Below are 144,179 nucleotides of genomic sequence, written 5' to 3' on the forward strand. Positions count from 1 at the left end.
TCCTGCAACCCTCAACCTATTGTCTCCATCCCCACCATCCTGTAGAATGTAAGCCCGCAAGGGCAGGGTCCTCGCCCCTCTGTACCAGTCTGTCATTGTTAGTCTGTTTACTGTAATTTGTATGTAACCCCTTTCTCATGTACAGCACCATGGAATCAATGATGCTATAGAAATAAATAATAATAATAATGAACCGGGGTGTGTTCCTCAGGATATAGTGATGTCACGGGCGAGAAAACCGACTCCTACACACTTCACTCACTGTAATTATTTTACTTAGCTATGTGATTGACTCAACCAGAAAATAGAATACATTCAAAACATTATACAGACATTCAGCAGGGAGGCTGAGACCCTTGTGCTGTGCAGCGTGGCACCCAAATAACCTGTACCTACTATATTTCTATAAATCTATCTGCTGTCATGCCTGTCTAAACCGACCACCCTGGGAACTAGGACAATTATATGAGTGTAACGTGAGGGCTCACCTGCGGTACAGCACAACAGTTTATAATCTTACAATTACCTTTATCCCCAACCAAATATCCCTTCCCTGTGCTAATGTGACTTCAATGAACTAAGAGGAATAGTCCGTCCTAAACTACAAGGAAAACAGCCAAACAGCAAACCAACTGCGCCGGCTATTCAACCGTAAATGAAGTCTATAGAAGTTGAATACGGTAATTATCCCATAAGATAACGTTCCTCAGAAACTCTGTCCTGAAACAAAACGCAGTTCAAGTTTGGTCTGAAGTCTGTTGTGCGTCGTATCAGCACCTAGGCCTGGATTAGGATCTTTACTTATGGAACAAACATGAAACGTGGCAGCAAATCTGGAGGTTCTGGACGCTGATTTTGGCTATAAATGTGGCCTGTAACAATCAATGTGCCTTTGTATCTAACTACAGGCTCTATCTCAGCCTTGAGTATTTTGGAGCCAGAATATAGTGAGGTGTGTGCACGGTTACGCACTGCGATGGCGCTGTGGGCCTTAGTTTTCTTACCACCCCGGGTTGTCTCTGGACAATCTGTGTATACAGAAGGATGCGGGGCCTCTCCAGCAGGTGAACGGTACCATTGATGATTGTGACTTAACTCCTCAGCGGCGCCCAACACCTCTCTACCTATGTCGCGGCCTTTTCCGTCTATCAGCATCTTCTCTGGCAGAAATCTCCTCACTAGAGATGAGTGAACATTCTTGGTTAGCAGTATCATGGTGCTCGGTTACCATTGGTCATCAAACTCGACTCCCTGCCCATATCAGGCACCTGTTATGGAGCCAATAAGCATGTGGGGATTGCCTGCACGTCATTGTAATGCCGTAGCCATCTTGGTTGTGGCATTACTGTGATTGGCTGGTCGTGTGACATCATCAGGGGTTATAAAAGGACAGGCGCCGCCCGACTCTGCACACTGACACCATTACACAGCTCTGTGACACTTCGTATTAGAGGGAGAAAGTGTTTTTCCAGGCCTGTGTGTGCATAGTATAAGGATTCAGGGGCCTGTAGTGTAGATATTGGGCTTGAAGCTGAGCCGTCATACCAACAGCCCTTCTAAGGGTTAATCGTCTGTATTACATATGCAGCTCCCCAGAGACCTGGTCGTTGCAGTATGATGCTCTGCCACTAAGGGGAGTGATGGTACGTCTGATGGCACTAAAGGAGTTCTCCTGACCAGGTATCACCAGAACACTTTACACTTCACACTCCGGCCACTAGGGGGAGCAAAAGGCTTTATTTATTGGGCCACTCCTCACACTGGTAAAACTAGGGGTCGGGGAGGAAGTTAGTCAGAAGCTGACTGGGTTGGATTCAGGCAACATCCCATGGCAGGGGGTGTTGCGGGGAGAAGACACAGGGGGGTCCCTGTCGGGTGTGGGAACCTGGCAGGTGCCTAGCGAACAGAACGTTACGGAACCGCGCCTGCACACCCCGCGGCGGTATCCAAGAGAGAGACACGAAGGGAAGGATATTGTGGAACAGTGTAAACGAGATCAAGCACAAAGGAGAACCAGTAGGAGTCGTGCCGTGAGACCGAGGCAACATCCTACTGAGGCGCGTAGCCGGTGGCCGGAACACCGCGGGAGTAACTGACTCTAGGCCTTACTCCAAACTCCGCAGGACAGTTGATTATAGGTTGGCTGTCTCACCTAAACACCTACGAAGACATAGGGGGCAACTGTGGGAGAGGGGCGTCTCTAGGGTCCCGGAAGACCTCCAAGCCTTCCCGTCATACGGGTGCGTCCTAGCCATAACATACCTGGGGGACGTTGAACTAGAAAGATCTGGAACCAAAGAGAGAGAGAGCTGTAGAGAACGAACGAGAACAGCAGTTGTGAGGACTATTCCGAATGCTCAGCAGGGTAGGACTACAACCACACAGGCGCTAGTGGTGGGCAACGATTTCCATCTGCGAAGGAAACTCTGGATGTGCACATCGGACCGGCCGGTCTCAGATAGCCCTGTTAAAGGGAAGGTACCGCGTTTGTAGGTCATTAATAAATCACTGTAATGTAGCATAACATGCTGCTATAAGCAAGTTTGAAATGCACGTGAAACAGATTTCATGTGTTATATGAGTTTAAAGAATGCACTGGGGGCTGACATCTTGGTTTTGCAGCAGTAGCAGGGCACTATCAGTGTCAGATTACGGCACCCCATGGACATAGGAGATAATAGACCAGCACGGACCCTATCTGTAACATTGCAGCAGCATTAGCAGTGAGCTGGGCACGCCTCTGTGGGCTGCACAACTCACTGCTGTAGGTGTGACTAGCTGCCATTTTATTATAGCCCTGTGCTCTCTATCACAGGACAGAAGCTCCTCTGTACTCCAAGCAGGCACATCCTCTACTCCTCACATGCTGCCCTGTGTGCTTCTCCTGCTGTGTCTCTGCCTCCCCCTCACACACAGTCCCTGTGATCTCCAGTAAGCTGCACTCACAGACTGCAGAGAGGGAGGTGACACCTGGAGAGAGAGAGCAGGGCAGCTGACAGGACAGGGATTAAGGTGGGGGAAGGGGGATGGCAAGAATGTTATTCACAAAAAATGCTGCTGAGCCCACTGTGTTCTGCTCCTCTGTAAACAAGCTGTGCCTCTGATGCAGTAACTGCTGGTGATAGCCGATCACAGGGCAGTCACACACAAAATGGTGCTGCCCTGTGATGCTGCTCTTCATTCTTACTGTCAGAAGCAAAATTGGGGCAGTAACTGCTGACATCACCATTTTCCTCCCCTTTTGGGTGGTCTAATATCCCTGGGGCAGAGCTGCTAAATCTTACTATAGCTGCTTGAGGTCTAAAACGGAAAATGCTCCCCCTAGTGGTAAATATGTATATTTGTAGAAAAATCTAATATATAAAGCTGAATGTGTGTATGTGTGTGTGTATGTATGTATGTCCGGGATTGGCATCTGCACCGTCGCAGCTACAGCCACAAAATTTTGCACAGTCACACGTCTGGACCCCGAGAGCGTCATAGGCTATATTGTGAGGCGAAATTTTAACCCCGCGCTTTCCAATTCACCAAACAATTTTGCCCCTATCTACATAATGGGGAAAAAAGTGAAAGGAAAAGTGTTGGAGGCAAATTGACAGCTGCCAGATGTGAACAAGGGGGACTTAAAGAGTGAGAGCGATGGCGCCAAAGAGTATATACCGTACAGTTGCTAAGGTGGGGCCCCGACATGGGATACTCACCACACACGAGGATATAAACACACACACACAAAATGCGCCACACACCACCACGTGCTTGAACACATATACCACCCTCAGCACACATTTCACCACACATACACCAACCTCGCCACATAAAAGTCGAAACACAAAAGTCGCCGCTCAAAACTCGCCACGTGCAAAACTCGCCACATGCAAAAACTAGGCTCATGCAAAACTCGCCACAAGTGCAAAACTCACCTCATGGAAAACTCACCACATGCAAAACTTGCACACGCGGAAAAATTGCCACATGCACAAAAGTTGCAGCACATGCAAAAGTTGCCTCACACAAAACTTGCACATACTCAAAAGGCACCACACATAAAACTCGCCATGCGCAAAACTCGCCATGCGCAAAACTTGCTGCACACAACTTGCTACACTAACCTGTCACATGCAACTCGACACACAAAAAGTTGCTACACGCATGTTGCCACACAAAACTCATCTCACAAAAGTCGCTACATGCATGTCGCCACACGCAACTCAACACACACAACTTGAGAAACGAAACTCGCCCTAAAACACACACAAGTCTGGTATTATCCTTCAAAAATAAAAATTAGATTAATAAGCAGACAAACTACAAGAGCAACAAATGTACCATATAGGAAATACGGCAGCTGTCAGTCACATGACCTGTCTATTATGTGTATGTGTGAGCTAATATATACTGCCAGGGGGAGGGCTTCCTGTTGGCTGGGGATTTATCAGGCTGCCAATTTAGCTTACAAATACTGAGGTAAAAATACTGAGCAAATAACGTGTGAACGAGGTCTAATACAGGAGGAGATGACACACAGGTATATACTATATACAGGGGAGATGACACACAGATATCTACTATATACAGGAGAGATGACACACAGGTATATACTATATAGAGGAGGAGATGACATATAGGTACATATATATACAGGAGGAGATGACATACAGGTATATACTATATACAGGAGGAGATGACATACAGGTATATGCTATATATAGAAGATGACATGCAGGTATATACTATATGCAGGAGGAGATGACACTCAGATATATACTATATACAGGGGAGATGACACACGGGTATATACTATATACAGGAGGAGATGACATACAGGTATATACTATATATAAAAGGAGATGACATACAGGTATATACTATATATAGGAGGAGATGACATACAGGTATATACTATATACAGGGGAGATGACACACAGCAGGTATATTATATATACAGGGGAGATGACATACAGGTATATACTATATACAGGAGATGACATACAGGTGTATACTATATATAAGGGAGATGACAAACAGGTATATACTGAGGTGAAAATGAAAAGGTGTGAGTGCAAAATGAGAGGAGTGAGGGAAAATAGTGGAGTGATCGGAAAATGACAGATGTGAGGTCGAAATGACAAGTGTTAGGGGGGAATGAGAGGAGTGAGGGAGAAAATGAGAGGTGTAAGGGAGAAAATGAGAGATATGAGGGGGAAAATGAAAGATGTGATTGGGAAAATGAGAGGCGTGATGGGAAAATAAGAGAAGTGAGGTGCTATAACTAACCACAGATATTTACTATGCCCAGGCAACGCCGGGCTCTTCAGCTAGTATATAATATTTTTCATATAGAAATGTTTGCAAACAGTGCAAACATTGCATTAATACATTTTAATTACTATTTTAAGCTTAATTTCACAAAAAAAAACAAAATACAAGAAAACTGGTGGCACCTTCCCTTTAAGCGTGCTCTGGATTGTGGATCCTGAAGTCTTCAGTAAAGAGGTAAAGAGACTGCAACCTTGTGTCCTCATTATTGACTGCACCTTACACCATCACCATCTACCTTACTGGGAAGCCCTGGGGACATACTTCACCTGTGGGAAGTTATACCATCCAGCTGCCATTCCATCACCCCAGCGGACCACACAGCATCGTCGGTCACCCTGACCGAACACCACAGGTGGTGTCACGAACCCTTGACAGACTGTACCACCTTTATTGGACGCCCCTTAGCAGGGTCGCAGACCGGGTCTAGCCACTGTGACAGCCTCAGAACCGAACCAGATAGGCCCGGTACCGAGAACTCGTGGCCCTGTGTCTGGGGGCACTCCACATACAATCTGCATTTAGCCTAGGGAGGGAGAGAGTCTAGGAGCAGGGAGAGTGACAGAATCCAGTCAGTAGACAGGGATTAGGCCTGTGCAGTCCCTTGCAAAATATTTAGCTGTGGCAATTTTCTTTTTTATGTGTGTGAAAAAATTCAATATATTGTTGGGGTGGAGAAATATTATCAAGCCCGCTAACCGCATGGTACCGACAGTTGGCATCCCCGGGGGGTGGTCGTTACTTATGACCGTCAGTGGAAATGGGGGTCCATTGAAGACCTTGGGACCCGTCATCTCATCTTGATCAACTAACGGGCAGTAGAGATGGTACGCTTGCCTCGAAGGCTACAAAAGCTGAAGGGTGGGACCAGGGTCATGTTCCTCAAATTGAGGGACAACATTGCTAGCATGTGGTTGGTTTGATCCGAGAAGGAAGGGAGCAGGATGAACCCTTCTTGAGGAATGAAAGGGCCTGGGAGAGGCTCCTTGAGACAGACCTACTATACCCCCCCGAGATTGTACTGTGCTTGGGGTTCTCCAATTCCTATGCGGGAGCAGCTGATGGTCAAGTGACACAGGGAGCTGTTCCCCATTTCTATTTGTCGAGGGCTCTGGCACCACTGGAAGCCAAGTCTCTTACAACCCAGGCACCTGGGAATTGGGTTCCTGGAAGAAGATGGAGGCAGTCCCCCCAGCCTCCCAAGGAAGGAGAAGAATACACATGAGGAGGATTATTGTATTACCCTCTTTATAATTTTATACTGGCTTTACACTTTCTGCAAAGCCTTTATGAGTGTAGTTCATTGTGATGACACAGCATTTCTTCCTAATTATGCCAGACGTTAATTTTGTAAGCCCAGAATCATAAACTGTTTTCTGACGTATTGACTCTTCTTGTAGAGAATATTTACCTCTAATATTTTCTCCTACAGTTTGTTTTTTTGTTATCTTTGCAAAACAGTAATGCATGGCCACTGAACAATGATGTTTGCTGATATGTTGATTACATACATTGTCTATGCTAGACAGTTTGGTGGCATTCCCAAACTGAGGAGGAAAAGCTATACAAATAGACTACATAATCAAACAATGCAGGTTGGCCTCATTCACAACTCTCTGACCTCTGGATGCTGGTTGCCAGTTGTGAACTATATAAACAGACTTTTTCTTCTTCTGTGGGACTCTACAGATCAGTTTAGGGGACTAGGGCCCTAGCTGAAAGAACACCGGACTGATTCATTGACAATCACTGAAACCCCAGAGACGTCTTAAAGAATCCAGGTTGGGACAATCTCGTCACCTGGCCAAATACCTCACTGCTCTCAGTTAGCTTCCTAAGCTTGTTGTTAACGCCTGTGTGGGAGCCCGCCAAAAGCGGGGAGCCACTGGTGGGAGAATTCAGCATTGGAAGCAGCTCTTGTCCCGGCGAGTCAACGGAAGGGTGAGACTCTGTAATTTGCACCATCTTGGGCAAATGCTGGGACTGTTATGTATGCTATTGTGTTGTTGGTAGTTCAATAAATGATTGCCATACTGTCTTACCCTTAACCTGTGTTGTCTGAGTAGTGTTCTGCCCACGGGGACAGAGAGTGGGCGTTCAGTGGTATGAGACCTGGTCCATGCAATCTTTCTAAAGACAGCTAGGCCAGTGTACAAGAGCACCCACTGACCCCGATATCTACACATACATAAAGTACACTTTCAAAGTATTTACATTCCAAATTTATTTCTGAATTCAATTAGTCATCCATGCAGTCTAATGGAGTTATGGTACATTATGGTGGTATGTAAAACAAAAAAAGTGTTAAAATTTTTGACTGGGATAAATTTCTCACCCATACAGTACTCCGTGGTCTGTGGTACATTGCTGCGATATCTGTTGTGAATTCTGTGGTCGAGCTCCCTCCTGTGGACACAAGTGGTACTGCGGCTTTTGAGTTTCCTTCCTCAGGTGATGAGGTTAAGTCGTTAGGTGCTACTCTATTTAACTCCACCTAGTGCTTTGATCCTGGCCTCCAGTCAATGTTCTAGTATTGGTCTTGCTTCCTCCTGGATCGTTCCTGTGGCCTGTCTGCCCAGCTTAAGCTAAGTCCTGCTGGTGTTACTTTTGTTTGCTTTATTTTCTGTCCAGCTTGCTATTTTGGTTTTTCTTGCTTGCTGGAAGCTCTGAGACGCAGAGGGAGCACCTCCGTACCGTTAGTCAGTGCGGAGGGTCTTTTTGCCCCTCTGCGTGGTTGTTTGTAGGTTTTTGTGTTGACCGCAAAGCTATCTTTCCTATCCTCGGTCTATTCAGTTAGTCGGGCCTCACTTTGCTTAATCTGTTTAATCTCTGTGTTTGTATTTTCATCTTAACTCACAGTCATTATATGTGGGGGGCTGCCTTTTCCTTTGGGGAATTTCTCTGAGGCAAGGTAGGCTTATTTTTCTATCTTCAGGCCTAGCTAGTTTCTCAGGCTGTGCCAAGTTGCATAGGGAGTGTTAGGTGCAATCCACGGCTACCTCTAGTGTGGTGTGATAGGATTAGGGACTGCGGTCAGCAGAGTTCCCACCTCTCAGAGCTCATCCTATGTTTTTGGTTATTGTCAGGTCACTTTGTGTGCTCTGAACTTCAAGGTCCATTGTGGTTCTGAATTACCTATTCATAAAAGATATCTATCACTCCAAAAAAGTTATAAAATTTTGGCTGGGTTAAATTTCTCACCCATACATTATTCCATGGTCTGGGATAAATTTCTATGATATCTATTCCTCTAAAAAAAAGTTAAAACATTTTTCTATGTTAAATTTCTCATCCATACACTATTCCAAGGTCTGGGGTACATTGCTGTGATATATAACACTGCAAAAAAACATTTAAAAGAAATCTGGATTCAATTACTCATCCATACAGTATTACATCTTCTTGGGCACATTTCCATGGTACCTATCTCTCAAAAGAATTGTTACAAAATTTATCACTATTATATTGCTCATACATACAGTATTACGTGCTCTTGGGTACATTTCAGTGGTATATATAACACTACAAAAAGCAGTGAGAAATTTGTCTGGATTTAATTACTCATCCAGTTTTACGTGCTTTGTTAAATTTTGGTGTTATATAAAAATTTTAAAAAAAACGTAACAAAATGTTTATGAATTTAATGATTCATCCATACTCCATAACGCGGTTCTTGTTACTTTTCGCTGGTATATTAAACTCACAAAAAAACTTGCAAAAATGTTTACGGATTGAAGGATTCATCCATGTACTGTAGCTTGGTTCTTGTTACATTTCACTGGTATATTAAACTAGAAAAAGGTTCCAAAACTTTATATGGATTCAATAATTCATGCTTACAATTAAATGTGCTTTATGTAAAACTAATTTTTTAAAAACGCTTGGCCTGGCCAAGAACCTGACTATAGAACCTGCTTTGTGGGAAATTGCCGCAAAATTGAGGCCACGCCCCTGACCACGCCCATTTCACAACTAGTCACACCCATATCCACGCCCCAACCATACCCATTTAGCACTGCTGATCACACTTTCATAAACAACAATTATAAGCAGAAAAAAAAATTAAACTTATTTACAAGTAATGAATTCAAGTACATGCTACGCCCCCACTAAGTTTCTATTCTGTGCCCACTCACTTTTCTCCCCCATACTGTCTCCTCACACTATTCCCCTCCCTCCTCATACTGTCTTCTCTCACATCCCCCTGTTCACCATACTGTCTCTTCATATATTTACCCGCTCACTTTCTATACTGCCTGCTCACCTGACTCCCCATACTGTGTTTGCACACATCCCATCACCCTCACTCCCCATACTCTGTCCACATACATTTTTCACATCACTACTCATACTGTGTCCCCATACATTCCCCGTTCACTCCCCATACTGTCTGAACCCCTCCCCAATCACCACTGTGTCTGCACCCATCCCCCATACAGTTTCCTCATTCATTCCCCCCATTCCCCGGTACTGTTTCCTCGTACATGCCCCCTGTACTGTTTCCTCGTACATGCCCCCTATTTCCAAATACTGTTTCCTCATACATGCCCCCATTCCCCCATACTGTTTCCTTATACATGCCCCCTATTGCCCCATACTGTTTCCTCATATATGCCCCCCATTCCCCCGTGCTGTTTCCTCATACATGCCCTCCATTTCCCCTTACTATTTCCTTGTAAATGCCCCCTGTACTGTTTCCTCATATGTGCCCCCCATTCCCCCTTACTGTTTCCTCGTACATGCCCCCTGTACTGTTTCCTCATACATGCCCCATTCCCATGGTTATGGTATAACTTCTCACCTCTGCTTGCTGTTGCATCTGCTGCAATAGACTTTTATGGTATAACTTCCCACCTCTGCTTGCTGTTGCATCTGCTGCAATAGACTCTTATGATATAACTTCCCACCTCTGCTTGCTGTCTCATCTGCTGAAATAGACTCTTATGGTATAACTTCCCACCTCTGCTTGCTGTCTCATCTGCTGCAATAGACTCTTATGGTATAACTTCCCACCTCTGCTTGCTGTCTCATCTGCTGCAATAGACTCTTATGTTATAACTTCCCACCTCTGCTTGCTGTCTCATCTGCTGCAATAGACTCTTATATTATAACTTCCCACCTCTGCTTGCTGTCTCATCTGCTGCAATAGACTCTTATGGTATAACTTCTCACCTCTGCTTGCTGTCTCATCTGCTGCAATATACTTTTATGGTATAACTTCCCACCTCTGCTTGCTGTCTCATCTGCTGCAATAGACTCTTATGGTATAACTTCCCACCTCTGCTTGCTGTCTGTCATCTGCTGCTTTACCATCTTGAAACATAATTAAATGTGTTTAATAATTCATCGGTATGCAAATTGCCTCTTCTGAGAAAAAGAGGACTTAACTCAAAAGCGCCACCTGTTGGAAGTAGCGATCCTGCAAGTCACAATCAACTCTTTAACGAGTCGTGCAATATGACTTAGGATAAAAGCCAAATTAGTATCTCAATAGTAAATTAGTATCGCAATTCATCGGTATAATTCATTTGGTGCATTGTACTTAAAGCTCACTGTTGCATATCCATGACTGGGATCAGTGCAGATCTTATCTGGTGGAAGGTGTCAAAATAGATGTTGCCAGGCTGAATGTCTTTAATCATCTAAAAAAAAAATCCCTGGTGTGCTGGCCCCAGCTGCCAAATTATCCTCAACCAGTTCCCACAATCCATCTCTTCTGACCCAGCAGTCTGGACTATAAATTTAGAAACATCCTTAGGGGTGCACGCATGTGGGGGTGCACGCAAGCATCCCAGAAGCAAAGCGTCATGAAGCTAAGCGTCGTGATACAGCAGTTATTCCATGGCAGTTAGTCAGGGCAGGAGTCAGGTAACCCACACTCTGCACTCCCGTCTATCCATGTGCTTTATTCCTATCCTCCTAAGTTCCCTTGCAATCCACTTTCACCGCACAATCCCCCCTCCATCACGACTCATATACATCAACTCCTTTCTCCTTCCATCTCCCATGTACAGCACCCATGCACTTCTCACCTTCCTGAAAAACCTCAGTCCATCTTGCCCAAACACTCTGCACAAAAAAAACTTCATACACTTCCAAAAACTACTTGCTTTTTATCTTCCTACTCGAACTGATTTCAGGGGACATCTCCCCCAACCCCTGTCCACCATCCTCCAACCTCAACCCCTACCCTACCTCACATAGAAACCTTAATAATCTTACTAATATTACTTTCACTCCTTCATCTCCTTCTTTTAATTGTGCCCTTTGGAATCCACGGTCTGTATGCAACAAGCTTCCTTTCCTACACAATTATTTTCTGAAAAACTCTCTGAATCTGCTGGCCCTCACAGAAACCTGCATTCAGGATTCTGACACGGTCTCTCCTGCTGCCATTTCCCATGGTGGCTTACAATTCTCACATTCCCTGAGGCCCACAAACAGACCTGGTGGTGGAGTTGGCATACTTCTCTCCCCACAATGCAACTTCCAGGTCATCCCACCAACTCCATCACTCTCATGCCCTTCTTTTGAGGTCCACACCATCAGGCTCTTCCATCCCCTCTCCCTCAGAGTAGCGGTCATATACCGGCCTCCAGGCTCACCCACCCACTTCCTGGACCATTTCTCTGCCTGGCTGCCACACTTCATGTCCTCAGAACTACCAACCTTTATCCTGGGAGACTTCAACATCCCCATTAACAGCCCCACTTCCACATCTGCATCCCAGCTTCTATCACTAAGCACTTGTCTAGGCCTCTCACAGCTCTCAACCTCTGAAACACACAAGGACGGTAACACCCTTGACCTGGTCTTCGCCCGGCTCTGCTCAATCTCCTACCTAGATAACTCACCGCTTCCCCTCTCTGACCACAACATTCTCTCCTTCACACTCACAAATCCTTGCCCACCCCAGCACACTCCTACCTACTGCACATTCAGAAATCTACAAGCCATTAACCCTCATAAATTTTCAGACTCCCTACACTCATCATAGTCCCCAATCTTTTTCCTGTCCTGATCTGGCTGTACATCACTTCAACGACACTCTTAGAAGCACCCTGGACCAAGTGGCTCACATCGCAAACTTGATTTCTACAGCAATGCTCTAGGTGTGCTGAACGCTTATGGAGGAAAACACGCACACCAGAAGACTTCAAACACTTCAAATTTATGTTAAGGACCTATAATTCTGCCCTTCACCTCGCCAAACAGACCTACTTCACCACCCTGATCTTATCACTAGCCAACATCCCCAAGAAACTTTTTGACACCTTTCACTCCCTCCTCAGGCCAAAAGCACAAGCCCCTATCACAGACATTTGTGCTGGGACCTGGCCTCCCACTTTATAGAGAAAATAGACAATATCCGTCAGGAAATCCGCTCCCAATCACCAAGTTCAGTGACTTCCATCCCTTCCTGCATTTCCCCTGGCTCACTCTCCACATTCGATCCCATGACAGAAGAAGAAGTCTCCAGGCTCCTCTCCTCTTCTCGTCCGACTACATGCACCACCGACCCCATTCCCTCACATCTCCTCCAGTCTCTCCAGTCATCACAACTCACCTAACTACAATCTTTAATCTCTCCCTCTCCTCTGGCATTTTCCCCTCCTCCTTCAAACACTCTATCATTACTCCATTACTAAAGAAACCCGCTCTCAACCCATCCTGCACAAATAACTACAGACCGGTCTCCAATCTCCCCTTCATCTCTAAACTCTTGGAGCGCCTGATATTCTCCCGCCTTACCCATTACCTCTCCATTCACTCCCTCCTAGACCCTTCACAGTCCGGTTTCCGCCCCCTACATTCGACTGAAACTACACTCATCAAAGTAACCAATGACCTTCTGACAGGAAAACGTAACGGTGACCACTCTCTGCTCATTCTTCTCGACCTTTCTGCAGCTTTCGACACTGTTGACCACCCTCTCCTGCTCTCTAGGCTCCAGTCACTAGGCATTAAGGACACTGCTCTCTCCTAGTTCTCCTCCTATCTTTCTGACCGCTCCTTCAGTGTTCTGTTCTCCGGCTCAACTTCATCTTATCTTCCTCTCACTGTTGGGGTACCTCAGGGCTCAGTCCATGGCCCCCCTATCTTCTCCCTCTACATGGCCCCAATTGGACAGACCATCAGCAGATTTGGCTTTCAGTATCATCTTTATGCCGATGACACACAACTATATACGTCATCCCCTGACCTTACCCCCGCTGTACTACAGAACGCCACTGACTGTCTGTCTGCAGTCTCCAACATCATGTCCGCTCTCTATCTGAAACTCAACCTCTCCAAAACTGAACTTCTTCTGCTCCCACCATCTACTAACCTCCCTAAATCTGACATTTCCCTCTCCGTGGGTGGCACCATAATAACACCCCAGCAGCAGGCGCGCTGTCTGGGTGTTATGTTTGACTCCGATCTCTCCTTCACCTCCCATATACAATCTCTTGCCCGCTCGTGCCGCTTACACCTAAAGAACATCTCTATAATCCACCCTTTCTCTCACCATGGAAACAACAAAAACCCCTCACTGTCGCCCTGATCCACTCCCACCTGGACTACTGCAACGCTCTACTAATTGGCCTCCCCCTCACTCGACTTTCCCCTCTCCAGTCCATCCTTAATGCAGCAGCCAGGGTTGTCCATCTGGCTAATCGTTACTCGGACGCGTCCGCTCTTCACCAGTCGTTACACTGGCTGCCCATTCATTATATGATCCAATTCAAAGTACTTGTTCTCACCCACAAAGCTCTCCACAGTGCGGCCCCCCTTACATCTCCTCCCTCATTTCTATCAGCCTAACAGACCACTGCGCTCTGCAAATGACTTTCGACTAACCTCTGCACTAATCCGTACCTCCCACTCCCGACTCCAAGACTTCTCCCGTGCTGCACCAATCCTCTGAAATGCTCTACCCCAAGATATTAGGACCATCCACAATTTGCATAGTTTTAGGCGCTTGCTCAAAACTCATTTGTTCAGAGCGGCCTACCACATTCACTAATCAAAGTCATTTTATGTTTGTGTGTGTGTAGCCCATTCACTACTTACATCTATCCCCCACCCCCTGAAGATGGCCGGACCATCATTGTAAATACATCATTGTAAATACACACCTGTACGTTGTATCTCCCCCACCTCATTGTAGATTGTAAGCTCTCACGAGCAGGGTCGTCTTATTTCGCTTTAATTATTGTATTGTTAATGTTGTTACTTATGACTGTTGTGCTTGAAACTGTTAAACTGTAAAGCGTTGCGGAATATGTTGGCGCTATATAAATAAAGATTATTATTATTATTATTCCCCTGTACTGTTTCCTAATACATGTCCCCTATTCCCCCATACTGTTTCCTCATACATGCCCCCTTTCCCCCATAATGTTTCCTCGTATATGCCCCCTGTACTGTTTCCTCATACATGCCCGCATTCCTCTGTACTGTTTTCTCGTACATTCCCCCATCTCCCCCTTTGCTCCTCATTTTGTGCCCTCAAATCTCCCCCCACACATTAAATTCCCCATCCCCACTCCAAATCTCCCCCCATGCACTTAATCTTCGGTGTCTTCAGCTCCACTGGAGCACTTACCACCCATCCTGCATCTCTGGCGAGTGATGTCAGCAGCGTGATCACATGATTTGATTACGCTGCTTGTGTCGCTCTGACCCAGCGGTCAGAGCTTCAATTGTACGCGTGACTCTAAGGCCGGCTTCACACTCAGCGTATGAAAATACGGTCTGTATATTACGGCCGTAATACGCTGAAAAGTCCCGAAAATAGTGGTCCGTAGCTCCTCCGTAGGCAGGGTGTGTCAGCGTATTTTGCGCATGGCATCCTCCGTATGTAATCCGTATGGCATCCGTACTGCGTGGTTTTCTCGCAGGCTAGCAAAACCAACATACCGCTATAGAAGTGATCCATGTGTCCCAAAAAGAAAAAAATATATATATATATACTGTCTATATATATATATATATATATATATATATATAATGTCATTAGACACATATATGTATATATATTGATATTTATTCCAGCGCTATACAGCTTGAAAGCCGGTAATTCAATTACCGGCTTTTTCTTTCTCCTTCCTAAAACCCGACATGATTTGAGACATGGTTTACATACAGTAAACCATATCTTCTCTCCATTTTTTTTGCAGATTCCACACTACTAATGTCAGTAGAGTGTATCTGCAAAATTTGGCCGTTCTAGCTCTTAAAATAAAGGTGGCATTAACCCTTCATTACCCCATATCCCACCGCTACACGGGAATGGGAAGAGAGTGGCCAAGTGCCAGAATAGGCGCATCTTCCAGATGTGCCTTTTCTGGGGTGGCTGGGGGCAGGTGTTTTTAGCCAGGGGGGGGGGCAATAACCATGGACCCTCTCCAGGCTATTAATATCTGCCCTCAGTCACTGGCTTTACTACTCTGGCGGAGAAAATTGCGCGGGAGCCCACGCCAATTTTTTCCGCCATTTAACCCTTTATTTTAAGAGCTAGAACGGCCAAATTTTGCAGATACACACTACTGACATTAGTAGTGTGGAATCTGCAAAAAAAATGGAGAGAAGATATATACATATATGTGTCTCACTGACATATATATATATATATATATATATATATATACCTATTCTATGTGTATACATTTATTCTACCTATTGGACTGTAAGCTGTCAGTGTGATTTTACTGTACACCGCACTGAATTACCGGCTTTCCCTGGCTTTCTAGGTAAGTTCCCACGATCTATGAACAGCCAGCAGAGGGCGCCTCACCGCAAATGAAGCTAAATATAGATCATTGATCTATTTTTAGCCTCATTCCCCGGGGTTTTGCAGCGAGGAGGAGCAGCCTGCATTAGCACAGCTCCTTGCTGCAAAATGTTTTAACCCCTTCAGAAGGATTTACATCGTTGGACGTTACAGATCTGCGGAGGGTAAGTATATTGTTGGTTTATTATGTTTTTTTACTCACAGAACGAGGGTCTTCAGTGACTGGATTGGGCGTTGAATAAAATACTGCAACAACCATTGTTTTTATTTCATTAAAATAATGTTAAATAATGTGTTTGTGTTTTATTTAACCCTTCACTACAATTGGATTAATAATGGATAGGTGTCATAATTGACGCCTCTCCATTATTAATTAGGCTTAATGTCACCTTACAATAGCAAGGTGGCATTAACCCTTCATTACCCCATATCCCACCGCTACACGGGAATGGGAAGAGAGTGGCCAAGTGCCAGAATAGGCGCATCTTCCAGATGTGCCTTTTCTGGGGTGGCTGGGGGCAGATATTTTTAGCCAGGGGGGGGCCAATAACCGTGGACCCTCTCCAGGCTATTAATATCTGCCCTCAGTCACTGGCTTTACTACTCTGGCGGAGAAAATTGCGCGGGAGCCCACGCCAATTTTTTCCGCCATTTAACCCTTTATTTTAAGAGCTAGAACGGCCAAATTTGGCAGATACACACTACTGACATTAGTAGTGTGGAATCTGCAAAAAAAATGGAGAGAAGACATGGTTTACTGTATGTAAACCATGTCTCAAATCATGTCGGGTTTTAGGAAGGAGAAGGAAAAAGCCGGTAATTGAATTACCGGCTTTCAAGCTGTCTAGCGCTGGAATAAATATTAATATATATACATATATGTGTCTCACTGACATATATATATATATATACCTATTCTATGTGTACACATTTATTCTACCTATTCTACTGTAAGCTGTCAGTGTGATTTTACTGTACACCGCACTGAATTACCGGCTTTTCTCTCTAACAGCGCTGCGTATTTCTCGCAAGTCACACTGCTTGTCCGTGTGTAATCCGTATTTTTCACGCTTCCATAGACTTTCATTGGCGTATTTCTTGCGCAGTACGGTGACAAACGCAGCATGCTGCGATTTTGTACGGCCGTAGAAAGCCGTATAATACTGATCAGTAAAATACGGCAGATAGGAGCAGGGGCATAGAGAATAATTGTGCCGTATTTTTTGCGAGTTTTACGGACGTAGATTCTGCGCTCTTACGTTCGTAAAACTCGCAAGTGTGACGCCGGCCTTAGACTGGGGGTGGCAGAATGCAGCTTGCGGGGGAGACTCTGTGGCCCACCATATTAGGCGGACCGACTGCGCTCCCCTGCCGGCTGTGCTCGGGGTACATGCCCCGGCTGCCCACCCTGCCGGGAAAAGTAAGATCCCGGCTGGGACAGCGGGACAGAGTCTGAAATTTGGGACTGTCCCACTGGATCACAAGTACCCACTTTCCTGCTTTGTACAACACCAGAGAGCACACCAGTGCCATATAAACCCATTAGTGACTGCAATCCTCCAGCAAAGCCTGCCATCCAGAACAATACACCATGTAATCACAAAAGAAATGACAGCAGAGACCCCATTGTGAGTGCTGCTCCCTAAACCTGCTCCCATCCAGCTCTGCTGTCACACCCAGCACCAGCCCCTGCTCCATGCCTCACATTGCTGTAGGCTCCGGGTGAAATCATCCTCCTCCCTAGGTGTGATAGTAGGACACAATTGTGACTCTGTGCCTGTGCAGGGGCAGCTGATAATGTCAGGCCCGGATTTACAGGGGGCCCAAGGGGCCACCCACCAAGCGGGGGCCTCCCACCAATATAGGGATAAATATCTCAAAACATGTGGGTCGCCCCCAGACACAGGGCCACAGGTTACTCAGTACCGGTCCTTTCTGTCTCAGTTCTCGGGTTGTCACGGTGACTGGACCCGGTCCGTGACCCTGCTAAGGGGCGTCCAATAAAAGGTGATAGGAGTCTGTCAAAGTTTCGTGACGCCATCTGTGGTATTCAGTCAGGGTGACCGATGCTGCTCGGGGTCCGCTGGGGTGATGTGATGGCAGCTGGATGGTATACCTTCCCACAGGTGAAGTATGTCCCCAGGGCTTCCCAGTAAGGTGGATGGTGATGGTGTGAGGTGCAGACATTAACGAGGACACAGGGTTGCAGTCTCTTTACCTCTTTACTGAAGACTTCAGGATCCTCAGTCCAGAGCACGTTTAACAGGGCTATCTGAGACCGGCCGGTCCGATGGCACATCCAGAGTTCCCTTTGCAGGTGGAAATCGTTGCCCACCACTAGCGCCTGTGTGTTGTAGTGCTACCCTGCTGAGCATTCGGAATAGTCCTCACAACTGCTGTTCTAGTTTGTTCGTTTGTTCTTTCTAGTTCTTCCTAATTCTTTCTCTTTCGTTCCACATGTTTCTAGTTTCTCGTCCCCCAGGTATGTTATGGCTAGGACGCACCCGTATGACGGGAAGGCTCGGAGCTCTTCTGGGACCCTAGAGACGCCCCTCTCCACGCGTTACCCCCTATGTCTTCGTAGGAAATTTAAGGTAGACAGCCAACCTATAATAAACTGTCCTGCGGAGTTTGAAGTAAGGCATAGAGTCAGTTACTTCCTCGGTGTTCCGGTCACCGGCTACGCGCCTCAGTAGGATGTTGCCGTTTTCGGGGCACGACTCCTACTGGTTCTCCTTTGTGCTGATCTCGTTTCTCACTGTTCCACAATATCCTTCGCTTCGTGTCTCTTTCTTAGGATACTGCCGCAAGGTAGTGCAGGCACGGTTCCGTAACGTTCTGTTCTGTTCGCTAGGTACCTGCCAGGTTCCCACGCCTGACAGGCACCCCCCTGAATCTTCTCCCTGCAACACCCCCTGCCACGGGATGTTGCCTGAATCCAACCCAGTCAGCTTCTGACTAACTTCCGATCCGACCCCTAGTTTTAGCAGTGTGAGGAGGGGCCCAATAAATAAAGCCTTTTTCTCCCCCTAGTGGCCGGAGTGTGAAGTGTAATGTGTGCTGGTGATACCTGGTCAGAAGAATTCCTTCAGTGCCATCAGATGTACCATCACTCCCCTTAGCGGCAGAGTGTCATACTGCAACGACCAGATGATCTCTGGGGCGCTGCACATGTAAAATACACGTCTCTTTGCTGTGAACCGTTTCTAATGTTAAGGAACATTTAACAAAAGAGAAACTATTGAAAGTGTAGGGACCTGGCTACGGTCCTACATCTCAGTGGCTGGCGCAGAGCGGCAGAGTCATGGCACCTGACCTGCGTCAGCATCCACTGACCTGGCTAGCCTAGCCAGACTTCCTTAGTGCCCTCCCTGTACCTAATGCTCAGCTTATGGCACGCGGCAGCCTTGTCCGATCCCAACAGAAGCTTCTAGGCGCTACCTGTTCAGCTATATGATCGCTCCGTCAGATTAGATCTGATGAGCATTTGTTCAGATCGAGGAAGGAGGCAGAGCTACGAAGTTGGCGCGAGAAGAGGATTCTCCACCGCGGAGCGCGGCAGGACTTCAGTCACTGAAGATCCAGAGGTGAAATTGTTCAGACTTCACAGTGTCGCGGTGGGTGAGTATGACCTCTGTCCGTCTGTGTGTGTCTGTCTGTCTGTGTTGAGACTACTGAGATAGCCCTAAGGATATATCTAAATTTGATGGTAACAAACTGCAGTGGTGAGCGTTACTCCTCAAAACTCAAATTAGTTGAAAACCGATCAAGGACGTCCATGAAGCAGGAACGACTTGTAAAGGCTACGTTCACATTAGCGTTTTGCGTGTTTGCGTCGGGCGACGCAGCGGCGGCGCATGCGTCATGCGCCCCTATATTTAACATGGGGGACGCATGGACATGCGTTGTGCTGCGTTGTGCGATGCATGCGTTTTTTTTGCCGCAAGCTTCGGGCGCAGAAAACGCAACAAGTTGCATTTTTCTTGCGTCCAAACTTCGGCAAAAAACGTCGCATGCGTCGCAAAACACGGCGTTTTTGCGTGCGTTTTGGTGTAATTTTATTTGCGTTGTGCGTTGCGTCGCCGACGCACAACGCAAATGTGAACGTAGCCAAATCTGGCTATCATGAGCATCGAGTCAGATATACTGCGAGAATTGGACTTTAGTGACGTCATTAGTGAGTTTGCAGCACGAAAATCAAGGAAAGTGCCCGGACTGTAAAGAATGAATGATTTTACCTGAATTACTCTGCGTAAATGATTTTTGTAAATAAACTTGGGTTCGTTTTCACGTTGTGTTTTTGCATCACATATTGCAGCACCTTGAAATATGGGCCCCGGGCCGCCCACCTCTTAAATCCGGCCCTGGATAACGCGCACAGGATTCTGGGAGCTGTAGATCCAGGCGGATGTTCTCTGCTTCCAAAAAAACCTTACTGAACTACAGCCCCCACAATAGATCCGGCTGTGCAAAGACTGAGCTGGGTGAAAAAAAAGCAAAAAAGAACTCTTGCAGCCGCTGAGGAAGAAACTACGGACCGCCGCATTAGGTGACTGCGCCCCCATGCCGGGAAAAGTAAGATCCTGGCCGGGACACAATCTCAAAATCAGGACTGTCCCGCTGGATCCAGGACGGTTGGGAGGAGCGGGACACGGTGCGGTCTGTACGTTGTACGATGTGTGACACTGTGCGGCCTCTACGTTCTACAGTGTGTATGACACTGCAGATTCTATACTGTACAGTGTGTGTGACAAGGTGCGGCCTCTGCGCTGTACGATGTGTGTGACACTGTGCGGCCTCTACGCTGTACGATGTGTGTGACACTGTGCGGCCTCTGCGCTGTACAATGTGTGTGACACTGTGCGGCCTCTACGCTGTACGATGTGTGTGACACTGTGCGGCCTCTGCGCTGTACAATGTGTGTGACACTGTGCGGCCTCTGCGCTGTACGATGTGTGTGACACTGTGCGGCCTCTACGCTGTACGATGTGTGTGACATGGTGCGGCCTCTACGCTGTACGATGTGTGTGACACGGTGCGGCCTCTGCGCTGTACAATGTGTGTGACACTGTGCGGCCTCTGCGCTGTACAATGTGTGTGACACTGTGCGGCCTCTACGCTGTACGATGTGTGTGACACGGTGCGGCCTCTGCGCTGTACGATGTGTGTGACACGGTGCGGCCTCTACGCTGTACGATGTGTGTGACACGGTGCAGCCTCTACGCTGTACGATGTGTGTGACACTGTGCGGCCTCTGCGCTGTACGATGTGTGTGACACTGTGCGGCCTCTACGCTGTACGATGTGTGTGACACTGTGCGGCCTCTGCGCTGTACGATGTGTGTGACACGGTGCGGCCTCTACGCTGTACGATGTGTGTGACACTGTGCGGCCTCTACGCTGTACGATGTGTGTGACACGGTGCAGCCTCTACGCTGTACGATGTGTGTGACACTGTGCGGCCTCTGCGCTGTACGATGTGTGTGACACTGTGCGGCCTCTACGCTGTACGATGTGTGTGACACGGTGCGGCCTCTACGCTGTACGATGTGTGTGACACTGTGCGCCCTCTGCGCTGTACGATGTGTGTGACACTGTGCGGCCTCTACGCTGTATGATGTGTGTGACACGGTGCGGCCTCTACGATGTACGATGTGTGTGACACTGTGCGGCCTCTACGCTGTACGATGTGTGTGACACGGTGCGGTCTCTACGCTGCACAATGTGTGTGACACGGTGCGGCCTCTACGCTGTACAATGTGTGTGACACAGTGCGGTTACTACGCTGTACGATGTGTGTGACACGGTGCGGTTACTACACTGTACGATGTGTGTGACACGGTGCGGTTACTACACTGTACGATGTGTGTGACACGGTGCGGTCTGTACGTTGTACGATGTGTGACACTGTGCGGCCTCTACGTTCTACAGTGTGTATGACACTGCAGATTCTATACTGTACGGTGTGTGACAGGGTGCGGCCTCTACGCTGTACGATGTGTGTGACACTGTGCGGCCTCTACGCTGTACGATGTGTGTGACACGGTGCGGCCTCTACGCTGTACAATGTGTGTGACACAGTGCGGTTACTACAATGTACGATGTGTGTGACACGGTGCCGTCTCTACACTGTACGATGTGTGTGACACGGTGCGGCCTCTACGCTGTACAATGTGTGTGACACGGTGCGGTCTCTACGCTATATGGTGTGTATAACACGGTGCGGTCTCTACGCTGTACGATGTGTGTGACACGGTGCGGTCTCTACGCTGTACGATGTGTGTGACACGGTGCGGTCTCTACGCTGTACGATGTGTGTGACACGGTGCGGCCTCTACGCTGTACGATGTGTGTGACACGGTGCGGTCTCTACGCTATATGGTGTGTATGACACGGTGCGGTCTCTACACTGTACGATGTGTGTGACATGGTGCGGTCTCTACGCTATATGGTGTGTATGACACGGTGCGGTCTCTACGCTGTACGATGTGTGTGACACGGTGCGGTCTCTACGCTGTACAATGTGTGTGACACGGTGCGGTCTCTACGCTATATGGTGTGTATGACACGGTGCGGTCTCTATGCTGTACGGTGTGTGTGACACGGTGCGGTCTCTACGCTGTACGATGTGTGTGACACGGTGCGGTCTCTACGCTGTACGATGTGTGTGACACGGTGCGGTCTCTACGCTATATGGTGTGTATGACACGGTGCGGTCTCTACGCTGTACGATTTGTGTGACACGGTGCGGTCTCTACGCTGTACGATGTGTGTGACACGGTGCAGTCTCTACGCTGTACGATGTGTGTGACACGGTGCGGTCTCTACGCTGTACGATGTGTGTGACATGGTGCGGTCTCTACGCTATATGGTGTGTATGACACGGTGCGGTCTCTGCGCTGTATGATGTATGTGACACGGTGCGGTCTCTACGCTGTACGATGTGTGTGACACGGTGCGGTCTCTACGCTGTACGATGTGTGTGACACAGTGCGGTCTCTACGCTGTACGATGTGTGTGACACGGTGCGGCCTCTACGTTCTACAGTGTGTTTGACACTGCAAATTCTATACTGTACGGTCTGTGTGACACGGTGTGGCCTCTACGCTGTATGATGTGTGTGACACGGTGCGGCCTCTACGCTGTACGATGTGTGTGACACAGTGCGGTTTCTACGCTGTACGGTGTGTGTGACACGGTGCGGCCTCTAAACTGTATGGTGTGTATGACATGGTGCGGCCTTTACGCTGTACGGTGTGTGGGACACGGTGCGGCCTCTACGCTGTACGATATGTGTGGTGACACGGTGCGGTCTCTACGCTGTACGGTGTGTGTGACACGGTGCGGGCTCTACGCTGTACGGTGTGTGTGACACGGTGCGGGCTCTATGCTGTACGGTGTGTGGGACACGGTGCGGCCTCTACGCTGTACGGTGTGTGTGACACGATGCCGTCTCTGCGCTGTATGATGTATGTGACACGGTGCGGTCTCTACGCTGTACGATGTGTGTGACACGGTGCGGTCTCTGCGCTGTATGATGTATGTGACACGGTGCGGCCTCTACGCTGTACAATGTGTGTGACACGGTGCGGTCTCTGCGCTGTATGATGTATGTGACACGGTGCGGCCTCTACGCTGTACGATGTGTGTGACACGGTGCGGCCTTTACGCTGTACGATGTGTGTGACACGGTGCGGTCTCTGCGCTGTACGATGTGTGTGACACGGTGCGGTCTCTACGCTGTACGATGTGTGTGACACGGTGCGGCCTCTACGCTGTACGATGTGTGTGACACGGTGCGGGCTCTATGCTGTACAGTGTGTGTGACACGGTGCGGTCTCTACACTGTACGATGTGTGTGACATGGTGCGGTCTCTACGCTGTACGGTGTGTGTGACACGGTGCGGGCTCTATGCTGTACAGTGTGTGTGACACGGTGCGGGCTCTACGCTGTACGATGTGTGTGACACGGTGCGGTCTCTGCGCTGTATGATGTATGTGACACGGTGCGGCCTCTACGCTGTACGATGTGTGTGACACGGTGCGGCCTCTACGCTGTACGATGTGTGTGACACCGTGCGGTCTCTGCGCTGTACGATGTGTGTGACACGGTGCGGTCTCTACGCTGTACGATGTGTGTGACACGGTGCGGTCTCTACGCTGTACAGTGTGTGTGACACGGTGCGGGCTCTACGCTGTACGGTGTGTGTGACACGGTGCGGGCTCTATGCTGTACGGTGTGTGTGACACGGTGCGGGCTCTATGCTGTACAGTGTGTGTGACACGGTGCGGGCTCTACGCTGTACGATGTGTGTGACACGGTGCGGTCTCTGCGCTGTATGATGTATGTGACACGGTGCGGCCTCTACGCTGTACGATGTGTGTGACACGGTGCGGTCTCTACGCTGTACGATGTGTGTGACACGGTGCGGTCTCTACGCTGTACGATGTGTGTGACACGGTGCGGCCTCTACGCTGTACGGTGTGTGTGACACGATGCCGTCTCTGCGCTGTATGATGTATGTGACACGGTGCGGTCTCTACGCTGTACGATGTGTGTGACACGGTGCGGTCTCTACGCTGTACGGTGTGTGTGACACGGTGCGGCCTCTACACTGTACGATGTGTGTGACATGGTGCGGTCTCTGCGCTGTATGATGTATGTGACACGGTGTGGCCTCTACGCTGTACGATGTGTGTGACACGGTGTGGCCTCTACGCTGTATGATGTGTGTGACACGGTGCGGTCTCTGCGCTGTATGATGTATGTGACACGGTGTGGCCTCTACGCTGTACGATGTGTGTGACACGGTGCGGCCTCTACGCTGTACGATGTGTGTGACACGGTGCGGTCTCTGCGCTGTATGATGTATGTGACACGGTGTGGCCTCTACGCTGTACGATGTGTGTGACACGGTGCGGCCTCTACGCTGTACGATGTGTGTGACACGGTGCGGTCTCTGCGCTGTATGATGTATGTGACACGGTGTGGCCTCTACGCTGTACGATGTGTGTGACACGGTGCGGCCTCTACGCTGTACGATGTGTGTGACACGGTGCGGTCTCTGCGCTGTATGATGTATGTGACACGGTGTGGCCTCTACGCTGTATGATGTATGTGACATGGTGTGGCCTCTAAGCTGTACAGTGTGTGTGACACGGTGCGGCCTCAACGCTGTACGATGTGTGTGGTGACACGGTGCGGCCTCTAAGCTGTACAGTGTGTGTGACACGGTGCGGCCTCAACGCTGTACGATGTGTGTGGTGACACGGTGCGGCCTCAACGCTGTACGATGTGTGTGGTGACACGGTGCGGGCTCTACGCTGTACAATGTGTGTGGTGACACGGTGTGGTCTCGACGCTGTACGGTATGCGTAACATGGTGCGGCCTCTACGTTTTGTATGTGATCGCCATCTGCTGGCAGAAGAGCTCATTGCAGCACGATATTTCTCAGCTGTTCACACATTGCGCTCCTCCAACATCAATACACACTGTAAATGCTGACACACTGTAACGCCCCTCCTGCTTTATTAGGCTACGCAGCGTCACCGTCCTCCTCTGTTACATTATTGTCCACAACTTTTTTAATACATTTTCATTTTTAAAACTTCTCCCCATTTTCAGGATTTCTATCTGTTGTGAGGCAGTGACTGGTGTTACATGTGAGGGTCCCTGTGTGCCCCCCAAGGATGCGCACAGAGGCGCATTGAGGCCAGAGAGAGCATTGCAGTCACAGGTGTAGCTGTGGTTGTAATGCAGACTAAAGTGAGTATAGGTCTTGGACATGCTGGCTGTCCCGGGCAGATGTAGGGAAAACCTGCTCTGGGCTTTTGTGTTTTGAAACAGACTGCAGGATGGTAGTGGTGCCGTCCGATTCATTCCCAGGCCGGGTTTTCCTGGAGGCTGAAGGCCACAGATTCCAGGTTAAAACCCTGCAGTATAGGATGAGTCAGGATCAGAGTCAGTGTCAGTCTGGTGTTTGCAGTCTGGTGATTAGATACACGGCTCAGCAGACAGTATCACGTAAGATAGGATTAGATACACGGCTCAGCAGACAGAATCACACAGGATAGGATTAGATACACAGCTCAGCAGACAGTATCACACAGGATAGGATTAGATACACGGCTCAGCAGACAGAATCACACAGGATAGGATTAGATACACGGCTCAGCAGACAGTATCACACAGGATAGGATTAGATACACGGCTCAGCAGACAGTATCACACAGGATAGTATTAGATACACAGCTCAGCAGACAGTATCACACAGGATAGGATTAGATACACAGCTCAGCAGACAGTATCACACAGGATAGGATTAGATACACAGCTCAGCAGACAGTATCACACAGGATAGGATTAGATACACAGCTCAGCAGTCAGTATCACACAGGATAGGATTAGATACACGGCTCAGCGGTCAGTATCACACAGGATAGGATTAGATACACAGCTCAGCAGTCAGTATCACACAGGATAGGATTAGATACACGGCTCAGCGGTCAGTATCACACAGGAGAGGATTAGATACACAGCTCAGCAGACAGTATCACACAGGATAGGATTAGATACACGGCTCAGCAGACAGAATCACACAGGATAGGATTAGATACACAGCTCAGCAGACAGTATCACACAGGATAGGATTAGATACACAGCTCAGCAGACAGTATCACACAGGATAGGATTAGATACACGGCTCAGGAGACAGTATCACACAGGATAGGATTAGATACACAGCTCAGCAGACAGTATCACACAGGATAGGATTAGATACACGGCTCAGCAGACAGTATCACACAGGATAGGATTAGATACACGGCTCAGCAGTCAGTATCACACAGGATAGGATTAGATACACAGCTCAGCAGACAGTATCACACAGGATAGGATTAGATACACAGCTCAGCAGACAGTATCACACAGGATAGGATTAGATACACGGCTCAGCAGACAGTATCACACAGGATAGGATTAGATACACGGCTCAGCAGTCAGTATCACACAGGATAGGATTAGATACACGGCTCAGCGGTCAGTATCACACAGGAGAGGATTAGATACACAGCTCAGCAGACAGTATCACACAGGATAGGATTAGATACACGGCTCAGCAGACAGTATCACACAGGAGAGGATTAGATACACAGCTCAGCAGACAGTATCACACAGGATAGGATTAGATACACAGCTCAGCAGACAGTATCACAGAGGATAGGATTAGATACACGGCTCAGCAGACAGTATCACACAGGATAGGATTAGATACACGGCTCAGCAGTCAGTATCACACAGGATAGGATTAGATGCACGGCTCAGCAGTCAGTATCACACAGGAGAGGATTAGATACACAGCTCAGCAGACAGTATCACACAGGATAGGATTAGATACACAGCTCAGCAGACAGTATCACACAGGATAGGATTAGATACACAGCTCAGCAGACAGTATCACACAGGATAGGATTAGATACACGGCTCAGCAGACAGTATCACACAGGATAGGATTAGATACACAGCTCAGCAGTCAGTATCACACAGGATAGGATTAGATACACGGCTCAGCGGTCAGTATCACACAGGAGAGGATTAGATACACAGCTCAGCAGACAGTATCACACAGGAGAGGATTAGATACACAGCTCAGCAGACAGTATCACACAGGATAGGATTAGATACACGGCTCAGCAGTCAGTATCACAGGATAGGATTAGATACACGGCTCAGCAGACAGTATCACGCAAGATAGGATTAGATACACGGCTCAGCAGACAGTATCACACAGGATAGGATTAGATACACAGCTCAGCAGACAGTATCACACAGGAGAGGATTAGATACACGGCTCAGCAGACAGTATCACACAGAAGAGGATTAGATACACGGCTCAGCAGACAGTAAAACACAGTATAGGATTAGATACACGGCTCAGCAGACAGTATCACACAGGATAGGATTAGATACAGCTCAGCAGTCAGTATCACACAGGATAGGATTAGATACACAGCTCAGCTGTCAGTATCACACAGGATAGGATTAGATGCACGGCTCAGCAGTCAGTATCACACAGGATAGGATTAGATACACGGCTCAGCGGTCAGTATCACACAGGATAGGATTAGATGCACGGCTCAGCAGTCAGCATCACACAGGATAGGATTAGATACACAGCTCAGCAGTCAGTATCACAGGATAGGATTAGATACACGGCTCAGCAGACAGTATCACGCAAGATAGGATTAGATACACGGCTCAGCAGACAGAATCACACAGGATAGGATTAGATACACAGCTCAGCAGACAGTATCACACAGGAGAGGATTAGATACACGGCTCAGCAGACAGTATCACACAGGAGAGGATTAGATACACGGCTCAGCAGACAGTAAAACACAGTATAGGATTAGATACACGGCTCAGCAGACAGTATCACACAGGATAGGATTAGATACAGCTCAGCAGTCAGTATCACACAGGATAGGATTAGATACACAGCTCAGCAGTCAGTATCACACAGGATAGGATTAGATGCACGGCTCAGCAGTCAGTATCACACAGGATAGGATTAGATACACGGCTCAGCGGTCAGTATCACACAGGATAGGATTAGATGCACGGCTCAGCACTCAGTATCACACAGGATAGGATTAGATACACAGCTCAGCAGTCAGTATCACACAGGAGAGGATTAGATACACAGCTCAGCAGACAGTATCACACAGGATAGGATTAGATACACGGCTCAGCAGACAGTATCACACAGGATAGGATTAGATACACAGCTCAGCAGTCAGTATCACACAGGATAGGATTAGATACACGGCTCAGCAGTCAGTATCACACAGGATAGGATTAGATACACAGCTCAGCAGTCAGTATCACACAGGAGAGGATTAGATACACGGCTCAGCAGACAGTATCACACAGGAGAGCATTAGATACACGGCTCAGCAGTCAGTATCACACAGGATAGGATTAGATACACGGCTCAGCAGTCAGTATCACACAGGATAGGATTAGATACACGGCTCAGCAGTCAGTATCACACAGGATAGGATTAGATGCACGGCTCAGCAGTCAGTATCACACAGGATAGGATTAGATACACAGCTCAGCAGTCAGTATCACACAGGATAGGATTAGATGCACGGCTCAGCAGTCAGTATCACACAGGAGAGGATTAGATACACAGCTCAGCAGACAGTATCACACAGGATAGGATTAGATACACGGCTCAGCAGACAGTATCACACAGGATAGGATTAGATACACAGCTCAGCAGTCAGTATCACACAGGATAGGATTAGATACACGGCTCAGCGGTCAGTATCACACAGGAGAGGATTAGATACACAGCTCAGCAGACAGTATCACACAGGAGAGGATTAGATACACAGCTCAGCAGACAGTATCACACAGGATAGGATTAGATACACGGCTCAGCAGTCAGTATCACACAGGATAGGATTAGATACACGGCTCAGCAGACAGTATCACACAGGAGAGCATTAGATACACGGCTCAGCAGTCAGTATCACACAGGATAGGATTAGATACACGGCTCAGCAGACAGTATCACACAGGAGAGGATTAGATACACGGCTCAGCAGTCAGTATCACACAGGAGAGGATTAGATACACGGCTCAGCAGACAGTATCACACAGGATAGGATTAGATACACGGCTCAGCAGACAGTAAAACACAGGAGAGGATTAGATACACGGCTCAGCAGACAGTATCACACAGGATAGGATTAGATACACGGCTCAGCAGACAGTATCACACAGGAGAGGATTAGATACACGGCTCAGCAGACAGTAAAACACAGTATAGGATTAGATACACGGCTCAGCAGACAGTATCACACAGGATAGGATTAGATACAGCTCAGCAGACAGTATCACACAGGATAGGATTAGATACACAGCTCAGCAGTCAGTATCACACAGGATAGGATTAGATACAGCTCAGCAGACAGTATCACACAGGATAGGATTAGATACACAGCTCAGCAGTCAGTATCACACAGGATAGGATTAGATACACAGCTCAGCAGACAGTATCACACAGGATCGGATTAGATACACGGCTCAGCAGTCAGTATCACACAGGATAGGATTAGATACACGGCTCAGCAGTCAGTATCACACAGGAGAGCATTAGATACACGGCTCAGCTGTCAGTATCACACAGGAGAGGATTAGATACACGGCTCAGCAGACAGTATCACACAGGATAGGATTAGATACACGGCTCAGCAGACAGTAAAACACAGGAGAGGATTAGATACACGGCTCAGCAGACAGTATCACACAGGATAGGATTAGATACACGGCTCAGCAGACAGTAAAACACAGGAGAGGATTAGATACACGGCTCAGCAGACAGTATCACACAGGATAGGATTAGATACACGGCTCAGCAGACAGTATCACACAGGAGAGGATTAGATACACGGCTCAGCAGACAGTAAAACACAGTATAGGATTAGATACACGGCTCAGCAGACAGTATCACACAGGATAGGATTAGATACAGCTCAGCAGTCAGTATCACACAGGATAGGATTAGATACACGGCTCAGCGATCAGTATTACACAGGATAGGATTAGATACACGGCTCAGCGATCAGTATCACACAGGAGAGGATTAGATACACGGCTCAGCAGTCAGTATCACACAGGAGAGGATCAGATACACGGCTCAGCAGACAGTATCACACAGGAGAGGTTTAGATACACGGCTCAGCAGACAGTATCACACAGGAGAGGATTAGATACACGGCTCAGCAGTCAGTATCACACAGGAGAGGATTAGATACACGGCTCAGCAGTCAGTATCACACAGGAGAGGATTAGATACACGGCTCAGCAGACAGTATCACACAGGAGAGGATTAGATACACGGCTCAGCAGACAGTATCACACAGGAGAGGATTAGATACACGGCTCAGCAGTCAGTATCACACAGGAGAGGATTAGATACACGGCTCAGCAGACAGTATCACACAGGAGAGGATTAGATACACGGCTCAGCAGTCAGTATCACACAGGAGAGGATTAGATACACGGCTCAGCAGACAGTATCACACAGGAGAGGATTAGATACACGGCTCAGCAGACAGTATCACACAGGAGAGGTTTAGATACACGGCTCAGCAGTCAGTATCACACAGGAGAGGATTAGATACACGGCTCAGCAGACAGTATCACACAGGAGAGGATTAGATACACGGCTCAGCAGACAGTATCACACAGGATAGGATTAGATACACGGCTCAGCAGACAGTATCACACAGGATAGGATTAGATACACGGCTCAGCAGACAGTATCACACAGGATAGGATTAGATACACAGCTCAGCAGTCAGTATCACACAGGATAGGATTAGATACACGGCTCAGCAGTCAGTATCACACAGGATAGGATTAGATACACGGCTCAGCAGTCAGTATCACACAGGATAGGATTAGATACACGGCTCAGCAGACAGTATCACACAGGATAGGATTAGATACACGGCTCAGCAGTCAGTATCACACAGGATAGGATTAGATACACGGCTCAGCAGTCAGTATCACACAGGATAGGATTAGATACACGGCTCAGCAGTCAGTATCACACAGGAGAGGATTAGATACACGGCTCAGCAGTCAGTATCACACAGGATAGGATTAGATACACGGCTCAGCAGTCAGTATCACACAGGATAGGATTAGATACACGGCTCAGCAGTCAGTATCACACAGGAGAGGATTAGATACACGGCTCAGCAGTCAGTATCACACAGGAGAGGATTAGATACACGGCTCAGCAGACAGTATCGCACAGGATAGGATTAGATACACGGCTCAGCAGACAGTATCGCACAGGAGAGGATTAGATACACGGCTCAGCAGTCAGTATCGCACAGGAGAGGATTAGATACACGGCTCAGCAGACAGTATCACACAGGAGAGGATTAGATACACGGCTCAGCAGACAGTATCACACAGGAGAGGATTAGATACACGGCTCAGCAGTCAGTATCACACAGGATAGGATTAGATACACGGCTCAGCAGTCAGTATCACACAGGAGAGGATTAGATACACGGCTCAGCAGTCAGTATCACACAGGATTGGATTCGATACACGGCTCAGCAGTCAGTATCACACAGGAGAGGATTAGATACACGGCTCAGCAGACAGTATCACACAGGAGAGGATTAGATACACGGCTCAGCAGACAGTAAAACACAGTATAGGATTAGATACACGGCTCAGCAGACAGTATCACACAGGATAGGATTAGATACACGGCTCAGCAGTCAGTATCACACAGGATAGGATTAGATACAGCTCAGCAGACAGTATCACACAGGATAGGATTAGATACACAGCTCAGCAGTCAGTATCACACAGGATAGGATTAGATACACAGCTCAGCAGACAGTATCACACAGGAGAGCATTAGATACACGGCTCAGCAGTCAGTATCACACAGGATAGGATTAGATACACGGCTCAGCAGTCAGTATCACACAGGAGAGGATTAGATACACGGCTCAGCAGACAGTATCACACAGGATAGGATTAGATACACGGCTCAGCAGACAGTAAAACACAGGAGAGGATTAGATACACGGCTCAGCAGACAGTATCACACAGGATAGGATTAGATACACGGCTCAGCAGACAGTAAAACACAGGAGAGGATTAGATACACGGCTCAGCAGACAGTATCACACAGGAGAGGATTAGATACACGGCTCAGCAGACAGTAAAACACAGGATAGGATTAGATACAGCTCAGCAGACAGTATCACACAGGATAGGATTAGATACACAGCTCAGCAGTCAGTATCAAACAGGATAGGATTAGATACACGGCTCAGCGGTCAGTATCACACAGGAGAGGATTAGATACACAGCTCAGCAGTCAGTATCACACAGGAGAGGATTAGATACACGGCTCAGCAGTCAGTATCACACATGATAGGATTAGATACACGGCTCAGCAGACAGTAAAACACAGGAGAGGATTAGATACACGGCTCAGCAGACAGTATCACACAGGATAGGATTAGATACACGGCTCAGCAGACAGTATCACACAGGAGAGGATTAGATACACGGCTCAGCAGACAGTAAAACACAGTATAGGATTAGATACACGGCTCAGCAGACAGTATCACACAGGATAGGATTAGATACAGCTCAGCAGACAGTATCACACAGGATAGGATTAGATACACAGCTCAGCAGTCAGTATCACACAGGATAGGATTAGATACACGGCTCAGCGGTCAGTATCACACAGGAGAGGATTAGATACACAGCTCAGCAGTCAGTATCACACAGGAGAGGATTAGATACACAGCTCAGCAGTCAGTATCACACAGGAGAGGATTAGATACATGGCTCAGCAGTCAGTATCACACAGGAGAGGATTAGATACACGGCTCAGCAGTCAGTATCACACAGGAGAGGATTAGATACACGGCTCAGCAGTCAGTATCACACAGGAGAGGATTAGATACACGGCTCAGCAGACAGTATCACACAGGAGAGGATTAGATACACGGCTCAGCAGTAAGTATCACACAGGATAGGATTAGATACACAGCTCAGCAGTCAGTATCAAACAGGATAGGATTAGATACACGGCTCAGCGGTCAGTATCACACAGGAGAGGATTAGATACACAGCTCAGCAGTCAGTATCACACAGGAGAGGATTAGATACACGGCTCAGCAGTCAGTATCACACATGATAGGATTAGATACACGGCTCAGCAGACAGTAAAACACAGGAGAGGATTAGATACACGGCTCAGCAGACAGTATCACACAGGATAGGATTAGATACACGGCTCAGCAGACAGTATCACACAGGAGAGGATTAGATACACGGCTCAGCAGACAGTAAAACACAGTATAGGATTAGATACACGGCTCAGCAGACAGTATCACACAGGATAGGATTAGATACAGCTCAGCAGACAGTATCACACAGGATAGGATTAGATACACAGCTCAGCAGTCAGTATCACACAGGATAGGATTAGATACACGGCTCAGCGGTCAGTATCACACAGGAGAGGATTAGATACACAGCTCAGCAGTCAGTATCACACAGGAGAGGATTAGATACACAGCTCAGCAGTCAGTATCACACAGGAGAGGATTAGATACATGGCTCAGCAGTCAGTATCACACAGGAGAGGATTAGATACACGGCTCAGCAGTCAGTATCACACAGGAGAGGATTAGATACACGGCTCAGCAGTCAGTATCACACAGGAGAGGATTAGATACACGGCTCAGCAGACAGTATCACACAGGAGAGGATTAGATACACGGCTCAGCAGTCAGTATCACACAGGAGAGGATTAGATACACGGCTCAGCAGTCAGTATCACACAGGATAGGATTAGATACACGGCTCAGCAGTCAGTATCACACAGGATAGGATTAGATACACGGCTCAGCAGTCAGTATCACACAGGAGAGGATTAGATACACGGCTCAGCAGTCAGTATCACACAGGAGAGGATTAGATACACGGCTCAGCAGTCAGTATCACACAGGAGAGGATTAGATACACGGCTCAGCAGTCAGTATCACACAGGAGAGGATTAGATACACGGCTCAGCAGACAGTATCACACAGGAGAGGATTAGATACACGGCTCAGCAGACAGTATCACACAGGAGAGGAATAGATACACGGCTCAGCAGACAGTAAAACACAGTATAGGATTAGATACACGGCTCAGCAGACAGTATCACACAGGATAGGATTAGATACAGCTCAGCAGACAGTATCACACAGGATAGGATTAGATACACAGCTCAGCAGTCAGTATCACACAGGATAGGATTAGATACACGGCTCAGCGGTCAGTATCACACAGGAGAGGATTAGATACACAGCTCAGCAGTCAGTATCACACAGGAGAGGATTAGATACACAGCTCAGCAGTCAGTATCACACAGGAGAGGATTAGATACACGGCTCAGCAGTCAGTATCACACAGGAGAGGATTAGATACACGGCTCAGCAGTCAGTATCACACAGGAGAGGATTAGATACACGGCTCAGCAGTCAGTATCACACAGGAGAGGATTAGATACACGGCTCAGCAGACAGTATCACACAGGAGAGGATTAGATACACGGCTCAGCAGTCAGTATCACACAGGAGAGGATTAGATACACGGCTCAGCAGTCAGTATCACACAGGATAGGATTAGATACACGGCTCAGCAGTCAGTATCACACAGGATAGGATTAGATACACGGCTCAGCAGTCAGTATCACACAGGAGAGGATTAGATACACGGCTCAGCAGTCAGTATCACACAGGAGAGGAATAGATACACGGCTCAGCAGTCAGTATCACACAGGAGAGGATTAGATACACGGCTCAGCAGTCAGTATCACACAGGAGAGGATTAGATACACGGCTCAGCAGACAGTATCACACAGGAGAGGATTAGATACACGGCTCAGCAGACAGTATCACACAGGAGAGGATTAGATACACGGCTCAGCAGTCAGTATCACACAGGAGAGGATTAGATACACGGCTCAGCAGACAGTATCACACAGGAGAGGATTAGATACACGGCTCAGCAGTCAGTATCACACAGGAGAGGATTAGATACACGGCTCAGCAGTCAGTATCACACAGGATAGGATTAGATACACGGCTCAGCAGTCAGTATCACACAGGAGAGGATTAGATACACGGCTCAGCAGTCAGTATCACACAGGAGAGGATTAGATACACGGCTCAGCAGTCAGTATCACACAGGAGAGGATTAGATACACGGCTCAGCAGTCAGTATCACACAGGAGAGGATTAGATACACGGCTCAGCAGTCAGTATCACACAGGAGAGGATTAGATACACGGCTCAGCAGTCAGTATCACACAGGATAGGATTAGATACACGGCTCAGCAGACAGTATCACACAGGAGAGGATTAGATACACGGCTCAGCAGTCAGTATCACACAGGAGAGGATTAGATACACGGCTCAGCAGACAGTAAAACACAGGAGAGGATTAGATACACGGCTCAGCAGACAGTATCACACAGGATAGGATTAGATACACGGCTCAGCAGACAGTAAAACACAGGAGAGGATTAGATACACGGCTCAGCAGACAGTATCACACAGGATAGGATTAGATACACGGCTCAGCAGACAGTATCACACAGGAGAGGATTAGATACACGGCTCAGCAGACAGTAAAACACAGTATAGGATTAGATACACGGCTCAGCAGACAGTATCACACAGGATAGGATTAGATACAGCTCAGCAGACAGTATCACACAGGATAGGATTAGATACACAGCTCAGCAGTCAGTATCACACAGGATAGGATTAGATACAGCTCAGCAGACAGTATCACACAGGATAGGATTAGATACACAGCTCAGCAGTCAGTATCACACAGGATAGGATTAGATACACAGCTCAGCAGACAGTATCACACAGGAGAGGATTAGATACACAGCTCAGCAGTCAGTATCACACAGGATAGGATTAGATACACGGCTCAGCAGTCAGTATCACACAGGAGAGCATTAGATACACGGCTCAGCAGTCAGTATCACACAGGATAAGATTAGATACACGGCTCAGCAGTCAGTATCACACAGGAGAGGATTAGATACACGGCTCAGCAGACAGTATCACACAGGATAGGATTAGATACACGGCTCAGCAGACAGTAAAACACAGGAGAGGATTAGATACACGGCTCAGCAGACAGTATCACACAGGATAGGATTAGATACACGGCTCAGCAGACAGTAAAACACAGGAGAGGATTAGATACACGGCTCAGCAGACAGTATCACACAGGATAGGATTAGATACACGGCTCAGCAGACAGTATCACACAGGAGAGGATTAGATACACGGCTCAGCAGACAGTAAAACACAGTATAGGATTAGATACACGGCTCAGCAGACAGTATCACACAGGATAGGATTAGATACAGCTCAGCAGACAGTATCACACAGGATAGGATTAGATACACAGCTCAGCAGTCAGTATCACACAGGATAGGATTAGATACACGGCTCAGCGGTCAGTATCACACAGGAGAGGATTAGATACACAGCTCAGCAGTCAGTATCACACAGGAGAGGATTAGATACACGGCTCAGCAGTCAGTATCACACATGATAGGATTAGATACACGGCTCAGCAGACAGTAAAACACAGGAGAGGATTAGATACACGGCTCAGCAGACAGTATCACACAGGATAGGATTAGATACACGGCTCAGCAGACAGTATCACACAGGAGAGGATTAGATACACGGCTCAGCAGACAGTAAAACACAGTATAGGATTAGATACACGGCTCAGCAGACAGTATCACACAGGATAGGATTAGATACAGCTCAGCAGACAGTATCACACAGGATAGGATTAGATACACAGCTCAGCAGTCAGTATCACACAGGATAGGATTAGATACACGGCTCAGCGGTCAGTATCACACAGGAGAGGATTAGATACACAGCTCAGCAGTCAGTATCACACAGGAGAGGATTAGATACACGGCTCAGCAGTCAGTATCACACAGGAGAGGATTAGATACACGGCTCAGCAGTCAGTATCACACAGGAGAGGATTAGATACACGGCTCAGCAGACAGAATCACACAGGATAGGATTAGATACACAGCTCAGCAGACAGTATCACACAGGATAGGATTAGATACACGGCTCAGCAGACAGTATCACACAGGAGAGGATTAGATACACGGCTCAGCAGACAGTAAAACACAGTATAGGATTAGATACACGGCTCAGCAGACAGTATCACACAGGATAGGATTAGATACAGCTCAGCAGTCAGTATCACACAGGATAGGATTAGATACACGGCTCAGCGATCAGTATCACACAGGATAGGATTAGATACACGGCTCAGCGATCAGTATCACACAGGAGAGGATTAGATACACGGCTCAGCAGTCAGTATCACACAGGAGAGGATCAGATACACGGCTCAGCAGACAGTATCACACAGGAGAGGTTTAGATACACGGCTCAGCAGACAGTATCACACAGGAGAGGATTAGATACACGGCTCAGCAGTCAGTATCACACAGGAGAGGATTAGATACACGGCTCAGCAGTCAGTATCACACAGGAGAGGATTAGATACACGGCTCAGCAGACAGTATCACACAGGAGAGGATTAGATACACGGCTCAGCAGTCAGTATCACACAGGAGAGGATTAGATACACGGCTCAGCAGACAGTATCACACAGGAGAGGATTAGATACACGGCTCAGCAGACAGTATCACACAGGAGAGGTTTAGATACACGGCTCAGCAGTCAGTATCACACAGGAGAGGATTAGATACACGGCTCAGCAGACAGTATCACACAGGAGAGGATTAGATACACGGCTCAGCAGACAGTATCACACAGGATAGGATTAGATACACGGCTCAGCAGACAGTATCACACAGGATAGGATTAGATACACGGCTCAGCAGACAGTATCACACAGGATAGGATTAGATACACGGCTCAGCAGTCAGTATCACACAGGATAGGATTAGATACACGGCTCAGCAGTCAGTATCACACAGGATAGGATTAGATACACGGCTCAGCAGTCAGTATCACACAGGATAGGATTAGATACACGGCTCAGCAGACAGTATCACACAGGATAGGATTAGATACACGGCTCAGCAGTCAGTATCACACAGGATAGGATTAGATACACGGCTCAGCAGTCAGTATCACACAGGATAGGATTAGATACACGGCTCAGCAGTCAGTATCACACAGGAGAGGATTAGATACACGGCTCAGCAGTCAGTATCACACAGGATAGGATTAGATACACGGCTCAGCAGTCAGTATCACACAGGATAGGATTAGATACACGGCTCAGCAGTCAGTATCACACAGGAGAGGATTAGATACACGGCTCAGCAGTCAGTATCACACAAGAGAGGATTAGATACACGGCTCAGCAGACAGTATCGCACAGGATAGGATTAGATACACGGCTCAGCAGACAGTATCGCACAGGAGAGGATTAGATACACGGCTCAGCAGTCAGTATCGCACAGGAGAGGATTAGATACACGGCTCAGCAGACAGTATCACACAGGAGAGGATTAGATACACGGCTCAGCAGTCAGTATCACACAGGATAGGATTAGATACACGGCTCAGCAGTCAGTATCACACAGGAGAGGATTAGATACACGGCTCAGCAGTCAGTATCACACAGGATTGGATTCGATACACGGCTCAGCAGTCAGTATCACACAGGAGAGGATTAGATACACGGCTCAGCAGACAGTATCACACAGGAGAGGATTAGATACACGGCTCAGCAGACAGTAAAACACAGTATAGGATTAGATACACGGCTCAGCAGACAGTATCACACAGGATAGGATTAGATACAGCTCAGCAGACAGTATCACACAGGATAGGATTAGATACACAGCTCAGCAGTCAGTATCACACAGGATAGGATTAGATACAGCTCAGCAGACAGTATCACACAGGATAGGATTAGATACACAGCTCAGCAGTCAGTATCACACAGGATAGGATTAGATACACAGCTCAGCAGACAGTATCACACAGGAGAGCATTAGATACACGGCTCAGCAGTCAGTATCACACAGGATAGGATTAGATACACGGCTCAGCAGTCAGTATCACACAGGAGAGGATTAGATACACGGCTCAGCAGACAGTATCACACAGGATAGGATTAGATACACGGCTCAGCAGACAGTAAAACACAGGAGAGGATTAGATACACGGCTCAGCAGACAGTATCACACAGGATAGGATTAGATACACGGCTCAGCAGACAGTAAAACACAGGAGAGGATTAGATACACGGCTCAGCAGACAGTATCACACAGGATAGGATTAGATACACGGCTCAGCAGTCAGTATCACACAGGATAGGATTAGATACACGGCTCAGCAGACAGTAAAACACAGTATAGGATTAGATACACGGCTCAGCAGACAGTATCACACAGGATAGGATTAGATACAGCTCAGCAGACAGTATCACACAGGATAGGATTAGATACACAGCTCAGCAGTCAGTATCAAACAGGATAGGATTAGATACACGGCTCAGCGGTCAGTATCACACAGGAGAGGATTAGATACACAGCTCAGCAGTCAGTATCACACAGGAGAGGATTAGATACACGGCTCAGCAGTCAGTATCACACATGATAGGATTAGATACACGGCTCAGCAGACAGTAAAACACAGGAGAGGATTAGATACACGGCTCAGCAGACAGTATCACACAGGATAGGATTAGATACACGGCTCAGCAGACAGTATCACACAGGAGAGGATTAGATACACGGCTCAGCAGACAGTAAAACACAGTATAGGATTAGATACACGGCTCAGCAGACAGTATCACACAGGATAGGATTAGATACAGCTCAGCAGACAGTATCACACAGGATAGGATTAGATACACAGCTCAGCAGTCAGTATCACACAGGATAGGATTAGATACACGGCTCAGCGGTCAGTATCACACAGGAGAGGATTAGATACACAGCTCAGCAGTCAGTATCACACAGGAGAGGATTAGATACATGGCTCAGCAGTCAGTATCACACAGGAGAGGATTAGATACACGGCTCAGCAGTCAGTATCACACAGGAGAGGATTAGATACACGGCTCAGCAGTCAGTATCACACAGGAGAGGATTAGATACACGGCTCAGCAGACAGTATCACACAGGAGAGGATTAGATACACGGCTCAGCAGTCAGTATCACACAGGAGAGGATTAGATACACGGCTCAGCAGTCAGTATCACACAGGATAGGATTAGATACACAGCTCAGCAGTCAGTATCACACAGGATAGGATTAGATACACGGCTCAGCAGTCAGTATCACACAGGAGAGGATTAGATACACGGCTCAGCAGTCAGTATCACACAGGAGAGGATTAGATACACGGCTCAGCAGTCAGTATCACACAGGATAGGATTAGATACACGGCTCAGCAGTCAGTATCACACAGGAGAGGATTAGATACACGGCTCAGCAGACAGTATCACACAGGAGAGGATTAGATACACGGCTCAGCAGACAGTATCACACAGGAGAGGATTAGATACACAGCTCAGCAGTCAGTATCACACAGGATAGGATTAGATACACGGCTCAGCAGACAGTATCACACAGGAGAGGATTAGATACACGGCTCAGCAGACAGTATCACACAGGAGAGGATTAGATACACGGCTCAGCAGTCAGTATCACACAGGAGAGGATTAGATACACGGCTCAGCAGTCAGTATCACACAGGAGAGGATTAGATACACAGCTCAGCAGTCAGTATCACACAGGAGAGGATTAGATACACGGCTCAGCAGTCAGTATCACACAGGAGAGGATTAGATACACGGCTCAGCAGTCAGTATCACACAGGAGAGGATTAGATACACGGCTCAGCAGTCAGTATCACACAGGAGAGGATTAGATACACGGCTCAGCAGACAGTATCACACAGGAGAGGATTAGATACACAGCTCAGCAGACAGTATCACACAGGAGAGGATTAGATACACGGCTCAGCAGTCAGTATCACACAGGAGAGGATTAGATACACAGCTCAGCAGTCAGTATCACACAGGAGAGGATTAGATACACGGCTCAGCAGACAGTATCACACAGGAGAGGATTAGATACACGGCTCAGCAGACAGTATCACACAGGAGAGGATTAGATACACGGCTCAGCAGTCAGTATCACACAGGAGAGGATTAGATACACGGCTCAGCAGACAGTATCACACAGGAGAGGATTAGATACACGGCTCAGCAGACAGTATCACACAGGAGAGGATTAGATACACGGCTCAGCAGACAGTATCACACAGGAGAGGATTAGATACACGGCTCAGCAGTCAGTATCACACAGGAGAGGATTAGATACACGGCTCAGCAGACAGTATCACACAGGAGAGGATTAGATACACGGCTCAGCAGACAGTATCACACAGGAGAGGATTAGATACACGGCTCAGCAGACAGTATCACACAGGAGAGGATTAGATACACGGCTCAGCAGTCAGTATCACACAGGAGAGGATTAGATACACGGCTCAGCAGACAGTATCACACAGGAGAGGATTAGATACACGGCTCAGCAGACAGTATCACACAGGAGAGGATTAGATACACGGCTCAGCAGTCAGTATCACACAGGAGAGGATTAGATACACGGCTCAGCAGTCAGTATCACACAGGAGAGGATTAGATACACGGCTCAGCAGACAGTATCACACAGGAGAGGATTAGATACACGGCTCAGCAGACAGTATCACACAGGAGAGGATTAGATACACGGCTCAGCAGTCAGTATCACACAGGAGAGGATTAGATACACGGCTCAGCAGACAGTATCACACAGGAGAGGATTAGATACACGGCTCAGCAGACAGTATCACACAGGAGAGGATTAGATACACGGCTCAGCAGACAGTATCACACAGGAGAGGATTAGATACACGGCTCAGCAGTCAGTATCACACAGGAGAGGATTAGATACACGGCTCAGCAGTCAGTATCACACAGGAGAGGATTAGATACACGGCTCAGCAGACAGTATCACACAGGAGAGGATTAGATACACGGCTCAGCAGACAGTATCACACAGGAGAGGATTAGATACACGGCTCAGCAGACAGTATCACACAGGAGAGGATTAGATACACGGCTCAGCAGTCAGTATCACACAGGAGAGGATTAGATACACGGCTCAGCAGACAGTATCACACAGGAGAGGATTAGATACACGGCTCAGCAGACAGTATCACACAGGAGAGGATTAGATACACGGCTCAGCAGTCAGTATCACACAGGAGAGGATTAGATACACGGCTCAGCAGTCAGTATCACACAGGAGAGGATTAGATACACGGCTCAGCAGACAGTATCACACAGGAGAGGATTAGATACACGGCTCAGCAGACAGTATCACACAGGAGAGGATTAGATACACGGCTCAGCAGACAGTATCACACAGGAGAGGATTAGATACACGGCTCAGCAGACAGTATCACACAGGAGAGGATTAGATACACGGCTCAGCAGACAGTATCACACAGGAGAGGATTAGATACACGGCTCAGCAGACAGTATCACACAGGAGAGGATTAGATACACGGCTCAGCAGACAGTATCACACAGGAGAGGATTAGATACACGGCTCAGCAGTCAGTATCACACAGGAGAGGATTAGATACACGGCTCAGCAGACAGTATCACACAGGAGAGGATTAGATACACGGCTCAGCAGACAGTATCACACAGGAGAGGATTAGATACACGGCTCAGCAGACAGTATCACACAGGAGAGGATTAGATACACGGCTCAGCAGACAGTATCACACAGGAGAGGATTAGATACACGGCTCAGCAGACAGTATCACACAGGAGAGGATTAGATACACGGCTCAGCAGACAGTATCACACAGGAGAGGATTAGATACACGGCTCAGCAGACAGTATCACACAGGAGAGGATTAGATACACGGCTCAGCAGTCAGTATCACACAGGAGAGGATTAGATACACGGCTCAGCAGTCAGTATCACACAGGAGAGGATTAGATACACGGCTCAGCAGTCAGTATCACACAGGAGAGGATTAGATACACGGCTCAGCAGACAGTATCACACAGGAGAGGATTAGATACACAGGCTCAGCAGTCAGTATCACACAGGAGAGGATTAGATACACGGCTCAGCAGACAGTATCACACAGGAGAGGATTAGATACACGGCTCAGCAGTCAGTATCACACAGGAGAGGATTAGATACACGGCTCAGCAGACAGTATCACACAGGAGAGGATTAGATACACGGCTCAGCAGTCAGTATCACACAGGAGAGGATTAGATACACGGCTCAGCAGTCAGTATCACACAGGAGAGGATTAGATACACGGCTCAGCAGTCAGTATCACACAGGAGAGGATTAGATACACGGCTCAGCAGACAGTATCACACAGGAGAGGATTAGATACACGGCTCAGCAGTCAGTATCACACAGGAGAGGATTAGATACACGGCTCAGCAGACAGTATCACACAGGAGAGGATTAGATACACGGCTCAGCAGTCAGTATCACACAGGAGAGGATTAGATACACGGCTCAGCAGTCAGTATCACACAGGAGAGGATTAGATACACGGCTCAGCAGACAGTATCACACAGGATAGGATTAGATACACGGCTCAGCAGTCAGTATCACACAGGAGAGGATTAGATACACGGCTCAGCAGACAGTATCACACAGGAGAGGATTAGATACACGGCTCAGCAGTCAGTATCACACAGGAGAGGATTAGATACACGGCTCAGCAGTCAGTATCACACAGGAGAGGATTAGATACACGGCTCAGCAGACAGTATCACACAGGAGAGGATTAGATACACGGCTCAGCAGTCAGTATCACACAGGATAGGATTAGATACACGGCTCAGCAGTCAGTATCACACAGGAGAGGATTAGATACACGGCTCAGCAGACAGTATCACACAGGAGAGGATTAGATACACGGCTCAGCAGACAGTATCACACAGGAGAGGATTAGATACACGGCTCAGCAGTCAGTATCACACAGGATAGGATTAGATACACGGCTCAGCAGACAGTATCACACAGGAGAGGATTAGATACACGGCTCAGCAGACAGTATCACACAGGAGAGGATTAGATACACGGCTCAGCAGTCAGTATCACACAGGAGAGGATTAGATACACGGCTCAGCAGTCAGTATCACACAGGAGAGGATTAGATACACAGCTCAGCAGTCAGTATCACACAGGAGAGGATTAGATACACGGCTCAGCAGTCAGTATCACACAGGAGAGGATTAGATACACGGCTCAGCAGTCAGTATCACACAGGAGAGGATTAGATACACGGCTCAGCAGTCAGTATCACACAGGAGAGGATTAGATACAACGGCTCAGCAGACAGTATCACACAGGAGAGGATTAGATACACAGCTCAGCAGACAGTATCACACAGGAGAGGATTAGATACACGGCTCAGCAGTCAGTATCACACAGGAGAGGATTAGATACACAGCTCAGCAGTCAGTATCACACAGGAGAGGATTAGATACACGGCTCAGCAGACAGTATCACACAGGAGAGGATTAGATACACGGCTCAGCAGACAGTATCACACAGGAGAGGATTAGATACACGGCTCAGCAGTCAGTATCACACAGGAGAGGATTAGATACACGGCTCAGCAGACAGTATCACACAGGAGAGGATTAGATACACGGCTCAGCAGACAGTATCACACAGGAGAGGATTAGATACACGGCTCAGCAGACAGTATCACACAGGAGAGGATTAGATACACGGCTCAGCAGTCAGTATCACACAGGATAGGATTAGATACACGGCTCAGCAGTCAGTATCACACAGGAGAGGATTAGATACACGGCTCAGCAGTCAGTATCACACAGGAGAGGATTAGATACACGGCTCAGCAGACAGTATCACACAGAAGAGGATTAGATGCACGGCTCAGCAGTCAGTATCACACAGGAGAGGATTAGATACACGGCTCAGCAGACAGTATCACACAGGAGAGGATTAGATACACGGCTCAGCAGACAGTATCACACAGGAGAGGATTAGATACACGGCTCAGCAGTCAGTATCACACAGGAGAGGATTAGATACACGGCTCAGCAGTCAGTATCACACAGGAGAGGATTAGATACACGGCTCAGCAGACAGTATCACACAGGAGAGGATTAGATACACGGCTCAGCAGACAGTATCACACAGGAGAGGATTAGATACACGGCTCAGCAGTCAGTATCACACAGGAGAGGATTAGATACACGGCTCAGCAGACAGTATCACACAGGAGAGGATTAGATACACGGCTCAGCAGACAGTATCACACAGGAGAGGATTAGATACACGGCTCAGCAGACAGTATCACACAGGAGAGGATTAGATACACGGCTCAGCAGTCAGTATCACACAGGATAGGATTAGATACACGGCTCAGCAGTCAGTATCACACAGGAGAGGATTAGATACACGGCTCAGCAGACAGTATCACACAGGAGAGGATTAGATACACGGCTCAGCAGACAGTATCACACAGGAGAGGATTAGATACACGGCTCAGCAGACAGTATCACACAGGAGAGGATTAGATACACGGCTCAGCAGTCAGTATCACACAGGATAGGATTAGATACACGGCTCAGCAGTCAGTATCACACAGGAGAGGATTAGATACACGGCTCAGCAGACAGTATCACACAGGAGAGGATTAGATACACGGCTCAGCAGTCAGTATCACACAGGAGAGGATTAGATACACGGCTCAGCAGTCAGTATCACACAGGAGAGGATTAGATACACGGCTCAGCAGACAGTATCACACAGGAGAGGATTAGATACACGGCTCAGCAGACAGTATCACACAGGAGAGGATTAGATACACGGCTCAGCAGACAGTATCACACAGGAGAGGATTAGATACACGGCTCAGCAGACAGTATCACACAGGAGAGGATTAGATACACGGCTCAGCAGACAGTATCACACAGGAGAGGATTAGATACACGGCTCAGCAGACAGTATCACACAGGAGAGGATTAGATACACGGCTCAGCAGACAGTATCACACAGGAGAGGATTAGATACACGGCTCAGCAGTCAGTATCACACAGGAGAGGATTAGATACACGGCTCAGCAGTCAGTATCACACAGGAGAGGATTAGATACACGGCTCTGCAGTCAGTATCACACAGGAGAGGATTAGATACACGGCTCAGCAGACAGTATCACACAGGAGAGGATTAGATACACGGCTCAGCAGACAGTATCACACAGGAGAGGATTAGATACACGGCTCAGCAGACAGTATCACACAGGAGAGGATTAGATACACGGCTCAGCAGACAGTATCACACAGGAGAGGATTAGATACACGGCTCAGCAGACAGTATCACACAGGAGAGGATTAGATACACGGCTCAGCAGTCAGTATCACACAGGAGAGGATTAGATACACGGCTCAGCAGTCAGTATCACACAGGAGAGGATTAGATACACGGCTCTGCAGTCAGTATCACACAGGAGAGGATTAGATACACGGCTCAGCAGTCAGTATCACACAGGAGAGGATTAGATACACAGCTCAGCAGTCAGTATCACACAGGAGAGGATTAGATACACGGCTCAGCAGACAGTATCACACAGGAGAGGATTAGATACACGGCTCAGCAGTCAGTATCACACAGGAGAGGATTAGATACACGGCTCAGCAGACAGTATCACACAGGAGAGGATTAGATACACGGCTCAGCAGTCAGTATCACACAGGAGAGGATTAGATACACGGCTCAGCAGACAGTATCACACAGGATAGGATTAGATACACGGCTCAGCAGACAGTATCACACAGGAGAGGATTAGATACACGGCTCAGCAGACAGTATCACACAGGAGAGGATTAGATACACGGCTCAGCAGTCAGTATCACACAGGAGAGGATTAGATACACGGCTCAGCAGACAGTATCACACAGGAGAGGATTAGATACACGGCTCAGCAGTCAGTATCACACAGGAGAGGATTAGATACACGGCTCAGCAGTCAGTATCACACAGGAGAGGATTAGATACACGGCTCAGCAGACAGTATCACACAGGATAGGATTAGATACACGGCTCAGCAGTCAGTATCACACAGGAGAGGATTAGATACACGGCTCAGCAGACAGTATCACACAGGATAGGATTAGATACACGGCTCAGCAGTCAGTATCACACAGGATAGGATTAGATACACGGCTCAGCAGTCAGTATCACACAGGAGAGGATTAGATACACGGCTCAGCAGACAGTATCACACAGGAGAGGATTAGATACACGGCTCAGCTGCGGTTCCGTCTCCTCCTCTCTCCGCCCCGGTCGCTGCTGATTGGACGGAGCCTCTTCCTGCTGCCGGAGCTGCGGCCCTGATATCGGGGTCTCCTCCACCGCTAACTGTGAGTACAGGACCCCAATGTACAGAGGTGTCAGGAGCGAACACCCCCCACTGCTGAGACTTGTAGTTCTGGAGCCGCTGATTGGTCTGTGGATTTGGTGGTTACATTGTTTACAAATATTGTCACAAAGTATCAACACAACAACAACAAAGGAGGAGGAAGAAGAGGAGAGGGCGGGGACTGCTGACATACTCTGTGCTGCTGAGTAATGTGCTGAGAATGGAGATGTCCCCTGCAGTCCCATGTAACACCACGTATAACACATTGATAAGTCCTTGATGCGTTAGATGTCCCCCTGCAGTCCCATGTAACACCACGTATAACACATTGATAAGTCCTTGATGCGTTAGATGTCCCCTGCAGTCCCATGTAACACCACGTATAACACATTGATAAGTCCTTGATGCGTTAGATGTCCCCTGCAGTCCCATGTAACACCACGTATAACACATTGATAAGTCCTTGATGCGTTAGATGTCCCCTGCAGTCCCATGTAACACCATGTATAACACCTTGATAAGTCCTTGATGCGTTAGATGTACCCTTCAGTCCCATGTAACACCACGTATAACACATTGATAAGTCCTTGATACGTTAGATGTCCCCTGCAGTCCCATGTAACACCATGTATAACACCTTGATAAGTCCTTGATGCGTTAGATGTCCCCTGCAGTCCCATGTAACACCACGTATAACACATTGATAAGTCCTTGATGCGTTAGATGTCCCCTGCAGTCCCATGTAACACCACGTATAACACATTGATAAGTCCTTGATGCGTTAGATGTCCCCTGCAGTCCCATGTAACACCACGTATAACACATTGATAAGTCCTTGATGCGTTAGATGTCCCCTGCAGTCCCATGTAACACCATGTATAACACCTTGATAAGTCCTTGATGCGTTAGATGTACCCTTCAGTCCCATGTAACACCACGTATAACACATTGATAAGTCCTTGATACGTTAGATGTCCCCTGCAGTCCCATGTAACACCATGTATAACACCTTGATAAGTCCTTGATGCGTTAGATGTCCCCTGCAGTCCCATGTAACACCACGTATAACACATTGATAAGTCCTTGATGCGTTAGATGTCCCCTGCAGTCCCATGTAACACCACGTATAACACATTGATAAGTCCTTCATGCGTTAGATGTCCCCTGCAGTCCCATGTAATACCATGTATAACACCTTGATAGTCCTTGATGCGTTAGATGTCCCCTGCAGTCCCATGTAACACCACGTATAACACATTGATAAGTCCTTGATGCGTTAGATGTCCCCTGCAGTCCCATGTAACACCACGTATAACACATTGATAAGTCCTTCATGCGTTAGATGTCCCCTGCAGTCCCATGTAATACCATGTATAACACATTGATAAGTCCTTGATGCATTAGATGTCCCCTGCAGTCCCATGTAACACACTCGCCGTGTGCATGCCTGTGGTTGGTGCCGTGGGGTGTCTCCGCTCCCCACCATCGGGGACCCGCGGTCTTCTCCTCTCGTCCTGTATGGATCTTGGCCCAGGGATTACTTGGTGCTCAGAGCTGTCGGGGATTATGGCAGCCTTGCTGGGATTATGGGAATTACTGACACAGGAAATCTCTTTATCTCTGCAGGTGAGACCTGAGTGTCCGCGTCTCCTCCATCTGTAGGACATCATGGCCGAGGTCAGGGAGGTGGACGACTTCCTGATGTATTTCATCTTGTTGGAGAAGGTCCCGGTGGGCGCTCGGACGGTGGAGTCCGGTAGATTGTGCTGCATGAGTGAGGAGTCCTATATCCAGAAAGTGACCGAGGACCAGAGCATGGCCCACTCCCTCAGTGTCACGGTCATCGAGGAGAACGTCATGATAGATGTGGATGTCAATGTTCTTCAGCCTCTGAGCCAGAAAAAAGCCGCCCTCCTCCTGGCCATCCGCAACCCAACAGAGAGGCTGAACTGCTTCCTGGACAGGGGGCTCCTGGAGGATGTCCATGCCAAGGTCGGTCAGAGGGTCCTGGTGGAGCATGAGCAGAAGCTTTATCCAGCACTGGTTCATTACGTGGGCAACACCCTGGACACCAGCACCTTACTGCCCCCCGTCTATATTGGAGTGGAGCTGGAGGTGGGTGACATTGTGAGATGCCAGTGGTGTCGGGCCGGCCAAAGACTTCTCTGTCGTGGTCTCTACTATTGGGGGGGTGGGTGGTACTGTAAACCGAGGCGTAGGCGACCACTGGTGGATGGTCACCATAGGAGGATATGTGATGGGGCATGGGTGTCGTGGTATCAGTGAGGGGCAGCAATTCTTTGGGTTGGGCTACAGCACAGTTGGGTGTTAAGCACGGAGGATCTAGGAGGGGCTTTATGGTGCCACCATTTGTGGATGGGTTATGCTTTAAGCAGAAGTTTAGCAATGCACTTTAAGGTGGCTTCAGACTGTGGCCTATAAGTCCTTATAGAAAGAGGCACATTGGTTTCACTATGGGGGGTCATCCTCCCGAGGTCACTGAAAGCCGGCGATGGTTCTCATATCTATATATATATATATATATACTAGATGGTGGCCCGATTCTACCGCATCGGGTATTCTAGAATATGTATGTATGTATGTATATAGCAGCCACATAGTATATAGCACAGCCACGTAGTATATAGCACAGCTACGTAGTATATAGCACAGCCACGTAGTATATAACACTGCCCACGCAGTATATAACACAGCCCACGCAGTATATAGCGCTGCCCACGCAGTATATAACACTGCCCACGCAGTATATAACACTGCCCACGCAGTATATAACACTGCTCACGCAGTATATAACACTGCCCACGCAGTATATAACACTGCCCACGCAGTATATAACACTGCCCACGCAGTATATAACACAGCCCACGCAGTATATAGCGCTGCCCACGCAGTATATAGCGCTGCCCACGCAGTATATAGCGCTGCCCACGCAGTATATAACACTGCCCACGCAGTATATAACACTGCTCACGCAGTATATAACACTGCCCACGCAGTATATAACACTGCCCACGCAGTATATAACACTGCCCACGCAGTATATAACACTGCCCACGCAGTACATAGCGCTGCCCACGCAGTACATAGCGCTGCCCACGCAGTATATAACGCTGCCCACGCAGTATATAGCGCTGCCCACGCAGTATATAGCGCTGCCCACGCAGTATATAGCGCTGCCCACGCAGTATATAACGCTGCCCACGCAGTATATAGCGCTGCCCACGCAGTATATAGCGCTGCCCACGCAGTATATAGCGCTGCCCATGCAGTATATAGCGCTGCCCACGCAGTATATAACACTGCCCACGCAGTATATAACACTGCCCACGCAGTATATAACACTGCCCACGCAGTATATAACACTGCCCACGCAGTATATAACACAGCCCACGCAGTATATAGCGCTGCCCACGCAGTATGTAGCGCTGCCCACGCAGTATATAGCCCTGCCCAGGCAGTATATAACACTGCCCACGCAGTATATAACACTGCCCAGGCAGTATATAACACTGCCCACGCAGTATATAACACTGCCCACGCAGTACATAGCTCTGCCCACGCAGTATATAACACTGCCCACGCAGTATATAGCGCTGCCCACGCAGTATATAGCGCTGCCCACGCAGTATATAGCGCTGCCCACGCACTATATAGCGCTGCCCACGCAGTATATAGCACTGCCCATGCAGTATATAACACAGGCACGTAGTGTATAACATTGCCCACGTAGTATATAACACAGCCCACGTAGTATATAGCAGCCTCGCAGTATATAACACAGCCCAAGTACTATATAGCACTGTGGGAACCTTATCCCTGTTAAAAAAAGAATGAAAATAAAAAATAGTTATATACTTACTCTCAGGCGTCCAGCGAAGCTATCCCGATGCGATGCGGCCGCAAGCTTCTTTTCCCAGCGATGCGTTGCGAAATTACCCAGATGACTTAGCGGTCTCGCGAGACCGGTAAGTCATCTGGGTAATTTCGCAATGCATCGCTGGGAACAGAAGCTGGCGGTAGCCTCGCGCGCATCGGTGGACGACGGAAGGTGAGTATATAATGATTTTTTATTTTTTTAATTATTTTTAACATTAGATCTTTTTACTATTGATGCTGCATAGGCCGCATCAATAGTAAAAACTTGGTCACACAGGGTTAATAGTGGCGGTAACGGACTGTGTTACACCGCGGCATAACGCGTTCCGTTAACGCTGCCATTAACCCTGTGTGAGCGCTGACTGGAGGGGAGTATGGAGGGGAGAATTTGCGGCCGGACTGTGCCCGTCGCTGATTGGTTGCGGCCTGCCAGCCGCGACCAATCAGCGGCACGGGATTTCCGTTACAGACAGACAAACAGACGGAAGTACCCCTTAGATGATCACATTGATAGATAACTAGTGTATGTATGTGTGTGTGTATGTGTGTATCGACGATGATGTCATAATGGTTGCCATGGCAAAGATGATGTCATAATAGGTTGCAATCGTGATGGTTATTTCAATGGTTGCCATGGTGACAATGATGTCGATATGTGTGTATGACGAGGTCATAATGGTTGCCATGGCAACGATGATGTCATAAAGGTTGCCATGGCGAAGATGATATCATAATGGTTGCCATGTTGACGATGATGTCATAATAGGTTGCCATGATGACTGCTATGTCATAATGGTTGCCATGGTGATGATGATGTCATAATAGGTTGCCATGGTGACTATGATGTCAGAATGGTTGCCATGGCGAAGATGATGTCATAAAGGGGATATGGTCACGGAACTATGGGATAGAGGATGTGTGATGGGTATATGGGCACGAGACTATGGGATGGAGGGTGTGTATGATGGGTATATGGGCACGAAACTATGGGATGGAGGGTGTGTATGATGGGTATATGGGCATGGGACTATGGGATGGAGGGTGTGTATGATGGGTATATGGGCATGGGACTATGGGATGGAGGATATGTATGATGGGTATATGGGCACGAGACTATGGGGAGGAGGATATGTATGATGGGTATATGGGCACGAAACTATGGGATGGAGGGTGTGTATGATGGGTATATGGGCATGGGACTATGGGATGGAGGGTGTGTATGATGGGTATATGGGCATGGGACTATGGGATGGAGGATATGTATGATGGGTATATGGGCACGAGACTATGGGATGGAGGGTGTGTATGATGGGTATATGGGCACGAGACTATGGGATGGAGGATATGTATGATGGGTATATGGGCACGAGACTATGGGATGGAGGGTATGTATGATGGGTATATGGGCATGGGACTATGGGATGGAGGATATGTATGATGGGTATATGGGCATGGGACTGTGGGATGGAGGATATGTATGATGGGTATATGGGCACGGGACTATGGGATGGAGGATATGTATGATGGGTATATGGGCACGAGACTATGGGATGGAGGGTGTGTGATGGGTATATGGGTACGAGACTATGGGATGGAGGGTGTGTATGATGAGTATATGGGCCCGAGACTATGGGATGGAGGATGTGTGATGGGTATATGGGCACAAGACTATGGGATGGAGGATGTGTGATGGGTATATGGGTACGAGACTATGGGATGGAGGATATGTATGATGGGTATATGGGCACGAGACTATGGGATGGAGGGTGTGTATGATGGGTATATGGGCATGGGACTATGGGATGGAGGATATGTATGATGGGTATATGGGCATGGGACTATGGGATGGAGGATATGTATGATGGGTATATGGCACGAGACTATGGGATGGAGGATATGTATGATGGGTATATGGGCACGAGACTATGGGATGGAGGGTGTGTATGATGGGTATATGGGCACAAGACTATGGGATGGAGGATGTGTGATGGGTATATGGGTACGAGACTATGGGATGGAGGATATGTATGATGGGTATATAGGCACGAGACTATGGGATGGAGGGTGTGTATGATGGGTATATGGGCATGGGACTATGGGATGGAGGATATGTATGATGGGTATATGGGCACGGGACTATGAGATGGAGGATATGTATGATGGGTATATGGGCACGGGACTATGGGATGGAGGGTGTGTATGATGGGTATATGGGCATGGGACTATAGGATGGAGGATGTGTATGATGGGTATATGGGCATGGGACTGTGGGATGGAGGATATGTATGATGGGTATATGGGCACGGGACTATGGGATGGAGGATATGTATGATGGGTATATGGGCACGAGACTATGGGATGGAGGGTGTGTATGATGGGTATATGGGCACGAGACTATGGGATGGAGGATGTGTGATGGGTATATGGGTACGAGACTATGGGATGGAGGGTGTGTGATGGGTATATGGGCACGGGACTATGGGATGGAGGGTGTGTATGATGGGTATATGGGCACGAGACTATGGGATGGAGGGTGTGTATGATGGGTATATGGGCATGGGACTATGGGATGGAGGATATGTATGATGGGTATATGGGCACAAGACTATGGGATGGAGGATGTGTGATGGGTATATGGGCACAAGACTATGGGATGGAGGATGTGTGATGGGTATATGGGTACGAGACTATGGGATGGAGGATATGTATGATGGGTATATGGGCACGGGACTATGGGATGGAGGATATGTATGATGGGTATATGGGCACGGGACTATGGGATGGAGGATATGTATGATGGGTATATGGGCACGGGACTATGGGATGGAGGATATGTATGATGGGTATATGGGCACGGGACTATGGGATGGAGGGTGTGTATGATGGGTATATGGGCACAAGACTATGGGATGGAGGATGTGTGATGGGTATATGGGTACGAGACTATGGGATGGAGGATATGTATGATGGGTATATGGGCACGGGACTATGGGATGGAGGATATGTATGATGGGTATATGGGCACGGGACTATGGGATGGAGGATATGTATGATGGGTATATGGGCACGGGACTATGGGATGGAGGATATGTATGATGGGTATATGGGCATGGGACTATGGGATGGAGGATATAACATAGTAACATAGTTAGTAAGGCCGAAAAAAGACATTTGTCCATCCAGTTCAGCCTATATTCCATCATAATAAATCCCCAGATCTACGTCCTTCTACAGAACCTAATAATTGTATGATACAATATTGTTCTGCTCCAGGAAGACATCCAGGCCTCACTTGAACCCCTCGACTGAGTTCGCCATCACCACCTCCTCAGGCAAGCAATTCCAGATTCTCACTGCCCTAACAGTAAAGAATCCTCTTCTATGTTGGTGGAAAAACCTTCTCTCCTCCAGACGCAAAGAATGCCCCCTTGTGCCCGTCACCTTCCTTGGTATAAACAGATCCTCAGCGAGATATTTGTATTGTCCCCTTATATACTTATACATGGTTATTAGATCGCCCCTCAGTCGTCTTTTTTCTAGACTAAATAATCCTAATTTCGCTAATCTATCTGGGTATTGTAGTTCTCCCATCCCCTTTATTAATTTTGTTGCCCTCCTTTGTACTCTCTCTAGTTCCATTATATCCTTCCTGAGCACCGGTGCCCAAAACTGTACACAGTACTCCATGTGCGGTCTAACTAGGGATTTGTACAGAGGCAGTATAATGCTCTCATCATGTGTATCCAGACCTCTTTTAATGCACCCCATGATCCTGTTTGCCTTGGCAGCTGCTGCCTGGCACTGGCTGCTCCAGGTAAGTTTATCATTAACTAGGATCCCCAAGTCCTTCTCCCTGTCAGATTTACCCAGTGGTTTCCCGTTCAGTGTGTAATGGTGATATTGATTCCCTCTTCCCATGTGTATAACCTTACATTTATCATTGTTAAACCTCATCTGCCACCTTTCAGCCCAAGTTTCCAACTTATCCAGATCCATCTGTAGCAGAATACTATCTTCTCTTGTATTAACTGCTTTACATAGTTTTGTATCATCTGCAAATATCGATATTTTACTGTGTAAACCTTCTACCAGATGATTAATGAATATGTTGAAGAGAACAGGTCCCAATACTGACCCCTGCGGTACCCCACTGGTCACAGCGACCCAGTTAGAGACTATACCATTTATAACCACCCTCTGCTTTCTATCACTAAGCCAGTTACTAACCCATTTACACACATTTTCCCCCAGACCAAGCATTCTCATTTTGTGTACCAACCTCTTGTGCGGCACGGTATCAAACGCTTTGGAAAAATCGAGATATACCACGTCCAATGACTCACCGTGGTCCAGCCTATAGCTTACCTCTTCATAAAAACTGATTAGATTGGTTTGACAGGAGCGATTTCTCATAAACCCATGCTGATATGGAGTTAAACAGTTATTCTCATTGAGATAATCCAGAATAACATCCCTCAGAAACCCTTCAAATATTTTACCAACAATAGAGGTTAGACTTACTGGCCTATAATTTCCAGGTTCACTTTTAGAGCCCTTTTTGAATATTGGCACCACATTTGCTATGCGCCAGTCCTGCGGAACAGACCCTGTCGCTATAGAGTCACTAAAAATAAGAAATAATGGTTTATCTATTACATTACTTAGTTCTCTTAGTACTCGTGGGTGTATGCCATCCGGACCCGGAGATTTATCTATTTTAATCTTATTTAGCCGGTTTTGCACCTCTTCTTGGGTTAGATTGGTGACCCTTAATATAGGGTTTTCATTGTTTCTTGGGATTTCACCTAGCATTTCATTTTCCACCGTGAATACCGTGGAGAAGAAGGTGTTTAATATGTTAGCTTTTTCCTCGTCATATGTATGATGGGTATATGGGCATGGGACTATGGGATGGAGGATATGTATGATGGGTATATGGGCATGGGACTATGGGATGGAGGATGTATGATGGGTATATGGGCATGGGACTATAGGATGGAGGGTGTGTATGATGGGTATATGGGCACAAGACTATGGGATGGAGGGTGTGTATGATGGGTATATGGGCATGGGACTATGGGATGGAGGGTGTGTATGATGGGTATATGGGCATGGGACTGTGGGATGGAGGATATGTATGATGGGTATATGGGCACGGGACTATGGGATGGAGGGTGTGTATGATGGGTATATGGGCACGGGACTATGGGATGGAGGATATGTATGATGGGTATATGGGCACGAGACTATGGGATGGAGGGTGTGTATGATGGGTATATGGGCACGAGACTATGGGATGGAGAATGTGTGATGGGTATATGGGTACGAGACTATCGGATGGAGGGTGTGTATGATGGGTATATGGGCACGAGACTATGGGATGGAGGGTGTGTATGATGGGTATATGGGCACGAGACTATGGGATGGAGAATGTGTGATGGGTATATGGGTACGAGACTATGGGATGGAGGGTGTGTATGATGGGTATATGGGCACGAGACTATGGGATGGAGGGTGTGTATGATGGGTATATGGGCACGGGACTATGGGATGGAGGGTGTGTATGATGGGTATATGGGCACGAGACTATGGGATGGAGGGTGTGTATGATGGGTATATGGGCACGGGACTATGGGATGGAGGATATGTATGATGGGTATATGGGCACAAGACTATGGGATGGAGGATGTGTGATGGGTATATGGGTACGAGACTATGGGATGGAGGATATGTATGATGGGTATATGGGCACGGGACTATGGGATGGAGGGTGTGTATGATGGGTATATGGGCACGAGACTATGGGATGGAGGGTGTGTATGATGGGTATATGGGCACAAGACTATGGGATGGAGGGTGTGTATGATGGGTATATGGGCATGGGACTATGGGATGGAGGGTGTGTATGATGGGTATATGGGCATGGGACTATGGGATGGAGGGTGTGTATGATGGGTATATGGGCATGGGACTGTGGGATGGAGGATATGTATGATGGGTATATGGGCACGGGACTATGGGATGGAGGGTGTGTATGATGGGTATATGGGCACGGGACTATGGGATGGAGGATATGTATGATGGGTATATGGGCACGAGACTATGGGATGGAGGGTGTGTATGATGGGTATATGGGCATGGGACTATGGGATGGAGGGTGTGTATGATGGGTATATGGGCATGGGACTGTGGGATGGAGGATATGTATGATGGGTATATGGGCACGGGACTATGGGATGGAGGGTGTGTATGATGGGTATATGGGCACGGGACTATGGGATGGAGGATATGTATGATGGGTATATGGGCACGAGACTATGGGATGGAGGGTGTGTATGATGGGTATATGGGCACGAGACTATGGGATGGAGAATGTGTGATGGGTATATGGGTACGAGACTATCGGATGGAGGGTGTGTATGATGGGTATATGGGCACGAGACTATGGGATGGAGGGTGTGTATGATGGGTATATGGGCACGAGACTATGGGATGGAGAATGTGTGATGGGTATATGGGTACGAGACTATGGGATGGAGGGTGTGTATGATGGGTATATGGGCACGAGACTATGGGATGGAGGGTGTGTATGATGGGTATATGGGCACGGGACTATGGGATGGAGGGTGTGTATGATGGGTATATGGGCACGAGACTATGGGATGGAGGGTGTGTATGATGGGTATATGGGCACGGGACTATGGGATGGAGGATATGTATGATGGGTATATGGGCACAAGACTATGGGATGGAGGATGTGTGATGGGTATATGGGTACGAGACTATGGGATGGAGGATATGTATGATGGGTATATGGGCACGGGACTATGGGATGGAGGGTGTGTATGATGGGTATATGGGCACGAGACTATGGGATGGAGGGTGTGTATGATGGGTATATGGGCACAAGACTATGGGATGGAGGATGTGTGATGGGTATATGGGTACGAGACTATGGGATGGAGGATGTGTATGATGGGTATATGGGCACGAGACTATGGGATGGAGGGTGTGTATGATGGGTATATGGGCATGGGACTATGGGATGGAGGATATGTATGATGGGTATATGGGCACGGGACTATGGGATGGAGGATATGTATGATGGGTATATGGGCACGGGACTATGGGATGGAGGTTGTGTATGATGGGTATATGGGCATGGGACTATAGGATGGAGGATATGTATGATGGGTATATGGGCACAAGACTATGGGATGGAGGATATGTATGATGGGTATATGGGCACGAGACTATGGGGAGGAGGATGTATGATGGGTATATGGGCATGGGACTATTGGATGGAGGGTGTGTATGATGGGTATATGGGCACGAGACTATGGGATGGAGGATATGTATGATGGGTATATGGGCACGGGACTATGGGATGGAGGATATGTATGATGGGTATATGGGCACGAGACTATGGGATGGAGGATATGTATGATGGGTATATGGGCACGAGACTATGGGATGGAGGGTGTGTATGATGGGTATATGGGCATGGGACTATGGGATGGAGGATATGTATGATGGGTATATGGGCATGGGACTATGGAGTGGAGGATAATCGTTATAATTTGTTATAACTAACCACAGTTACTTACAATGCCCGGGCAACTCCGGGATCTTCAGCTAGCGGGGAATGGGTATGGCGTTTGGGTATAGAGCTGCTATCAGAGAGATGGTCTTAGGTTTAGGCGGAGGCCTATTTGGGTGTGAGAATTGTTCTTGATTAAGGTGTAGTGCTCTCATAACTTAAGTTGGGGAGGAGTACTGTCAAGGTTGACTTTTGGTTGGGGAGGAGTAAAGTTAATGTTGGCATTTAAATGGGAAGGTTAGGGTTTTTGGTTGCCTTTAGGCTGTTGAGGAGTAAGTAATGGCTTTAAAATTGGAAAGTAAGAAGATTATGTTTGCCTTTAGATCAAAGAATAGAGTTACAGTCGGCTCATGGTTGTTGGAGTTAAGATTAGAATTGCCTTTAGGATGAGGAAGAGTAGGTTTAGTGTTAGCTTTAAGCTGTGGAGTAGGGTTAGTGTTGGTTTTAGGCTGGGAGCAGTAGGGATAGTGCAGGGTTTAGGTTGGGGTAGCGTAGGGTTAGAGGAGGCTTTAGGTTAGAGAGTAGAATGGTTGGTTTTAGGCTGTGGAGGTGTATGGATAGGGTTGGCTTTAGGCTGAGGAGATGCAGGGTTAGGGTTGGCTTTAGGCTGAGGAGTAGTACGGTCAGGGTTGGCTTTAGGCTGAGGAGGAGTACGGTCAGGGTTGGCTTTAGGCTGAGGAGATGCAGGGTTAGGGTTAGCTTTAGGCTGAGGAGGCGTACGGTCAGGGTTGGCTTTAGGCTGAGGAGGAGTACGGTCAGGGTTGGCTTTAGGCTGAGGAGGAGTACTGTCAGGGTTGGCTTTAGGCTGTGGAGGTGCAGAGTTAGGGTTAGCTTTAGGCTAAGGAGGAGCAGGGTTAGAGTTGGCTTTAGGCTGAGGAGGAGTACAGTCAGGGTTGGCTTTAGGCTGATAAAGAGCATATTTAGTGCTTACTTTTTGGCTGAGGAGGAGTACATTTGGGGATGTCTTTAGATTGGAGAGCAGTAGGATTAATTTTGGCTTTAGGCTCAGGAGGAGTAGAGTTATCGCTGGCTTTAGATCACGTTCAGTATTTGGTCAGTATTTCACATCAGTAGTTGTAGCCAAAACCAGGAGTAGGTGATAAATGCAGAAGTGGTGATATGTTTCTATTGTATTTTACTTTGATTGTTTTGGCTTCTAAATACTGATATAAAATACTGACCAAATACTGACAGTGTATACGTGACCTTAGGGTGAGGAGGAATAGGATTAGCATTGTCTTTAGGCTGGGGAAGAGTAGGGTTGACTTTTGCTAGATGCTGAGCAGGAGTAGGGTTCTCACTGGCTTTAGGCTGGGGAGTTGTGGGGTTAGCATTGGTTTCAGAGTGAAGAAGAGTAGGATTAGAATTGGTTTTAGGTTGACAAGTAGTAGGGTTAGCCCTGGCCTTAGGCTGAGGAGCATAAGTGTTAGTATTGGCTTTTGGCTGAGGAGAAGAAGGGCTAATCTTGGCTTCATGGTGAGGAGGATTAGGAATAGCCCTAGCTTTAGACTGAGGATGAGTAGGGTTAGCGCTGGCTTTAGACTGAGGAGCTGTAGGGTTAGCGTTGGATTTAGGCTGAGGAGTAGTAGGGTTAGCCTTGGATTTATGCTGAGGAGGAGAAGGGTTAGCCTTGGCTTCAGGCTGACGAGCAGTAGGACTAGGATTGGCTTTATGCTGAGTAGGAGTAAGGTTTTCTTTAGGATCTGGATGTAGGTTTGGCATTAGACTGGACATAGAAGAATATACAATTACTAGATGGTGGCCCGATTCTAACACATCAGGTATTCTAGAATATGTGTGTAGTTTATTTATGAAGTTTTCAGAATAATACAATTTATACACAGGATTCGGCCATCCGGGCGCAACCAATTAGCGAAGCGTGGTTCAAATTCCGTGCCAATTCGCGGCCGGACTGCGCCTGTCGCTGATTGGTCACGCCCAGCCGCGAATAATCAGTGAAGCCAGGGCCTGCTCCAGGTTTTAAGGGCCCTGGGTGAAAGAGTCTCAGTGTGCCCCCCTCTTTAACACATACCACGATTCATGATGCACAGATACAGCAGAGAAATATGCCACAGCCAAGTAGCATACAGCTCAAGTAGTATATATCACAGCCCACGTAGTATATAACACAGCCCACGTAGCATATAGCACAGCCCACATAGTATATAGCACAGCCCACGTAGTATATAGCACAGCCCACGTAGTATATAGCACGGCCCACATAGTATATTGCCCAGCCACGTAGTACATAGCACTGCCCCATAGTATATAGCACAGACACGTAGTATATTGCACAGCCACGTAGTATATTGCACAGCCACGTAATATATTGCACAGCCACGTAGTATATAGCACAGAGATGTAGTATATAACACAGCCCATGCAGTATATAACACAGGCCACGTAGTATAGAGCACAACGATGTAGTATATTGCCCAGCCGTGTAATATATACCACAGCCACGTAGTATATAGCACAGAGACGTAGTATATAACACGGCCCACACAGTATATAACACAGCCCACGTAGTATATTGCCCAGCCACGTAATATATTGCACAGCCACAATATCCAAAAAAAGAAAGAAATGTCCAGCTTCACCGAGTCCGTAAAAAAGCGATTTCTTTATTAACAAACTTTGAACATGGAGGATACAGACTTCAGCACAACCATATGGGTAAGAATCTCAACGCGTTTCTGGAGACTAGGCTCCCTTAATCATGACATTCTAAAAGACCCATGTATCCCACTTAAATAACCCTACACCGGAAAGCACACCGGTGGGATAAGTGATTGACGTAACTGATTTAAAAAGTGGGCGTGAGATGAACATGTATTGAATGTTGCCCAACACAGTAATCTATCTGAACAACATACATATATAAAACAAAAAATGACAACAAAGCAAAAATATACAAATGATTGTACAAATTTAAAAAGATTTACACAATGAAATCTATAAATAATAAAATGTACATGTATAAAAAATTATTATTGTAAATTTGGACAATTATGCCTACATTTGTAGATAAACCAATAACTTTATTACAGCAGCAAATGTAAACTAGCAAAATTACAAAAGAAAAAAGAATTAAAAAAATTTAATACAAGAGGCAAGAGCAAAAATGTTCATGAGTAAGTATAATCGCAGGCTCGAGACGCAACAAGTGTGCTTGTGGCACTGAAATAATAGGTACTTGTATGTTTTGACATATACTAAGCTTACTCAGCTGGATCAATACAGAAATTATTGACAGAGAAGGAGAGAGAACCACGGACTATTCTGAAGTGCGAAGATACTCTTATTAATAATCTTTTAATAATCTTTGCTTTTTAATTTTAATAATCACAAGCTTATATTGCACAATATATTGACTACCTTTGTGCTTTTTTTCTATGGGTTTTCCACATTGCAGCACTATCAACATATACCGCGTTTTCTCTCTTGCGGCTTTAATTATTCTTGGACTCTCTGTTCTTGATGAGCACTCACACTCAGCTGCACATTACTGGTTTTATTTTATCAGTCTTATCCAACTAATTGTACTCACACATTTAATGATGGGTTAAAGTTTTTTCTACTTCCATTATCAGTTTCTTTTAGGGTACCGTCACACTATAACATTTCGATCGCTACGACGGTACGATTCGTGACGTTCCAGCGATATCGTTACGATATCGCTGTGTCTGACACGCAGCAGCGATCAGGGATCCTGCTGAGAATCGTACGTCGTAGCAGATCGTATGGAACTTTCTTTCATCGCTGGATCTCCCGCTGTCATCGCTAGATCGGTGTGTGTGACACCGATCTAGCGATCTAGCGATGCGATCCAGCGATGCGTTCGCTTGTAACCAGGGTAAACATCGGGTAACTAAGCGCAGGACCGCGCTTAGTTACCCGATGTTTACCCTGGTTACAAGCGTTAAACTAAAAAAAACAAACAGCACATACTTACATTCTGGTGTCCGTCAGGTCCCTTGCCGTCTCTTCTTCCCGCACTGTGACTGCCGGCCGTAAAGTGAAAGCAGAGCACAGCGGCTGTGCTTTCACTTTCACTTTACGGCCGGCAGTCACTGAGTGCGGGAAGCAGACTGCAAGGGACCTGACGGACACCGGAATGTAAGTATGTGCTGTTTTTTTTTTTTAGTTTAACGCTTGTAACCAGGGTAAACATCGGGTAACTAAGCGCGGTCCTGCGCTTAGTTACCCGATGTTTACCCTGGTTACAAGCGAACGCATCGCTGGATCGCATCGCTAGATCGGTGTCACACACACCGATCTAGCGATGACAGCGGGAGATCCAGCGATGAAAGAAAGTTCTAAACGATCTGCTACGACGTACGATTCTCAGCAGGATCCCTGATCGCTGCTGCGTGTCAGACACATCGATATTGTAACGATATCGCTGGAACGTCACGAATCGTACCGTCGTAGCGATCGAAATGTTATAGTGTGACGGTACCCTAATTCATCTTGTTTGGATCGAGTCTCTGCACTAATCCCTGCTTGCAATGATCCGACAATAACATGCAGTCTCACAATACCGCAATCTTCAGTGTTCTTTCTGCTTTGTGCTCTTCAAGCATATCTTCGCACTCTCTCCTTCTCTGTCAATAAATAATTTCTGTATTGATCCAGCTGAATAAGCTTAGTATATGTCAAAACATACAAGTACCTATTATTTCAGTGCCACAAGCACACTTGTTGCGTCTCGAGCCTGCGATTATACTTACTCATGAACATTTGTGCTCTTGCCTCTTGTACTAAATTTTTTTAATTCTTTTTTCTTTTGTAATTTTGCTAGTTTACATTTGCTGCTGTAATAAAGTTATTGGTTTATCTACAAATGTAGGCATAATTGTCCAAATTTACAATAATAATTTTTTATACATGTACATTTTATTATTTATAGATTTCATTGTGTAAATCTTTTTAAATTTGTACAATCATTTGTATATTTTTGCTTTGTTGTCATTTTTTGTTTTATATATGTATGTTGTTCAGATAGATTACTGTGTTGGGCAACATTCAATACATGTTCATCTCACGCCCACTTTTTAAATCAGTTACGTCAATCACTTATCCCACCGGTGTGCTTTCCGGTGTAGGGTTATTTAAGTGGGATACAAGGGTCTTTTGGAATGTCATGATTAAGGGAGCCTAGTCTCCAGAAACGCGTTGAGATTCTTACCCATATGGTTGTGCTGAAGTCTGTATCCTCCATGTTTAAAGTTTGTTAATAAAGAAATCGCTTTTTTACGGACTCGGTGAAGCTGGACATTTCTTTCTTTTTTTGGATCTTGCACGCCTGGACACAGCGGGTCCGTGCTCCCGAGGTTTGGTTGCTGAATCACGGGTGAGCTGGTTTATGTTCCTTCTTACAGCCACAAAATACATTGCACAGCTACGTAGTATATAGCACAGCAACGTACTATATAGCACAGCCACGTAGTGTATAGCACAGCCCGTGCAGTATATAACACAGGCCATATAGTATAGAGCACAGTGATGTAGTATATTGCCCAGCCATGTAAGATATAGCACATAGACGTAGTATATAGCACATAGACGTAGTATATAGCACAGAGACGTAGTATATAACACAGCCCATGTAGTATATAACAGCCCACATAGTATATAGCAATGTGGGCACCATATCCCTGTTAAAAAAAAGAATTCAAATAAAAAATAGTTATATACTCACCTTACGGCGGCCCCCAGATCCAGCCCAGGCGTTTACCGATGCTCCTCGCGACACTCTGGTCCCAAGAATGCATTGCGGTCTCGCGAGATGTTGACGTAGCGGTCTCGAGACCGCTACGTCATCATCTTGCGAGACCGCAATGCATGGAACGGAGCCTCGCGAGTAGCAGCGGGAAAGGCGACGGAAGGTGAGAATATAATTTTTTATTTTGTTTATTATTTTTAACATTAGATCTTTTTACTATTGATGCTGCATAGGCTGCATCAATAGTAAAAAGTAGGTCACACAGGGTTAATAGCAGCATTAACGGACTGCGTTACACCGCGGCATAACGCGGTATAATGCAGCCATTAACCCTGTGTGAGCGCTGACTGGAGGGGGCACTGACAGAGAGTAGGAAGGGGCGAATTCGTGGCCGAACTGTGCCCGTCGCCTACCGGCCGCGACCAATCAGCGACGCGGGATTTCCGTGACAGACAGACAGACAGAAGTGCCCCTTAGGGTATGTTCACACGTTCAGGATTTCCATCCTTTTTTTTTCAGGACAGTTTTTTTAAAAAACTGCAGCTCTTGGCAGAAAACGCAGGTCCTTTTTTTGTCCGTTTTTGATGCGTTTTTGATGCGTTTTTGATGCGTTTTTTGATGCGTTTTTTGATGCGTTTTTTTATCCTTTTTTTACTGTGTGTTTCCTAGGAAGCTTTTTAGGGCTAAAATGGCTGAAAATACCTAACCCTACCCCTAACCCTACCCCTACCCCTAACCCTACCCCTAACCCTACCCCTAACCCTACCCCTAACCCTAACCCTACCCCTAACCCTACCCCTAACCCTAACCCTAACCCTACCCCTACCCCTAACCCTACCCCTAACCCTAACCCTATTCTAACCTTAGTGAAAAAAAAAAAAAAATTCTTAATTTTTTTTATTGTCCCTACCAATGGGGGTGACAAAGTGGGGGGGTGTCATTTACTATTTTTTTATTTTGATCACTGAGATAGGTTATATCTCAGTGATCAAAATGCACTTTGGAGCGAATCTGCCGGCCGGCAGATTCGGCGGGCGCACTGCGCATGCGCCCGCCATTTTGCAAGATGGCGGCGCCCAGGGAGAAGACGGCCGGACGGACACCGGGACGCCGGGTGAGTATAAGGGGGGGAGATTAGGGCACGGGGGGGGCATCGGAGCACTGGGGGGGGGCATCGGAGCACGGGGGGGCAGCCACACTCCGCCCACGCACTTCCGCCCGCTCCCCCGCACTTCCTGCTGCAGCGGTTCTGCACATCAAATCGCAGTAAAACCCGCAGATATATTTTTGATCTGCGGGTTTTACTGCGATTTTGACCTCACAATGGAGGTCTATGGGTGCAGAACCGCTGCGGTTCAGGAAGAAGAATTGACATGCTCCTTCTTTTTTCCGGGAGCTATTCAGCGCGTCTTTTTTTTTACAATTTCCGGACCATGTGCACAGTGTGTCCTGTTTTCCATAGGGTACAGTGTACTGTACCCTGCATGGAAAACAGCTGCGGAACCGCAGCGGCAAAACCGCCGCGGTTCCGCGGTAAAAAACGCACTGTGTGAACATGGCCTTAGACGATTATATATATATAGATATTGGGGGCTTCTTGTTATATGTAAAGTAATGGGTTCCTTGTATTGACATTGTATTGGTTATTCCACAGGGTGAAGGTGAAGGTCGTGGTAACATGGACGGCTCTTATAAAGGGGTGACGTTCTTCAAATGTAAGAAGAAATGTGGCCTCCTTTTACCTTTTAATAAGGTCTTGTACTCTGGGGCGCCTTCTCCAAATGATTCGGTGTCCACATATCCACAGCCTGTTACCGGTAATCCAAAGGACAATGTGTCATTCTTTGTGGAGGATTCTTTACAGCGAGGAATAGATATCACCTTAAGTAATCAGGCTGCTGCTGGCGTTGTGGAAGTCTTACCGGTAAGTATGTCACTTAGGGTTTATGTGCTCACAGATCTCGGGGCATGAAGGGTATCGGAATATGTCACTGGAAACACAAAAGAAGTCATCCACATCCCTCCTGTACCTACATCATCAACCAAGAAGACGGAATAATCCCAGGAGGAGTAACGTCATGGTTGGCTTTATACCAGGGAAGAGTAAAGATAAGGTTGGCTGCAGGATGTGCAGAGCTAGGGTTATGGCTGAGTTTAACTTGGTGAGACATATGGTTAGGGTTAGCTTTAGGGCAGATAAGATTAGGGTTACGGTTGGCTTTAAGATAGAAATGAGTAGGGTTGGGTTTGTCTTTAGGCTTGGATGGAGTATGGCTAGGTTTGACTTTAGGCCAGGTAGGTGTAAGGATAGTGTTGGCTTTAGGTTATAGAGGTGCAGGGTTAGGGTTGGCTTTTGGCTAGGGAAGAGTAAGGTTAGGGTTGGCTTTAGGATAGGGTGGAATAGCCTTGGATTTAAGGTTAAGAGTATGGTTAGGGTTGATTTTAGACACGAGGAACAGAGTTAGAGTTAGCTTTAGACTGGAGAAGCACAGCTAGAGTTAGCTTTGGCTCAGGAAGAGTGTGGTAGAATTGGCTTTGGGTTAGGCAGGGATAGGATTAGTATGGACATTAGACTGAGGAGAAGTGTTAGTGTTGGCTTTAGGCTGAGGAGATGTAAGATTACGTTTGGCTTTAGGCTGGGAAAGCACAGATTTGCTATTGGATGTAGCCTGGTGAGGAGTAGGGTTGGACTCGGGTTGGGCAGGAATAGGATTGGTGATAAGTAGGGTTAAGGTTATTGTAGTAGGCATGGCTCATATCCTGGTCTCAGAGTATAGGAATTACTTTAGACCAATCCTTTTGGAGGTGAGTTGTTGGATATGAAAGCAGCTTGAGATGATGGCCAAGTCCCCGCCGTACGCCCCGTGTAATATCTGCCGATATGGTGCCATTGCTCCTTCCTTACGATATATATTGATATTTATTATTTAGCCCTCATTGATAAGTGTGGTGCTAAGATCTAACATGGGGGTGGGGGGATGGGGATCCTGCTTGGACACTTCCTATAGAAGTCCATCTCTGTAGGTGGAATATCTGAAGAGCCTCCACTGTCGGTGACTTCCTGTAGATTTTCGCGGAGGTTTCATGGCTAAGTGAAAGAGTTAAGCATAAAGATATGTATTACTCTCGTCTGGCTCCCAGTCCGGACTCTGCATCATTGCACTGGTACCGCGGCGCCTGCAGCTGACATAGAGGACTGGGCCGGACCGGTCACAAAAAAAAAAAAAAAGTGAAATGCTGAAAAAACAGAAGAGGAAGTGAAAGAAAAACGCTTTATTTAATTCTTCACTTTCTCCTGCGTGATCCCACACATTATATCAAGCGTTTACCAGAAGTATTAACCCCTTTTGTCATATTTGGTCACTGTGCACAGGGGCAATCTGAAGGACTTCCGGAGGCAGGAGATTGATCGTTGTCACCCTGTGTACTTTGAGACATTATGATTTTTATTTTCTAAACCCCCTCAAGCTATGAACACTGGGGCAAATAAGTTTTCACTTCCTGGAGCAAATTCTCCCGTGTGAATGGAAAGTTTGTGCAGGATGTCGACCCTGGTGGTCCTGTGTAGGTGTGGATTTCTGTCCAGTTGGGAAATCAGACAATTCTCCTGCAGGGTTTCAGCCATTATTTGTTCAGATTTTGCAGCTTTGTTTTACCGTCTTCCATCCTATTGATTGCTGCTGCTGCTTCCACCATATTTTACGTTGGGGATGGTGTTTTTTGTTTTTCCTTTCTGCCCAGTGTTTAGCTCTTTTTAGACCATAGACGCCGTTACCCCATCATTACACAGTATAGGCATGGTGATTGTGAGCGGGATGGATATCATGGGATTGTTTGCCACTGTTGTCACTGTATTCACCTTTCCATCATGCATGGCAGGAGGAGACCCCGGCCAATGAGTCGCTGAAGATTCCCCTGGACACCATAGTGAAGGAGGAAACTCCAGGTACGTTACAGAAGAAAAAACTGCATTGCTGGGATATTCAGTTCCCTACCACCCTCCTGCTGTTAGTGACCCCAATCTCTATGCAGTCAGCTATAGATTTGAGATAAACCAGGGGCTCCGCAGGGGTGGGGCTGTCAGGACACAATGTTAGGAAGTTGCCTGAGACAATACAAAACAAAGAATAATTTCATATGTGTATTCATTACATTTCCTGTTGCTTGTGGGAGGGTCTTAGGTCAGGGGCTCCTCAGGGGCGGTGCTTCCCAGGGCTGAAATAGCTGTTTATATTAATAACCATATAATAAATTTATGCGACTTGGGCAATTGTCACGTGGTGTCAAGTAAGCTAAACTCTTGTGTAATAAAAGTTTTCAATCATTCCATTTTTCTTTGTTTTTTTCAATTTCTCACTTTTTCACGTTTTTGATGCATGTCTGTGAATAAAACCTTCTTATTTACATGTGTCACCCCGGGGTTATGATGATGAATGTGTCCATTCATTGACAGGAAGCAGAGATCTTATCAATCTTAATAATGAGAAATGGAAACACAACTAGGGTCAAAGCGTTTGCTTTGAGATGTTTTTGGCGTCACTTGTCGGCAGCTTCTTGTCTCTTTTGCTGGTAGATCCTCGGAGCCCGGTGCTGGACGGGAAGTCTCCCGGTAAGGAGGAGCCCGGGACGGTGAACGGTAATAAGAGGCCCCTGGAGGTGGACTCCCTGGTGCAGATTCAGTATCAGGAAGGGGAGCTGGCCTTCGGGATGATCCGGTGGTTGGGATACGTGCCGCAGATGGACGACTTCATGGCTGGAGTGGAGCTGGTAATATATCGCCTTCATCTGAAACAATGCTTCAGGGACCTGGAAAGAGGACGGCTCACTGTCCTGCACCGACACTAACACACTGAAATACTCTGTGCTGCTGAAGATCCTGCTGCCTAGAGACTGTAACTCTGTCTGTGACCCCTCATATTCTCAGTAACACCCCTCCTGAAATACTCTGTGCTGCAGGGGTCCCTGCTCCCCTCGCAGTGTGATTCTCGGTCTGTAGCCTCCTCCTTTCCCCATTTCCTGTCCATCCGCCTGCGCTGATGAATCCTGACCTTATGTTTCCTGGTCCTGCAGGAAGAAGACAGAGGCTGCACCGACGGCAGCTGGTTCGGACACCGGTATTTTTTCTGCCCACCGAAAAGAGGACTTTTTGTAAAGTTAAAGGTCTGTCAGCCGGACACCCGTTTCCTGTCCGGTAAAGACTGTCCTCCAAAGAGCCTGGAGAGCCCAAAACACAGTGAGTTTACTCCTCCACCGACACATAGTAACAGAAGCCCTGCTGTACCTCCCCTGATCTGTCACTCTGGTTCTGTGGTGTCATGTAGTGTAGTGACTATGCAGCACACATACCTCGCTGGTTACAAGAATTTTTTTTCCTCCCCAGGTAGAAATGAGAGTCGCAGGATGCCGGGGAAGGTTCCTCCCCTGCAGGGCACGGCGGCCGTGGAGATATTAGAAGGAGATATGAAGGGTATTCAAGGTCATTGCAATTCCTGCTACATGGATGCCGCACTTTTCAGGTAGCTCAGAGGTAGTCAAAAGCGCATCACTTGCTTAAAGTAACTTGGGGGTGGTCCTTGGCTGGCCGGGTGCTCCTCAGGGGTGGGGCAGAAAAAAATAGAAATAGTAATTTCATACTACTAAAAATATTTCTTTGCAGTTCCTTGTATATGGATGGTCTCGGGTAACTAGGGGGAGGTTCTGGATTGGTGGGTGCTCCTCAGGGGCGGGGACAGTTCTGCAGGATACAGAATCATACGAATTCCTGAGACAAGAAAAACCAAACAAACTGTTTTTTTTATGTGGATATATTTAGTTGCTATTTTAAGGCTATTTCTTTGCAAGTTTTCGGTAACTCGGGGGTGGTCCTCAGGTCAATAGATCTTTTCAGGGGGCTATAGATGTATTCTGCTTTGGTAAACGTCACGAGTTTGTTCTTTCTCTTCTTTCCTCTGTTTTGCAGTCTCTTCTCCTGTAGTTCTGTGCTGGATTCTCTACTGTTCAAGCCTTCTTCTATTCCTAATGGAAAAATCCAACAAACCCTGAGGGAAGAAATTGTTAACCCCTTGCGCAAGTGAGTGAGGAAGATAATGGTTTTTGCTTTATTTCTGTGGGCACATTAGTAGATTGAGAAGAATAGAAATTTACATTTTCATCTTTCCTTTATTTTATTCTTATTTTTAATTTTTTTTACAGATTTAAAAGTATTTTTTGGGCTAATTCATCACTTTCTGCAATTAGATAATTTGCATTGCCCCCCCCTATAGAAACATGGTATCTTCCGTGCCAATAAAGGTTTTATTCACTGCATAATAGGAAGTTCTGCGACTTTCTTCCATACTCTCCATTCTCAGTATTTTCTGTGCTCAGGATCTCTGCTTGCTGTCAGTGATCGGGAACGTACTTGTTCACATCCAGAGCCAGAAATATATGTGCAATGTGGCGATAATATACCCTGATATGTCACTGTCAGCCGGTCGGGGGCATGAGAAAGCTGTATGAATTCACCATAGAAGCCCTGACAGATGATTGTACCAGTGAGAGATTTCCCATAAAGCGGCTTCATCCCTTACAGGATCGGCTATGTGTCCGCGGACAGTGTGATGAACCTGCGCCACCAGCTGATGGAGGAGAGTCAGTGCCCGAGCTTCACCACCTCCGAGAAAGGTAGAATCACTGCCGTGCAGGGCACCATGATAAGGCGAATATAGGCACACAGTGGGTGCGGAAAGTATTCACACCCCTTTACATGTTCCACTCTTTGTTTCATTGCAGCCATTTGGTAAATTCATAAAAGTTCATTTTTTTCTCATTAATGTGCACTCTGCACCCATCTTTACTGAAAAAAACTGAAATGTAGAAATTTTTGCAAATGTAATAAAAAATAAAAACTGAAATATCACATGGTTATAAGTCTTCAGCCCCTTTGCTCAGTATTGAGTAGAAGCACCTTTTGAGCTCGTACAGCCATGAGTCTTCTTGGGAATGATACAACACGTTTTTCACCCCTGGATTTGGGGATCCTCGGCCATTCTTCCTTGCAGATCCTCTCCAGGTCCATTAGGTTGGATGGTGAACGTTGGTGGACGCCATTTTCAGGTCTCTCCAGAGATGCTCCATTGGGTTTAGGTCAGGACTCTGGCTGGGCCGGTCAAGAATGGTCACAGAGTTGTTCTGAAGCCGCTCCTTTGTTATTTTAGCTGTGTGCTTAGGGTCATTGAACCTTCGGCCATGTCTGAGGTCCAGAGCACTCTGGAAGAGGTTTTCATCCAGGATGTCTCTGTACTTGGCCACGTTCATGTTTCCTTCAATGACAACTAGTCGTCCTGTCCCTGCAGCTGACAAACACCCCCATAACATGATGCTGCCTCCACCATGTTTCACTGTTGGGATTGTATTGGGCAGGTGATGAGCAGTGCCTGGTTTTCTCCACACATACCGCTTAGAATTATCACCATAAAGGTCTATCTTCGTCTCATCAGACCAGAGAATCTTATTTCTCATAGTCTGGGAGTCCTTCATGTGTTTTTTAGCAAACTCTATGCGGCTTTCACATGTCTTCCACTTAGGAGAGGCTTCTGTCAGGCCATTCTGCCATAAAGCCCGACTGGTGGAAGGCTGCAGTGATAGTTGACTTTGTAGAACTTTCTCCCATCTCCCTACTGCATCTCTGGAGCTCAGCCACAGTGATCTTGGGGTTCTTCTTTACCTCTCACCAAGGCTCTTCTCCCACGATTGCTCAGTTTGGCTGGACGGCCTGGTCTAGGAAGACTTCTGGTGGTCCCAAACTTCTTCCATTTATGGATTATGGAGGCCACTGTGGTCTGAGGAACCTTGAGTGCTGCAGAAATTCTGTAACCTTGGCCAGATCTGTGCCGTGCCACAATTCTGTCTCTGAGCTCCTTGGCCAGTTCATTTGACCTCATGATTGTCATTTGGTCTGACATGCACTGTGAGCTGTGAGGTCTTATATAGACAGGTGTGCACCGCTCCAAATCAAGTCCTGTCAGTGTAATTACACACAGCTGGACTCCAAAGAAGGAGTAGAACCATCTCAGGGAGGATCACAAGGAAATGGACTTAAATATGAGGGTCTGAGCAAAAGGGTCTGAAGACTTATGACTAGTGTTGAGCATTCCGATACCGCAAGTATCGGGTATCGGCCGATACTTGCGGTATCGGAATTCCGATACCGAGATCCGATATTTTTGTGATATCGGGTATCGGTATCGGAAGTGTAAAATAAAGAATTAAAATAAAAAATATTGTTATATTCACCTCTCCGGCGGCCCCTGGACATCAGCGCGAGGATCCGGCGTCCGGCACGGCTTCTTTCTTCAAAATGCGCGCCTTTAGGACCTGTGGTATGACGTCCCGGCTTCTGATTGGTCGCGTGCCGCCCATGTGACCGCCACGCGACCAATCAGAAGCCGCGACGTCATTCCTCAGCTAAAGTCCTAGAATGAGCGCCTTTTAGGACCTGAGGAATGACGTCGCGGCTTCTGATTGGTCGCGTGGCGGTCACATGGGCGGCACGCGACCAATCAGAAGCCGGGACGTCATTCCACAGGTCCTAAAGGCGCGCATTTTGAAGAAAGAAGCCGTGCCGGACGCCGGATCCTCCCGCTGATGTCCAGGGGCCGCCGGAGAGGTGAATATAACAATATTTTTTATTTTAATTCTTTATTTTACACTTTAATATGGATCCCAGGGCCTGAAGGAGAGTTTCCTCTCCTTCAGACCCTGGGATCCATGAGGATACATTCCGATACTTGATGTCCCATTGACTTGTATTGGTATCGGATATCGGTATCGGCGATATCCGATATTTTTCAGGTATCGGCCGATACTATCCGATAACGATACTTTCAAGTATCGGACGGTATCGCTCAACACTACTTATGACCATGGGATATTTCAGTTTTTCCTTTTTATTAAATTTGCAAAAATTTCTAAATTTCTATTTTTTTCAGTCACGATGGGCTGCAGAGTGTACATTAATGAGAAAAAAATGAACTTTTTTTGAATTTATCAAATGGCTGCAATGAAACAAAGAGTGAAAAATTTAAAGGGGTCAGAATACTTTCCGTACGCACTGTATATCTATAGAACTCCTGGACCATACTGAATGCTCCAAAGCTGTACTCAATATTCTACTGGTGCAGTCACTGCGTACATATATTACATTACTGATCCTGAGTTACATCCTGTATTATACCCCAGAGCTGCACTCAATATTCTGCTGGTGCAGTCACTGCGTACATATATTACATTACTGATCCTGAGTTACATCCTGTATTATACTCCAGAGCTGCACTCAATATTCTGCTGGTGCAGTCACTGTGTACATACATTACATTACTGATCCTGAGTTACATCCTGTATTATACTCCAGAGCTGCACTCACTAGTCTGCTGGTGCAGTCACTGTGTACATACATTACATTACTGATCCTGAGTTACATCCTGTATTATACCCCAGAGCTACACTCACTATTCTGCTGGTGTAGTCACTGTGTACATACATTACATTACTGATCCTGAGTTACCTCCTGTATTATACTCCAGAGCTGCACTCACTATTCTCTTGGTGCAGTCACTGTGTACATACATTACATTACTGATCCTGAGTTACATCCTGTATTATACTCCAGAGCTGCACTCACTAGTCTGCTGGTGCAGTCACTGTGTACATACATTACATTACTGATCCTGAGTTACATCCTGTATTATACTCCAGAGCTGCACTCACTATTCTGCTGGTGCAGTCACTGTGTACATACATTACATTACTGATCCTGAGTTATATCCTGTATTATACCCCAGAGCTGCACTCACTATTCTGCTGTGCAGTCACTGTGTGCATACGTTACATTACTGATCCTGAGTTACATCCTGTATTATACTCCAGAGCTGCACTCACTATTCTGCTGGTGCAGTCACAGTGTACATACATTACATTACTGATCCTGAGTTATATCCTGTATTATACCCCAGAGCTGCACTCACTATTCTGCTGGTGCAGTCACTGTGTGCATACGTTACATTACTGATCCTGAATTACCTCCTGTATTATACCCCCGAGCTGCGCTCACTATTCTGCTGGTGCAGTCACTGTGTACATACATTACATTACTGATCCTGAGTTACACCCTGTATTATACCCCAGAGCTGCACTCACTATTCTGCTGGTGCAGTCACTGTGTACATACATTACATTACTGATCCTGAGTTATATCCTGTATTATACCACAGAGCTGCACTCACTATTCTGCTGGTGCAGTCACTGTGTGCATACGTTACATTACTGATCCTGAGTTACCTCCTGTATTATACCCCCGAGCTGCGCTCACTATTCTGCTGGTGCAGTCACTGTGTACATACATTACATTACTGATCCTGAGTTACACCCTGTATTATACCCCAGAGCTGCACTCACTATTCTGCTGGTGCAGTCACTGTGTACATACATTACATTACTGATCCTGAGTTATATCCTGTATTATACCACAGAGCTGCACTCACTATTCTGCTGGTGCAGTCACTGTGTACATACATTACATTACTGATCCTGAGTTATATCCTGTATTATACTCCAGAGCTGCACTCACTATTCTGCTGGTGCAGTCACTGTGTACATACATTACATTACTGATCCTGAGTTACATCCTGCATTATACTCCAGAGCTGCACTCACTATTCTGTTGGTGTAGTCATTGTGTACATACATTACATTACTGATCCTGAGTTACATCCTGTATTATACCCCAGAGCTGCACTCACTATTCTGCTGGTGCAGTCACTGTGTACATACATTACTGATCCTGAGTTACCTCCTGTATTATACCCCAGAGCTGCACTCACTATTCTGCTGGTGCAGTCACTGTGTACATACATTACATTACTGATCCTGAGTTACACCCTGTATTATACCCCAGAGCTGCACTCACTATTCTGCTGGTGCAGTCACTGTGTACATACATTACTGATCCTGAGTTACCTCCTGTATTATACCCCCGAGCTGCGCTCACTATTCTGCTGGTGCAGTCACTGTGTACATACATTACTGATCCTGAGTTACCTCCTGTATTATACCCCAGAGCTGCACTCACTATTCTGCTGGTGCAGTCACTGTGTACATACATTACATTACTGATCCTGAGTTACATCCTGTATTATACCCCAGAGCTGCACTCACTATTCTGCTGGTGCAGTCACTGTGTACATACATTACATTACTGATCCTGAGTTACCTCCTGTATTATACTCCAGAGCTGCACTCACTATTCTGCTGGTGCAGTCACTGTGTACATGCATTACATTACTGATCCTGAGTTACATCCTGTATTATACTCCAGAGCTGCACTCACTATTCTGCTGGTGCAGTCACTGTGTACATACATACATTACTCATCCTGAGTTACATCCTATATTATACCCCAGAGCTGCACTTACTATTCTGCTGGTGCAGTCACTGTGTACATACATTACATTACTGATCCTGAGTTACCTCCTGTATTATACTCCAGAGCTGCACTCACTATTCTGCTGGTGCAGTCACTGTGTACATGCATTACATTACTGATCCTGAGTTACATCCTGTATTATACTCCAGAGCTGCACTCACTATTCTGCTGGTGCAGTAACTGTGTACATACATACATTACTCATCCTGAGTTACCTCCTGTATTATACCCCAGAGCTGCACTCACTATTCTGCTGGTGCAGTCACTGTGCACATACATTACATTACTGATCCTGAGTTGCCTCCTGTATTATACTCCAGAGCTGCACTCACTATTCTGCTGGTGCAGTCACTGTGTACATGCATTACATTACTGATCCTGAGTTACATCCTGTATTATGCTCCAGAGCTGCACTCACTATTCTGCTGGTGCAGTCACTGTGTACATACATTACATTACTGATCCTGAGTTGCCTCCTGTATTATACTCCAGAGCTGCACTCACTATTCTGCTGGTGCAGTCACTGTGTACATGCATTACATTACTGATCCTGAGTTACATCCTGTATTATGCTCCAGAGCTGCACTCACTATTCTGCTGGTGCAGTCACTGTGTACATACATTACATTACTGATCCTGAGTTACATCCTGTATTATACCCCAGAGCTGCACTCACTATTCTGCTGGTGCAGTCACTGTGTACATGCATTACATTACTGATCCTGAGTTACATCCTGTATTATGCTCCAGAGCTGCACTCACTATTCTGCTGGTGCAGTCACTGTGTACATACATTACATTACTGATCCTGAGTTACATCCTGTATTATACCCCAGAGCTGCACTCACTATTCTGCTGGTGCAGTCACTGTGTACATACATTACATTACTGATCCTGAGTTACATCCTGTATTATGCTCCAGAGCTGCACTCACTATTCTGCTGGTGCAGTCACTGTGTACATACATTACATTACTGATCCTGAGTTACATCCTGTATTATACTCCAGAGCTGCACTCACTATTCTGCTGGTGCAGTCACTGTGTACATACATTACATTACTGATCCTGAGTTACATCCTGTATTATACTCCAGAGCTGCACTCACTATTCTGTTGGTGTAGTCACTGTGTACATACATTACATTACTGATCCTGAGTTACATCCTGTATTATACCCCAGAGCTGCACTCACTATTCTGCTGGTGCAGTCACTGTGTACATACATTACATTACTGATCCTGAGTTACATCCTGTATTATACTCCAGAGCTGCACTCACTATGTATGTTATTATATTATGGAAAGTTTAGTTGCTTTCTTCCTTCTTAGATCCGGAGGAGTTCCTCACTCTCATCATGCATCGTATCTTGGGCGCAGAACCTCTCTTAAAGCTGCAGTAAGTTTTATGGTAGCATAGAACCTAAGGGGTAAGGTTTTTCCTTGTCACTTTCCATAAGGAGCGACCTTATTTCTTAAATCCCAGTCTTAACTTCTCAATTCCTGAAATCGGATCTCATACTTTGCCCTGATGAGGGGCAAAACCCTGAAACTCAGTGTCTGGCAAATTGGCTGATTTGGCTTTTATCCTAAGTCCTATTGCAAGGTGCGTTAATGGGTCGATATTGACTTCCAATAGGTGGCGCTAGAGTTCAGGTCCTCTTCTTCTGGAGGGGAGTCTGAGACCACCTTTTACCCATCAGCCCAACTATCCTCCTACAATGACCAGAATGTTGGCACAACGTGTGGTATGTTACAGTTGTATCCAGTCTGGGTGTCTGAAAGCTGATAGACTGGATACAATTGTAACAAACCCTCAGCAATGAGAAGTAAGGTCAGAACAGGTAGAGCTCTTGTACTGTGATTTCTATGGAGAAGCCCTTTAAGGGTCTCTTGGTTTCTCCTCCTGGCAGGTCTGAGGGTCAGCGGGTCCAGGAGTGTCACTGCCATCAGATCTTCATAGAGAAGCAGCAGGAGATGACGGTGCCCAACGTGCAGCAGCTCCTGGAGCAATCCTTCCATCACTCCCAGCTGAAGCTGGCGGAGGTAGGTGTGGGCGCGTCTATTACTCCCTGTTATCAGCCATGGTTAGAGGCTTTCTCTGTGATGATGTCCTCCACAGGTCCCGTCCTGCTTCATTCTCCAGATGCCGCGGTTTGGGAAGGAATACAAGATGTTCAGTAAGATCGTCCCGTCTCTGGAGCTGGACGTCACCGATCTTCTCTCTGACAGTGAGTGCGCAGCGCTGCCGTGTCCGTCCTAGAAACACATCGTCCTGGAGTCTCCTGTGTAAACACTGAGCTGATACATTGCAACAATCCGGCAGCTGTGAGAGCAGAACGAGGCCGAGAGATTCCACCTACTGCAAACAAAAACGTGACGTACAAATACACATCACAGCCCCGAGAGGAAACAGTGGTGGATGATGGAAATCACCGGACGGAGACACGGTATCAGCCCCCATTGCCCCATTCCAGACCCCATTGTTCCACTCCAGACCCCATTGCTTCATTCCAGACCCCATTGTTCAATTCCAGCCTAAATTGTTCCATTCCCGCCCCATTGTCCTATTCCAACCCCCATTGCTCCATTATAGACCCCAGTGTCCTTTCCAGCCCTGATTGTTCCATTCCTGCCCCCATTGTTCCATTCCTGCCCCCATTGTTCCATCCCAAACCCCATTGCTCCATTTGAGCCTCCATTGTTCCATTCCAGCCCCCAGTGCTCTATTCCAGTCCCCATTGTTCCATTACAGCCTCCATTACTCCATTCAAGCCCCCATTGCTCCATTCCAGCCCCTGTTGCTCCATTCCAGCCCCCATTGTTCCATTCCAGCCCCCATTGTTCCATTCCAGCCCCCATTGCTCCATTCCGGCCCCCATTGCTCCATTCCAGCCCCCGTTGCTCCATTCCAGCCCCCGTTGCTCCATTACATACCCCATTGCTCCATTACAGACCCCATTGTTCCATTCCAGCCCCCATTGTTCCATTCCAGCCCCCATTGCTCCATTCCAGCCCCCATTGCTCCATTCCAGCCCCCATTGCTCCATTACAGACCCCATTGTTCCATTCCAGCCCCCATTGCTCCATTCCAGCCCCCGTTGCTCCATTCCAGCCCCCATTGCTCCATTACAGACCCCATTGTTCCATTCCAGCCCCCATTGCTCCATTACAGACCCCATTGCTCCATTACAGACCCCATTGCTCCATTCCAGCCTCCATTGCTCCATTCCAGGCCCAATTGTCCCATTCCAGCCCCCATTGTTCCATTCTAGCCTCCATTGCTCCATTCCAGCCTCCATTGCTCCATTCCAGCCCCCTTTGTTCCATTCCAGACCACATTGTTCCATTCCAGCCCCCTTTGTTCCATTCCAGCCCCCATTGTTCTATTCTTGCCCTCATTGTTCCATTCCAGCCCCCATTGCTCCATTCCAGCCCCCTTTGTTCCATTCCAGCCTCCATTTCTCCATTCCAGCCCCCATTGCTCCATTCCAGCCTCCAGTTTTCGATTCCAGCTCCCATTGCTCTATTCCAGCCTCCATTGCTGCATTCCAGCCTCCATTGTTCCATTCCAGACCCCATTGTTCCATTCCCGCCCCCATTGTTCCATTCCAGCCCCCATTACTCCATTCCAGCCTCCATAGTCTCATTGCAGACCTCATTGTTCTATTCCAGCCTACATTGCTCCTTTCCTGTCCCCATTGCTGCTTTCCATCCTCCATTGTTCCATTCCAGCCCCATTGCTCCATTACAGACCCCATTGTTTCATTCCAGCCCCCATTGTTCCATTCCAGACCCCATTGCTCTATTACAGACCCCATTGTTTCATTCCAGCCCCCATTGTTCCATTCCAGCCCCCATTGTTCCATTCCAGACCCCATTGCTCTATTACAGACCCCATTGTTCCTTTCCAGCTCCCATTTTTCCATTCCAGCTCCCATTGCTCCATTTCAGACCCCATTGTTTCATTCCAGCCCCCATTGTTGAATTCCAGACCCCATTGTTCCATTCCTGCCCCATTGTTCCATTCCAGCCTCCATTGCTCCATTCCAGCCCCCATTGTTCCTTTCCACCCCCCATTGTTCCTTTCCAGCCCCATTGTTCCATTCCAGCTCCCATTGTTCCTTTCCACCCCCCATTGTTCCATTCCAGCCCCAATTGTTCCATTCCAGACCCCATTGTTCCATTCCAGCTCCCATTGTTCCTTTCCACCCCCCATTGTTCCTTTCCAGCCCCCATTGTTCCATTACAGCTTCCATTGTTTCATTCCAGCCCCCATTGTTCCATTACAGCTTCCATTGTTTCATTCCAGCCCCCATTGCTCCATTACAGAGCCCATTGATCCTTTCCAGCCTCCATTGCTCCATTCCAACCCCCATTGTTTCATTCCAGCTCCCATTGTTCCATTCCAGCCTCCATTGTTTCATTCCAGCTCCCATTGTTCCATTCCAGCCTCCATTGTTTCATTCCAGCTCCCATTGTTCCATTCCAGCCCCCATTGTTCCATTTCAGGCTCCATTGTTCCATTCCAGCCTCCATTGCTCCATTCCAGCCCCCATTGCTCCATTCCAGCCTCCATTGTTCTATTCCAGACCCCATTGCTCAATTCCAGCCCCCATTGTTCCATTCCAGACCCCATTGTTCCATTCCAGCCTCCAGTTCTCTATTCCAGCCCCCATTGTAACATTCCAGGCTCCATTGCTCCACTGGAACCTCCTTTGTTTCCTTCCAGTCCCATTGCTCCATTTGAGCCTCCATTGTTCTATTCCAGCCCCAATTGTTCTATTCCAGCCTCCATTATTCCATTCCAGCCCCCAGTGCTCTATTCCAGCCCCCAGTGTTCTATTCCAGCCTCCATTATTCCATTCCTGCCTCCCTTGTCCAATTCCATCCCCCATTGTTCCATTCCAGCCTCCATTGTCCTATTCCAGACCCCATTGCTCCTTTCCAGCCCTCAGTTCTCTATTCCATCCCCCATTGTTCCATTCCAGCCTCCATTGTCCTATTCCAGACCCCATTGCTCCTTTCCAGCCCTCAGTTCTCTATTCCAGCCCCCATTGTTCCTTTCCAGCCTCCATTGCTCCTTTCCAGCCTCCATTGCTTTATTCCAGCCTCCATTGTTCCTTTCCAGCCTCCATTGCTCCTTTCCAGCCTCCATTGCTCCATTCCAGCCTCCATTGCTCCATTCCAGCCTCCATTGCTTTATTCCAGCCTCCATTGTTCCTTTCCAGCCTCCATTGCTCCATTCCAGCCTCCATTGCTCTATTCCAGCCTCCATTGTTCCTTTCCAGCCTCCATTGCTCCATTCCAGCCCTCAGTTCTCTATTCCAGCCCCCATTGCTCCATTCCAGCCTCTATTGTTCCTTTCCAGCCTCCATTTCTCCTTTCCAGCCTCCATTGCTCCTTTCCAGCCTCCATTGCTTTATTCCAGCCTCCATTGTTCCTTTCCAGCCTCCATTGCTCCTTTCCAGCCTCCATTGCTCCTTTCCAGCCTCCATTGCTCCATTCCAGCCTCCATTGCTCCATTCCAGCCTCCATTGCTTTATTCCAGCCTCCATTGTTCCTTTCCAGCCTCCATTGCTCCATTCCAGCCTCCATTGCTCTATTCCAGCCTCCATTGTTCCTTTCCAGCCTCCATTGCTCCTTTCCAGCCTCCATTGCTCCTTTCCAGCCTCCATTGCTCCATTCCAGCCTCCATTGCTCCATTCCAGCCTCCATTGCTTTATTCCAGCCTCCATTGTTCCATTCCAGCCTCCATTGCTCCATTCCAGCCTCCATTGCTCTATTCCAGCCTCCATTGCTCCATTCCAGCCTCCATTGCTCTATTCCAGCCTCCATTGCTCCATTCCAGCCTCCATTGCTCTATTCCAGCCTCCATTGCTCCATAACAGTCTTCATTGCTCTATTCCAGCCTCCATTGTTCCTTTCCAGCCTCCATTGCTCCTTTCCAGCCTCCATTGCTCCTTTCCAGCCTCCATTGCTCCATTCCAGCCTCCATTGCTCCATTCCAGCCTCCATTGCTTTATTCCAGCCTCCATTGTTCCTTTCCAGCCTCCATTGCTCCATTCCAGCCTCCATTGCTCTATTCCAGCCTCCATTGTTCCTTTCCAGCCTCCATTGCTCCTTTCCAGCCTCCATTGCTCCTTTCCAGCCTCCATTGCTCCATTCCAGCCTCCATTGCTTTATTCCAGCCTCCATTGTTCCATTCCAGCCTCCATTGCTCTATTCCAGCCTCCATTGCTCCATTCCAGTCTCCATTGCTCTATTCCAGCCTCCATTGCTCCATAACAGTCTTCATTGCTCTATTCCAGCCTCCATTGTTCCTTTCCAGCCTCCATTGCTCCATAACAGTCTTCATTGCTCTATTCCAGCCTCCATTGCTCTATTCCAGCCTCCATTGCTCCATAACAGTCTTCATTGCTCTATTCCAGCCTCCATTGTTCCTTTCCAGCCTCCATTGCTCCATAACAGTCTTCATTGCTCTATTCCAGCCTCCATTGTTCCTTTCCAGCCTCCATTGCTCCATAACAGTCTTCATTGCTCTATTCCAGCCTCCATTGCTCTATTCCAGCCTCCATTGCTCCATAACAGTCTTCATTGCTCTATTCCAGCCTCCATTGCTCTATTCCAGCCTCCATTGCTCTATTCCAGCCTCCATTGCTCCATTCCAGTCTCCATTGCTCTATTCCAGCCTCCATTGCTCCATAACAGTCTTCATTGCTCTATTCCAGCCTCCATTGCTCTATTCCAGCCTCCATTGCTCCATAACAGTCTTCATTGCCGTCTTGCTCTGCACCTTCAGCTCGGTGGTGTGCGGTCAGTGGACACTTGTAGTCGGACGTCTGGCTCCATAGCCTCTGATGGTTTGTGTAGACCCTGACATCTTGGGTCAGTGAGTGACGTCCAATGTGACTTTTAACATGGAACCAGCGGTGCGGCCATTTCTCCAAAGTGTCCCATGAGATGTCCCAACATAACAACCCCAGACCACATGCTCCTCGTGCTACTGTGAGCCGCCTGCGTGGCCTAATGGTGCCCCCATGGCCGCAGGGTCTCTTATTGAGCCCATCGGGGACGCCATGAAGCACATTCAGTGCGGCAGAACCTTCCTCAGACGACCATTAATAACCCAGTGACGTCTCCATCCTGTAGTTACCATCAATGCGTCACTTTTCCTTCTTGGTGTGGTAATCTCAGTGTTGTGGCCATGTGAGGGTCACCGCGGAATGCGGCCGTGGTGGGATCATAAACAATGCAGGTTCCCACCAGGATTCTGAGCGTCTACAGATTCCAGGACCCTCCATAAAAATAAGCCACTATTTTTATCTCATCCGTAAAATAAAAAATTGCGTCTCTGATGTTTTTTTTTTTAAGCTGGAAAGTCTTGAGATTTTTATGACTGAATTTATCGCCCATGTACAGTTCACAATGAAGGCGGCTGATGGACGTCACCGTCACTCAGGACATGTGGGCTGTAGACGCATCGCTAACAGTCCTAATGATTTATTATGGTCATCTAATGTGCCCCCTCACCCCCCCAAAAAAAAGAGACGTGCAAAGAAAACGTGTCCATTCACTGACAGCAAGCAACGAGCTATCTGATCAATCTCAACATTCGGGCCTTGTTTCCAGTACGAGCCTTAATTCTGTGTTGCCCTTAGCAACCAATCAGAGCCCAGCTTTCATGTTCTTAACAGCTCTGGTAAAATGGAAGCTGCACTGTGATTGGTTGCTATCGGCAGCAGAAACTGAAGCGCTAATGTCTGGATTTGGGGGAACGGTCAGTGTCGTCTTCCAGGAGCCATGACTTTATTTCTCCCCCGACATAACCCAGTGTGCGCTTGTGTCTTTGTGGGACGAGTTGTAGTTTTAAATGATGACATTCACTTATAATATACTGATAATATAACGCCACCTTTATTGTTTTTGTTTCACATTTAAGGTTTTAATTTTGAAGCACAAAAGCCATGGTAACACGATTCTCCACATCATTATGATTTTGTTGATTACAAACTTGTAAATATATATATATGTATATATATATATATATATATATATTATATGTTTTAGACACTTAAAAAAAAAAGAAAGAAAACAAATATAATTTAATATAATATATATATATATATATATATATATATATATATATATATATATATATATATATATATATATATACCGTACTCATTTACTTTGTTTCACCATTTTCTGAGTGCCGTAACTTTTTTATTTCTCCATTTGATCTGTATGCTGAGGCGCATTTTTCGTTGGTAAAATTTTGGGGGTAAATGCGATGTTTTTTGGTTACTTTTTATGGCCTTTTTCGCATGTTCCATGTTGAGAAGGAATTTAATAAAAAATCCCCAAATGCGAATATTTCATATAAAATAGTAAAATTATAAAAATAATTCCTAAAAGTCCTCAGGATCTCAGTCACCTGCAGATTTATATTAATCTTAGTCAGTGTGAAAATTGAAGACTAAATTATAAAAAAAAATTAAATCCCATTCAGAAAATTGCTGCTTTCAATATGAGAGGGATAGAAATAAAAACAAATTATGTGTTTTGCAAAGGGGCCGTGTTACTTATGGGTTGGTGGAAACGTATGGTGCATCAGAGATCACCGGAATTTTCCGCTATACGGAGACTGCGTTACATCGGACGCGGCCGCTCCTTTCATTGTGGATTTGCCGCTTATTTTCTCTCCAGATTTGCATATATAGGTTTGTCGTCCTTTGTGTGTTGCCAGGTCCCCGGGAATGTGTGGTGTGCGGGAACCTGGCCACTCATGAATGTGCCGAGTGCTTCAAGGACGTCATCCTCTCCGACCACGGCCTCAAGCAGTACTGCCTGGTGTGCAGTAAGCAGGTACTATACGCACGCAGGCGCGACCTGTGTGTTTTCTCTCAGCTAGTGCATGGAGATGACTCTCATGTACTGTATGCATAGATATGGGGGATTACCGCTCTCCTGTCTCTATGTAACACACATTCAGAAGCAGCAGCGTTGAGGATGTTACAGAGCAAAAATGAGCAGTGTAGCTGTGAATTCAGCTCTGGAAAGAGATAAATTGGCAGCATCATGGAGTACATTATACATCAGTCCTGAGCAATGTAGCTGTAAATCCAGCTCTAGGACAAGATAAAACATTTACTAGAATGCAGTAGTAGCTTGGAGAACATAATAGATCCGTGAGAAGTGTAACAGTGAATCCAGATTTGGATTGAGATAAAACACTTACTAAAATGCAGCAGGAGCCTGGAGGAAATTTTACAGCAGTTCTGAGCAATGTAGCTGTAATCCAGCTCTAGGATAAGATAAAACACTTACTAAAAAGCAGTGTAGTCTGGAGGACTTCATATAGCTGTAATGAATAGTATACCTCTGAATCAAGCTCTGTGTACAGATAAAATTCTGCCTAGAAAGCAGTAGCAGCATAGAGGACATTATGCTGCAGTACTGAACAATGTAGCTGTGAATCAAGCTCCTCAATTAAATAAAGCACTTACTAGAATTCAGCAGAAAACTGGGGGACAATATACATCAGTGAGGATTATAGCAGTGAATCCAGCTCTCCATTGAGATAAAACTCTGACTAGAAAGCAGCAGCATTGAGGACTTGATACTGCAGTACTGAACAGTGTAGGGCGGAATTAAAACTGACTAGAAAGCAGCAACATGTGACTAACACTACAGTACTGAAGAGTGTAGCTGTGAATCCAGCTATGGGGAGAGAATAAACACTAGAAAGCAGCCATAGCATTTAGGACAGTGTTGTAGGTAGATCCCCAGTAGAGCTGTAGAGTGGAGTGGCCAAATAGTAACAGTAAGGAAGGTCACAATGTGCACCCGTGGCAGCCCACTAACGCGTATCACCAGATCTCCTACGTTTACTCCTAAAGGTCCACTCTCATCACAAGAGGAAGGATCACAGACCCGTCCCTCTGAAGATCCCAGAAAGCTTCCTGAAGGCATCAACCAAGATCCCGCGGGAGATCCTGGAGCTGTTCGCGGTGCTGTGCATAGAGACCAGTCACTACGTCTCCTTCGTGAAGTACGGGGCGGAGAAGGGCAGCTGGATGTTCTTCGACAGCATGGCCGACCGATTTGGTGAGCGGGTTGTGATCACTCGATCAATGAGAGTATCGTCGTGTTCCACTCTTAAAGGAGAACTCCTCTGAAATGTGTCGTGTCTCCGCCTGCGCTCAGTGAGTGTGAACAAGGTAATAGCCGGACGTGATCGTGTCTTGGGGTTATGAGGGTCACGGCTCGCGAGAAGAGAGTTCTGTGCGGCTGTGGGGTCATCACACTGAGAGGATGACGGTTCCCATTCACTGACATCAAGCGGAGATCTAAAAATCCCAAGAAAACAAAGGATATTATAATGTTGTCAAGCTTTTCATTAACCCCTTCCAGCACCTTCTTCTGGAAACGTTCTTCCCGTGGGAAAGTGCTTGTACATGGGGCTGCACTGTGCATTCTTATACATGTGATGGAAGCCTGAGTGCGCCACTTGTTATTGTTTCCGCAGGGAGTGAGAATGGCTACAACATCCCGCGAGTAACCCTCTGTCCAGAAGTGGCCACTTACCTGGCGGCTCCGCTGCCCGATCTCATGAAGCAGAATCCTCGCGAAATGAAAGGGGTGGCCAACCGCCTCTTCTGTGACGCCTACATGTACATATACCAGAGTAAGAGGATGGCCCTGTATAAGTGAGGGGCGGCCGGAGCATCCGAGGCCGGGCAGTGGGTGGCATCCGTCTGATGAAGGGGTCGATGGTGCCATCTCCTCCTATCATCCGCTCTGCGGTGGGATGTATCGGGGGAATATTCAGGAATCCTTCATTCTCAGGTCTCCTTCCTCCAGATGTTGGACAGTATCCAGGGCCTGGAGACCGGTCAACTGCTCCAATACTGGAATTATAGCACCACGGCCGACCTGAGGTGAAGAGGGATGGGGCAAACCGGCTGTGAGGGATGGGGCGAACCGGCTGTGAGGCATGGGGTAACCCCGGCTGTGAGGGATGGGGCGAACCGGCTGTGAGGGATGGGGTAACCCCGGCTGTGAGGGATGGGGCGAACCGGCTATGAGGGATGGGGCGAACCGGATGCGAGGGATGGGGTAACCCCGGATGCGAGGGATGGGGTAACCCCGGCTGTGAGGGATGGGGCGAACCGGCTGTGAAGGATGGGGTAACCCCGGCTGTGAGGGATGGGGCAAACCGGCTGTGAGGGATGGGGTAACCCCGGCTGTGAGGGATGGGGTAACCTCGGCTGGTCACCCACTGAGGGACGGCTCCGCTGCAGTCAGTGGGGGCCGTCGCGTAGACAGCGTCTTCTGATTTTTGATACAATGTCTCAGGGAGGTAACATATTTATTACAACGTGTCAATAATAGTAATGATGTTATTAGCGGCCGGCAGGGAACTTCCGACGTTCTTGGGGTCAGCAGAAAATGCGGTCAGAAAACTTTTCAGATTATTGAAACTTTTTTTTTAAAAATAAAATCTTCCTACACTTCTCATAGTTTTATAATAAGAGTTCAGAAGCAATCTGTGAATGCTGGGACTTGTAGTGTTTCAGCATGGGTTGTGGACATTGCGCATTCAGCGCTTCTCTCCTTTGCCCTGCGCCGTACATGTGCAACATGGGGGATTGTATCTGACTCCTATCCTGGCTGACACCTTAGATGCCACCCGTCAATAGTGACAGCAGGGTCCTGAGGGGCTGCCATGAACGAGCTGCCAGGAAGTATCATATTGACAGGCACACATGTTACATTGCACCACAAATGTAAAAAGAAAAGGCGTTAACATAAAAAAACAAGTAAAAAAACTCAAAAAAGTCACTTTCTCTGCGTCCTTACGAGAATTACTAGAAAGTGATTGCTTTTTCAGTTTTATAACTGGGATGTAATTCAGCTGTTTAACCACCAGAGGTCAGTGTTGTTACATGGGAGAAAATCCTGCAGGAAAATAATGACCCACAGCTGAGAATGATTCCTCTACCTGGTCTCTTAATATCCGCTGTGACCGGGGTTGCCCTTTAAGTGATGGCTCCAGTGCCTCAGTATAACAGCGGTCATCAGCTCATTGAAAACCTGCATTATCGGAGGCGTCGCTGAAGTCGGACTCCCGTCCCGTCTACTCTCCTTGGCCGAGTCGCCAAGACACAAATCATAAAATCTCGTCTATTTTTATTTCTATCATCGACTATTTACAGGGAGAACAGTGGACCTTAAGAGGTTAAAGATTGTGCAGCCAAGTTTCGGTACCTGCTGACTTTGGGCTCTAGACCAGTTATTACCCCTCTGTGGAGGGAAACAAGGGACGGTCCAGGGGCAGAACTTGGGGCCAAAACATGATATTGTCCCCTCCGAGTTCCTACATAGGATCCGGTAACTGGATTTAGTAACATAGTAACATAGTTAGTAAGGCCGAAAAAAGACATTTGTCCATCCAGTTCAGCCTATATTCCATCATAATAAATTCCCAGATCTACGTCCTTCTACAGAACCTAATAATTGTATGATACAATATTGTTCTGCTCCAGGAAGACATCCAGGCCTCTCTTGAACCCCTCGACTGAGTTCGCCATCACCACCTCCTCAGGCAAGCAATTCCAGATTCTCACTGCCCTAACAGTAAAGAATCCTCTTCTATGTTGGTGGAAAAACCTTCTCTCCTCCAGACGCAAAGAATGCCCCCTTGTGCCCGTCACCTTCCTTGGTATAAACAGATCCTCAGCGAGATATTTGTATTGTCCCCTTATATACTTATACATGGTTATTAGATCGCCCCTCAGTCGTCTTTTTTCTAGACTAAATAATCCTAATTTCGCTAATCTATCTGGGTATTGTAGTTCTCCCATCCCCTTTATTAATTTTGTTGCCCTCCTTTGTACTCTCTCTAGTTCCATTATATCCTTCCTGAGCACCGGTGCCCAAAACTGGACACAGTACTCCATGTGCGGTCTAACTAGGGATTTGTACAGAGGCAGTATAATGCTCTCATCATGTGTATCCAGACCTCTTTTAATGCACCCCATGATCCTGTTTGCCTTGGCAGCTGCTGCCTGGCACTGGCTGCTCCAGGTAAGTTTATCATTAACTAGGATCCCCAAGTCCTTCTCCCTGTCAGATTTACCCAGTGGTTTCCCATTCAGTGTGTAATGGTGACATTGATTCCTTCTTCCCATGTGTATAACCTTACATTTATCATTGTTAAACCTCATCTGCCACCTTTCAGCCCAAGTTTCCAACATATCCAGATCCATCTGTAGCAGAATACTATCTTCTCTTGTATTAACTGCTTTACATAGTTTTGTATCATCTGCAAATATCGATATTTTACTGTGTAAACCTTCTACCAGATCATTAATGAATATGTTGAAGAGAACAGGTCCCAATACTGACCCCTGCGGTCCCCACTGGTCACAGCGACCCAGTTAGAGACTATACCATTTATAACCACCCTCTGCTTTCTATCACTAAGCCAGTTACTAACCCATTTACACACATTTTCCCCCAGACCAAGCATTCTCATTTTGTGTACCAACCTCTTGTGCGGCACGGTATCAAACGCTTTGGAAAAATCGAGATATACCACGTCCAATGACTCACCGTGGTCCAGTCTATAGCTCACCTCTTCATAAAAACTGATTAGATTGGTTTGACAGGAGCGATTTCCCATAAACCCATGCTGATATGGAGTTAAACAGTTATTCTCATTGAGATAATCCAGAATAACATCCCTCAGAAACCCTTCAAATATTTTACCAACAATAGAGGTTAGACTTACTGGCCTATAATTTCCAGGTTCACTTTTAGAGCCCTTTTTGAATATTGGCACCACATTGGCAGGCAATTAGAAAGTTATCAGTCAGGATAACCCTAACCTCTTATACCATGGAGTTTGGTGGAGACGTAATCAATTCCAAAAAGTATGTTTTAGGCAAAGCAGACACTGCACTACCAGAAGATTACCATCCCCACAGTGAGGTATGATGTGGCAGCATTGTACAACAGCAGAAGATCACCATCCCCACAGTGAGGCATGGTGGAGGCAGCATTGTGCATTACTAGAAGATCACCATCCCACAGTGAGGCATGGTGGAGGCATCATTGTGCATTACTAGGAGATCACCTTCCCCACAGTGAGGCATGGTGGGGGCAGCATTGTTCATCACCAGAAGATCACCATCCCAACAGTGAGGCATGGTGGGGGCAGCATTGTTCATCACCAGAAAATCAACATCCCCACAGTGAGGCATGGGGGCAGCATTGTTCATCACCAGAAGATCGCCATCCTCACAGTGAGGCATGGTGGGGGAAGCATTGATCATAACCAGATCACCATCCCCACAGTGAGGCACGATGTGGCAGCATTGTTCATCACCAGAAGATCACCATCCCCACAGGCATGGTGGGGGCAGCATTGTTCATCACCAGAAGATCACCATCCCAACAGTGAGGCATGGTGGGGGCAGCATTGTTCATCACCAGAAAATCAACATCCCCACAGTGAGGCATGGTGGGGGAAGCATTGATCATAACCAGATCACCATCCCCACAGTGAGGCACGATGTGGCAGCATTGTTCATCACCAGAAGATCACCATCCCCACAGGCATGGTGGGGGCAGCATTGTTCATCACCAGAAGATCACCATCCCCAGAGTGAGGCATGGTGGGGGCAGCATTGTTACTCACCAGAAGATCACCATCCCCACAGTGAGGCATGATGGGACAGTATTGTTCATCACTAGAAGATCACCATCCCCACAGTGAGGCATGGTGGGGGCAACATTGTTCATCACCAGGTCACCATCTCCACAATAGGGCATGGTCTGGGCAGCATTGTGCATTACCAGTAGATCACCATCCCCACAGTGAGGCATGGTGGGGGCAGCATTGTTCATCACCAGAAGATAGCCATCCCCACAGTGAGGCATAGTGGGGGCAGCATTGTTCACCAGAAGTTCACCATCCCCACAGTGAGAAATGGTGGGGCAACATTGTTCATCACCAGAAGATCACCATCCCCACAGTGAGGCATGGATGGGGTGCATTGTGCATCACCAGTAGATCACCATCCCCACAGTGAGGCATGATAGGGCAGCATTGTTCATTACTAGAAGATCACCATCCCCAGAGGCATGGTGGGGCAGCATTGTTCATCGCCAGAAGATCACCATCCCCAGAGTGAAGCATGGTGGGGGCAGCATTGTCAATCACTAGAAGATAACCATCCCCACAGTGAGGCATGGTGGGGGCAGCATTGTTTATCACCAGAGGATCACATCCCTACAGTAAGGCATGATGGGGCAGCATTGTTCATCACCAGAAGATCACCATCCTCACAGTGAGGCATGGTGTGGGCAGCATTGTTCATCACCAGAAGATCACCTTCCCCACAGTGAGGAATGGTAAGGGCAGCATTATTCATCACCAGAAGATTACCATCCCCACAGTGAGGCATGGTGGGGGCAACATTGTTCATCACCAGAAGGTCACCATCCCCACAGTAAGGCACGGTCTGGGCAGCATTGTGCATTACCAGTAGATCACCATCCCCACAGTGAGGAATGGTGGGGACAGCATTGTTCATCACCAGAAGATCACCATCCCCACAGTGAGGCATGGTAGGGGCAGCATTGTTCATCACCAGATTACCATCCCCACAGTGAAGCATGGTGGGGGCAACATTGTTCATCACCAGAAGATCACCATCCCCACAGTGAGGCATGGGGGGGAACATTGTTAATCACCAGAATATCACCATCCCCACAGTGAGGCATGGTGGGGGCAGCATTGTGCATTACCAGTAGATCACCATCCCCACAGTGAGGCATTGTTCATCACCAGAAGATCACCATTCCTACAGTGAGGCATGGTGTGGGTGCATTGTGCATCACCAGTAGATCACCAACCCCACAGTGAGGCATGAAGGGGCAGCATTATTCATTGCCAGAAGATCGCCATCCCCACAGTGAGGCATGGTGGGTCAGCATTGTTTATTGCTGGAAGATCACCATCCTCAGAGTGAGGCATGTGGGGGAAGCATTGTTCATCACTAGAAGATCATCCCCACAGTGAGGCATGGTGGGGGCAGCATTGTTTATCACCAAAAGATCACCATCTCCAAGGTGGGGCATGGTATGGGGCAGCATTGTTCATCACCCGAAGATCACCATCCCCACAGTATGGCATGGTGGGGGCAGCATTCTTCACCTGAAGATCACCATCCCCTCAGTGAGGCATGGTGGGGGCAGCATTGTGCATTACCAGTACATGACCATCTCCACAGTGAGGCATGGTGGGGGCAGCATTGTGCATTACCAGTAGATCATCCCCACAGTGAGGCATGGTGGGGGCAGCAATGTTCATCACCAGAATATCACCATCTCCACAGTGAGGCATAATGTGGGCAGCATTGTTCATCACCAGATCACCATCCCCACAGTGAGGCATGGTGGGGGCAGCATTGTGCACTACCAGTAGATCACCATCCCCACAGTGAGGCATGGGGGGCAGCAATGTTCATCACCAGATCACCATCCCCACAGTGAGGCATGGTGGGGGCAGCATTGTTCATTGCCAGAAGATCACCATCCCCACATTGAGGCATGGTGGGGGCAGCATTGTTCATCGCCAGAAGCTCTCCATCCCCACAGTGAGGCATGGTGGGGGCAGCATTGGTCATTGCGAGAAGATTGCCATCCCCACAGTGAGGCATGATGTGTGCAGAATAGTGCGCTGGGGATGTTTTTAAGCAGCTGGAACTGGGGCTTTAGTTAAGGTGGAAGGTATTGTCCAAATATAAGACAACTTTACACCTTCAGGTTTCTGCTAAAAGCTGAAGATGAAGAGAAATTTCACGATTGAGTGACAACTACCCTAAGCGAACTCCAAATCAGCAAATGAACGGCTTCACCGGCAGAAGATGGATTTTCTGAAATGGCCGAGCTCAGACCTGAACTCAAGGGGCAATCTGTGGTGACCTGAAGAGGGCGCTGTACACAGATGTCCCCGCAATCTATGGTGACCTGAAGAGGACGATGCACACAGGAGATGTCCCCGCAATCTGTGGTGACCTGAAGAGGATGCTGTACACAGGAGATGTCCCGCAATCTGTGGTGACCTGAAGAGGATGCTGTACACAGATGTCCACGCAATCTGTGGTGACCTGTGGTGACCTGAAGAGGACGATGCACACAGGAGATGTTACCGCAATCTGTGGGGAACTGAAGAGGGCGCTGTACACAGGAGATGCCCCCGCAATCTGTGGTGACATGAAGAGGACGCTGTACACAGATGTCCCCGCATTCTGTGGTGACCTGAAGAGGGCGCTGTACACAGGAGATGCCCCGCAATTTGTGGTGACCTGAAGAGGGCGCTGTACACAGGAGATGCCCCGCAATCTGTGGTGACCTGAAGAGGGTGCTGTACACAGGAGAGGCCCCCGCAATCTGTGGTGACCTGAAGAGGACGCTGTACACAGGAGATGCCCCACAATCTGTGGTGACCTGAAGAGGACGCTGTACACAGGAGATGCCCCACAATCTGTGGTGACCTGAAGAGGGCGCTGTACACAGGAGATGCCCCACAATCTGTGGTGACCTGAAGAGGGCGCTGTACACAGGAGATGCCCCACAATCTGTGGTGACCTGAAGAGGACGCTGTACACAGGAGATGCCCCCGCAATCTGTGGTGACCTGAAGAGGACGCTGTACACAGGAGATGTCCCCGCAATCTGTGGTGACCTGAAGAGGACGCTGTACACAGGAGATGTCCCCGCAATCTGTGGTGACCTGAAGAGGACGCTGTACACAGGAGATGTCCCCGCAATCTGTGGTGACCTGAAGAGGGCGCTGTACACAGGCGATGTCCCCGCAATCTGTGGTGACCTGAAGAGGACGCTGTACACAGGAGATGTCCCCGCAATCTGTGGTGACCTGAAGAGGACGCTGTACACAGGAGATGTCCCCGCAATCTGTGGTGACCTGAAGAGGACGCTGTACACAGGAGATGTCCCCGCAATCTGTGGTGATCTGAAGAGGACGCTGTACACAGGAGATGTCCCCGCAATCTGTGGTGACCTGAGGAGGGCGCCGTACACAGGAGAGGCCCCGCAATCTGTGGTGACCTGAAGAGGACGCTATACACAGGAGATGTCCCCGCAATTTGTGGTGACCTGAAGAGGGCGCTGTACACAGGAGATGCCCCCGCAATCTGTGGTGACCTGAAGAGGATGCTGTACACAGGAGATGTCCCCGCAATCTGTGGTGACCTGAAGAGAGCGCTGTACACAGGAGATGCCCCCGCAATCTGTGGTGACCTGAAGAGGACGCTGTACACAGGAGATGCCCCGCAATCTGTGGTGACCTGAAGAGGACGCTGTACACAGGAGATGTCCCCGCAATCTGTGGTGACCTGAAGAGGACGCTGTACACAGGAGATGCCCCCGCAATCTGTGGTGACCTGAAGAGGGCGCCGTACACAGGAGAGGCCCCGCAATCTGTGGTGACCTGAAGAGGACGCTGTACACAGGAGATGTCCCCGCAATCTGTGGTGACCTGAAGAGGACGCTGTACACAGGAGATGTCCCCGCAATCTGTGGTGACCTGAAGAGGACGCTGTACACAGGAGATGTCCCCGCAATCTGTGGTGACCTGAAGAGGACGCTGTACACAGGAGATGTCCCCGCAATCTGTGGTGACCTGAAGAGGATGCTGTACACAGGAGATGTCCCCGCAATCTGTGGTGACCTGAAGAGGACGCCGTACACAGGAGATGTCCCCGCAATCTGTGGTGACCTGAGGAGGGCGCCGTACACAGGAGAGGCCCCGCAATCTGTGGTGACCTGAAGAGGACGCTATACACAGGAGATGTCCCCGCAATCTGTGGTGACCTGAAGAGGACGCTGTACACAGGAGATGTCCCCGCAATCTGTGGTGACCTGAAGAGGACGCTGTACACAGGAGATGTCCCCGCAATCTGTGGTGACCTGAAGAGGATGCTGTACACAGGAGATGTCCCCGCAATCTGTGGTGACCTGAAGAGGACGCTGTACACAGGAGATGTCCCCGCAATCTGTGGTGACCTGAAGAGGACGCTGTACACAGGAGATGTCCCCGCAATCTGTGGTGACCTGAAGAGGACGCTATACACAGGAGATGTCCCCGCAATCTGTGGTGACCTGAAGAGGACGCTATACACAGGAGATGTCCCCGCAATCTGTGGTGACCTGAAGAGGGCGCTGTACACAGGAGATGCCCCCGCAATCTGTGGTGACCTGAAGAGGACGCTATACACAGGAGATGTCCCCTCAATCTGTGGTGACCTGAAGAGGGCACTGTACACAGGAGATGCCCCCGCAATCTGTGGTGACCTGAAGAGGACGCTGTACACAGGAGATGCCCCGCAATCTGTGGTGACCTGAAGAGGACGCTGTACACAGGAGATGTCCCCGCAATCTGTGGTGACCTGAAGAGGACGCTGTACACAGGAGATGCCCCCGCAATCTGTGGTGACCTGAAGAGGGCGCCGTACACAGGAGAGGCCCCGCAATCTGTGGTGACCTGAAGAGGACGCTGTACACAGGAGATGCCCTCGCAATCTGTGGTGACCTGAAGAGGACGCTGTACACAGGAGATGCCCCGCAATCTGTGGTGACCTGAAGAGGGCGCCGTACACAGGAGAGGCCCCGCAATCTGTGGTGACCTGAAGAGGACGCTGTACACAGGAGATGCCCCCGCAATCTGTGGTGACCTGAAGAGGACGCTGTACACAGGAGATGCCCCGCAATCTGTGGTGACCTGAAGAGGACGCTGTACACAGGAGATGTCTCCACAATCTGTGGTGACCTGAAGAGGGCGCTGTACACAGGAGAGGCCCCGCAATCTGTGGTGACCTGAAGAGGACGCTGTACACAGGAGATGCCCCCGCAATCTGTGGTGACCTGAAGAGGGCGCTGTACACAGGAGATGTCCCCGCAATCTGTGGTGACCTGAAGAGGACGCTGTACACAGGAGATGTCTCCACAATCTGACAGATGTGGAGCTGCTGCAATGAGGAGTCGGCAAGGATCGCGTATTCTAGATGTGCCGCACTGATGGACCCCGACCCAAAAACACTGAACGCTGCCAGAAACTCACCAAAGTGTAAGGGTGTGTAGATTTATACAACCACGTTGTCTTAGGTCTTAATTTTAGTTTTTCAGCCGGTAAAGATTTCAGTTTATGTTTCAGTTGAATTGAAGGTGGGACAAGTTCTGAAATTATTTTTTTTTTTTAATATGACAAAACATAACACTGTAACAGGGGTGTGTAGACTTTTTATATCCGCTGTAAATGTAACTGGAATACCGAGACGCACAACAAATGAAATATCTGACAGGTTTGTCATCCCCTCCCCCGCTACTTCTCATTATAACGCTGCCTTTACGTAGTGAGGACGAGGTGCAAGAAATAGTGCTGTCACCCCGCGATCGAGACAAGACAATGCCCCAGCGCTGCTACGTGAGAACATTATGGCTATGGCTGCGGAGTCCAACAGTGGAGGAGTTAATCAGGTTTCCTGGCAGTTCGGCCCCCGAGCACTAGATGGCAGTGTTGCTCTGCAGTGATGGCGGCGTTTCCCCCCCCCAGCAGTTTATAGTTGAAGTAACATTGTTTCACTGACAACATATGCTTGGTCATCAATTTTTCACAAGCCTCTGGGAAGAAAGCGTCTCCTGCGCGAGACCCGATCTCCGCTTCTCTGGACAGTTCTTCCATCCGCCAGAGATTTCACTCCAGGGCTCCGGACCGCGCGCCATTTATAATACTGGTGTGATATATGACTATTATATCAGCGATGGCATCACCGGGGCGGAATGATAAGTCATTGATAAAGAATATATTTTTTGGGGGGGGGAATTTTAAAACTTCTTACACTAAAATTCACAGTAATTTTCTGAATCTGAAATAGTCCTTAGGCCATGTTCACACGTTCCTGATTTCCCTGCTGTTTTTTCTGCACTAAAAACCGCAGCTCTTGGCAGAAAACGCAGGTGCGTTTTTTGATGCGTTTTTTGATGCGGTTTTTAGTGCGGTTTTTTATGCAGTTTTCTGTGCAGAGTCTGTGTGTTTTCTAGGAAGTTTTTTTAGGGTTAAAATGGCTGAAAATACCCTAACCCTACCCCTAACCCTACCCCTAACCCTACCCCTAACCCTACCCCTAACCCTAACCCTACCCCTAACCCTACCCCTAACCCTAGTTCTAACTGTAGTGGGGGGAGAAAAAAAAAATTCTTTATTTTATTATTGTTACTACCTATGGGGGTGATAAGGGGGGGGGGAGGGGGGGGGGTCATTTACTCTTTTTTTATTTTGATCACTGTGAGGTTATCGCAGTGATCAAAATGTGCCTGGAACGAATCTGCCGGCCGGCAGATTCGGCGGGCGCACTGCGAATGCACCCGCCATTTTGGAAGATGGCGGCGCCCAGGGAGAAGACCGAAGGAAGGACACCGGGAGGCCCGGTAAGTATAAGGGGGGAGATGAGGGCACGGGGGGGGGGGGCGTCGGAGCATGGGGGGGTTGCATCGGAGCATGGGGGGTGGGATTGGGGCACGGGGGGACAGCCACACTCCGCCCACGCACTTCCTGCTGCAGCGGTTCTGCACCACAAACCGCAGAAAACCCGCAGATATTTTTTTCGTCTGCGGGTTTTACCCTCACAATGGAGGTCAATGGGTGCAGAACCGCTGCAGTTCCGCACAAAGAAGTGACATGGTACTTCTTTTTTACCGCAGCTATTCAGCGTTACTTTTTTAGTGAATTTCCGCATCATGTGCACAGTGGTTCCTGTTTTCCATAGGGTACATTGTACTGTACCCTGCATGGAAAACAGCTACGGACCCGCAGCGGCAAAATCGCGGCGGTTCCGCAGTAAAAACCGCATTGTGTGAACATGGCCTTAAAGGTCTTGCGGAGCGGAGATCCCTTTAACGTGCTCTCATCTTGTAGGACGTGTGATAAGACACCAAGAGTGTCTCTCTCTGGAGGACCCGGCTCACTTGTGCAGTCTATTGATATCAGTACACAGCATGTAATACTTCAGGTCTCCTGCGGGGGAGCTGCAGTAGAAGTGAGCACGTGATTTCAGGTTCCCCTGCGGATCACAGCTGATCGCCGAGGATTCCAGCCCTGATCAGCCTGATTTCTAACAAAAAGTGAACGTTTTATTCTTCTGTGCTCAGCACCAGGGCAATCGAACTGACCTATCACTGTGTAATGGTATTATGTAGCCACTGTATGGTGGTATTATGTAGGCTCTGTATGGTGGTATTATGTAGGCTCTGTATGGTGGTATTATGTAGGCTCTGTATGGTGGTATTATGCAGGCTCTGTATGGTGGTATTATGTTGGCTCTGTATGGTGGTGTTATGTAGGCACTGTATGGTGGTGTTATGTAGGCACTGTATGGTGATAATATGTAGGCTCTGTATGGTGATGTTATGGAAGCGCTGTATGGTGGTATTATGTTGGCTCTGTATGGTGGTATTATGTAGGCTCTGTATGGTGGTATTATGTAGGCTCTGTATGGTGGTATTATGTAGGTTCTGTATGGTGGTATTATGCAGGCTCTGTATGGTGGTATTATGTAGGCTCTGTATGGTGATAATATGTAGGCTCTGTATGGTGGTGTTATGGAAGCGCTGTATGGTGGTATTATGTTGGCTCTGTATGGTGGTATTATGTAGGCTCTGTATGGTGGTATTATGTAGGCTCTGTATGGTGATAATATGTAGGCTCTGTATGGTGGTGTTATGGAAGCGCTGTATGGTGGTATTATGCAGGCTCTATATGGTGGTATTATGTAGGCACTGTATGGTGGTATTATGTAGGCACTGTATGGTGGTATTATGTAGGCTCTGTATGGTGGTATTATGTAGGCTCTCTATGGTGGTATTATGTAGGCACTGTATGGTAATAATATGTAGGCTCTGTATGGTGGTATTATGTAGGCACTGTATGGTGGTATTATGTAGGCTCTGTATGGTGGTATTATGTAGGCTCTGTATGGTGGTATTATGTAGGCACTGTATGGTGGTATTATGTAGGCGCTGTATGCTGGTATTATGTAGGCTCTGTATGGTGGTATTATGTAGGCTCTGTATGGTGGTGTTATGTAGGCTCTGTATGGTGGTATTATGTAGACTCAGTATGGTGGTATTATGTAGGCACTGTATGGTGGTATTATGTAGGCTCTGTATGGAGGTTTTATGTAGGCTCTGTATGGTGGTGTTATGTAGGCGCTGCATGGTGGTGTTATGTAGGCTCTGCATGGTGGTATTATGTAGGCGCTGCATGGTGGTATTATGTTGGCTCTGTATGGTGGTATTATGTAGGCTCTGTATGGTGGTATTAGGTAGGCTCTGTATGGAGGTTTTATGTACGCTCTGTATGGTGGTGTTATGTAGGCTCTGTATGGTGGTGTTATGTAGGCTCTGTATGGTGGTGTTATGTAGGCTCTGCATGGTGGTATTATGTAGGCGCTGCATGGTGGTATTATGTTGGCTCTGTATGGTGGTATTATGTAGGCTCTGTATGGTGGTATTAGGTAGGCGCTGTATGGTGGTGTTATGTAGGCACTGTATGGTGGTATTATGCAGGCTCTGTATGGTGGTATTATGTAGGCTCTGTATGCTGGTATTATGTAGGCGCTGTATGGTGGTATTATGTAGGCACTGTATGGTGGTATTATGTAAGCTCTGTATTATGTAAGCTCTGTATGGTGGTGTTATGTAGGCTCTGTATGGTGGTATTATGTAGGCTCTGTATGCTGGTATTATGTAGGCTCTGTATGCTGGTATTATGTAGGCGCTGTATGGTGGTGTTATGTAGGCACTGTATGGTGGTGTTATGTAGGCACTGTATGGTGATAATATGTAGGCTCTGTATGGTGATGTTATGGAAGCGCTGTATGGTGGTATTATGTTGGCTCTGTATGGTGGTATTATGTAGGCTCTGTATGGTGGTATTATGTAGGCTCTGTATGGTGGTATTATGTAGGTTCTGTATGGTGGTATTATGCAGGCTCTGTATGGTGGTATTATGTAGGCTCTGTATGGTGATAATATGTAGGCTCTGTATGGTGGTGTTATGGAAGCGCTGTATGGTGGTATTATGTTGGCTCTGTATGGTGGTATTATGTAGGCTCTGTATGGTGGTATTATGTAGGCTCTGTATGGTGATAATATGTAGGCTCTGTATGGTGGTGTTATGGAAGCGCTGTATGGTGGTATTATGCAGGCTCTATATGGTGGTATTATGTAGGCACTGTATGGTGGTATTATGTAGGCACTGTATGGTGGTATTATGTAGGCTCTGTATGGTGGTATTATGTAGGCTCTCTATGGTGGTATTATGTAGGCACTGTATGGTAATAATATGTAGGCTCTGTATGGTGGTATTATGTAGGCACTGTATGGTGGTATTATGTAGGCTCTGTATGGTGGTATTATGTAGGCTCTGTATGGTGGTATTATGTAGGCACTGTATGGTGGTATTATGTAGGCGCTGTATGCTGGTATTATGTAGGCTCTGTATGGTGGTATTATGTAGGCTCTGTATGGTGGTGTTATGTAGGCTCTGTATGGTGGTATTATGTAGACTCAGTATGGTGGTATTATGTAGGCACTGTATGGTGGTATTATGTAGGCTCTGTATGGAGGTTTTATGTAGGCTCTGTATGGTGGTGTTATGTAGGCGCTGCATGGTGGTGTTATGTAGGCTCTGCATGGTGGTATTATGTAGGCGCTGCATGGTGGTATTATGTTGGCTCTGTATGGTGGTATTATGTAGGCTCTGTATGGTGGTATTAGGTAGGCTCTGTATGGTGGTATTATGTAGGCTCTGTATGGTGGTATTAGGTAGGCTCTGTATGGAGGTTTTATGTAGGCTCTGTATGGTGGTGTTATGTAGGCTCTGTATGGTGGTATTATGTAGGCTCTGTATGGTGGTATTAGGTAGGCTCTGTATGGTGGTATTATGTAGGCTCTGTATGGTGGTATTAGGTAGGCTCTGTATGGAGGTTTTATGTAGGCTCTGTATGGTGGTGTTATGTAGGCTCTGTATGGTGGTGTTATGTAGGCTCTGTATGGTGGTGTTATGTAGGCTCTGCATGGTGGTATTATGTAGGCGCTGCATGGTGGTATTATGTTGGCTCTGTATGGTGGTATTATGTAGGCTCTGTATGGTGGTATTAGGTAGGCGCTGTATGGTGGTGTTATGTAGGCACTGTATGGTGGTATTATGCAGGCTCTGTATGGTGGTATTATGTAGGCTCTGTATGCTGGTATTATGTAGGCGCTGTATGGTGGTATTATGTAGGCACTGTATGGTGGTATTATGTAAGCTCTGTATTATGTAAGCTCTGTATGGTGGTGTTATGTAGGCTCTGTATGGTGGTATTATGTAGGCTCTGTATGCTGGTATTATGTAGGCTCTGTATGCTGGTATTATGTAGGCGCTGTATGGTGGTGTTATGTAGGCACTGTATGGTGGTATTATGCAGGCTCTGTATGGTGGTATTATGCAGGCTCTGTATGGTGGTATTATGTAGGCTCTGTATGCTGGTATTATGTAGGCTCTGTATGGTGGTATTATGTAGGCTCTGTATGCTGGTATTATGTAGGCTCTGTATGGTGGTATTATGTAGGCTCTGTATGCTGGTATTATGTAGGCTCTGTGTGGTGGTATTATGTAGGCACTGTATGGTGGTGTTATGTAGGCACTGTATGGTGGTATTATGCAGGCTATGTATGGTGGTGTTATGTAAGCACTGTATGGTGGTATTATGTAGGCTCTGTATGGTGGTATTATGTAGGCTCTGTGTGGTGGTGGTATGTAGGCTCTGTATGGTGGTGTTATGTAGGCGCTGTATGGTGGTGTTATGTATGCGCTGTGTGGTGGTATTATGTAGGCGCTGTGTGGTGATGTTATGTAGGCTCTGTATAGTGGTATGTAGGCTCTGTATGGTGGTATTATGTAGGCTCTGTATGGTGGTATTATGTAGGCGCTGTGTGGTGGTGTTATGTAGGCTCTGTATGGTGGTATGTAGGCTCTGTATGGTGGTGTTATGTAGGCGCTGTATGGTGGTGTTATGTAGGCGCTGTGTGGTGGTATTATGTAGGCTCTGTATGGTGGTGTTATGTAGGCTCTGTATGGTGGTATGTAGGCTCTGTATGGTGGTGTTATGTAGGCGCTGTATGGCGGTGCTATGTAGGCGCTGTGTGGTGGTATTATGTAGGCTCTGTATGGTGGTATGTAGGCTCTGTATGGTGGTGTTATGTAGGCACTGTATGGTTGTGTTATGTAGGCTCTGTATGGTGGTATTATGTAGGCTCTGTATGGTGCTATTATGTAGGCTCGGTATGGTGGTATTATGTAGGCTCTGTATGGTGATAATATGTAGGCTCTGTGTGGTGGTATTATGTAGGCTCTGTATGGTGGTATTATGTAGGCTCTGTATGGTGCTATTATGTAGGCTCGGTATGGTGGTATTATGTAGGCTCTGTATGGTGATAATATGTAGGCTCTGTATGGTGGTATTATGTAGGCTCTGTATGGTGATAATATGTAGGCTCTGAGTGGAGGCTTTATGCAGGCTCTGTATGGTGGTATTATGTAGGCGCTGTATGGTGGTATTATGTAGGCGCTGTATGGTGGTATTATGTAGGCACTGTATGGTGGTATGTAGGCTCTGTATGGTGCTATTATGTAGGCTCTGTATGGTGGTATTATGCAGGCTCTGTATGGTGGTATTATGCAGGCTCTGTATGGTGGTATTATGCAGGCTCTGTATGGTGGTATGTAGGCTCTTTATGGTGGTATTATGTAGGCTCTGTATGGTGGTATTATGCAGGCTCTGTATGGTGGTATTATGCAGGCTCTGTATGGTGGTATGTAGGCTCTGTATGGTGCTATTATGTAGTCTCTGTATGGTGGTATTATGCAGGCTCTGTATGGTGGTATTATGTAGGCTCTGTATGGTGGTATTATGTAGGCTCTGTATGGTGGTATTATGCAGGCTCTGTATGGTGGTATTATGCAGGCTCTGTATGGTGGTATTATGCAGGCTCTGTATGGTGGTATGTAGGCTCTGTATGGTGGTATTATGTAGGCTCTGTATGGTGGTATTATGCAGGCTCTGTATGGTGGTATTATGCAGGCTCTGTATGGTGGTATGTAGGCTCTGTATGGTGCTATTATGTAGGCTCTGTATGGTGCTATTATGTAGGCTCTGTATGGTGGTATTATGTAGGCTCTGTATGGTGGTATTATGTAGGCACTGTATGGTGGTATTATGCAGGCTCTGTATGGTGGTATTATGTAGGCTCTGTATGGTGGTATTATGTAGGCTCTGTATGGTGGTATTATGCAGGCTCTGTATGGTGGTATTATGCAGGCTCTGTATGGTGGTATGTAGGCTCTGTATGGTGGTATTATGTAGGCTCTGTATGGTGGTATTATGCAGGCTCTGTATGGTGGTATTATGCAGGCTCTGTATGGTGGTATGTAGGCTCTGTATGGTGCTATTATGCAGGCTCTGTATGGTGGTATTATGCAGGCTCTGTATGGTGGTATGTAGGCTCTGTATGGTGCTATTATGCAGGCTCTGTATGGTGGTATTATGCAGGCTCTGTATGGTGGTATGTAGGCTCTGTATGGTGGTATTATGTAGGCTCTGTATGGTGGTATTATGTAGGCTCTGTATGGTGGTATGTAGGCTCTGTATGGTGGTATTATGCAGGCTCTGTATGGTGGTATTATGTAGGCTCTGTATGGTGGTATTATGTAGGCTCTGTATGGTGGTATTATGCAGGCTCTGTATGGTGGTATGTAGGCTCTGTATGGTGGTATTATGTAGGCTCTGTATGGTGGTATTATGCAGGCTCTGTATGGTGGTATTATGCAGGTTCTGTATGGTGGTATGTAGGCTCTGTATGGTGCTATTATGTAGGCTCTGTATGGTGGTATTATGCAGGCTCTGTATGGTGGTATTATGCAGGCTCTGTATGGTGGTATGTAGGCTCTGTATGGTGGTATTATGTAGGCTCTGTATGGTGGTATTATGCAGGCTCTGTATGGTGGTATGTAGGCTCTGTATGGTGGTATTATGCAGGCTCTGTATGGTGGTATTATGTAGGCTCTGTGTGGAGGTTTTATGCAGGCTCTGTATGGTGGTATTATGTAGACTCTGTATGGTGGTATTATGTAGACTCTGTAGAGTAGTTATTATTTGAGCACTATATGATGATGTTATATGAACACTGTATGGTGACACAGTTGAGCAGTACACAGAGTAGTTATTTCAGCACGGTATAAATGTTACATGGACACTGTATGGTTTGAGCACTGTATAGATGTTATAAGGACAGTATGTTGATATTTAGTACTGGATCTTGATAATATATGGACACTATGGTTTGAGCACTGTATGGTTGTTATGTGGACATGGTATGGTAGGATTCAGAACTAAGCTTTTACTTGAAATCAATTACAGTAAAATTATTGTACAAATATTTCTGCACACTGCAGCATAAGTCGGAATTCACACCTTCCATTTTTTTTTTTTATTGTGCTTTTGGCAATTTTTCCTGCAACAATATAAAAGTACAGATGTGGTGATATTATGTTTCCAATCGCTCAAGGCGACGATCTGCTTTGTGGGTGACGTACGGCATTATTGTTTTGCCCCTGTATATTGGCATTCTTTGGGCAGAGTGAATTGTATATCTGTGCTATCCGGCATCGTGCGGCTGCATTATATCAGCATTGTATGGCGATATTTATTGCAGCACTATCTGCCATTCCACATTATTTTCTGATTGACATATATCGCTTTTGTTCTATACGGTATTATTTTTTCGCTACTGTTTATTAAGCTATTGCTTTATTTTAGCAACGTAAAATGGTAGTTTTGTCACTTTACGGCGGCATTATATTGTCATTGTGTAAGAATATTATATCAGCGCCATTGAGCAGTATTTCTTTCAGGATAGTGTAGCAGTACAATTTGTTCTGTGAATGACGGACATAACTTCGGCACTCTATGGCGGTGTTATTTGTGCACTATAATACCGTTGCAACTTTTGGATTTAACATATATTTATAAAATAAGCATCTTTTATGATTTTCTAGTGTTCAGGGTAAATACTGGGGGTTGCAGAAAACCTATTTTTGCAGCATTGACGCTTTCCTGCAGTAAATGCGGGATTGTAAGGGTTAAGTCCCAACACGACAAACTTTTTACATTATGTGTAGGCAATAACCCTGAATCTCCCCAGAGCTCTGGCGCCAGTAAACAACCCGCACTTTAATTAGAAAGAAAGCCAAACGAGAGAATGCAACCAGCGCCCCCCAGTCCACATTATAGTAACATAGTAACATAGTAACATAGTAAGGCCGAAAAAAGACATTTGTCCATCCAGTTCAGCCTATATTCCATCATAATAAATCCCCAGATCTACGTCCTTCTACAGAACCTAATAACTGTATGATACAATATTGTTCTGCTCCAGGAAGACATCCAGGCCTCTCTTGAACCCCTCGACTGAGTTCGCCATCACCACCTCCTCAGGCAAGCAATTCCAGATTCTCACTGCCCTAACAGTAAAGAATCCTCTTCTATGTTGGTGGAAAAACCTTCTCTCCTCCAGACGCAAAGAATGCCCCCTTGTGCCCGTCACCTTCCTTGGTATAAACAGATCCTCAGCGAGATATTTGTATTGTCCCCTTATATACTTATACATGGTTATTAGATCGCCCCTCAGTCGTCTTTTTTCTAGACTAAATAATCCTAATTTCGCTAATCTATCTGGGTATTGTAGTTCTCCCATCCCCTTTATTAATTTTGTTGTCCTCCTTTGTACTCTCTCTAGTTCCATTATATCCTTCCTGAGCACCGGTGACCAAAACTGGACACAGTACTCCATGTGCGGTCTAACTAGGGATTTGTACAGAGGCAGTATAATGCTCTCATCATGTGTATCCAGACCTCTTTTAATGCACCCCATGATCCTGTTTGCCTTGGCAGCTGCTGCCTGGCACTGGCTGCTCCAGGTAAGTTTATCATTAACTAGGATCCCCAAGTCCTTCTCCCTGTCAGATTTACCCAGTGGTTTCCCGTTCAGTGTGTAATGGTGACATTGATTCCTTCTTCCCATGTGTATAACCTTACATTTATCATTGTTAAACCTCATCTGCCACCTTTCAGCCCAAGTTTCCAACTTATCCAGATCCATCTGTAGCAGAATACTATCTTCTCTTGTATTAACTGCTTTACATAGTTTTGTATCATCTGCAAATATCGATATTTTACTGTGTAAACCTTCTACCAGATCATTAATGAATATGTTGAAGAGAACAGGTCCCAATACTGACCCCTGCGGTACCCCACTGGTCACAGCGACCCAGTTAGAGACTATACCATTTATAACCACCCTCTGCTTTCTATCACTAAGCCAGTTACTAACCCATTTACACACATTTTCCCCCAGACCAAGCATTCTCATTTTGTGTACCAACCTCTTGTGCGGCACGGTATCAAACGCTTTGGAAAAATCGAGATATACCACATCCAATGACTCACCGTGGTCCAGTCTATAGCTTACCTCTTCATAAAAACTGATTAGATTGGTTTGACAGGAGCGATTTCTCATAAACCCATGCTGATATGGAGTTAAACATGGAGTTATCTTATATGTCGCACCCCCATCTCCGCACCCCTCCCCCGCACTCCGAGTCCGTCCTGCCAAGATTCGCCTGGTGTCAGCAGATCTGCCGAGGTCAGGCCAGTGGGTTTTTATTAATTTGATTAATAAAGTGCACGTCATCGGGGTAATTAGCAAGTAATTGGGAATGACAAGGATGTCAGAGATTGTCCCTCGAAGGAGAGAGCGTTTCCTCCCTGTGTAAATTACCCGCACCTCTCAGCGCCATTAATTAGGAGTCAGACAGGAATGGTGGATGCTCCTGTAGTCGCAGGTAAATCGTACGCTCCACTCACCTGCTCCATCAGGCATCGGAGACCCTCACACGCCCCATAATGGAAAGCTCCATCCCAGGGGGCTCAGCCATCACCACTGCCCCGATTCACGGCCATTAATTGCTGCATCAATCTACCACTTGTGTAATTAATGAACTTCCCTCCCCGAGAAGCAATTATCTCACACCTTAAATAATATTGGTGTTATCCCTTTAAGACATAAATTAGTTATGTGACAATAAACAGCAGAGCATGTCCAACATTACACCGCAATCTCCTAAAAGGGAGGAATTATCTACAAACTATCAGGAAAACAGGAATCCTGTAATACAATACTGCCCCTATGTACAAGAATGTAACTACTATAATACTGCCCCTATGTACAAGAATATAACTACTATAATACTGCACCTATGTACAAGAATATAACTACTATAATACTGCCCCTATGTACAAAAATATAACTACTATAATACTGCTCCTATGTACAAGAATATAACTACTATAATACTGCTCCTATGTACAAGAATATAACTACTATAATACTGCTCCTATGTACAAGAATGTAACTACTATAATACTGCCCCTATGTACAAGAATGTAACTACTATAATACTGCCCCTATGTACAAGAATATAACTACTATAATACTGCTCCTATGTACAAGAATATAACTACTATAATACTGCTCCTATGTACAAGAATATAACTGCTATAATACTGCCCCTATGTACAAGAACATAACTGCTATAATACTGCTCCTATGTACAAGAATATAACTACTATAATACTGCTCCTATGTACAAGAATATAACTACTATAATACTGCTCCTATTTACAAGAATATAACTACTATAATACTGCTCCTATGTACAAGAATATAACTACTATAATACTGCTCCTATGTACAAGAATATAACTACTATAATACTGCCCCTATGTACAAGAATGTAACTACTATAATACTGCCCCTATGTACAAGAATATAACTACTATAATACTGCTCCTATGTACAAGAATATAACTACTATAATACTGCTCCTATGTACAAGAATATAACTACTATAATACTGCCCCTATGTACAAGAACATAACTACTATAATACTGCTCCTATGTACAAGAATATAACTACTATAATACTGCTCCTATATACAAAAATATAACTACTATAATGCTGCCCCTATGTACAAGAATATAACTACTATAATACTGCCCCTATGTACAAGAATATAACTACTATAATACTGCTCTTATGTACAAGAATACAACTACTATAATACTGCTCCTATGTACAAGAATATAACTACTATAATACTGCCCCTATGTACAAGAATATAACTACTATAATACTGCCCCTATGTACAAGAATATAACTACTATAATACTGCTCCCTATGTACAAGAATATAACTACTATAATACTGCCCCTATGTACAAGAATATAACTACTATAATACTGCCTCTATGTGCAAGAATATAACTACTATAATACTGCCCCTATGTGCAAGAATATAACTACTATAATACTGCCTCTATGTGCAAGAATATAACTACTATAATACTGCCCCTATGTACAAGAATATAACTACTATAATACTGCTCCCTATGTACAAGAATATAACTACTATAATACTGCCCCTATGTACAAGAATATAACTACTATAATACTGCCCCTATGTACAAGAATATAACTACTATAATACTGCCTCTATGTGCAAGAATATAACTACTATAATACTGCCCCTATGTGCAAGAATATAACTACTATAATACTGCCTCTATGTACAAGAATATAACTACTATAATACTGCCCCTATGTACAAGACTATAACTACTATAATACTGCCCCTATGTACAAGAATATAACTACTATAATACTGCTCCTATGTACAGGAATATAACTACTATAATACTGCCCCTATGTACAAGAATATAACTACTATAATACTGCCTCTATGTGCAAGAATATAACTACTATAATACTGCCCCTATGTACAAGAATATAACTACTATAATACTGCTCCTATGTACAAGAATATAACTACTATAATACTGTCCCTATGTACATGAATATAACTACTATAATACTGCTCCCTATGTACAAGAATATAACTACTATAATACTGCCTCCTAGCTGTGAGGTTGTGTGTTGGTAGCTCTCCTGATGTCTGGAGCAAGCCCAGGGAGGGGCCACCCTGGGCGGGGAAGCTCCCCAGGCAAGGCCCAGGCTTCTCGGCCTACACTGGGACAAGGCTCCCAGACCTCTCTGAATGGGAATATTAATCCCAAAGCCTCTGTGAGACCGGTGAATGCAGCGGCCAAAGCTGCAGCATTTCTGTGAAGGAAGAAAAACTTGCAAGTAAAGTTTTGGGAGGAAAATCTACTCCAAGTCCAGCAAAGAAGCCAGAAGGTAAAGTGTTGGTGAGTGATGTTCCACAGCACAGTATGAAGCCCTGTAACTCCCCGGTTAGTAAGCAGCCCCTGCCTGAGGCACAGGTGAGATCGGTCTCAGCTGTACCAATCACCTCTCCTGCTTCCAGGCAGAGACGGACGTCTTTGGAAAGACAGACCATCCAGGAGAACTTGCAGCAACATGGCAGTGTGGCGCTGTCAGGACGCACCCGGTCACAGTCAGGTGGCAGCGATAAACCTGCTGCGGAGCCGGCATCCAGCCGAGGAGCCACAAAGCCATCTGTGGTGGAACCGCACAAGACTTTGTTCAAAGCCCCTGTACCCGTGGTGAAGGCAAAACCTGTGCAGCCGGCGCGTGCACCCGAGCTGCAGCTAGCGGACGAGATACCGGGACTTGTCAGGAAGCTGGGTGAGTTACAGCAGCAAAAAAAAGCGCTGCAAATGGAGGTAGACTTCATCTATAGTCTAAAGACCACTAATCCTGCCAGTAATGATGTGTATGACCTGAGGCTGAACACACTGGGGGTGCAGCTGGCAAGTGTGGTGCAGGACATTGAATCTGTGCTGGAGGGCATGGGGCCCCTGGCGGAGACCTACAGGAACCGGGAGCGGTTCGCCTCCTATAAGCAGGACTGTGCTGTAGAGACTGGGACCCCCCAGCAGCGGACACGGCCAGTGTTACAGGCTGCCCGCTTCTGCTTCCAGGAAGGAAAAAAACTGCAGCAGCAAGCAGCTGAGTGTGAACAGGAGCTTGCACTTCAGACTCCAACAGAGGCACCACAGGTCCCAGAATGCCCCATGCAGGAGCCGGACTGTATTTGTGAGACTGTTTATGCTGCTGAGGCAGCTGAGTGTGAACAGGAGCTTGCACTTCAGACTCCAGCAGAGGCACCACAGGTCCCAGAATGCCCCACGCAGGAGCAGGACAGTGTTTGTGAGACTGTTTGTGCTGATGAGGCCGAGGCTGAGGCACAGACTGGGGCTGGTGATGTTGTGCCCATGGGGTCGGGGGTTGGGGAGGTTTCACATTCTGTCATGGACGTGGCACTGTCTGATAATGATGCTGCTAATAATAATGTGCATGATATGTGTGACTATCCCCCATTACCATCTAGTCCACAAGGTGTGGCAGCCCCCCCTGCTGCAGACCCTCTCCCTGTCAGTCGGCCCAGTGTGGCCCGGCAGGTGCCCCCCAGGAATGCCTGGAGCCGCGGCGCCCCATCCTTCACTTCCAGCGCCAGGTATACCGGCCAGACATTTAAGCGCATTAATGTGGTGCGGTTTAAGTACATAGGTGCCAAGGAGGATCTGCCACAGCGCAGGTATGTGGTGAGAGAGCTGCTATGCGGCCAGATGGGGTTCGTGGTAAATGAGATACTGGCGGTGTCCAATCTTCTGGACAGACAGGGCTATGAGGTCAGCTTCAAGCTGCAGTGTGACCTGGACAGGTTCTCGGCCAATTACCCCATGTTCAGAGACGCTGAAGGCTGGAATAAGTTTATATTGGTTCCTGTCTCCAGGCCGGACACTGTTACAGTAAACATCACCTTCTGGAATGAGGCCGTTCCCCCACAGGACATCGAGGTTTGGCTCCGGAGACACTGTGACCTCGCCTCTGGACTCTCCAAGGTCAGAGATGAGGATGGTATCTGGACAATGGGGTGGAAAGCTGTGGTGAAACTGCGGCAACTCAATAACATTACTGCCCATTTACCCAACTCCTTCTTCATTGGGAGGGAGAAGGGAAGATGTTATTACCCCGGGCAGCCCAGAAAGTGCTTCAAATATGGTGGGAAAGGTCATCTGGCCAACGCCTGTACTGTGGTGAAGTGCAGCCTGTGCGGGGATATCGGCCATGTCGCTGTGGATTGCCGGGATGTTAGGTGCAACCTCTGCGGTAAGATGGGCCACCCTCACAGGGACTGTCCAGACGCCTGGCATAATATCTGCAGAGTCTTCCCTGATGAGGCTGTACTAGCAGGGGCAGAGGCTCAGGAGGATGAGGATGTGGTGGCAGGGGCGCATGAGGGGGAGGATTTAATTTCAGGAGAGATGGTGACCAGCCCAGATGCACAACAGGAGTCCACTCATAAGCAGGGTATAGAGGGTGCAGAGGGGAACTTGGAGGTCGCTCCTCAGGTCCAGCGGCCTCAGGTAGCCCCCCCTTCAGCATCACTGTCTGAATCTGATGACTGGAGCGTTAATCACAATAAAAGGAAGAAAAAGAGCACGTCCTCCCGTAAACCTGAGGCAGAATATGACGCCCGTCAGAGTGCTACCAGGAAGGTTCAGAATTGTGCAGGAGTGATGGTTGTGTCCAACAAGTATGGGGTTTTATCGGAGTCTAATGATGATGATTATGAGACAGAGTTGAGGAAAGTTGATGCAGAGTGTGACAGGGACATAGAGGACCACCCTCCGTCAAAGCGGAAGCCTTTATCTGTGGACCCTCAGGTAGAGTCTGACATGGACACCGGTGGTGGACCGAACATCCCTGACTCATGATGATGGCAGTTACTGAGCTCCTTCTCTATTGTGTTGTGATGGCGGGGTTCTCATTAACACTAACCTCAAGTAATGTTAACAGTATTAAGGCAAGGAGGACGAGACATGTGGTGTATGAACATCTCACACATCTGGACACCGATGTCATTTTCCTGCAGGAGACACGACTGACATCTCTGGGGCTTATGAGAGAGGCTGAGAGGGAATGGCGGTGCGGTCCTTCTTTCTGGTCACTGGCTGTGGAGCCTTACGCCGGAGTCGCTGTCCTGTTTAACACCAATGATGTGACTGTGCATAGGATGACGGAGGTGGTCATGGGAAGATGTTTGGTCCTGGAAGTCACTATTCATAGGAGGCGACTCCGGCTTATTAACATCTATGGGCCACAGACAGTGACTGACAGGATCCAGCTGTTTAATAACGTTAAGCCTTACCTCTTCACTTCTCTTCCGGTGGTGATGGCAGGGGACTTTAATGCCATACTGACATCAGGTGACAGTTCCTCGGGCAGGACAGTGACCAGGGACGGTAAGGTCCTACATAACATTATAATGCAGGCTGGACTGACTGACGTTTTCGCACAGGGAGGTCGACAGCCAAAATTCACATATTCATGTTCCAACAGGAGCAGTAGGATAGATTTTGCTTTTGTGAGTCCTACTGAGGCTGTTGACACCCTGAGTGAGAAGGTTGTCCCTTACTCTGATCACCTCGCCTTGTGTTTCTGTCTGGGGACCTCTAACCGTCCGGAGATCGGTAGAGGGTTGTGGAAGCTCAATTCCAGTCTCCTGGATGATGCTTATGTTCAGAGTCGTGTCTACTCCCTTATCCAGCTTCATCTAGATAGGGTTGACTTCTATGATAACATAACCGACTGGTGGGAGGACGTCAAGGAGGATATCAGATCCCTCTTAAAGAGACTGTCAGTTAATAAAGGGAGGAATAAGTACAGCCAGTACCTAAAGCTGCGTAAAGCATTGGAGTCACTATATTCGGTGGGCGGGGATGACAAAGTGAAGATCGACCAACTGAAATCTGAGATAAGGCAGTATCAGTATAGTAGGTATACCTCCCTGGTTCTTGAACGGGATTATGGGTCCTTGGGGGCCCCTGATCCCTTTGAGAATTGCAGGGAGACGGTAGTCAAAAAAAAAAAAGTGGTCACGGGTCTCACTGACTTCCAGGGTGTATTGCAGGATTCACGGGAGGGTATCCTGGAGGTGGTGAGATCTTACTATGCTGACTTGTTTCAGAGGAAGGTTTTGGATAAAGATAAGATGGCTCAATTCTTGGAGGCAACTCCTGCGCCTGATACTAATGATCTGGACTTTTCTCCTTTGACAGCAGAGTTAACGGTGGAGGAAGTTAAGGAGGCTATTGATAAATTACATCTGAAGAAGGCACTAGGTCCAGATGGCATAACAGCAGAATTTTATAGGAAATTCAGAGACCTCCTGGCTCCAATCCTCGTGGATGTGTATAGAAGTTGTCTAGAAAATCACCTGATGCCTCCATCCATGAGAGTGTCCTCGTTGATTCTGCTGTCTAAAGGTAAAGAGCCGAGCGACATCAAGAACTGGAGGCCGATTGCCCTCTTGAATGTGGACAGGAAGATTCTAGCAAAGATCCTGTTTTCTAGATTAGTCTGTTTGTCCCCAGCACTGTTGGCAGGCTCTCAGTTTGGCACAGTAAAAGGGCGGAACATCTCTGGAGCAGTCATCTCGATACGGGAGATGTTTGAGAGATGTATAGCCCTGCGGTGTGGGAAATATATTGTTAGTCTGGACCAAGCTAAAGCCTTTGACAGGGTTGATCATGACTATCTGTGGGCCACTTTGTCAAAGTACGGTATTCCGGGACAATTTGTGGATTGGCTGAAGACATTGTACAGAGAGGCGGTGAGCTTTCCTCTGATTAATGGTTGGCAGGGTGACACTTTTGGAGTTGAGGCAGGGGTGAGACAGGGTTGCCCACTGAGTCCCCTCCTGTACGTTTTTGCCCTAGACCCGTTTCTGAGGTCACTGCAGGAGTGTGATTTTCAGGGGGTGCCGGTCCCCCATTGCCTGCCTCTGAATGTTGTTGCCTATGCGGATGATGTGACGTTGGTGATCTCTAATCCTCGAGAGGTGCAGATGTTATCTGCGTCTATCAGAAGTTACTCAGAGGCCTCCGGGTCTCTGGTCAACCTTGAGAAGAGTCAAGCTCTGTGGACATTAGATACTGATCCCAGCTATGATCTGCGGCAGTTTGCCAAAGCCTCCACCCATATTAAGATCCTCGGCGTTAAATTTGGGAGGGATGATAATGCCACGCTAAATTGGGAGGAGAAATTGGAAGCTGGAAATGCAAAGGTTCAGCGATGGAAGAACTGGAGGCTGACCTACAGAGAAAGGGTCGCAATGTTGAAGACTTATCTGGTCCCTGTTTTCTTGTATGTCTCTGTCATTTTCCCTTTGCCAGAATCTTTCTCAGCGAGGCTCTTCAGCCTGTTCTTCCAGCTCTTGTGGGGGAATAGGTTGAACCTAATAAAGAGGGGAATAACCTACCTACGGCGGAGAGAGGGTGGGCTGGATATGTTGAATCCAAGGGTTTTCTTTGACTCCTTGTTTCTAAAGGTAAATTTTGGGAACATGGACTCAAACAGTAGCTCCCTGTGGGTAAATAGTATCAGGTACTGGATATTGCCTTTTGCAGAATCTTGGGTGCGAGGCGGCAGTCTCAAGAGGAGGAGATGGACAGGTGACCACCTCCCCCAGTATCTGGACTACGGTCTGAAGTGTGTTAGGAGGTGGGGACTGGAGAAGTCTTACATTGAGAGCAGTACGAGAAGAGACCTGTATGCTCATGTATGTAGGACTTTCTTTTACTCTCCACTGGCCTTGAGAGATTGTGTCACCACCACCCTGCAGGAAAGCCTTAGGTTCCTAAACGGGAAAAGACTCCCTCCTAAACTGTTTGACGTCACTTGGCTTTCGCTGCATAGTCGGCTCTTTGTCAGGGGGAACCTGAAACATCTTAGTGTCTCCGATCGGAATTGTCCCCTTGGTTGTCAGCAGGAGGAGACTATGGAGCACTTTATATGTGATTGCTGGGGAGGGAGGAAGATCTGGGAGGAAGTGTCTGATAATCTAAAAATCCCCAGACTGCGGACTCTAAAGTATTCTGACATTATCTATGGTGTCCCCTCCACTGTTAGTAACATCGACAGAGAGACGATGTACATTATAATAAGCGTCATCAAATACTATCATTGGCACATGAGAACCCGGGTGTCACTGCACAATGAGCTGTTCGATCACACCGCTGCGGCTGGTCAGGTTATGTCAGAACTCCGGTGGAAAAAATCGCTAGAAGTTGGAAGGAGTCAGAGAAATAATAAGTTATGGAGGAATGTAAAATTCAGTTAAGAAATATGATTTTTTTTTTTTTGCTTAATTTTTCTTCTTCCTCCAGGTGTGGACACTTTCATTTATGTATGAATATGACCTGATTATTTAGTATTTGTGTATATATAACCTAAGTGAATTGTGTTTTGTAATTCTGGGTGATTTTTGTTTTTATTTGTATTTATGTTTGGTTTTTATAATAAAAATTGCCCCTATGTACAAGAATATAACTACTATAATACTGCCCCTATACACAAGAATATAACTACTATAGTACTGCTCCATGTACAAAAATATAACTACTATAATACTGCCCCTATGTACAAGAATATAACAACTATAATACTGCTCCTATGTACAAGAGATATAACTACTATAATACTGCTCCTATGTACAAGAATATAACTACTATAATACTGCCGCTATGTACAAGAATAACTACTATAATACTGCCCCTATGTACAAGAATATAACTACTATAATGCTGCTCCTATGTACAAGAATATAACTACTATAATACTGCTCCTATGTACAAGAATATAACTACTATAATACTGCCCCTATGTACAAGAATATAACTACAATAATACTGCCCACTTTGTACAAGAATATAACTACTCTAATACTGCCCCTATGTACAAGAATATAACTACTATAATACTGCTCCATGTACAAGAATATAACTACTATAATACTGCCCCTATACACAAGAATTTAACTACTATAATACTGCTCCATGTACAAGAATATAACTACTATAATACTGCCCCTATGTACAAGAATATAACAACTATAATAGTGCTCCTATGTACAAGAGATATAACTACTATAATACTGCTCCTATGTACAAGAATATAACTAATATAAGGGTATGTTCACACGTTCAGGATTTCCATCCTTTTTTTTTCCTGACTGTTTTTTTAAAAAACTGCAGCTCTTGGCAGAAAACGCAGGTCCTTTTTTTGGTCCTTTTTTGGTCCGTTTTTGATGCGTTTTTTGATGCGTTTTTTGATGCGTTTTTTTGATGCAGTTTTCTAGCCAGAGTCTGTGTGTTTTCTAGGAATTTTTTTAGGGTTAAAATGGCTGAAAATACCCTAACCCTACCCCTAACCCTAACCCTACCCCTAACCCTAACCCTACCCCTAACCCTAACCCTACCCCTAACCCTACCCCTAACCCTACCCCTAACCCTACCCCTAACCCTACCCCTACCCCTATTCTAACCTTAGTGAAAAAAAAAAAAAAAAAAAATTCTTTATTTTTTTTATTGTCCCTACCTATGGGGGTGACAAAGGGGGGGGGTGTCATTTACTATTTTTTTATTTTGATCACTGAGATAGGTTATATCTCAGTGATCAAAATGCACTTTGGAACGAATCTGCCGGCCGGCAGATTCGGCGGGCGCACTGCGCATGCGCCCGCCATATCTGCCGGCCGGCAGATTCGGCGGGCGCACTGCGCATGCGCCCGCCATTTTGCAAGATGGCGGCGCCCAGGGAGAAGACGGCCGGACGGACACCGGGACGCCGGGTGAGTATAAGGGGGGGAGATTAGGGCACGGGGGGGGCATCAGAGCACTGGGGGGGGGCATCGGAGCACTGGGGGGGGGCATCGGAGCACGGGGGGGCGGGATCGGAGCACGGGGGGGGCAGCCACACTCCGCCCACGCACTTCCGCCCGCTCCCCGCACTTCCTGCTGCAGCGGTTCTGCACATCAAACCGCAGTAAAACCCGCAGATATATTTTTGATCTGCGGGTTTTACTGCGGTTTGGACCTCACAATGGAGGTCTATGGGTGCAGAACCGCTGCGGCTCCGGAAAAAGAATTGACATGCTCCTTCTTTTTTCCGGGAGCTATTCAGCGCGTCTTTTTTTTTACAATTTCCGGACCATGTGCACAGTGTGTCCTGTTTTCCATAGGGTACAGTGTACTGTACCCTGCATGGAAAACAGCCGCGGAACCGCAGCGGCAAAACCGCCGCGGTTCCGCGGTAAAAAACGCACTGTGTGAACATGGCCTAATACTGCCGCTATGTACAAGAATATAACTACTATAATACTGCCCCTATGTACAAGAATATAACTACTATAATGCTGCTCCTATGTACAAGAATATACCTACTATAATACTGCCCCTATGTAAAAGAATATAACTACAATAATACTGCCCACTTTGTACAAGAATATAACTAATATAATGCTGCTCCTATGTACAAGAATATAACTACTATAATACTGCTCCTATGTACAAGAATATAACTACTATAATACTGCTCCTATGTACAAGAATATAACTACTATAATACTGCCCCCTTTGTACAAGAATATAACTACTATAATACTGCCCCTACATGCAAGAATATAACTACTAGAATACTGCTCCTGTGTACAAGAGTATAACTACTATAATACTGCTCTTATGTACAAGAATATAACTACTATAATACTGCTCCTATGTACAAGAATACAACTACTATAATACTGCCCCTATACACAAGAATATAACTACTATAATACTGCTCCATGTGCAAGAATATAACTACAATAATACTGTCCCCTATGTACAAGAATATAACTGCTATAATACTGCTCCTATGTACAAGAATATAACTACTATAATACTGCTCCTATGTACAAGAATATAATTACTATAATACTGCTCCTATGTACAAGAATATAACTACTATAATACTGCCCCCTATGTACAGGAATATAACTACTATAATACTGCTCCTATGTACAAGAATATAACTACTATAATGCTGCTCCTATGTACAAGAATATAACTACTATAATACTGCTCCTATGTACAATAATATAACTACTATAATACTGCCCCCTTTGTACAAGAATATAACTACTATAATACTGCCCCTATACACAAGAATATAACTACTATAATACTGCTCCATGTACAAGAATATAACTACTATAACAATGCCCCTATGTACAAGAAATAACAACTATAATACTGCTCCTATGTACAAGAGTATAACTACTATAATACTGCTCCTATATACAAGAATATAACTACTATAATACTGCCGCTATGTACAAGAATATAACTACTATAATACTGCCCCTATGTACAACAATATAACTACTATAATGCTGCTCCTATGTACAAGAATATAACTACTATAATACTGCCCCTATGTACAAGAATATAACTACAATATTTCTGCCCCCTTTGTACAAGAATATAACTACTATAATACTGCCCCTACGTGCAAGAATATAACTACTATAATACTGCTCCATGTACAAGAATATAACTACTATAATACTGCCCCTACGTGCAAGAATATAACTACTATAATACTGCTCTTATGTACAAGAATATAACTACTATAATACTGCCTCTATGTGCAAGAATATAACTACTATAATACTGCCCCTATCCACAAGAATATAACTACTATAATACTGCCCCTATGTACAAGAATATAACTACTATAATACTGCTCCTGTGTACAAGAATATAACTACTATAATACTGCCCCTATGTGCAAGAATATAACTACTATAATACTGCTCCTATGTACAAGAATATAACTACTATAATACTGCCCCTATGAACAAGAATATAACTACTATAATACTGCTCCTATGTACAATAATATAACTACTATAATACTGCTCCTATGTACAAGAATATAACTACTATAATACTGCTCCTATATACAATAGAACTACTATAATACTGCTCCTATGTACAAGAATATAACTACTATAATACTGTCCCTATGAACAAGAATATAACTACTATAATACTGCTCCTAGGTACAAGAAAATAACTGATATAATACTGCTCCTATGTACAATAATATAACTACTATAATACTGCCCCTATGTACAAGAATATAACTACTATAATACTGCCCCTATGTACAAGAATATAACTACTATAATACTGCTCCTATGTGCAAGAATATAACTACTATAATACTGCTCCTAGGTACAAGAAAATAACTGATATAATACTGCTCCTACGTACAATAATATAACTACTATAATACTGCTCCTATATACAAGAATAGAACTACTATAATACTGCCCCTATGAACAAGAATATAATTACTATAATACTGCTCCTATGTGCAAGAATATAACTACTATAATACTGCTCCTATGTACAAGAATATAACTACTATAATGCTGCCCCTATGTACAAGAATATAACTACTATAATGCTGCCCCTATGTACAAGAATATAACTACTATAATGCTGCCCCTATGTACAAGAATATAACTACTATAATACTGCTCCCTATGTACAAGAATATAACTACTATAATACTGCCCCTATGTACAAGAATATAACTACTATAATGCTGCCCCTATGTACAAGAATATAACTACTATAATGCTGCCCCTATGTACAAGAATATAACTACTATAATACTGCTCCCTATGTACAAGAATATAACTACTATAATACTGCCCCTATGTACAAGAATATAACTACTATAATGCTGCTCCTATGTACAAGAATATAACTACTATAATGCTGCCCCTATGTACAAGAATATAACTACTATAATACTGCCCCCTTTGTACAAGAATATAACTACTATAATACTGCCCCTATACACAAGAATATAACTACTATAATACTGCTCCATGTACAAAAATATAACTACTATAATACTGCCCCTATGTACAAGAATATAACAACTATAATACTGCTCCTATGTACAAGAGATATAACTACTATAATACTGCTCCTATGTACAAGAGATATAACTACTATAATACTGCTCCTATGTACAAGAATATAACTACTATAATACTGCCGCTATGTACAAGAATAACTACTATAATACTGCCCCTATGTACAAGAATATAACTACTATAATGCTGCTCCTATGTACAAGAATATAACTACTATAATACTGCTCCTATGTACAAGAATATAACTACTATAATACTGCCCCTATGTACAAGAATATAACTACAATAATACTGCCCACTTTGTACAAGAATATAACTACTCTAATACTGCCCCTATGTACAAGAATATAACTACTATAATACTGCTCCATGTACAAGAATATAACTACTATAATACTGCCCCTATACACAAGAATTTAACTACTATAATACTGCTCCATGTACAAGAATATAACTACTATAATACTGCCCCTATGTACAAGAATATAACAACTATAATAGTGCTCCTATGTACAAGAGATATAACTACTATAATACTGCTCCTATGTACAAGAATATAACTACTATAATACTGCCGCTATGTACAGGAATATAACTACTATAATACTGCCCCTATGTACAAGAATATAACTACTATAATGCTGCTCCTATGTACAAGAATATACCTACTATAATACTGCCCCTATATAAAAGAATATAACTACAATAATACTGCCCACTTTGTACAAGAATATAACTAATATAATGCTGCTCCTATGTACAAGAATATAACTACTATAATACTGCTCCTATGTACAAGAATATAACTACTATAATACTGCTCCTATGTACAATAATATAACTACTATAATACTGCCCCCTTTGTACAAGAATATAACTACTATAATACTGCCCCTACATGCAAGAATATAACTACTATAATACTGCTCTTATGTACAAGAATATAACTACTATAATACTGCCTCTATGTGCAAGAATATAACTACTATAATACTGCCCCTATACACAAGAATATAACTACTAGAATACTGCTCCTGTGTACAAGAGTATAACTACTATAATACTGCTCTTATGTACAAGAATATAACTACTATAATACTGCTCCTATGTACAAGAATACAACTACTATAATACTGCCCCTATACACAAGAATATAACTACTATAATACTGCTCCATGTGCAAGAATATGACTACTATAATACTGTCCCCTAAGTACAAGAATATAACTGCTATAATACTGCTCCTATGTACAAGAATATAACTACTATATTACTGCTCCTATGTACAAGAATATAATTACTATAATACTGCCCCTATGTACAAGAATATAACTACTATAATACTGCCCCTATGTACAAGAATATAACTACTATAATGCTGCTCCTATGCACAAGAATATAACTACTATAATACTGCTCCTATGTACAAGAATATAACTACTATAATACTGCTCCTATGTACAATAATATAACTACTATAATACTGCCCCCTTTGTACAAGAATATAACTAATATAATACTGCCCCTATACACAAGAATATAACTACTATAACAATGCCCCTATGTACAAGAAATAACAACTATAATACTGCTCCTATGTACAAGAGTATAACTACTATAATACTGCTCCTATATACAAGAATATAACTACTATAATACTGCCGCTATGTACAAGAATATAACTACTATAATACTGCCCCTATGTACAACAATATAACTACTATAATGCTGCTCCTATGTACAAGAATATAACTACTATAATACTGCCCCTATGTACAAGAATATAACTACAATATTTCTGCCCCCTTTGTACAAGAATATAACTACTATAATACTGCCCCTACGTGCAAGAATATAACTACTATAATACTGCTCCATGTACAAGAATATAACTACTATAATACTGCCCCTACGTGCAAGAATATAACTACTATAATACTGCTCTTATGTACAAGAATATAACTACTATAATACTGCCTCTATGTGCAAGAATATAACTACTATAATACTGCCCCTATCCACAAGAATATAACTACTATAATACTGCCCCTATGTACAAGAATATAACTACTATAATACTGCTCCTGTGTACAAGAATATAACTACTATAATACTGCCCCTATGTGCAAGAATATAACTACTATAATACTGCTCCTATGTACAAGAATATAACTACTATAATACTGCCTCTATGTGCAAGAATATAACTACTATAATACTGCCCCTATGTGCAAGAATATAACTACTATAATACTGCTCTTATGTACAAGAATATAACTACTATAATACTGCTCCTATGTACAAGAATATAACTATAATACTGCCTCTATGTGCAAGAATATAAGTACTATAATACTGCCCCTATGTACAAAAATATGACTACTATAATACTGCCCCTATGTACAGTATAACTACTATAATACTGCCCCTATATACAAGAATATAGTTACCATAATACTGCTCCTTTGTACAAGAATGTAACTACTATCATACTACCCCCCATGTACAAGAATATAACTACTGTAATACTGCTCCTATGTACGAAAAGTAACTACTATAATTCTGCCCCTATGTACAAGAATATAACTACTATAATACTGCCCCTATGTACAAGAATATGACTTCTATAATACTGCCCCTATGTACAGTATAACTACTATAATACTGCCTCTAGATACAAGAATATAGTTACTATAATACTGCCCCTATGTACAAGAATATAACTACTATAATACTGCCCCTATATACAAGAATATGACTACTATAATACTGTCCCTTATGTACAAGAATATGACTACTATAATTCTGCCCCCTTTGTACAAGAATATAACTACTATAATACTGCCCCTATGTACAAGAATATAACTACTATAATATAATACTGCCCCCTATGTACAAGAATATAACTACTATAATACTGCCCCTATGTACAAGAATATAACTACTATAATACTGCTCCTAGGTACAAGAAAATAACTGATATAATACTGCTCCTAGGTACAAGAATATAACTGATATAATACTGCTCCTATGTACAAAAATATAACTACTATAATACTGCCCCTATGTACAAGAATATAACTACGATAATACTGCCCCTATGTACAAGAATATAACTACTATAATACTGCCCCTATGAACAAGAATATAACTACTATAATACTGCTCCTATGTACAATAATATAACTACTATAATACTGCTCCTATGTACAAGAATATAACTACTATAATACTGCTCCTATATACAAGAATAGAACTACTATAATACTGCCCCTATGTACAAGAATATAACTACTATAATACTGTCCCTATGAACAAGAATATAACTACTATAATACTGCTCCTAGGTACAAGAAAATAACTGATATAATACTGCTCCTATGTACAATAATATAACTACTATAATACTGCCCCTATGTACAAGAATATAACTACTATAATACTGCCCCTATGTACAAGAATATAACTACTATAATACTGCTCCTACGTACAAGAATATAAGTGCTATAATACTGCTCCTATGTACAAGAATATAAGTACTATAATACTGCTCCTATGTACAAGATTATAACTACTATAATACTGCCCCTATGTACAAGAATATAACTACTATAATACTGCTCCTAGGTACAAGAAAATAACTGATATAATACTGCTCCTACGTACAATAATATAACTACTATAATACTGCTCCTATGTACAAAAAAATAACTGATTTAATACTGCTCCTATGTACAAGAATATAACTGATATACTACTGCTCCTATGTACAAGAATATAACTACTATAATACTGCTCCTATGTACAAGAATAAAACTACTATAATACTGCCCCTATGAACAAGGATATAACTACTATAATACTGCTCCTATGTACAAGAAAATGACTACTATAATACTGCTCCTATGTACAAGAATATAACTACTATAATACTGCTCCTATATACAAGAATAGAACTACTATAATACTGCCCCTATGAACAAGAATATAATTACTATAATACTGCTCCTATGTGCAAGAATATAACTACTATAATACTGCTCCTATGTACAAGACTATAACTACTGTAATACTGCTCCTATATGCAAGACTATAACTACTGTAATACTGCCCCTATGTACAAGAATATAACTACTATAATGCTGCCCCTATGTACAAGAATATAACTACTATAATGCTGCCCCTATGTACAAGAATATAACTACTATAATACTGCTCCCTATGTACAAGAATATAACTACTATAATACTGCCCCTATGTACAAGAATATAACTACTATAATGCTGCCCCTATGTACAAGAATATAACTACTATAATGCTGCCCCTATGAACAAGAATATAACTACTATAATACTGCTCCCTATGTACAAGAATATAACTACTACATAATACAGATAATAAATGGGAAATGTTTAAGAACATCCTAAATAGGCAGTGTAAGCGGTTTATACCTTGTGGGAATAAAAGGACTAGAAATAGGAAAAACCCAATGTGGCTAAACAAAGAAGTAAGACAGGCAATTAACAGTAAAAAGAAAGCATTTGCACTACTAAAGCAGGATGGCACCATTGAAGCTCTAAAAAACTATAGGGAGAAAAATACTTTATCTAAAAAACTAATTAAAGCTGCCAAAAAGGAAACAGAGAAGCACATTGCTAAGGAGAGTAAAACTAATCCCAAACTGTTCTTCAACTATATCAATAGTAAAAGAATAAAAACTGAAAATGTAGGCCCCTTAAAAAATAGTGAGGAAAGAATGGTTGTAGATGACGAGGAAAAAGCTAACATATTAAACACCTTCTTCTCCACGGTATTCACGGTGGAAAATGAAATGCTAGGTGAAATCCCAAGAAACAATGAAAACCCTATATTAAGGGTCACCAATCTAACCCAAGAAGAGGTGCGAAACCGGCTAAATAAGATTAAAATAGATAAATCTCCGGGTCTGGATGGCATACACCCACGAGTACTAAGAGAACTAAGTAATGTAATAGATAAACCATTATTTCTTATTTTTAGTGACTCTATAGCGACAGGGTCTGTTCCGCAGGACTGGCGCATAGCAAATGTGGTGCCAATATTCAAAAAGGGCTCTAAAAGTGAACCTGGAAATTATAGGCCAGTAAGTCTAACCTCTATTGTTGGTAAAATATTTGAAGGGTTTCTGAGGGATGTTATTCTGGATTATCTCAATGAGAATAACTGTCTAACTCCATATCAGCATGGGTTTATGAGAAATCGCTCCTGTCAAACCAATCTAATCAGTTTTTATGAAGAGGTAAGCTATAGACTGGACCACGGTGAGTCATTGGACGTGGTATATCTCGATTTTTCCAAAGCGTTTGATACCGTGCCGCACAAGAGGTTGGTACACAAAATGAGAATGCTTGGTCTGGGGGAAAATGTGTGTAAATGGGTTAGTAACTGGCTTAGTGATAGAAAGCAGAGGGTGGTTATAAATGGTATAGTCTCTAACTGGGTCGCTGTGACCAGTGGGGTACCGCAGGGGTCAGTATTGGGACCTGTTCTCTTCAACATATTCATTAATGATCTGGTAGAAGGTTTACACAGTAAAATATCGATATTTGCAGATGATACAAAACTATGTAAAGCAGTTAATACAAGAGAAGATAGTATTCTGCTACAGATGGATCTGGATAAGTTGGAAACTTGGGCTGAAAGGTGGCAGATGAGGTTTAACAATGATAAATGTAAGGTTATACACATGGGAAGAGGGAATCAATATCACCATTACACACTGAACGGGAAACCACTGGGTAAATCTGACAGGGAGAAGGACTTGGGGATCCTAGTTAATGATAAACTTACCTGGAGCAGCCAGTGCCAGGCAGCAGCTGCCAAGGCAAACAGGATCATGGGGTGCATTAAAAGAGGTCTGGATACACATGATGAGAGCATTATACTGCCTCTGTACAAATCCCTAGTTAGACCGCACATGGAGTACTGTGTCCAGTTTTGGGCACCGGTGCTCAGGAAGGATATAATGGAACTAGAGAGAGTACAAAGGAGGGCAACAAAATTAATAAAGGGGATGGGAGAACTACAATACCCAGATAGATTAGCGAAATTAGGATTATTTAGTCTAGAAAAAAGACGACTGAGGGGCGATCTAATAACCATGTATAAGTATATAAGGGGACAATACAAATATCTCGCTGAGGATCTGTTTATACCAAGGAAGGTGACGGGCACAAGGGGGAATTCTTTGCGTCTGGAGGAGAGAAGGTTTTTCCACCAACATAGAAGAGGATTCTTTACTGTTAGGGCAGTGAGAATCTGGAATTGCTTGCCTGAGGAGGTGGTGATGGCGAACTCAGTCGAGGGGTTCAAGAGAGGCCTGGATGTCTTCCTGGAGCAGAACAATATTGTATCATACAATTATTAGGTTCTGTAGAAGGACGTAGATCTGGGTATTTATTATGATGGAATATAGGCTGAACTGGATGGACAAATGTCTTTTTTCGGCCTTACTAACTATGTTACTATGTTACTATGTTACTATAATACTGCTCCTATGTACAAGAATATAACTACTATAATGCTGCCCCTATGTACAAGAATATAACTACTATAATACTGCCGCTATGTACAAGAATATAATTACTATAATACTGCCCCTATGTACAAGAATATAACTACTATAATGCTGCTCCTATGTACAAGAATATAACTACTATGATACTGCCCCTATGTACAAGAATATAACTACAATAATACTGCCCCCTTTGTACAAGAATATAACTACTCTAATACTGCCCCTATACACAAGAATATAACTACTATAATACTGTTCCATGTACAAGAATATAACTGCTATAATACTGCCCCTATACACAAGAATATAACTACTATAATACTGCCCCTATGTACAAGAATATAACTACTATAATACTGCTCCATGTACAAGACTATAACTACTATAATACTGCCCCTATGTACAAGACTATAACTACTATAATACTGCTCCTATGTACAAAAATATAACTACTATAATACAGCTCCTATATACAAGAATATAACTACTATAATACTGCTCCTGTGTACAAGAATATACCTACTATAATACTGCCCCTATGTACAAAAATATGACTACTATAATACTGCCCCTATGTACAGTATAACTAATATAATACTGCCCCTATATACAAGAATATAGTTACCATAATACTGCTCCTTTGTACAAGAATGTAACTACTATCATACTACCCCCCATGTACAAGAATATAACTACTGTAATACTGCTCCTATGTACGAAAAGTAACTACTATAATTCTGCCCCTATGTACAAGAATATAACTACTATAATTCTGCCCCTATGTACAAGAATATGACTTCTATGATACTGCCCCTATGTACAGTATAACTACTATAATACTGCCTCTAGATACAAGAATATAGTTACCATAATACTGCTCCTTTGTACAAGAATGTAACTACTATCATACTACCCCCCATGTACAAGAATATAACTACTGTAATACTGCTCCTATGTACGAAAAGTAACTACTATAATTCTGCCCCTATGTACAAGAATATAACTACTATAATACTGCCCCTATGTACTAGAATATAACTACTATAATGCTGCTCCTATGCACAAGAATATAACTACTATAATGCTGCTCCTATGCACAAGAATATAACTACTATAATACTGCTCCTATGTACAAGAATATAACTACTATAATACTGCTCCTATGTACAATAATATAACTACTATAATACTGCCCCCTTTGTACAAGAATATAACTACTATAATACTGCTCCATGTACAAGAATATAACTACTATAACAATGCCCCTATGTACAAGAAATAACAACTATAATACTGCTCCTGTGTACAAGAATATAACTACTATAATATAATACTGCCCCCTATGTACAAGAATATAACTACTATAATACTGCCCCTATGTACAAGAATATAACTACTATAATACTGCTCCTAGGTACAAGAAAATAACTGATATAATACTGCTCCTATGTACAAGATTATAATTACTATAATACTGCCCCTATGTACAAGAATATAACTACTGTAATGCTGCTCCTATGTACAAGAATATAACTACTATGATACTGCCCCTATGTACAAGAATATAACTACAATAATACTGCCCCCTTTGTACAAGAATATAACTACTCTAATACTGCCCCTATACACAAGAATATAACTACTATAATACTGTTCCATGTACAAGAATATAACTGCTATAATACTGCCCCTATACACAAGAATATAACTACTATAATACTGCCCCTATGTACAAGAATATAACTACTATAATACTGCTCCATGTACAAGACTATAACTACTATAATACTGCCCCTATGTACAAGACTATAACTACTATAATACTGCTCCTATGTACAAAAATATAACTACTATAATACAGCTCCTATATACAAGAATATAACTACTATAATACTGCTCCTGTGTACAAGAATATACCTACTATAATACTGCCCCTATGTACAAGAATATAACTACTATAATACTGCTCCTGTGTACAAGAATATAACTACTATAATACTGCTCCTATGTACAAGAATATAACTACTATAATACTGCTCCTATGTACAAGAATATAACTACTATAATACTGCTCCTGTGTACAAGAATATAACTACTATAATACTGCTCCTATGTACAAGAATATAACTACTATAATTCTGCTCCTATGTACAAGAATATAACTACTATAATACTGCTCCATGTACAAGACTATAACTACTATAATACTGCCCCTATGTACAAGACTATAACTACTATAATACTGCTCCTATGTACAAAAATATAACTACTATAATACAGCTCCTATATACAAGAATATAACTACTATATGTTCTGTCCCCACATGAGGCGAATGAAGGTGTCGCAGACTAATAAGAGTTGTGAGAGAGATAATCGTACCTTCGTATTTCCTCGATATGAGGCAGACAGGACCAATGCTGCTCAGCGTCCAGAGAGATGATGCACTCCAGGGATTTTGTAATCCAGACTTGTTTATTTTGTAGATCTGGACATACAGCGTATAACTGGTAATACAGAACTTCTCCAGAAATGCAGGGTAGACAGGGTACAGTAAGATGTAGCACCAAGTATGACTGCAAGTGTGAGCAGCATGAGAGAGTGGTCGAAAGACTGATGCCTTCCTAAGCCCAGTTCAAAAGCACGTCCTCTCACAACAGAAAGTAAACTGGAAATGGCTGCCAGAGGAAGAGAAGATTTGACCCCTGAACCGGATGTAAGACATGCCCACAAGAAATACATGAAAAACAAGCTGCCATACAGAAAAAGGCCATTGGGTGGCAGCAGAGTAAAATATAACAACATACATGGAAACTGAGGAATATACATGGAACAGCACACTCCCCGTCTGAAATTCCGTAAGGGATTTCACTATATCAATGTCCTTAAAAAGTCCAACAACCTAGAAAGTGAAACCAAACATGCATGTAATGCAATAATAACTTTAAACAAGACATTAAGTCAGTTCCTGAGATAATCCAATGGAAAACCCATCTTCGGATCAGAGAAGCCGCACTAGGCCAAACTATCTCTGACCCACTGTAATCCAATGGACAAATAGTAGTGCAGTGTTCTGTTGGTAGTTTATCCTACCGGAATGTCCTCGATAGTGAGTATTTTTTGGCAGACGTGCCAACCATGACAGTCTTTGTCTCCATGTGGCTTGTGATAAGATCTCGCAATGTGGACTAACCTTGCAATAGTCTTAATGAGTTTCATCCAATTGGAGAAGCGTTCGAATCGTTGACAACTGAGGGTGGAGGTTAGTTTTGCATTCGTGGCCAGAGCACTGACCTCGGAGCGGACTTCTGGATCATCGTCCGGATCCTGGATGCTGAAGAATTCCTGAACACATTCACTTCCCTTCTGTTCCAGCAGAAACTTTGGACCTGAAAGCCAAGAAGAGTTAGCAAAGGAATTTATAGACATAGGTCTAGTGGCATGGTCGGCTGGATTAAGTTCAGATGGGATATAGTGCCACTGTTCAGGTTTGGAAGACCTTCTTATTCTCTCAATGCGGTTACTGACGTACACGTAGAAGCGCCTTGTTTGGTTGTAGATGTAACCTTAGACAACTTTACTGTCACTGTAGTATTGTACGTCATCTATGTGAGTGTCCAGCTCATGCTGAATAAAGTCTGCGAGTTCTACTGCAAGCACAGCCCCACAGAGTTCCAGCCTGGGAATAGTGTGGTCAGGCTTGGGAGCCAACTTAGCTTTGCCGAAAACGAACCCAACATGATCTTGATTGTCAGATCCCGTTACCTTCAGGTAGACAACAGCTGCAATGGCCTCCGTGGATGCATCCGAGAACACATGGAGTTCCGTCCTAGTGCTAGCAGCAAGTGAGATTCCAGCATAGCATCTCGTTATATGGATTTTATCCAAGGCACACAAAGACTGCTTCCAGGTTACCCATTTTGGTTCCCTATCAGGAGGTAGAGGGGTATCCCAGTCCTTGACAGTTTCGGACAGCTGTCTCAGAAGGGATTTACCTTGTATGGTAATTGGTGCTACGAATCCCAGTGGGTCATACAGGCTATTTACCACTGACAGGACACCACTTTTAGTGAATGGTTTGTCTGCACAGTTGATTTGGAATCCGAAGGTGTCGGCTGACAGGTTCCACCTCAGGCCTAAGCTTCTCTGCACAGGCGGACGGTCTGGTCCCAGGTCTATGTCCTTGAATCCAGGTGCGTGGTCGCTTGACTCAAAGGCTCTCATGACAGCCGGGCTGTTTGAAGCAATTTTGTGCAGTCTAAGCTTAGCTCGGTACAGCATATGTTGGGTCCTTCTGAGTAGGTCGATTGCAGCTTCTTCTGTAGGTAGAGATTTTAGTCCATCATCTACGTAGAAGTCTTTCTCTACAAAGTCTCTGGCGTCTGTTCCATACTCGGACTCTCCTTCTTGTGCGGTTCTCCGCAGGCCATATGTTGCCACAGCGGGTGAAGGGCTGTTCCCGAATGCGTGCACCCGCATGCGATACTCCACCATCTCTTTGCTGGGGTCATTGTCCTTGTACCACAGGAACCTGAGGAAATTCCTGTGGTCCTCTCGGACTATGAAACAGTGGAACATCTGTTCAATGTCGGCGGTGATGGCAATGGGCTCTTTCCTGAACCTCATCAACACTCCTACTAAGTTGTTTGTCAGATTAGGACCTGTGAGGAGGACATCATTGAGAGATACGCCTTGATGTTTGGCGCTTGAATCAAAGACAATTCTAATTTGTTTAGGTTTCTTCGGGTGATATACTCCAAATGAGGGTAGGTACCAGCACTCCTCATTTTCCTTTAAGGGAGACGCTGGCTCCGCATGGTTGTTATGGAATATTTTGCCCATAAAGGTGACAATGTGTTCTTTCATCTCCGGTTTATTGCTTAGCGTGCGCTGGAGAGAGTTAAATCTGGACAAGGCTTGTTCACGATTGTTCGGGAGCCTTACCCTGGTAGCTCGGAAGGGTAAGGGGAAAACCCAGTGATTGGTTTCGTCCTTAAGGAACTCATTGTCCATTATCCTGACAAATTCCTTGTCTTCCATAGATGGGGCTACTTTGTTGTCATCCTTAGTGGTATGAAACACCAATTTTCCCAAGTCGTCTGCATAGGGAGAAGGGATAACATCAGGCAGCTCTACGGAATCTGGAAGCTTTTCCTTCACCTCATAGTGATGAGGACATGGTTTGCAGAAGGTAGTGCGCCCGTCTCGGCGTACGTACGTCTTAAAGGAGTGGACTCCTGTTTGGTCCAAGCATACATTTCCTATGACTACCCACCCCAAGTCAAGTCTCTGGGCGTAGGGGGCGTAGTCAGGACCATTACACTGTTGGCGGACCTTATGTATCCTCAAATTGTCTCTGCCGAGCAGAAGTAGGATTTCAGCATCTGTGTCCAAAGGTGGGATAACGCTGGCTAGGTGCCTTAAGTGTGGTTGGTGGAAAGCAGCTTCCGGGGTAGGGATCTCATCCCTTTGGTCTGGTATTTGATCGCATTCAATTAGCGTAGGTAGGGGTATTTCTACGTCTTCATTGACAGGAGAAGCGATGAAACCTTGTGCTCTTCTGCCGCTAGTCTCTATGCGCCCCGAGCAAGTATTCAGAGTGTAGGGCGTTGCTGGTCCCTTGATTCTAAAGGCTTCAAAGAACTTAGGTCCAGCTAGGGATCGATTGCTCTGATCGTCAATGATGGCATACATTTTTACAGCCTTCTCTGGTTGCCCTTCTGGATAGACTCTGATTAGGCATATCCTGGCACAGCATTTAGCACTTTGATTCTCCCCACATACCTCTGAGCATGAGCAGGACACAGCTGTGGTGGACTTGGCGTGATTCTGTGGCTCCCCGCCATGGTTTGTAGCGGGACCAGAGGTAACTGCGACTGCTGGATCGCTGGTGGCTGAGCCTGGGTGCAAGGCTGATGGGTGTCTGTCGCTATGACACTCTTCACACTTAATGGCAGATTTACAGTCCTTGGCCATGTGTTCTGATGAAGCGCAGCACTTGAAACATACCCCAAGTTCGTTGAGGATTTTCTTGCGCTCCTGCATGGTTTTGGACCTGAAGCCTCTACATTTGTTCAGTGAGTGTGGTTTTTTGTGAATGGGACACTCACGATTGAAATACTTATCCCTCGACGGAATAGTGTACTGCTTGTCGGCAGGTACTGCAGGTGATGGCAGGTTAGTCTTTCTGACGCTTACACTGTTCCTAGAGTCCTTGCGTCTATGTGCGACGCTTTCATACCTTGATGAAGGTGTTGCTGGAGCCGCAGTGTTAGACTCCAGGAAGTCGAGGCTAGGGTCGTTCCTCATTTGGGCTTGTTCGTCAATGAACTTGCAGAACTGAATGAACGGAGGAAAGGTGACGTCATGTGACCTTTTATACCTGGAGACGCACACTGCCCACTTCTCTTGCAGACTGTGTGGCAGCTTTGAGATGATCGTGTTCACCCCATGGGCAGTGTCCAGGTAGCACAGTCCTGACAGACGAGGGTCTCTTTTAGCAAGTTCCAGCTCCATAAGCAGGTCACTTAAATCCAGAAGCTTGTGGGCTTCCTTAAGGTTGATCCTTGGAACGTTCTGCAGTCTCTTGAATAGGGACTTTTCTATGGCTTCAGCGCTGCCGTAGGTTCTTTCAAGTCTCTGCCAGGCCGCAGCGAGACCTGCTTCAGCTTGCCCCACATAGACGGTCCTAAGACTCTTGATACGGTTTGTGGATTCAGGACCCAACCATTTTACCATGAGGTCGAGCTCCTGCTCCGCGGATAGGTTGAGATCAGCAATGGCGGCCTTGAAGGTTGCTTTCCAGGCTCTGTAGTTCTCTGCACGGTCGTCGAATTTTGAGAGGCTAGTGCTGATTAGCTCCCTGCTCACCATGAACCTGGCAAACTCGGACATGTCTGATCCTTCACTCCTTGTTACCATATTAGCTTGTGGTGCCCCTCGGGCGTATAAGCTGTGTGGCGTGGAAGGGTGAATTGTTCCCGGGTAGAATGATGTCGCTGCAGGGTTGAGCTGTGGTTTAACCTCTAGAGATTCCGATGACTGCTGCTTGAACTGTGGAGGCGGGCTGGAGTGTGCCTTGTGGTCGTCTTGCGATGATGATTGCTCCTGAGGGGGTACATCACGGCGTTGGTCTTGGGTCTCTGTAGGGGCTGTGGGCGATACTGGCACCATAGGTTGGGCTGACTTGGACGTTTCCGCAATGTTGGGTTGAACGTCACTGGAGAAGGTGTGCGCTGCAGGTATCTGTTTCTGCACGTAGTCTCTGGTACGAACAGCTGGGTCGTCTTCTTCCTGTGGTGGCAGGCAAATTGGGTCGAGGTTTTGCTTCAATGCTTGCTCGAGTATTTTTACTTCGGCTAATGCAATTTCTTCCTCCATTTCTGTTTGAAGAATCCTTGCTTGAGCCTCTGCTTCTGCTCTCTTCGCTTCTGCTTCTGTTTGAAGAATCTTTGCTCGAGCCTCTGCTTCTACTCTCTTCGCTTCTGCTTCTGTTTGAAGAATCTTTGCTCGAGCCTCTGCTTCTGCTTTCTTTTCGGTGTATGAACGTCTTAGTTTGGACCGCTCTGCATTTAAACGGGCCTCTAGGATTCTGTCGCTGAGGGCTGAAGTTCTTGAGCAGGATGATTTGTATGACCGAGCAGAGTGTTTAGACGAGGCTGACCTGTGCGATCTAGTTTCTTGCAGATGGGTGATACGAAGCTCCGCTTTATCTTTGGCGTCTTGCACGGCGGCGTCCCTTTCTCTGTCTGTGGAATCTGCCTTGCTTAACTCTGATAGGGCTTCGTCGATTTTAGATTCTTTTAGGAAGGCAGCATACTTTGTGGACAGTCTCTTGTATCTGCCGTGGGCCACGTCTAGCTGTCTTATAGTGTCCTGTAAACCCGCTGCATCATTTTTATGGCGTTGGACGCTTGACATAAGGGAGGCGACTCGTTCCCATAGGTCGTCCAAGTTGTCATTGAACTCATCCCTTGTGGAACAGTAATTCTCGAGGACCTTTAATGTTGGCTTGATGGAACGTACTGGTCGTGCATCTGGGTCTGCTGTGGAAGCGGGCTCTGCTTCCTGGTCTTCATAATGGACAGTATCAGGTTGTATTTGCTCTGTTTCAGCATTGGGGAACTGTGGAAGGTCCTTTTCGGCCATTTTGATTTAAGGTGCGCTGTCCCTTTAAGAAACTGAACCTTTAAATTGGGGGCTGGAAATTGCGGTGCAGCTTAGTTGCGACCCCCTGATAAGATTCCCAAGGTGTTGTTGGAGAATTGTGGGGTTCTGCGGTCCGACGATCTGCAGCAGTGCGGTATAATACACAGATAGTCTTTATGTACAATGCAGTCTGAGGTGATGCTGCAGGAGATTTCTTAGCAGAGCAGGGCTGCAGTATGTGAGCGGGCAGAGAGCGGGCACGTGAATAGTCATATAAGGGTGATTCTGGCTGGGCTTCAAGGCAGTCTTTCGACTGTTCTGTCCCCACATGAGGCGAATGGAGGTGTGGTTGATTAATAAGTGTTGTGAGAGATAATCGTACCTTCGTATTTCCTCGATATGAGGCAGACAGGACCAATGCTGCTCAGCGTCCAGAGAGATGATGCACTCCAGGGATTGTGTAATCCAGACTTGTTTATTTTGTAGATCTGGACATACAGCGTATAACTGGTAATACAGAACTTCTCCAGAAATGCAGGGTAGACAGGGTACAGTAAGATGTAGCACCAAGTGTGTCTGCAAGTGTGAGCAGCATGAGAGAGTGGTCGAAAGACTGATGCCTTCCTAAGCCCAGTTCAAAAGCACGTCCTCTCACAACAGAAAGTAAACTGGAAATGGCTGCCAGAGGAAGAGAAGATTTGACCCCTGAACCGGATGTAAGACATGCCCACAAGAAATACATGAAAAACAAGCTGCCATACAGAAAAAGGCCATTGGGTGGCAGCAGAGTAAAATATAACAACATACATGGAAACTGAGGAATATACATTGAACAGCACACTATAATACTGCTCCTGTGTGCAAGAATATACCTACTATAATACTGCCCCTATGTACAAGAATATAACTACTATAAGACTGCTCCTATGTGCAAGAATATAACTACTATAATACTGCCCCTATGTGCAAGAATATAACTACTATAATACTGTTCTTATGTACAAGAATATAACTACTATAATACTGCTCCATGTACAAGAATATAACTACTATAATACTGCTCCTATGTACAAGAATATAACTACTATAATACTGCTCCAATGTACAAGAATATAACTACTATAAGACTGCTCCTATGTGCAAGAATATAACTACTATAAGACTGCCCCTATGTACAAGAATATAACTACTATAATACTGCCCCTATATACAAGAATATAACTACTATAATACTGCTCCAATGTACAAGAATATAACTACTATAAGACTGCTCCTATGTGCAAGAATATAACTACTATAATACTGCTTCTATGTACAAGAATATAACTACTATAAGACTGCTCCTATGTGCAAGAATATAACTACTATAATACTGCTCCTGTGTACAAGAATATACCTACTATAATACTGCCCCTATGTACAAGAATATAACTACTATAATACTGCTCCTATGTACAAGAATATAACTACTATAATACTGCTCCTGTGTACAAGAATATACCTACTATAATACTGCCCCTATGTACAAGAATATAACTACTATAATACTGCTCCTATGTGCAAGAATATAACTACTATAATACTGCTCCTGTGTACAAGAACATACCTACTATAATACTGCTCCTATGTACAAGAATATAACTACTATAAGACTGCTCCTATGTGCAAGAATATAACTACTATAATACTGCTCCTGTGTACAAGAATATAACTACTATAATACTGCTCCTATGTACAAGAATATAAGTACTCTAATACTGCCCCTATGTGCAAGAATATAACTACTATAAGACTGCTCCTATGTGCAAGAATATAACTACTATAATACTGCCCCTATGTGCAAGAATATAACTACTATAATACTGTTCTTATGTACAAGAATATAACTACTATAATACTGCTCCATGTACAAGAATATAACTACTATAATACTGCTCCTATGTACAAGAATATAACTACTATAATACTGCTCCTGTGTACAAGAATATAACTACTATAATACTGCTCCTATGTGCAAGAATATAACTACTATAATACTGCCCCTATGTGCAAGAATATAACTACTATAATACTGTTCTTATGTACAAGAATATAACTACTATAATACTGCTCCATGTACAAGAATATAACTACTATAATACTGCTCCTATGTACAAGAATATAACTACTATAATACTGCTCCTATGTACAAGAATATAACTACTATAATACTGCTCCTATGTACAAGAATATAACTACTATAATACTGCTCCTATGTACAGGAATATAACTACTATAAGACTGCTCCTATGTGCAAGAATATAACTACTATAATACTGCTTCTATGTACAAGAATATAACTACTATAAGACTGCTCCTATGTGCAAGTATATAACTACTATAATACTGCTCCTGTGTACAAGAATATACCTACTATAATACTGCCCCTATGTACAAGAATATAACTACTATAATACTGCTCCTATGTACAAGAATATAACTACTATAATACTGCTCCTGTGTACAAGAATATACCTACTATAATACTGCCCCTATGTACAAGAATATAACTACTATAATACTGCTCCTATGTGCAAGAATATAACTACTATAATACTGCTCCTGTGTACAAGAATATACCTACTATAATACTGCTCCTATGTACAAGAATATAACTACTATAAGACTGCTCCTATGTGCAAGAATATAACTACTATAATACTGCTCCTGTGTACAAGAATATAACTACTATAATACTGCTCCTATGTACAAGAATATAAGTACTCTAATACTGCCCCTATGTGCAAGAATATAACTACTATAAGACTGCCCCTATGTGCAAGAATATAACTACTATAATACTGTTCTTATGTACAAGAAAATAACTACTATAATACTGCTCCATGTACAAGAATATAACTACTATAATACTGCTCCTATGTACAAGAATATAACTACTATAATACTGCTCCTGTGTACAAGAATATAACTACTATAATACTGCTCCTATGTGCAAGAATATAACTACTATAATACTGCCCCTATGTGCAAGAATATAACTACTATAATACTGTTCTTATGTACAAGAATATAACTACTATAATACTGCTCCATGTACAAGAATATAACTACTATAATACTGCTCCTATGTACAAGAATATAACTACTATAATACTGCTCCTATGTACAAGAATATAACTACTATAATACTGCTCCTATGTACAAGAATATAACTACTATAATACTGCTCCTATGTACAGGAATATAACTACTATAATACTGCCCCTATGTACAAGAATATAACTACTATGAGGGTATGTGCACACGTTCAGGTTTTTTGCGATACAAATTCATTACAAACTGCAGACATATGCATCCTATCATTTAGAATGCATTCTGCAATTTTTGTGCACATGATGTGTTTTTTTCCGCAAAAAAACGCATTGCGGTAAGAAAAGCAGCATGTTCATAAATTTTGCGGATTTTTTGCGTTTTTCCCGCGATTCTATGGATTTGGGAAAAAATGCTCAAACGCACCAAAAACGCATGCCGATTTCCTGCAGAAATGTCTGGTTTTTGTCAGGAAATTTTTGCTAGAAAATACTGACGTGTGCACATACCCTAAGGCTGTGTGCACATGTTGCTGATTTTTCGCGTTTTTTTTTGCGTTTTTTCGTGATAAAAACACTATAAAACCGCAAAAAACAGCATACAATAAGCATCCCATCATTTAGAATGAATTCCGAATGTTTTGTGCACATAATGCATTTTGTTCCGTGAAAAAAACTCATCGCGGTAAAAAACGCAGCATGTTCATTAATTTTGCGTTTTTTTTTTTACGGATTTCCCACTATGAAATGCATTGGGAAATGTCTGGAAAAAAAACGCATCAAAAATGCGGCAAAAAATGCATGCAGATTTCTTGCAGATTTCTTGCAGAAAATTTCATGTTTTTCTCAGGAATTTTCTGCAAGAAATCCTGAACGTGCCTAATACTGCTCCTATGTACAAGAATATAACTACTATAATACTGCTCCTATGTACAAGAATATAACTACTATAATACTGCTCCTATGTACAAGAATATAACTACTATAATACTGCTCCTATGTACAAGAATATAACTACTATAATACTGCTCCATGTACAAGAATATAACTACTATAATACTGCCCCTATGTACAAGAATATAACTACAATAATACTGCCCACTTTGTACAAGAATATAACTACTCTAATACTGCCCCTATGTACAAGAATATAACTACTATAATACTGCTCCTATGTACAAGAATATAACTACTATAATACTGCTCCTATGTACAAGAATATAACTACTATAATACTGCTCCTATGTACAAGAATATAACTACTATAATACTGCTCCTATGTACAAGAATATAACTACTATAATACTGCCCCTATGTACAAGAATATAACTACAATAATACTGCCCACTTTGTACAAGAATATAACTACTCTAATACTGCCCCTATGTAAAAGAATATAACTACTATAATACTGCTCCATGTACAAGAATATAACTACTATAATACTGCCCCTACATGCAAGAATATAACTACTATAATACTGCTCTTATGTACAAGAATATAACTACTATAATACTGCCTCTATGTGCAAGAATATAACTACTATAATACTGCCCCTATACACAAGAATATAACTACTATAATACTGCCCCTATGTACAAGAATATAACTACTATAATACTGCTCCATGTACAAGAATATAACTACTATTGTACTGCTCCCGTGTACAAGAATATAACTACTATAATACTGCTCTTATGTACAAGAATATAACTACTATAATACTGCTCCTATGTACAAGAATACAACTACTATAATACTGCCCCTATACACAAGAATATAACTACTATAATACTGCTCCATGTGCAAGAATATAACTACTATAATACTGCCCCCTATGTACAAGAATATAACTGCTATAATACTGCTCCTATGTACAAGAATATAACTACTATAATACTGCCCCTATGTACAAGAATATAACTACTATAATACTGCCCCTATGTACAAGAATATAACTACTATAATACTGCCCCTATACACAAGAATATAACTACTATAATACTGCTGCATGTACAAGAATATAACTACTATAACACTGCCCCTATGTACAAGAAATAACAACTATAATACTGCTCCTATATACAAGAATATAACTACTATAATACTGCCGCTATGTACAAGAATATAACTACTATAATGCTGCTCCTATGTACAAGAATATAACTACTATAATACTGCCCCTATGTATAAGAATATAACTACAATATTTCTGCCCCCTTTGTACAAGAATATAACTACTCTAATACTGCCCCTATGTACAAGAATATAACTACAATATTTCTGCCCCCTTTGTACAAGAATATAACTACTCTAATACTGCCCCTATGTACAAGAATATAACTACTATAATACTGCTCCATGTACAAGAATATAACTACTATAATACTGCTCTTATGTACAAGAATATAACTACTATAATACTGCCTCTATGTGCAAGATTGTAACTACTATAATACTGCCCCTATCCACAAGAATATAACTACTATAATACTGCCCCTATGTACAAGAATATAACTACTATAATACTGCTCCATGTACAAGAATATAACTACTATTGTACTGCTCCTGTGTACAAGAATATAACTACGATAATACTGCCCCTATGTGCAAGAATATAACTACTATAATACTGCTCCTATGTACAAGAATATAACTACTATAATACTGCCTCTATGTGCAAGAATATAACTACTATAATACTGCCCCTATGTACAAGAATATAACTACTATAATACTGCTCCATGTACAAGAATATAACTACTATTGTACTGCTCCTGTGTACAAGAATATAACTACTATAATACTGCCCCTATGTGCAAGAATATAACTACTATAATACTGCTCTTATGTACAAGAATATAACTACTATAATACTGCTCCTATGTACAAGAATATAACTATAATACTGCCTCTATGTGCAAGAATATAACTACTATAATACTGCCCCTATGTACAAAAATCTGACTACTATAATACTGCCCCTATGTACAGTATAACTACTATAATACTGCCCCTATATACAAGAATATAGTTACCATAATACTGCTCCTTTGTACAAGAATGTAACTACTATCATACTACCCCCCATGTACAAGAATATAACTACTGTAATACTGCTCCTATGTACGAAAAGTAACTACTATAATTCTGCCCCTATGTACAAGAATATAACTACTATAATACTGCCCCTATGTACAAGAATATGACTTCTATAATACTGCCCCTATGTACAGTATAACTACTATAATACTGCCTCTAGATACAAGAATATAGTTACTATAATACTGCCCCTATGTACAAAAATATAACTACTATAATACTGCCCCTATATACAAGAATATGACTACTATAATACTGTCCCTTATGTACAAGAATATGACTACTATAATTCTGCCCCCTATGTACAAGAATATAACTACTATAATACTGCCCCTACATACAAGAATATAACTACTATATTACTGCCCCCTATGTACAAGAATATAACTACTATAATATAATACTGCCCCCTATGTACAAGAATATAGCTACTATAATACTGCCCCTATGTACAAGAATATGACTACTATAATAATGCCCCTATGTACAAGAATATAACTACTATAATACTGCCCCTATGTACAAGAATATAACTACTATAATACTGCCCTCATGAACAAGAATATAACTACTATAATACTGCTCCTATGTACAAGAAAATAACTGATTTAATAATGCTCCTATGTACAAGAATATAACTGATATAATACTGCTCCTATGTACAGGAATATAACTACTATAATACTGCTCCTATGTACAAAAATATAACTACTATAATACTGCCCCTATGTACAGGAATATAACTACTATAATAATGCCCCCATGTACAAGAATATAACTACTATAATACTGCCCCTATGAACAAGAATATAACTACTATAATACTGCTCCTATGTACAAGAATATAACTACTATAATACTGCTCCTATGTACAAGAATATAACTACTATAATACTGCTCCTATGTACAAGAATATAACTACTATAATACTGCCCCTATGTACAAGAATATAACTACTATAATACTGTCCCTATGAACAAGAATATAACTACTATAATACTGCTCCTAGGTACAAGAAAATAACTGATATAATACTGCTCCTATGTACAATAATATAACTACTATAATACTGCCCCTATGTACAAGAATGTAACTACTATAATACTGCCCCATGTACAAGAATATAACTACTATAATACTGCTCCTACGTACAAGAATATAACTACTATAATACTGCTCCTATGTACAAGAATATAAGTTCTATAATACTGCTCCTATGTACAAGATTATAACTACTATCATACTGCCCCTATGTACAAGAATATAACTACTATAATACTGCCCCTATGTACAAGAATATAACTACTATAATACTGCTCCTATGTACAAGAATATAACTACTATAATACTGCTCCTATGTACAAGAATATAACTGATATACTACTGCTCCTTTGTACAAGAATATAACTACTATAATACTGCTCCTATGTACAAGAATATAACTATTATAATACTCCCCTATGTACAAGAATAAAACTACTATAATACTGCCCCTATGTACAAGAATATAACTACTATAATACTGCCCCTATGAACAAGAATATAACTACTATAATTCTGCTCCTAGGTACAAGAAAATAACTGACATAATACTGCTCCTATGTGCAAGAATATAACTACTATAATACTGCTCCTATGTACAAGAATATAACTACTATAATACTGCTCCTATATACAAGAATAGAACTACTATAATACTGCCCCTATGTACAAGAATATAACTACTATAATACTGCCCCTATGAACAAGAATATAACTACTATAATTCTGAAAAGAAAAAGCAACGAAGATCAGCTCACCTCCTCTCAGGCCCAGCGCACGGATCATGCAGTGCAGCAAGTAGTTTGAAGAAAAAGCAGAAGTCCAGCGCGGGTGATGTCCATAAAAAATACCTTTTATTCCATATTCGTTAAAAGCACATAAATCCAAAGTCCATCTTCATATCCATAGACACAAAAACGGGTGATTCATACCAGTGACAGTCACAGGCTTAAAGTGCATTAAAATCATACGCGTTTCAACGGTCGTGCCGCCTTACTCATTGTGAGTATAATTCTGCTCCTAGGTACAAGAAAATAACTGACATAATACTGCTCCTATGTGCATGAATATAACTACTATAATACTGCTCCTATGTACAAGAATATAACTACTGTAATACTGCTCCTATATACAAGACTATAACTACTGTAATACTGCCCCTATGTACAAGAATATAACTACTATAATACTGCCCCTATATACAATAATATAACTACTATAATGCTGCCCCTATGTACAAGAATATAACTACTATAATCCTGCCCCTATGTACAAGAATATAACTACTATAATACTGCTCCTATGTGCAAGAATATAGTTACTATAATACTGCTCCTATATACAATAATATAACTACTATA

The 144,179-nt window shown here is 45.2% G+C and overlaps 1 protein-coding gene across 2 annotated transcripts; it reads left to right on the forward strand.

Annotated features, from left to right (window-relative positions):
* Nucleotides 1-20,534: 20,534 nt before the first annotated feature.
* Nucleotides 20,535-88,391, forward strand: LOC138643181 (ubiquitin carboxyl-terminal hydrolase CYLD-like). 2 transcript variants are annotated; one of them, XM_069732013.1, is made up of 15 exons: nucleotides 20,535-20,642; nucleotides 49,817-50,305; nucleotides 67,070-67,339; nucleotides 69,295-69,361; nucleotides 69,989-70,182; nucleotides 70,486-70,648; nucleotides 70,796-70,931; nucleotides 71,375-71,485; nucleotides 71,987-72,078; nucleotides 78,205-78,271; nucleotides 78,786-78,918; nucleotides 78,995-79,103; nucleotides 85,622-85,740; nucleotides 86,775-86,982; nucleotides 87,404-87,728. In XM_069732013.1, the coding sequence occupies exons 2-15, from the start codon at nucleotides 49,859-49,861 to the stop codon at nucleotides 87,586-87,588; spliced, it is 2,301 nt and encodes a 766-aa protein (XP_069588114.1). In that variant the 5' UTR covers nucleotides 20,535-20,642; nucleotides 49,817-49,858; the 3' UTR covers nucleotides 87,589-87,728. The 2 variants fall into 2 exon arrangements, with proteins under 2 accessions (XP_069588114.1, XP_069588113.1); XM_069732012.1 differs by lacking the exon at nucleotides 20,535-20,642 and adding an exon at nucleotides 48,113-48,191 and having other exon boundaries at nucleotides 87,404-88,391.
* Nucleotides 88,392-144,179: the final 55,788 nt, after the last annotated feature.

The sequence above is a fragment of the Ranitomeya imitator genome, chromosome 6 (genome assembly GCF_032444005.1).
Source record: "Ranitomeya imitator isolate aRanImi1 chromosome 6, aRanImi1.pri, whole genome shotgun sequence".
NCBI classification, from domain to species: Eukaryota; Metazoa; Chordata; class Amphibia; order Anura; family Dendrobatidae; genus Ranitomeya; species Ranitomeya imitator.

Coding starts and splice junctions, on each gene's coding strand:
- LOC138643181 (XM_069732013.1), top strand. CDS start 49,859: ATGGCCGAGGTCAGGGAGGTGGACGACTTCCTGATGTATTTCATCTTG. Junction 71,486..71,986: donor ATTGTTAACCCCTTGCGCAA/GTGAGTGAGGAA, acceptor CATCCCTTACAG/GATCGGCTATGTGTCCGCGG. Junction 79,104..85,621: donor CACCGATCTTCTCTCTGACA/GTGAGTGCGCAG, acceptor GTGTGTTGCCAG/GTCCCCGGGAATGTGTGGTG.